General features: G+C 39.3%; 6 protein-coding genes across 8 annotated transcripts; 2 read left to right on the top strand and 4 right to left on the bottom strand.

Annotated features, from left to right (window-relative positions):
- Positions 1 to 1,858: 1,858 nt before the first annotated feature.
- Positions 1,859 to 3,764, top strand: LOC148361683 (keratin, type I cytoskeletal 50 kDa-like). Of its 2 annotated transcripts, XM_088342429.1 has the most exons (7): positions 1,859 to 2,352; positions 2,432 to 2,514; positions 2,575 to 2,731; positions 2,808 to 2,969; positions 3,041 to 3,166; positions 3,252 to 3,469; positions 3,553 to 3,764. In XM_088342429.1, exons 1-7 carry the CDS (start codon positions 1,933 to 1,935, stop codon positions 3,647 to 3,649), a joined length of 1,263 nt encoding a protein of 420 aa, XP_088198555.1. In that variant the 5' UTR covers positions 1,859 to 1,932; the 3' UTR covers positions 3,650 to 3,764. The 2 variants fall into 2 exon arrangements, with proteins under 2 accessions (XP_088198555.1, XP_088198556.1); XM_088342430.1 differs by lacking the exon at positions 3,553 to 3,764 and having other exon boundaries at positions 3,252 to 3,473.
- A 1,605-nt stretch (positions 3,765 to 5,369) lies between these two features.
- krt98 (keratin 98) lies at positions 5,370 to 8,628 on the bottom strand. Its single transcript, XM_088342431.1, has 8 exons — positions 8,232 to 8,628; positions 6,883 to 6,965; positions 6,661 to 6,817; positions 6,215 to 6,376; positions 6,019 to 6,144; positions 5,719 to 5,939; positions 5,586 to 5,596; positions 5,370 to 5,498 (listed from the first exon to the last, which is right to left on the bottom strand). The coding sequence occupies exons 1-8, from the start codon at positions 8,565 to 8,567 to the stop codon at positions 5,401 to 5,403; spliced, it is 1,194 nt and encodes a 397-aa protein (XP_088198557.1). The 5' UTR covers positions 8,568 to 8,628; the 3' UTR covers positions 5,370 to 5,400.
- A 27,858-nt stretch (positions 8,629 to 36,486) lies between these two features.
- Positions 36,487 to 38,931, top strand: LOC148361681 (keratin, type I cytoskeletal 13-like). Its single transcript, XM_088342427.1, has 8 exons — positions 36,487 to 37,004; positions 37,152 to 37,234; positions 37,314 to 37,470; positions 37,545 to 37,706; positions 37,771 to 37,896; positions 38,228 to 38,448; positions 38,535 to 38,548; positions 38,638 to 38,931. The coding sequence occupies exons 1-8, from the start codon at positions 36,561 to 36,563 to the stop codon at positions 38,685 to 38,687; spliced, it is 1,257 nt and encodes a 418-aa protein (XP_088198553.1). The 5' UTR covers positions 36,487 to 36,560; the 3' UTR covers positions 38,688 to 38,931.
- Positions 38,932 to 49,198: 10,267 nt separating this feature from the next.
- LOC148361680 (stromal membrane-associated protein 1-like) lies at positions 49,199 to 67,768 on the bottom strand. 2 transcript variants are annotated; one of them, XM_088342425.1, is made up of 10 exons: positions 67,478 to 67,768; positions 66,967 to 67,100; positions 61,055 to 61,140; positions 60,735 to 60,810; positions 60,228 to 60,293; positions 60,063 to 60,141; positions 58,994 to 59,124; positions 57,991 to 58,198; positions 53,061 to 53,398; positions 49,199 to 49,848 (listed from the first exon to the last, which is right to left on the bottom strand). In XM_088342425.1, the coding sequence occupies exons 1-10, from the start codon at positions 67,593 to 67,595 to the stop codon at positions 49,708 to 49,710; spliced, it is 1,377 nt and encodes a 458-aa protein (XP_088198551.1). In that variant the 5' UTR covers positions 67,596 to 67,768; the 3' UTR covers positions 49,199 to 49,707. The 2 variants fall into 2 exon arrangements, with proteins under 2 accessions (XP_088198551.1, XP_088198552.1); XM_088342426.1 differs by having other exon boundaries at positions 60,063 to 60,138.
- A 3,046-nt stretch (positions 67,769 to 70,814) lies between these two features.
- On the bottom strand, positions 70,815 to 82,140 carry cenpk (centromere protein K). Its single transcript, XM_088343176.1, has 10 exons — positions 82,084 to 82,140; positions 80,998 to 81,099; positions 80,866 to 80,922; positions 80,580 to 80,643; positions 79,642 to 79,688; positions 79,489 to 79,571; positions 79,305 to 79,403; positions 76,018 to 76,144; positions 75,843 to 75,896; positions 70,815 to 71,464 (listed from the first exon to the last, which is right to left on the bottom strand). Exons 1-10 carry the CDS (start codon positions 82,084 to 82,086, stop codon positions 71,309 to 71,311), a joined length of 792 nt encoding a protein of 263 aa, XP_088199302.1. The 5' UTR covers positions 82,087 to 82,140; the 3' UTR covers positions 70,815 to 71,308.
- Positions 82,141 to 87,776: 5,636 nt separating this feature from the next.
- Positions 87,777 to 92,729, bottom strand: lbx1b (ladybird homeobox 1b). Its single transcript, XM_088343175.1, has 2 exons — positions 92,162 to 92,729; positions 87,777 to 89,801 (listed from the first exon to the last, which is right to left on the bottom strand). Exons 1-2 carry the CDS (start codon positions 92,487 to 92,489, stop codon positions 89,314 to 89,316), a joined length of 816 nt encoding a protein of 271 aa, XP_088199301.1. The 5' UTR covers positions 92,490 to 92,729; the 3' UTR covers positions 87,777 to 89,313.
- Positions 92,730 to 144,179: the final 51,450 nt, after the last annotated feature.

Raw genomic sequence — 144,179 nt, 5'->3', positions numbered from 1 at the left:
CATGCCCGTTGTGCTGCAGTTGGCTTTGGTATTTTACGCATTTACAGTGGTGCAACAACAGCTTCTTTCGTCATCACAGCCAAAAAGTTCATATTAATGAAAGGAAAGAGGTGCCATCAAGGAGAAGATGGCTGACGGAACTGACGGACATGCTACACCTAGAGAAAATTCATTATACCATAAAGTACAAAACTGAAAAAATTGAAAGGATTTGGGGGCCAATAATATCCTTCCTGGAACAGGAGCGGGGGTCCTGACCTCTTTAAACTGAGATTGATAGCGCTCGGGGAAATGGTGGGGGGTGGGGGGTGGTTTGGATTGGCTGAGGGGGGTGGGGAGGGTGTTTTGGGGTTCATGTTTGGATTTTTGTTTTCCGTTTGTTTCTCTTCTCCTTGTATAAATGACATGTTGTAGCATATCTTTATAACTTGTGCTATAAAACCAATGCAAATATTTGAAACAGAAATACAGTACATATTACGTAAGCATTTTTAGGTGGCCCGGCACTGTAAAAAATACAATCTTACACCGATGTAAAGTACTTTTTCTTTAATAAAACAAGAAAATGTGTCGATGAAATATGCAAAATCATCGTATCTAGCACATTTGAGATATTTTTTCTAATTTAGAACTATTTTCAACCAAGGTTAGAAACGAAACTTAAAATGAGAAAAAAAGATTTAGAATGTGCTTTTTTAGAGAGCAAATTCCAATATATTACCTGTAAAACAAGATCAAATTTCTTGAAACTAAAAAAATTGCGCATTTGATAATAAGTGAAATTTTATGCCTATTTTTGTGTGTTCACATAACTGACTTATTAAGCTAAAAATAACGAGCCTCAGGGAGTTCATTTATATCATATATAATTACCTTTTAAAAATTGGAATGCAATTTTAAAAACACTTGCAATTTTTTCCCAAGATGTGTAAAATGCTCATGGAAAATTTAAGTTATTCTGAAAACCGCACAGCACTGAAAATTTTAACAGCCTTTAACTTGTGGTTTTGTTCGACGTCTCATGTTCTTAAAACCAACTCAACCAGCGCAGCAACATGTTCGAATTAGCCTATTTCCCCTTTCCCGCCGCACCCACCAGTCACACCAGTCACAGCAACGGTGTCGTATTTCAACTCTTATGCAAGCACGAAGCCATAACTTGCAGCGCACAACTGCACCTTGCAGCAGGGAACAAAAGACAATTGAGAAAAATGTTGAGATGTTAAAATGTACAGTATAGGCAATGTTGAATGACTTCAATTTGTGGTTGCATCTGCACAACGTTCCTTGCAGGTGTTTTTCAACCAGATGTTTTGCAATGTGCAAATAAATGCAATATGCAACTAGATTCCCACTTAAGTCAAGTTTACCAAGGCCGTAGGGGGGGCAAGTGGTCATGCTCAGGCAAAGAGAGAGTTCATTTGGAGTTGCTTACAACTTTTAACTTGTTTTTTTATGCCATAGAAATTCCATGAGCATAAATCATCCTTGAGAGCCGCAACTTGACACTTCAAACTGGTTGGATCTGATTTGGCAGCCTCAGGCTAAACCTGGGCGCGGCCTTTCACTATTCATGCTACTAAGCTATCAAATAAATTGTATATTATAAAAGTCCTTTAATCACTTTAAAGTAGACTTAAAAAAATGAAGTTGGAATTTTTCATCTCTTGAAACACGGTTTTCACATTTGGTCTGAATTTGTATTACCTTCTAAAAACATTGCTTAAGTCCTCATGCCACACTTTCTCTGAAAATTGATTGAGGGTGACGGGTTGGGCCAGTAATCCCAAGTGAAGCTCCTCCCCTCTACACTCCTCTGATTTCACCAGAGGCAGCCTTGAGGTGCATAAAAGCGAGGACAGGTAAGAGTTTTGCATCTCAGTCCAGCATCTCCTCTCCGAGGCAGACAGATACCACAGACCAGTCGGCACAATGGCATCCATCAGGTCTTACTCTGGCCGCTCCTACGCAGGCGGCAACCTGGCAGGCAGCATTCGCAGGGGCCAGGCTTTGAGCGTTTACGGAGGTTCGGGTGGAAGCGGAACAAGAATCTCAAGCAGCAGCTTTTCCGCAGGAGGTGGCGGCGCCGGTTACGGTTACTCCATGGGAGGTGGCGGCGGCGGAGGCTTCGGCTTCAGTGATTCAATGGACCTCCATGTTGGAGCCAACGAGAAAGCCACTATGCAGAACCTGAACGACCGCCTGGCCACTTACCTGGACAAGGTGCGCAGCCTTGAGAAGGCCAATGCCGAGCTGGAGCTGAAGATCCGTCAGTTCTTGGAGAACAAGACCTCCCCCCTTGCCCGTGACTACTCTGCGTACGAGATCACCATCAAAGACTTGCAGGCCAAGGTAAGAATACATGTCAAATTTTATCTGTGGTCCAAATCCACAAAAGGTCACTCATGTTCAATATTTTGGAACTTCACAGATCCAGGATGCCACCCGCGTCAACGGAGGCATCTACCTTGCCATTGACAATGCTAAACTAGCAGCAGATGATTTCAAAACCAAGTATGCTTAACGACTATTGCTGACGGTGTAGCAAGCTTTCTGACTTATTTTGTCTTACAGGTACGACAATGAGCTAGCCATGCGTCTGTCCGTGGAGTCAGATATTGCTGGCCTGAAGAGAATGTTGGATGAGCTTACACTTGTCCGCTCAGATCTGGAAATGCAGATCGAAGGCCTCAAGGATGAGCTTGTCCACCTCAAACGCAACCACGAGGAGGTATAAAGTAAACCTTTTCCTATTTAGGGCTTGACTAGCTACAAGTGGCAAAATCTTACCAATTTCTTTGGTACAGGAAATGGCAGCCATGAGGGCACAGATGACTGGACAGATCAATGTAGAGGTAGACGCCAAACCACAGGTCGACCTTACCAGAGTCATCAGCGAGATCCGCGAACAGTACGAAAGCGTGGCCGCAAAGAACCAGAGAGATCTTGAAAGCTGGTTCCAGGCAAAGGTAGTATCCTTTGAAAGTTTTGTAGCATTTAATGGGGTATGACAATTGACAGTCGATCGTGTCTGTTGCAGTCTGAGGCACTGAACAAGGAAATGGCCGTCAGCACAGAAACTCTCCAGACCTCCAGGTCAGAGATCTCTGAAATCCGTCGCACCCTTCAAGGCTTGGAAATCGAATTACAGTCTCAACTTAGCATGGTAAATGAACCAGAGCCATTTCTTCAAACCACCCATTTGTATATATTTATCATTGCTAACAGCTCACGTGCATTTCCTCCTCCAGAAAGCATCTCTGGAAAACACGTTAGCCGAAACCGAAAACCGATATTCAATGATTCTCCAAGGACTCCAGGTACAAGTGACGAACCTTGAAAGCCAACTAATGCAACTGCGTGCCGAGATCGAAAACCAAAACAGCGAATACTGCATGCTCCTTGACATTAAGACAAGACTTGAGAAAGAGATTGCAGAGTACAGGAGACTGATGGACGGCGATGGCAGGTAAAAGAGAAGAAAAGAACAGTCATCAGATCTGGGCCACATTCTTGTGACTGCTAATTATGAATTCAATTATTCTTCCACAGCATTGGAAGCAGCAGAACCACTTCTGCCAGGGTGGTCATGGTGACCGAGGAGTTGGTGGACGGCAAAGTGGTGTCCTCCACAACCACCACAAAGTAAAGTGCCTCAAAAAGCCAACTGCAGCACAACGGGCGTGATACCTAAAGAAGACCTTTTCATCTCGAACAGATGAAATGATAAAATAAAATGCTCCTTGTCTGGCGACCTACTATAACGTTGTGTCTCTGTTTGATAATTTCTTTAACTTTTTTAAGTCTGCAAGAGATTTACATCAGTATGTGATCTTTTGTTACTTTCAGTGAGCTAAAATGTTCCACACACAGGTAAAATGATGATCTTCTAAATGAAACCGACATAAAATTTAATGGTACATTCTGTACATAATAAATGGATGATATTCTGGATCAAATTGACCAGATGTTTGTGAAGTGATTCACAAAAAAAGTCCAAATGAAAACCTTTTGCATCTCATTGTTTACATTTTATTGATTTCCTTACCTAATTTGACTCATAAAATAACCAAAGTTAAAATAGGATCCTTTTAGGCTCCAGAGTGACTCCTATTAAAACAATTTGGTTCTTTGAAAGAGAACACTTTCACCCATTGCATGCCGGGAGAACTTGATGAAGAACCCTGAAAACAACTGCATGGTGATCGGCCAAGTTTTTACAAGCAATGCCTCCAAAGGTTGCTGATTGGTCCAAAGCCTGAAATGAATTGGGTCTGTTTTTACCTTCTCAAGATATTTGGTTCCTTAGGCAGACCTACCACAATAAAGCCCAGAAGTTAAACAATGATCTATTCAGACATGTTGCACTCTAATGATTTGAATCCATTTGAACCAACCAAGAGATGGTGTCCACATGTGTTGACATAAATGCACATTAAACAAAATGCTTGGGTCTTAAGGCGTTAAATAATAATACCAAACCAAAACACATTTACCTAAAAAAACAAAAGTTTTATTGCTTCAAATAATTGCCTCTTTTGCCAAATGTTTAGCCAAAATTAATTGATTTTCAGTAAGCTTTAATGCTACATTTGTTGTTCAAGTATAATTATTTTTTAAAACCACAACACACTAGCTAGCAACTGATCTTAAACAACTTGCCCCATCTTTTATGACTTTAAATGGAACAATCTCAAATTCATTCAGCTGAGCTCACAAATTAGCAAATGTTTAAATTTGAATTTCTAAAATGAAGAATACATTGTCTAGCCCTTCCCAAAAGTTAAAATTACTTCAAGACCACACGGGGTTTCACTCTTGAGATACCAACACATTGATTTAGGTTGTGTCATTGGCCCTGTGGGCGTGGTTGAGAAGAAAAACAGCTTTTAAACTTGAATTTAGTCTTCCAAGAAGGAAGGTCCTACTACCAAAGCCAGTTCTTTTGCAGGAGTTTTAATTGACGCTGATTAGCCACCTTTCCCGGCCTTACACTTGCACCTCCATCCATCCATTATCTGCACCGCTGATCCTTAGTAGAGTTGTGGGGGTGCTGGAGCCCATCCCAGCTATTTTCGGGCAGTGGGCAAGGGATACCCAAAACTGGTTGCCAGCCAGTGGCAGGACACACAGAGACAGACAACTCATTCACTCATTCCCATCAAGGGACAATTTGGACCGGCCAATCAACCTTACATGCATGTTTCTTCGGAATGTGGGAGGAAACTGGAGTGCCCGGAGCAAACTCCACACAGGAGGGTTTGATCTCATGACCTCAGAACTGTGCCACACACACGCTAACCACTGCGCTGCCATGGTGCCCACACTTGCACCTGAAACAGGTAAATTAAATCACTCAGACTCAAGCATGAACTGCAATTTTTTTATTGAGCTGGACAATCACTCAATCTCATCCACATCTACATCGACAGTCTTGCTGCTGTCGACCACCCTCCCGTCCACGACAGTCTCCACCACTGTAATGACCTTGGTCACAACTGGAAGAAAGAAATAACACATGAGACAAAGGCATTCCATGCTGTTGAACTTTGTTGAACATTAATGGCGTGTTTGATGATACACACCTTGCTTTGTACTGGTAGAAAGGAAAGAAAGCAGATATATTAGGTTATGTTAGGTTATTTCTGATTCAATGGCAGGTCATTCCTTTATAAATATTTTTCCCCCTTTAAAAATGTAATTTAGTTTCAACCTCACCTGTCTTCCTCTCCATCCAGGAGCCGCCTGTACTCTGCAATCTCAAGCTCCAAACGTGTTTTCAGATCCAACAGCATGTCGTACTCATGCTTATTACTGGTGATGCTGGCGTAAATCTGGGAAAGCTGTTCCTCTAAGCTTACAACCATGCTTTGAAGGCCTGCTAGCTGTGCTGAGTAGCGGGCTTGGGTCTCTGCTAGGCTTCCCTCCAGAGATGCTTTCTGGAAGGGTCCCACAGAGAGGACATGAGCTATAAGCTTTGGATGACCATTTTGCACGAGTTTAAAAGGTCTTGCATACCATGCTAAGATGGGACTGAAGTTCAATCTGAAGCCTCTGGAGAGTGCTCTTTAGTTCTTTGATCTCAGTGCGAGATGTCACTAGAGACTCGGTGTGTGTTATCACTTCCCGCTCTACTGCTGCGATCTTTGCACATCCCAAACAAAACACGACATGTATTCATGTAAAAACAATAACAACAACATTATGTTTTTACCTTGTTTTGGTACCAGGACTCAAGTTCCTGGCGGTTCTTTGCGATCATAGCCTCATAGTAATCTCTGATCTCTGTCATAATCTGGTTTAGGTCCGGAGATGGTGACGCGTCAACAGACACATTCACTTGTCCGCCCATCTGGCTCCTGAGCACAGCCAATTCCTGTGAGGATTTCAGGAAGAAATCTCGTCAAGGAATGTCTCTGCTGGGTGGTGAGGTCCTTGTGTACTTTTGACTGTCTTAGGCCACAATACATTCCAAGAAATGGTGACGCTTCACATACTTTGTAGTGAAAAATGAATAGAAGAGGGAAGGTCTTGGCTAAACAATGTGAGGTGAAAAATTATGTGCAAACACTTAGAGGGTGTTGGTCATGCATAGGAATGCTTTAATTAATATACGAGTGTCCGAGTTTAAAAAAAAAAAAAAAAAACGCTTGCCGATACCTCTTCGTGGTTCTTCTTCAACATAATAAGCTCATCTTTCAGACCATCCACCTGGCTCTCTAGATCCATTCTGATCATTTTCATCTCTTCCTGCACCTTTTTGAGCCCAGCAATGTCCGCCTCCACCGTCATCCTCATGGCCAGCTCGTTCTCGTACCTGCGGATAGATTTGTCGTCTCGTCGCAGATGTCTAAGATGCGATAGTATAAAGGTAACTCTCACTTCATTTTGAAATCGTCTGCTGCAAGTTTGGCGTTGTCAATATCCAGAATGGCCTTGGCGTTGAGCTTGGCAGCAGCACGGATCTGCTCATAAAACAAAAGCATGACAGAAATCCCCCCAAAAAATGAACACACTCAAATGCTTGACTTTGAGATGGCTATTTTCATAATGAAAATATTTATTTCAATTATTTTGGTAGTAGTGAATTGTCACAAAGTAAATTTACTTCTGCAAGTGTCTGTAATTTTATTTGAAAATAATTTATTTATGGATACTTTTTACTTGGTAGCTTTACTCCATGACATTTGAGAGCAAATTCAGTACTTTATAAACTACTACGCAAAACCTTTTCTTGACCTCCATCATTCCCTAAATGTAAAAGCAGACGACAATGTAGAAGCCACGTTGTGTTTGTAAGGTTTATTGTCTGGTAATGCCACATCCATTGCAACCTGTCATCCCTTTTCTCTATTATTATTATTATTTTTTACTTTATATCATCCTTTCTCGTGGTTTCATTTTCCTCATGTTGAGGTTTTTGAGTTTTTCCTTGCCCTCATGTAGGTTTTAGATCAGGGGATGGTGTAATAAAAGTCTGTAGTTTGCAACAGAAGAAGAAGAAGAATAGAAGTCGTGCCTGGTCTGTGCAGCCCTTTGAGACTCCTTGTGATTAAGGGCTATACAAATAAACATTACTTGACTTGACCTCATAAACAGCAACTAATCAAAGTTTGCATTAATATCTCTCCACCAATCAGAACTCAGTATCCACTAGTGAGAAGCAAAGTTTCTCCCTGTGTTTTTGTGTGAGAAGAGTTTTGACAAGACACTGGAGCACTTCAAAAAACATAAATAAAGTAATTCTTAATGTTTAACACACATTACACAATCAACCCTTTGAATGTTAAGCAGTCCAAATCGAGATTTTTCAACAAATTATTTATGTTATTTTGATTTATTATTCATTACGATTCATCAAAATTTATTATGATTTATCATTTTATTATAATTTTAGGTATTTATTGCACTTGTATTTCTACTTGTATTTTTTTTAAAGCTAGTGCTAGAAACAAATGTTTGCCAATGGCAGACCAGGAAAATCCCTATAAATCTATTTTTTTTTAATAGATGTAACTAATTCATTGTTTTGAGACAAGTAAGAGTACTGTGTAGTTTACCTCAAATACTTTGAATATAGAGCAGATTTTTATTTATTTGGTGGTAGGGATCTTCAAGGATAGTTATCACGGGTCTGTGAGGGCCAACACTAGGCATAATTTTCAGATATCAGTACTCTAGGAAACCCCAACCCTAAACTCAGGAAAATAATCCTGCAATACCACGCTCACCTTATCCTTCAAGTCATCAATGACGGCAAAATAACTGGTGTAGTCATGGCTGATGACAGTTCTGCTCTGGTACCATTCTCTGATCTGCTTGTCAAGGCGCTCATTCTCCAGCTCTAGGGTGCGCACTTTTTCCAGGTAAGAAGCCAGACGGTCATTTAGATTCTGCATGGTGGCCTTCTCGTTGGCTCCCACGTGGAGGTCCAGCCCGTCGGCCAGGTCAAAGCCCGACCCGGGCATGTAGCAGGACTGAGCGGAGGAGATACGGGTGCCGCGGCCGCCAGCTCCACCGTAGACGCTCAGGGTTCTCTGGCCGTACGATTTAACGCTCAGCGACATGATGTGAGTTCGGGATAGGGGCCAAGTCAGATTACTGGAGAGGATCTGCAGTTATGAGCATCACTTTGCTGCTGGGTTTTATAGTGGGTGAAGTGGGAGGTGTTTTCGCAGAAAGAGAAGAATGTAGCTACCTTTACGCCATGCAATCGCTCCATCACCACCCGGGTGGTGCCTAGTGGGTGAGGGGTTCTGTCGCTCATGACAGGTCAAACTCGTGATACCACATTTTATCATTTCTCAATGAATGACCATTCTTTAAATACTTCTCTACTATGCCCGGAACCTCTTCCGGAATGCTTAATTGTCACCTTGCTTTTATATTCCCAGTCAAAACAACTGACTTGAGCAAACCCACACCTATAGTATTCATGTCGTAAAATGTTCACTCCAAACGTTTGCTCACTGCTGTGACAGAAATTACACACAACGGTGACAATTTCACAACTGCCAAACAAGGACCAAAGGTGGGGACCAAGATTACAGGAGTCCAATTTATCAGAAAAGAAATGTGCAAGATTGCATTTACTGATGGTTGTGGAGTCTTTTCTCATCAACGTTTAAATACCTTCACGCCCAAGTGTCACACATGCACATCAGTAGTGGCCCCACAGGCATGGTGCACACCACACAAGAATATACAACAAACAATACAATACGCACGTTTGTGTGAGACCAAGTATGCATAACCTTAAGCGAGACATGCATACCAACCATACACGGAAAAGTGTGTGAGATTAATTTCTTTGACGTTTATCAAGTCTGAGTAAAAAATGGGTTGAAGCACACTTACTGTAGACTTAATGTATCAGACTTTGACACATACTTTGCACTTTGGCGCCGAAGTGCACACTTGATTTGAGGGGCCGAGCCCAAAAAACACCCAAAGCTGCACCTCAGCGCTACACTTGCTTCGGCAGAAGTATGCGTCCCTCAAATCAAGTTAATTGGTCAGGTTTGGGCTTTTATACCCGCAGGCCGGATCAGGCCGGGCTGGATCTTTTTGGCCCGGTCTTACCTCTAATAGGTAGGTAAGGAGGTCGGTAGGTAGATAGGTTGGTTGGTAGGTGGACAGAGCTTGATAGCTAGCTAGCTGGATGAACAAAATTACAGACAGACACAGATAGATAGATAGATAGATAGATAGATAGATAGATAGATAGATAGATAGATAGATAGATAGATAGATAGATAGATAGATGGATGGATAGATAGATAGATAGATAGATAGATAGATAGATAGATAGATAGATAGATAGATAGATAGATAGATAGATAGATAGATAGATAGATAGATAGATAGATAGATAGATAGATAGATAGATAGATAGATAGATAGATAGATGGATGGATGGATGGATGGATGGATAGATAGATAGATAGATAGATAGATAGATAGATAGATAGATAGATAGATAGATAGATAGATAGATAGATAGATAGATAGATAGATAGATAGATAGATAGATAGATAGATAGATAGATAGATAGATAGATAGATAGATAGATAGATAGATAGATAGATAGATAGATAGATAGATGGATAGATAGCACTCCTGGATACACATTTATTAAAAGACTTGAAAGAGAAAAATGGACAAGCAAAAATATTAGGATAAAAATGTTGAGGGGAAAGTGCTTGGAGACTGGCCTAAGTTTTAAATGCATCAGAAAAATAGTGTAATAGAAGATGGTGGAATGACATAAGCAGCAACATCTCTTTTTAAAAAAGAGAAAAGAAAGTATAAATATATTTTTTTATACAAAGGCAAGAATTACGTTTTACAATCTTGTGTGCTTTTTTGCTCTTAAAACCTTGCAGACTTGTCACTGAGTGTCTCAATTCAAATACCGTACAGACAAAAGGTCTCAGAAAACACCCAAAACAACATTCAGTCTCAAGTGGCAAACAATCTCCAGTACGTTTGTCTTTGGAAGGCCTCATCTTGTTGAGCAACATTGCCTGCTGCTTAACTGCTGTCACCAATGACAAGGTTACTTGTTGATAACCAGGGCGACGTCTTGCCCGAGGACGGATCAGTCGATATCCATTGAGGGACCTGTGTGTTTGTTGCCTCAGTTGCTGCCTTTTGTCTTATAAAGACTTAGGCACTTGTTGAAAATCAATCAGGAGCTCTTGAAAAATACTGACCTGGTGAAGAAAATATACCTGTCAACTTGTTTTCCCCGTATTTTACTCGTTTTCTGATCATTTCAAATGGTGTACGATGTATAACAACTTTTGTATTGGAAATTTTTGTTAGACCTATCACGTCTTGCCCATTCGGACTCCAAACCTGATCGTTTCGGGGAATGGTTGCAGACATCAACTTCCTTTTAGACGGTGTATATTGTCGCGGTACACTTGCAAATGTTTTCCTCTATAACGTTTACACATATTACTCTTGTTTATATTGTACATAGTCTGTCTTGCTGTGAGTAAATAGGTGCTGCGTTGTTTTTGTAAAGTTTATTATCGCTTATTTGGGGAAATTGCAATCATTCCCCACTCACGATCAATGGTGCTGCGATGGAAAAGGTGAGCCAAGTACTTTTCCGGGTCTACTTTACCATGACATGGTCGTACCCATGGTACTGTGGCTTGACGTCACCACCACCGCGGCGACATACTCCTTCTTGTGGACACAAAAAAGAATACATTCAAAATTTGTTCAAAAGTTGCGCTGGAGACACAAATCATTCCAAGCTTATACAAGGTTATAAAATTGGGGGCCTCCGCTGTCTTCTGCCGAAAGACTGCAAGGGGGATTACCGTATTTTCCGCACTATAAGACGCACCTAAAAGTCTTAATTTTTTTCAAAAGCTGACCATGCGCCTTATAACACAGTGCGCCTTATATATGGCTCAATATTAAATTCCCAAGGTTTCGCAACTTACTCAACGGCCGCCGACTTGATTTTACCCCGAACAAGGAGTAGTCCGCGGTGTATGCTGGCATTTATATACCGGCGTTTCATTGGCTAACCAATGTGTCAATCATCATTTGAATCGATCACTATTGGCTAAAGTTATTCGGAGCCTCGGATTGGCTAGATGCCCAAAACAAACCCTTCAATCGGCCGAGTTTAGCAATGGCGTAGCAAGTCCGCGGTGTATGCTGGGATTTATATACCGGCGTTTCATTGGCTAACCAATGTGTCAATCATCATTTGAATCGATCACTGTTGGCTTAAGTTATTCGGAGCCTCGGATTGGCTAGATGCCCAAAACTAACCCTTCAATCGGACGAGTTTAGCAATGGCGTAGCAAGTCCGCGGTGTATGCTGGGATTTATATACCGGCGTTTCATTGGCTAACCAATGTGTCAATCATCATTTGAATCGATCACTGTTGGCTTAAGTTATTCGGAGCCTCGGATTGGCTAGATGCCCAAAACAAACCCTTCAATCGGACGAGTTTAGCAATGGCGTAGCAAGTCCGCGGTGTATGCTGGGATTTATATACCGGCGTTTCATTGGCTAACCAATGTGTCAATCATCATTTGAATCGATCACTGTTGGCTTAAGTTATTCGGAGCCTCGGATTGGCTAGATGCCCAAAACAAACCCCTCAATCGGACGAGTTTAGCAATGGCGTAGCAAGCTTGCTACAGTACGCCATAAAGAAACATGTTTCATTAGTCTGTATTTGTAAATATTCTACTCTCCTGGATTTACTTCACTCACGGTTGTAAGAAGACCATGATTGCGTATCATTATTGAACGTGAGAACTTGGGTGAGTTATGCGGCTTTATATTTTCCCGGTATCTTGTTTTAGAACTATCTTGATGTTGCTGTGATGAGTTGAGTGAATTAAACTCAATTCCAAGTGTTTATTGTCATATGCACAGTAAAGTTGTGAGCGAAAATAGAAACATAGAAATGTTTGGCATTTCTTGAATCCCAAGACTTCAACCTTCCGAATGATATTTGAAATGACGCATTTAAGTGACAGCGTACGGACACCGCATCCGCACGTGTCTACGACACGTATTTGCTTCTTTGCAAGCTTTGGGAATGTTAAGGGGGTAATCAGTTTGACTGAATCATCTGACTGTTTTGTCGACGTTCCCATTGTAGCGCCTTATAATCCGGTGCGCCTTATCTATGGAAGATATAGGACCAAAAACTATTTTTTGGGGGTGCGCCCTATAACACGGTGCGCCCTATAGTGCGGAAAATACGGTACCTCATGTGCAGTCCCTTCTCAAGGGTTCTTCATTTTCCTCATGTTGGGGTTTTTTAGTTTTTCCGTATTCTCAGTTTGGTTTTAGATGAGAGGATGGTTTAATAATAGTCCGTATTTTTCAATAGTCTGTGCAGACGTTTGAGACGTTTTGTGATTAAGGGCTATACAAAAAAAAATGACTTTAGTGATTTTTAAGAAAAGATAGTTGGTGTCGCCTGGACATGTGAGCTTAAAAAAAAAAAAAAAAAAAAAAAAAACACTTTTATTTTCATAATCTTATGTTTTCTTTGTTCTCCTTTTCATATTTGATTATTGTTTTTCTAGTAAAACAAAAAAAATTATAATTGAAGAAAATATTTTCACAATTTGGCTATTACTTTTTATATAAGCAAAAAATAAGATTTCAAATATTACTTTTTCCTATCTTGATATATTATAACTTGTTTTTTATGAACAAAGGAAGGAAATTTTGAGTATTTATTTATGTTATATATGTCTTTCTTCTCGCCGCCAAGACAGGAATTGGGCACGGCCAAGGGGGTTTCTCCTTGCTGCCAAGCCAGGACCAAGGCGTGGCCAGAACAGGGATGCGGAGTCCTTTGGTTGTTGCGTCATTCTCATTTCTGCTGCCATGCAAGTTTTGTTTTCTTTTGCTTGAGGTTTTTTTGTCTCGACACTTTGTTAGTAGTTTAGTTCCTATTTGTTTGTTTTGTTTTTACTTGTTCCTTGCATTTCCGTATCTGGTCGTTGTTTGTTTTTGGATATCATGTCAGGTTTTGTTTTGTTTGTACATTTCATTGTTTTGTGACCACTTGTTTGTTTCTTACTTTGAATCTCCTTTTGTTATTAAATAGCATCCATCTTTTTGAGCACCCTTGCCTCAGTTCCTGCTTCCGCCCTTTTGGGTCCACTCCTCAAAACTTACATACTGTACGTTTTCACACTTAATAGTAGTAGTTTGGAATTGTCTATACTGGAACTTCTATGATTAAATTGTAATCTGGATTTGTGCAAGACTCATTGCAAAAACACGACAGGCATCGCTGGCCTGTAAAACAACTTTCTTGATCCATGTTTTTCTTAAGCTGCTTATTATGGAGATCTTTTGTTCTCTGAGATACTCGTCGTGACAAAAATGTTGCCCTGCCTGCCTCCTAGTGTCACGGTCACATCGACACCTTTTGGTGTTGCAATGAGTTACTTGTAGATGGGGGCACTTATGACTGTCGGTAAGTTTCAGGTGACAGTATAGAATTCATGTGTAAAATAATGCATATGAGAAAAAAATGAACTCATGTAATTGTAGCAATCAAACCCGTTTTTAAAATAGAATAGAATAGAATAGAACAGAATAGAATAGAATAGAATAGAATAGAATAGAATAGAATAGAATAGAATAGAATAGAATAGAATAGAATAGAATATACCTTTATTGTCATTGTTATAAAATGGGTTAACATATTGTGACAACGAAATTGGGCATGACACTCCAGTTCACACATTCACAGTGAGGTAAAAAACCCAAGAAGATAAAGGAACAGAGAAGATAAGGTTATAAAACAAGGAGGATAAGGTTATAGTTATAATTTACACAAAATTTACCCAAGAAATGTCGGCATATAGGATGCTACATGCAGTTTGGTATCGTAGGGTTGTGCAATATGAATTGGTGCAAAAATAGTCATCATAGTGCAAAAAATGGTCAACATATGCATTTGGTGCAAAAATAGTCATCATAGTGCAAAAATAGTTAGTCAACATTGTGCGAGGTGAGCAGTAAACATAGTGCAGTCAACATTGTGCAAGATACATAGACATGAGTACCATTTACGTTCGTATGAGGTAGTGTTTTTGCAAGAGGTTTTCAGTTTTTTGTGCGGTGTGTGTTTAGGGTGGTAATTGCTCTGGGGAAGAAACTGTCTCTGACTCTGTTTGTTTTTGTTTTGTGTGACCTGTAGCGCTTGCCGGAAGGCAGCAGGTCAAAGAGGTGGTGGCCGGGGTGAGAAAGGTCCTTGATGATGTTTTCTGCTCTGCTGAGGTAGCGAGAGCAGGCAATGTCCTCCAGGCTGGGCAGAGAGCAACCGACGATTTTCTGGGCTGTTTTGATGACCCTCCGGAGCGTTTTCCTGTCTGCTGCTGTGCACCCAGCATACCACACCGTAATGCAGTACGTCAGAATGCTCTCCACTGTGGCTTTGTAAAAGGACACCTGCAGCTGCTGTTTTAGCTGTTTTTTCCTGAGCACTCTCAGGAAATGCAGTCGCTGCTGGGCCTTCTCTACCACCGCTCTGGTGTTTGCAAACCAGGAGAGGTCGTCGGAGATGTGCACACCCGGAAATTTGAAAGAGTGGACTCTCTCTACACAGTCTCTTTTTATGATGAGTGGTGCTGGATTCCTGCCATTCCTTCTGAAGTCCAGTATCAGTTCTTTTGTTTTTGTGGTGTTTAATATGAGGTGGTTTTCCGAACACCACGTTGACAGTGACTCCACCTCATCCCTGTACGCCACCTCGTCCCCTTAGAGATGAGGCCGATCAAGGTGGTATCGCCGGCGAACTTAATGATTGTGTTAGTGGGGTGGGTCGGTGAGCAGTCGAAGGTGTAGAGGGTAAAAAGCAGGGGGGTCAGCGCACAACCTTGGGGGGAGCCAGGGTTCAGTGTTAGGGTGGGAGAGACGTGGTATATACAGGACAGTACGGCTGAGGTCCTTGTTCTAAATTACCCCATATCTTGGGTTGGTTTTTGAACAAAACTCGAAAATATTTTGATTGCACTGTTTTTTTGAAATAATCAACCAATTAAAAAAAAAACACAATAATTTAGATGTTTCAAAGACATAGTCCAATGTTTTTGTGTTGCAAAGTGAACGCGCTCATTCTTGATTACATTTTCATATTCATACATATGTTTTATAGATTTGATCACTGATTGATATACGATTACCCTTAAGTTATATTTTAAACTGTGGTATTTAATCTTGATGTAAATTTTCTTCCACCATGAGTAGTGCATTTGTCATGTTACAATGGCAATAAATTGTATTCTATTCTATTCTATTATATTCTATTCTATTCTATTTTAAAAATAAGGAAAAGGCTGTTTTTGGTTTGAATACCTGTAGACTTTTTCCTCTATTTAAAAGTTTTTCGATCATTTCAAATTGTGTACGCCGTATAACAACATTTTTATTTTATTTTAAATATACTGCTCCAGACAACACCAGTCTTGGGCAAGCTCTCACTCAGACATTTTCTTCTGTGGAAAAAAAACAATCGTTAGGTCATTCCAAAATGCAATATATTGGCATTCACAAACACAAAAAGAAATTAAGAAAAATAATTGCAATGTTCAGTAATTGTTACCTTTATAGAACAAGTGCAGGGAAATAAATATGGAATCACTCAATTCTGAGCGAAAAAATATGGAATCCGTGCACACCCAGTCAATTTCCTTTCCTTATTTGGGCACCTGGCTTAGATTAAGTCTGCTCTCTCGTCAGCAGTTAAAAACAATACAGTTATCACATCTTGGAGGCCTCTTGGACTAAGTGGAGTGGCAAGAATCATGGCTCCAACAAGAGAGATGTCTCTTGAGACCAAAGACAGGATCGTCAAACTTCTTGAAGACGGTAACTCTACTCATATGGTTGGCAAAGATGTGGGCTGTTCATAGTCAGCTGTATCGAAGATTTGGACTAAGTATTAAAAGAATGGGAAGGTTGTTAAAGTCAAGCGTACTAGTAGGCGTCAAGACAAACCACTAAAGGCCATATGTCTTGAAAACAGAAAATCTACAAGACAAATATAGAGGAAATGGGAGGAAGTTGGAGTCAATGAATGTGACAGAACTGTGCAAAATCGCCTAAAGGAAATGGGATTTTCTTATAATAAAGCTATTAGGAAACCATCGTTGACGCTTATGGATGACTGGATGAAGGTTATCTTCTGTGATGAGTCACGAATCTGCATCAGACAAAGTGATGATGCAGGATCTTGTTTGGTGCCGTTCCGGTGAGATGTACAAGGAGGACTGCCAAACGAAAACATAAAAATTCCCACAGTCCTCAATGATATGGGGCTGCATGTCAGGCAAAGTCACTGGGGAGGTGGCTGTGGTGTAATCTGCAATAAAATCTTTGGGGATGATGAACTAATTTTCGTAGATGACAAAGCATCATGCCATGGAGGAAAAATTGTAAAAGCATTTCTTGGAGAAAGACTCATTGAGTCAATGTCATGGCCTACAAATAGCCCAGATCTCGACCGAATTGAAAACGTGTGGTGGAAATCGAAAAAAAAAATAATGTCCACAGCAAGGCAACTGCATTTAAAGGGAGATGGCACCAGGTTGCTGAAGAATACTGTTTGTCACTCATCAAGGCCTCAGAAACTTGCAAGCTGTCATAGAGGCCAAAGGTGCTGCAACTAAATACGTGATATGTTTTGATTGTTGTTCCTTTTGTCTGCTTTCCGTGATTCCATATTTCTTTCCTCAGAATGCAGTGAGTCTATATATTTTCCCCTGTGCTTGGTCAATAAAAGTAGCATTTACTGACCACCACACATGTTTTATTCATTTCTTTTAATGTTTCTGAATGCCAAGGTTATGCACTCTTGAAAGACTAATATTTTTCCCCCCGCTTTTTATCTGAGTTTATTCTATAGAATAACATTTCTGAGTTAGTACTTGTCCAAAACTGATGATTCCATACTTTTTGCTTAGGGTTGTAAAATAAGCAACACTAAGGTGGGAAAATAACTAAGAAAGATGCTGAAAGAATTGTTTGTGTTGTTTGTTTAGGAAACAAAAGAAATGTTGTTTTACACAAATTAACTTTGTTTTTAACCTAGTGTGTCCTACTGCGAGTAAATAGGTGCTGTGTTATGTTTGTTAGTTTATTTATTGCTAAATGAAGGAAATTGCAATTATCAAAAAGGTGAAAAATTTGCTGGGGTTGACAAGTATGGGTTTGGGGTTGTTTGTTTTTATAAAACAGTTTAAGACTTATTAGCCCAAGCTATGTATGGTCTACTCTTGCCCCATTTTTTACTGTTAATTACTGTTAATTAAATTGTCAAAATAGTTTTTGGAGTGTACCCTTGACATATCAATCGTTTAATATATATATATATATATATATATATATATATATATATATATATATATATATATATATATATATATATATATATATATATATATATATATATATATATATATATATATATATATATATATATATATATATATGTATATATATGTATATATATATATATATATATATATATATATATATATATATATATATATATATATATATATATATATATATATATATATATATATATATCCATGGGCAGCACGGCGGCGCAGTGGTTAGCGCTTGTGCGGCACAGTTCATGTCATGGGAACCTGTCGTGGGTTCAAATCCAGCTCCAGACTTTCTGTGCGGAGTTTGTATGTTCTCCCCGTGCTTGCGTGGGTTTCCTCCGGGCACTCCGGTTTCCTCCCACATTCCAAAGACATGCATTTCAGGTGAATTGGCCCGTCCAAATTGTCCCTAGGTGTGAATGAGCGAATGAGTTGTCTGTCCCTGTGTGCCCTGCGATTGGCTGGCAACCAGTTCAGGGTGTCCCCTGCCCACTGCCCGATGATTGCTGGGATGGGCTCCAGCCCCCCCGCGACCCTACTGAGGATAAGCGGTACGGCTAATGAGATGAGATGAGATATATATCCATCTTTATCAGAGCCATGTCCCCCTAGTGGGATGTGGCTAGAGTCTTTTTCTGACTCTTTTTGGGAAATTCATACAGAGGAGGGGATACACAGTCTAACATGTTGGGTGGCAAATAAAATGACCCAATTTTTGTCATTTTTTAAATATTCTTGTCAAAACAATTTTTAGAGTGTTCTCTTCTGAAGATGACATTCATTTTAACATGCGAAATTGCACTGGTTTAAGAATTGCATTGAGAAAAACAATACTTCGAACAATATTTTTTAAATGTATTTTAAAATCTCATGGGCCCTCTGGGGCACTTTTACGTTACAGCAGTCGAGTAGAATGTTTTCAGATATTTGACATTCAACGTCATCTGCTGGCCGTATCTGGTACGACAATACTCTTTTCATTGACAAAACATTCAGCGCCTCCTTCTCATAACATCAGTTTATACCGCAGCAATTACAATTTGTAAATGTGATAAATGATCAAGGTGTGAACTTGTAACATTTTAAAACTTAAATCCTCTCTGAAAAATAGTTCTGACTCAAAATACTGTATCTTCTGGACTGTAAGGTGCACCTAAAAACCCTTATTGGCCAGTAATTTGAAAGTGCGCCTTATATACCACAGTGGATACGAATGGAAAAGCATACCGTATGTATGCGTGTGCAGTACTACGCGAGATCTTACGGTAATATACCGTATTTGTGCATTATTGTTTATAAATGTTGCTGATAAAAACTGCAAAACATTGTCTTAGTGGTCATTTTGCTGTTACTTAAGCACTAGACCACGAGTAATTCAGATGACATTTGAAAAGGCATTAGATACAATTTCATTATCACACCATTGTTACTCACAGTCCCAGAAACAAATGTTAAAGAATGGAGAAAACCAAAAGTCGATCTGAAAGTTAAAAATGAACACAAAGTCCGATTCAGCTACACCAAAGAGATTTTTTCTCTTCTTCTGCTCATTTGTGTGCATTTATGTATTTCAGGACGACTTTCAGTTTTCTCCGTTCTCTAACATTTGTTTCTGGCACTGTAAAAATAGTGCGATGATAAGACAAAACCAAATGCATTTTTGTATGTCTACTGTACCTCTAATGGTCTAGGGCATGGGTCTCCACCGGGCTGTCCCCTGAGGACAGCTGAGGGCCCGTAGACTTGTTCTGAAAATAGCTCACAAGTGCTGGGTCATTGTGATTTTTTTAGTAAAATTATTGTTTTTTATCGGTGGGCTGAGTCTAATTAACCCTTTTTTAAAATATAATCAAGCTGTTGATAAAATAGTAACAGCATAGAAATTACATGATCAATTATTTTTGAAATTCAGGCAACTAAATTCCAGTTCAGGGGTTCATGGACCCCCCAAAAAATCTATTTAAGTATTGATAGTTGATTTTAAGCAATTAGTTAGTTCGAGGGCAGCACGGCGGTGCGGTGGTTAGCGCGTCTGCGGCACAGTTCTGAGGTCATGGGTTTGCCCCGGGCACTCCGGTTTCCTCCCGCATTCCAAAAAACATGCATGTCACGTTAATTTGCCGGTCCAAATTGTCCCAAGGTGTGAATGAGCGAGCGAATTGTCTGTCCCTGTGAGCCCTGCGACTGGCTGGCAACCAGTTCAGGGTGTCCCCTGCCCACTGCCCGGAGATGGCTGGGATGGGCTCCAGCACACCCGCGACCCTGCTGAGGATAAGTGGTGCAGATAATGGATGGATAGTTAGTCAGATGACATTTACATGATAATTTATTCGTGCATTTAAAAAAAAGTTTTTTCTGTTTTTATTGATTTATTTTACATAAATTACAACAAACAAAATTCCAATGTACGAGTTTTAAAAAAGCGAATGAGCAAGAAATATGCACTTTTTTGTAGCTAGCCAACTGGCTAACTTTTTAGCTTTGGAGCTAGCTATCTCTCTACCTTATGGCTATTTAGCAACCTACCTGGCTAGCTTTTTACAGTTTTTGTGTGTTTTCTAGCTAACATTTGAGCTTTTTTGCCAGTTGTTGGCTAATAAGTAGCAAATTGTTGCTCTCAGCTTGAAAATGACCTCTGGTCTAGCGGTTACGTTCCCGTGGTTTCACCACCACGACTTAGCTTCGATTCCAGTTGCACACAATGTGCTACAATTACGGTCAGGGACATTTTTCGGCTGATCGATCATTTTACTACCATATACCGTAAGTGTGGGCAGCGCTGCAGCGCAGTGGTTAGCCCGTGTGCAGCACAGTTCTGAGGTCATGAGATCAAACCTTCCTGTGTGGAGTTTGCATGTTCTCCCCATGCTGCATAGGTTTCCCCCGGGACATTCCAAAAACATGCATGTGAGGTTAATTTGCCGGTCCAAATTGTCCCTAGGTGTGAATGAGAGAGTGAATGGTTGTGTGTCTCTGTGTGCCCTGAGACTGGCTAGCAAGCAGTTCAGAGTATCCCATGCCCACTGCCCGTAGATAGCTAGGATGGGCTCCAGCACCCCCGCAACCCTACTGAGGATAAGCATTGCAGATAATGGATGGATGGATACCGTAAGTGTTCAAAATGTGTAACGGTTATATACAAGAAAATATGGTAGCTTTTACTGTAGTAGTAAAAAGGACCATTATGAAGAGCCTTTTAGTGCGGAAATTATAATAATTTTGAAAAATGAAACAAAATCAAAAAATTGCTCTCAAGTTCTCTGTTAAAGAAAGCAACTCTTATTAGAATTCTACAAGGACCTACACACTGTCCCCCACTGGCCCCAATTCACACACAAATCTCGGCAAAAGGCCAAAAGCAGTGTTGGAGTCAGGCGAGCTTCAAAAATAATAGCGCACTGTCCAATCCTGACACGGTTTGCCTCGACACCCCCATTCGGCCTCCACGCCCTCTCTTCCTCCTCTGCACAAAAGGAGCGCCTGATTGAATGCTCGGTGAAATCTGAACAAAAGGTGACCGGGCCTTCATCAGTCTTCTCAGCTCTGAATGTATTTCTTCAGTCACATTCTGCAACTCCTCGCAGGGTGCGTGGAGGCATGTGAAGGTTTTCAGCAAAACTGCATACTTTCTGCGCAACCGGGTGTATCGCAGGAAAAGAGTGAAAAGTGTGTGTCCGTACTGTCCTTTGTCTTTTAATCATGTCACTGCCGTTTTTTGTTCAGTGCCGATTTACCCCGGGGGTCAAGTGAAAGCCGAAGTACTGCACAAAAGTCGTCCAAATCTAGGCTTAGTAAATAAAGGCCTAGTAAATAAAATCATAAGTGCACATCAAAGGTGCAACAAAGCATGTACTCTTGCCAAACATTCTCACGAGAGCTCTCGCACATACACACACACGAGCTAAAGAGCTATGTTTATAGGGAAAATGTGTATTATTTAGCGCTTCTTAGTGATAGAAAAATACTTTGTTCATTAGAAAAACATATTGACTCAAATAACAAGCAAAAATACACAAATTATCTGATAAACGTGCATTTTTTTAAAAAAACCTATGGGTCAAAAAATTTGCATTTATTTCTTTCCTCACCTAAAGAGAGCTGACATAATAGTTGGCCATCTTGCTGCTATAGGTGCAGTAATCGCAAGGGTTACATTACGTAAACAACCAGTCATAGGTGAAATCCGCGAAGTAGAATTTTTTTTATTCTTTTGACCAATTTCATCCAATGGAATACTTTATTGCACAGTAAAACCAAAGAACAACCACTTTTTACAGGCTCAAGCATCTGGAAATACCGTATTCCAGATGATAAGGCGCCCATACAAATCCCATATTTTTCAGAAATATAAAAGCCAGCCTAATAGTCTGTTGCGCCTTATAGACTGGAAATATGGCAAATAAAATCGTAAATGCACAATCCCAACTGAACGATTTTACACATGGTGATCAGTGATGAATAAATTGATTTTTCAGATTTCTTTATATGTATGTTATATGAAATAACTTTTTTTATGCACTGAAGCGTTTTTTTATGTGAACTTCGTTCTCTCTGTAGTTTCAATGTCATGCACTTCACCCATCCATTTTCTGCACCACTTATCCTCACAAGGGGGTGCTGGAGCCAATCCCAGGAATCTTCAGGTAGTGAGCAGGGGGAACCCCTAACCTGGTTGCCAGCCAGTCGCGGGGCACACAGAGACAGACAACTCACTCGCTCATTCACACCTAGGGACAACTTGGACAATTCACCTGACATGCATGTTTTTTGGAATGTGGGATGTAACCGGAGTGCCCAAAGGAAACCCACACAGGCATGGGGAAAACATGCAAACTCTGCATGGAGAAGTTGCGGCAGCTGAAATTGAACCCTGGACCTCCGCACCGTGGAGCTGCGCGCTAACCATCCAGCCACCGTGCGGCCTCGTTATAGGTAAGATCTTGGGCCAGGATCCGAACTGCATATTCGGGTTTACTCCGGGCTTTTTCACTCAAGTAAATCAGTTGGGTTTGGGCTGGTTCCGGCTTTTATACCTATGGGGTGGGTCTGGTCTTACTTCTACGCCTCTAAACTTTATATTTAAAAAAAATCACAGAGGGGTATTTTTGAAGGTGCAAATAATACAGTGTCCCTTTACGATTAAATAAATACAGAGAAACCTTGTGAGGAAGGACACCAACTGGGAATTTATCTACATCGAGAGGAACGATACAACGATAGCTGAAACCAGTACAACCCCTGGCACAAAGTTTCAAAAGGTGTTATCACGAGGGAAATGAGAAGAGAGGTTTTCTTCAGTTGTTTTCTTGGAAAACAGTATGACTGACAGCCATAAATGATATAGGTTACCATTTTTTTACCATGGTACTTGCTATTTATTACGGATACTGCTGCTGCTACCCCTCATCAATTTCATTGACTGCAATGATGAGTATTCTATTGTGTGTTAAGTTACAATCTGAATGGTCTGCGGCTCCATGCTGCCTCATACAAGTCAACTTGATACTACAACAGACATTTTATTTAACACAGTCATTACTACAACGCATACTATTAATACTACTGCTGCCTTTCACCAAATTCATGAACTGCAATGATGATTTTTTGGGGGGGGAGTTACCTGACGGCCTGCTTGCTCTGCAGCTCCATACTGCCTCGTACAGGTCAACTTGGTACTACAACAGCCATTGCAAAGTCACACCAGACTGGTTTTTGGTATGTACGATATGTGTGGCTGCGCAGGGACAAATTGGTAGGACATTAAGTGTCAAATATCACCTCTCGAAAACAAACAACATTGTGATTGGAAATCATTCTCTTTTGTGTACCAGAATGACATGTGGATCGTTCCGTATGCATTTACAGGTATGTGAGAAATGCTGGTTGAGGGATTTATTATAAATTAAAAAAAAAATCTTATAAGCCTTTGGCTTTAACCTGTCATCCCCTTTTTTCTTTTCAGGTGATTTTGAACCCAGGATACATCACTGATAATGCATCCCAGTTGCATCCAGGAGATGTTTCTCTCAGGTCAAGTTCATTCTGTGATGTGATGTTTGTTGCAACATAACTGAAAATAATGAAATAAACGAGAAAAATACAAAAAATACCCTCCATATCTCTCCAAGTCCGCTTCCAGGACTTGGTATCTGTCAAGTTTCCCATGATCTTTTTTTTTTTGAAAGGCCATCACTGAGGATTGCTACATCAATCAAAACATCTGTCTACTAACGGTTGTCAACCACCACTATGTCAGGTTGGTCAGCCTGACAGGTTCTTGGCCTGTTTGTTTTCAGTTACTTTCAGGGTTGCCTCCCATCTACAATACATCCGGAAAGTATTCACAGCGCTTCACTTTTTCCACATTTTGTTATGTTACAGCCTCATTCAAAATTGAATTAATTTAATCTCTTATCTCAAAATTCTACACAAAATACTCCATTATGACAATGTGAAAAAGTTTATTTTTTACTTTTTTTGAATTTATTAAAAATAGAAAACTAAGAAATCACATTTACATAAGTATTCACAGCCTTTGCTTAACACTTTGTTGATCCACCTTTGGCAGCAAATACAGCCTCAAGTCTTTTTGAATATGATCCCACAAGTTTAGCACACCTATCTTTAGGCAGTTTTGCCCATTCTTCTTTGCAATAAGTCTCAAGCTCAATCAGGTTGGATGGGAGACGTTTGTGCACAGCCATTTTCAGATCTCTCCAGAGATTTTCGATCGGATTCAAGTCTGCACTCTGGCTGGGCCACTCCAGGACATTCACGGAGTGGTTCTGAAGCCAATTTTTTGAGATCTTGGCTGTGTGCTTTGGGTCGTTGTCCTGCTGAAAAATGAACCTTCGCCCCAGCCTGAGGTCGAGAGCGCTCTGGAGCAGGTTTTCATCCAGGATATCTCTATATATTGTTGCATTCATTTTTCCTTCTATCCTCCCTAGTCTGCCAGTTCCTGCTGCTGAAAAACATCCCCACAGCATGATGCTGCCACCACCATGCTTCACTGTAGGGATGGTATTGGCCTGGTGATGAGCGGTGCCTGGTTTCCTTCCAACATGGCGCCTGGCATTCAGAGAATTTTGTTTCTCATGGTCTGAGAGTCATTCAGGTGCTTTTTGGCAAACTCCAGACGGGCTTCCATGTTCCTTTTACTAAGGAGTGGCTTTCGTCTGGCCACTCTACCATACAGGCCTGATTGGTGGATTGCTGCAGAGATGGTTGTCCTTCTCTCTCCACAGAGGAACTCTGGAGCTCTGACAGAGTGACCATCGGGTTCTTGGTCACCTCCCTGACTAAGGCCCTTCTTCCCCGATCGCTCAGTTTAGAAGGCTGGCCAGCTCTAGAAAGAGTCCTGGTGGTTCCAAATGTCTTCCATTTACGAATAATGGAGGCCACTGTGCTCATTGGGACCTTCAAAGCAGCAGAAATTTTTCTGTATCCTTCCCCAGATTTGTGCCTGTCTCGCAGGTCTACAGACAGTTCTTTTGACTTCATGCTTGGTGTTTGTGCTCTGACATGCACACTCAACTGTGGGACCTTATATAGACAGGTGTGTGCCTTTCCAAATCATGTCCAATCAACTGAATTCACTGCAGGTGGACTCAAATTAAGCTGTAGAAAGATCTCAAGGATGATCAGTGGAAAAAAGATGCACCTGAGCTCAATTTTGAGCTTCATGGCAAAGGCTGTGAATACTTATGTAAATGTGATTTCTTCGTTTTCTATTTTTAATACATTCTAAAAAAGTAAAAAAAAATTTTTTCACATTGTCATAATGGAGTATTTTGTGTAGAATTTTGAGATAAGAGATTCAATTAATACAATTTGGAATGAGGCTGTAACATAACAAATTGTGGAAAATGTGAAGCGCTGTGAATACTTTCCGTATGCACTGTAGTTCCTGGGACCTTCAGTCCATACGGTGTTCCATGCCTGCCAGCATCTTGCACATGATGATGATGCGCTGGACTGTTTCAGGGTCTTCTCTACACGGCCTGGACCTGAGGACTTGCCTCATGTGGTAAACTCTGGCCTCTAATGCTCTAGTGTTCAGGGCCAGATCTTTTGCTGCCATGAGCAGTGCCTTTATGCGGTCTTTCAGTCAGGCCTTTTCCAGCCTCTTGTAAATGTAAATGTAAATGATCTGTATTTATATAGCGCTTTTCAAATCAATGAAGACCTCCCAAAGCACTTTACAATGTGCTTCACACTTACCCATTCACACATACCCACACACCGATGGCAGCGTCAGCCATGCAAGGCAAATACCTACTTGTCGAGGGCATTAGGGATTCAGTGTTTTGACCAAGGACACTTTGACATATAACACGGAGGAGCCGGGAATCGAAATTGCGACCACTAGCGACCTCCTGAGCTTCTGCCGTACCGTGATGCATATACAGGCACTTCACCCAAAATTCAAGCACTTTTTAATCCTTGCAAACACAACAATAACATTTTTGACATTTCAAGGATTTAAAGCACCAATATCAACCCCTTCCTCATTTTTGTAAGTAGTACATCCAATGCAAGGGTTTTTCTTCTCATTAACCTTTCTTGTTCCTTGTTCTTACTGAACTTTTGTTGCCTGAGGTGTTTGCGCAGTTTGTCATTCGTGGCCACCCTCTTTATGTATTCTCACATATCGTCGCAGTTCAATTTTTTGGACATTTTTTCATCAATTCAATGTAAACAAAACAAATAGTTCAAAAATGTAAAACAATATCAAAATGGCTAAATTGTCTTTTTTCACCAAATTCTCTCTCTCTCTCTCTCTCTCTCTCTCTCTCTCTCTCTCTCTCTCTCTCTCTCTCTCTCTCTCTCTCTCTCTCTCTCTCTCTCTCTCTCTCTCTCTCTCTCTCTCTCTCGCTCTCTCATACATATATTATACTGAGAGTTAGAAAGAGAGAGAGATAGATACAGATGAATAGTGTTTGATTTCATAGTCATTTTAAATGCCGCCAAAGGTTTTTCATTTTCTTGCTCTGCCCGAGTTTTATGAGCTTCCACTAGAGGAGGCTATATAATTGTAAAAGTTGACTCAAGTGTTCAGTGATCTAATACAGGGTGTGGCCCCGAGACTATCTAATATGTTTTTCAGGTCAAGAATGTAGCACAAATCTCTAGTTTTCTTTCTTTTTAATGAATACTTTTGTATTAATTTCAATAGGGTATGTTGCTTTTTGGAGATAAGGGGAAAGAAGAGATGAGGCAGCTAAAGTAAATATTTGTGCTTCTCTGGAGCAAGAAACATGTTCCACTAGTAATTTATTTTACAAAAAAGTACGCAGTTCTATTACGTAAAATTGCACCATCCCCCCCTCATATTTAAAAAAATAAGTGTTATTTTTTTTAATGATCCAAGTTAAAGTAAGCACATAGTTGTGTGCTTAGCTAAATTAGAACAGATGACGGTTACAAGTGCACACACTGGAATTACACAAGTCAATAACCGCGAATGCCGGACTTTAGGTATACATGTTGCACGCTAGGAGCTTATTGCATGGCGTGGTCTGAATATTTGTAGAGGATGTGATAATGCCTGCGGCGAGGCGTGGTGTGCTGACGTTAGGCCCTGAGGGGTGTTGAGCAGTCCGTTGCTATGATTCAGTGTGGGGCCTACAGAGACCTGCCAGCTCTACTGTATTGGAAACATGTGTTAAGGGGACGTCCACAACTCTGCAAGACTGCACACAGATGGAGAAAGTTTGTCAAACTATAAAGAATAACAATATGCATTTAATATTAAAGATAGTGACCCATGTGAAACAAATAGCCCAACTTCCATATAAAAGGAACAATGCTCATGCTTGCTTACAGGTGAATGAATACAACAGGATGAGAAGACAATAGACGGCATTCAAGTGAAAATACACTGAGTGACACGCTCCACTGGTTGCTGGGTTACGGCAAGAAAACAGATACTGTTAAGATTTTCAGTTCACTCCAAGGCAATACGTGGGAGAAATTGACAGATGTTTCCATTTTGTTTTTCATTTCGCAGAGCTGTGGAGTAAAGAGAAGACAATAGACACTGTGTTTGACCTAAAAGTGTCTGTACAGTATCTAGCTTTTTTTCTATGGATTTCCAGTGCAGAATTTCTTAACCAATTGGCTGTGGCAGACAGAGTGACATGAGTCCTTGTCTGATGTGCTGCAGAACTTGTCCAATTTGAATGTTCGCATTATTTTCACTGTTTTTCTAGGACAAAAAATATGAATAACATAGGTTAAAATGTGTTGTACTGGCAGATAATTCTTCTAAATGAGGTAAAAATGTTCCCTCCCCCCTTGAAACAAATGGGTTACAAATCTAGTAAAACTATGTTATCATCCGCGATCAAACCAAGGAATCTAAGTATGTATGTTTGTTTGTCTGTTTATTTGTGTGTGTGTTTGTCCACCCAAGAATAGGGGGAATACGTTAGATATGGCTACCATCTTTCCACAAGCAGCCAGGTAGGTTACAACTGATGTAAAAAATGAAAAAAAAAAAAAAAAAAAAAAAAACTTGATTCAGCTCTTTTGGTTTTGATGACTAAGAATTTTTTCCCTGAAAACATTCCACTCTCCAAGACCAGCACGGCATTGCAGATCAACAGGCAGTCATGGAGGTTGCCCAACATGTGTAAACTGCCCCAAAAAGCTGACTTGGCGTTATTATTTTGCCAACTAAGCAGCTTTCCCAATAAGACATTCCCCTCTTCCAGGCAAGAACAACATTCAATTTTAACATCAATGTCTTGCAAACAGAAAGTTTGACCTATATGGGGAAAAATGCCCGAAAAAAGTAGACTTAGTGTTTTTGGTTTTGCTGACTTAGCATTATTTTAGTCTCCATCTGGACATAGTCTTACTCTTTGGGTTTTTTCATTCTCAAGTGCCAAATGCCGTGTAAACAATGGAAACGCCACGCAAAAATGTTTAAAATCAGGTGGTGCTCCAATGGTACACAGCCATTCTAGTTATACATACAGTATTATCAGTCATGTTCTAGATGTTTGATGTCAAAGACTAATCCTCAAAATTCATCTTTAAGGGGCAGAGATGCTGTCCCTCAAAGGTATCAAAATGTCTGCGTCATTTCTTAGGCTTGGTTGAAATTAGAATGCTCGCTGTAGCATATAAGTGGTGGGTGGGTGGATGGTTAGATGGATTCCTTCACCACTTAGGTCGTAGGGGCACCATTTCCTGTGGTGTGTCTTAGGCAAATAAAGCCTGGTGGCACCCATCCCTACAACTTCTAATAAACCTTTCCCGCTAAAATTCAGCATATTGTTTTACTGTTTAATACAAAAGTCAATTCCATTGAAGTTGGGAAAAAGTTTAAAATGTCAGTAAAATTAGAATAGAATGACTTGCAAACCTTTTCTAACCCATATTTAAATGAATACACCACAAAGACAAGATTATCCATGTTCAAACTCATAAACTTTATTTCCATAAGCAAATAATGATAAACTTAGAATTTTATAATTGCAACAAGTGCCAAAGTAGTTGGGAAAGGGGCTTCTTCACCATTGTGTTACATCACCTTTCCTTTTAATAACACTCAATAAACGTTTAGGAAGTGAGGAGACTAGTTGTTGAATCGTTGATAGTGGAATCCTTTCCCATTCTTGCTTTATGTACAGCTTCAGCTGTTCAACAGTCCGGGGTCTCCTTTGTCTTATTCTGCGCTTTATAATGCGCCACACATTTTCAATGGGAGACAGGTCAGGACTGCAGGCAGGCCAGTCAAGCACCCGCACCCTCTTACTACGAAGCCACGCTGTCGTGAGACGTGCAGTGTGTGGCTTGGCATTATCCTGCTGGAAGAAGCAAGGGCGCCCATGGTAAAGATTCTGTTTGGATGGCAACATACTTTGTTCCAAAACCTGAATGTACTTTTCTGCATTAATGGTGCCTTCACAGATGTGCAGGTTACCCATTCCTTGGCCACTCATGCACCCCCATACCATCACAGATGCTGGCTTTTGCACTTTGCGTGCATAACAGTCTGGGTGGTTCTGTTCTTCTTTGGACCGGAGGACACGACGTCCACAATTTCCAAACACAATTTGGAAAACTGACTCATCAGACCACAGAACACTTTTCCACTTTGTATCAGTCCATTTTAGATGGGCTCGGGCCCAGAGAACCCTGCGGCGTTTCTGGATGTTGTTGATGAATGGCTTACGCTTTGCAACATAAAGTTTTAACCCACACTTACGGATATAGCGTCGAACTGTATTGACTGACAGTGGTTTTCCAAAGTGTTCCTGAGCCCATGTGGTGATGTCCTTTACACATTGATGTCGGTTCTTAATGCAGTACCGCTTGAGGGCTCGGAGGTCACGGGCATTCAATAATGGTTTACGGCCATGCCGTTTACGCACAGTGATTTCTCCAGATTCCCTGAACCTTTTCACAATATTATGGACTGTAGATGATGATATCCCTAAATTCCTTGCAATTCTACTTTGAGGAATGTTGTTTTTAAACTGTTCAACAATTTGCTCACGCAGTTGTTCACAAAGAGGTGAACCTCGCCCCATCCTTGCATGTGAATGACTTAGCTTGTTCGGGTCTCCCTTTTTTATACCCAGTAACAACTCTCACCTGTTGCTAATTCATCTGTTCACCTGCAAATAGTTGGTTGATTTCCATTCATCCACTTTCTGAGTAGTTATTGACACCTGTCCCAACTATTTTGGCACGTGTTGCTGTCATCAAATTACAGAGTTGATGATTTTCTCCCAAAACAATAAAGTTTATGAGTGAAGACAATAAATATGTTGTCTTTGCTGTGCATTCATTTAAATATGGGTTGAAAAGAATTTGCAATTTACTTGGATCAATTTTTATTTGCAATTAACACACTTTCCCAACTTCATTGGAATTGAGTTTTGTATTTATAACCCTTGAAAAGTTTATTTCAAACTGCTATGGACAACTTGTGTAATCTTATATAGTATTATGGTCTGGCACTGACTTTTTTAACCGTAGCAATATGAGAGTGGCAGAAGTTTAATAGAGATGGACCTAATCTCCTACTGCACATACACTAGATTAAATCAGAGCTAAACTAACATACCAGAATTTTTCTTTTTTATTTCTTTTAATGTTGGTCCATCAGTTGTCTTCTCTGCCTGACAAGTTGCTGATTTTCTTGCAGCCCAATGTCACTGAGAGAATGGGAATGTGACATGTTTTTCGCAAGGCTTTACAAAGTACTAACTTTGGACTAAATATAATGAGACGTTTAAGAGGCAACTTCAAATCCACATTTGCTTCCAGTGTGCAGTGCTGCCAAAGTTCACTTTCTGGGTCCGAACACTGGCACTGGAAAAGGGAGTGGGCAGAAAATATTTCACAAGGTCATGCAAGTTTATGACAGCGGAACACTCCCAAAAGTACACAAAGATTAAGATAACGCTGGCAAGAATGTTTTTGAAGATTTGTAGGCGATGTTGTAAAAGTCCAAGACAATGTGTGGCTTTCCGTTTTGCATAGGGATTGGGGAAGCGTTGCAGTCTTTTGGCCATATTGAAAACTTGCTTGACTCACGTTGATTTTGCTGAAGTCTAAAATTCCTTTGAAAGTGAACATTGTTGCAAAATCCCAGCCCGAGTGCACTCACACCAGAATTTTCACAATCCCAATTCACAAGTGGTCCTAAAATACACTCAGGAATGAATCACATTTGTGCTTGAATGAAATAAACGTCTTCTTTGCACATTGCTTGGAAGTGCTGGAATTGCAGCGTAAAGTGCATATTAAACCAATGAAGTTTATATTTACTCTATAGGTCTTAATTTTAATGGCTATTCTGCATGACAGCCTGCACTTCAATGGCTTTGTATTTGTACCAATTTCAAAGATTTGATATGAATAAGAAACTATTTCTTCCCATTTCGCCGATGTCAACAGATTTCATTTGGATCGTGTTTATAAGACAAATTAAAAATTACAATAATAGGTCCCAGAGAAGTGCATTGAGGTTTGTGTATGGGAAGGCACGGTCAGATTTACAAATAAAGGAACCTACATCTTATTCGTCATCTGATTTGCAGAGCAAAAAGGACATATATAAACTGTATCATAGGAACATTATCTCATTGTCTCATCTTCACTTTTAAATGGGTCTATGCATTGCTCCTTTTGAGTAGAAGCATCAAAAGATTGGTAATCCTTCTTTCTGGAAAATAGGTCCATACAACAAGAAAAAAAAACACCGGGAGGCTTGACTTGCTATTAGCTTGCTAATACTATCATTCATTTTATTGTTTGGGTCTGATGTATGGGCAAATTCAGAATGTTTGGTCACACATTCGCCCTCTGCCATGAGACAAGAGAATTGCGTGCCTCATTCTGCATCTGTACAGACTCAGCACAGCAATACATTACAAAGTAATTTGATTAATAACATTTATAACATAATGTGAAAATACAACAATTTTGGAAAAGAAAAGCCCGAAATTGAGTTATTTGAGGAATAACTTTATTACTGATACATAACTATTTAATACATTTCTGATTTTACAATTGCATAATGAAGGATGTGGCACAGCCTCCCCTGCCTCCCCTGACAACCCATCACTGAAGCGTCCTATGCAACCTCACTATATCAACACAGTAATCCAATTACTATAGTGTTCCAGGTACAGTGCCGTGAAAAAGTATTTGCCCCTTTAAGATTTCAGTGTTTTTTGCATATGTATCACCCACAAAGATCATTAAACCAATTTTAAACTTCACACTAGACAACCCACAGAAAAACAAAACGAGGTTTTGAAATGTTAATTCAATTCATTAAGATACAAACAAAAAAAAGAAAAAAAATCAAAACCTATCTGGTGCTGTGTGATGAAGTTATTTCCCCCAGAACTTAGTGAGTTGGGACACCTTTGGTAGCAATAACAGATATCAATTACAATGATGGGTAATGAGTCTTTTGGACCACTCTTCTTTGCAAAATCCTTTCAAATCTACCATATTGGAGCGTTTTTTCGCATGAACTACCCGTTTAAGTTCACACCAGGGCATCTTAATTCGATCTAATACAGACTTTGACTTGGCCAACCCAGAACCTCCATTTGTTTTTTTGTGAGCCATTCAGGAGTGGAATTGCTGGTGCGCTTTGAAATTAGAAAGGCAAAACTACAATTAAATGATACTGCATGTCAACTGTTCTGCCTTTGAGAGACATGTACCGTAAAGTGTTTTTTGAGTGCCCTCTTGTGGTTAACATGTTGTTTGTTGCTAAAATGAATGAGTAGTGAAACCATATGTTAGAATGTGAATTTATGTTCTGTGGAAAAATTTTAAATCAATGTATTTGTTTGTTATGCAACCCTAGCTCTTACTTTAGGTTTAATTAGTTCATACTAATTAAATTCGCCTTATACAGTATATGAAAAATACATCGCAACAGACTATTTTATGGGAGTGCAATTTATAATCTGTTGCGCCTTATAGTCTGGAAAATACAGTGATATACATTATTTTTTTTAAAAGATTATTAGATGACTAACATTTTTGTGTAACCTTTCATCATTGAAGATAATATAATTATCAAATTATAGATTTAGGTAGCTTTTGATTCTTGATTCGTATTAATGGTTAACGACAAATAAAGTAGAATCTGGTATAAACAGCCAACTAACATCAGCGCTGTTTTTGGGGCGGCAGTAGCTTAGGAGGTAAAGCGCTCGTCTTGGGATCAAGAGGTCGTATGTTCGATTCCCGGCTCCTCTGTGTTATATGTCGAAGTGTCCTTGGGCAAGACACTAAATCCCTAATGCTCCCGATAAGCAGGTAGTTGCCTTACTTGGCTGACTCTGCTATCAGTGTGTGAATGTGTGTGAATGGGTAAGTGTGAAGCACATTCGAAAGCGCTTTTGGAGGTCTTCATTGAATTGAAAAGCTATATATAAATAGTCAAGTCATGTTTATAGCTTTTAATCACAAAGAGTTTCAAAGGGCTGCACAGATTATTGCAAACTACAGACTGAAAATACTGTTTTGTCAGGACATAATTATTTGTTCGACATGAAATGAGGCTCACGTCATCGTCAGGTCATTGTCACTGCCACCGCCACGTTTGTGTTTTGTTTCTGGTTTCTGGCTACTTTGTTAATTTACTCCTTGAATTTTTCCAGTTCTAGGTTTGGTTTTCATTTCTATTTATTGGGGGGGGCAGTTTGTTAGTTGTTGTATGCCCACTTGTTTGGTACCTTGGTCCTAGTGTTGTCAATAAATGTCATCCTTGTTTTGATCACCCCTGTTTCCAGTTTCTGCCTCCCCCACATGGGTCTGTCACTCCAATCTTGCTGTGTCTTTGCACAACTCTATGGATTAAAAACAAGATCCACTTTACATGATATTTGGACGTTATAGAAAACTGCATTTACCTTCCAGTTATGTACTACAGAAACCATATATTTTTCCATTATCAAACATTTTTGAAAAAGTGCCAAAAACACACTAGGGAGAGCCAAAGACCCGCATGTGGCTCTAGCGAGTCTTCAAGAATGCCGAACACATTGCACGATGAAAATGTTCAAAGTACTGAAACTGCGATCTGTAAGCTGTTATACAGAAAGCAATTACTGTACTCCACAAAAATGAAATGAAATGAAATGAAATGATCTGCATTTATATAGCGCTTTTCAAGTCAATGACTTCCCAAAGCGCTTTACAATGTGCTTCACATTTCCCAATAGCGGCCGTGCAGCCATGTAAGGCGCTAACCTGCTTATTGGGGGTATTAGGGGTTCAGTGTCTTACCCAAGGACACTTCGACATGTAACACGGAGGAGCCGGGATTCGAACTGCGATCTCTTGATCCCAAGACGAGCGCTCTACCTCCTGAGCTACTGCCGCCCCAAAAACAAAAACATTGACAGGCTGGGCAAGAAAATGAGACAATGGTGCGGTGTGGTCACTTCGAGTGACCGTAGTTTGTATTTTTCCTTGTGCTTTTTAGATCTCGTGTATTGGAGCACTACACAATAAAGTGACATCTATTGGTGAAGTTCTTCACAACATCCCTTTAAACAAGCTATGCACAGTAGTTTTCTGACCAATACATCATATAGTAAAGCCAAGTCAATCAGTTAATGTGAATAGAGTTTCATGAAACATACAAGTAAAATATCTTTCAAAGTTGAGCAGAACCAAGCCCAGATCGTGCAACAAATAAGAGGCATGACTCACTCCTCCCTTCAAGTGGGGGGGTGCTGACCCCACTGGCCTCTCCCATCTTACCAGCAGAGAAAAAATGGCTCGGAGCCCAAAACTCAGATAAGGAGTCATGCACACACTTGCACTCCAGCATGATTGCATGCACGCACACACAAGAATGACACACAATCCCTTTGTACGCAGCGTTTCCTCCCAAAAACAGGCCTTAACAGGGGCCAAAAGCAACACACTCAAGACACACATGCATGTGAGCGCACACAGAGGAACTGAAAGGGGATGTCGGGCGTGATACGGTGAACAATGGGGACTCGGATTCCTTTCCATGGTCATGTCGAGAAACATAAGAGATTATATTTTTTTTACTTTGATGTTGACCGCTAAGTCCCAGGCACAACTAAACTTTCCCTTTTCTAACATTTTCGATGGGAAACATTGCACTAAAAATGTAGTTGGTTCCAAAATAGGGACGGTTGACTACATATGGGTCAAAAATTAAGAAACACAACTTCTGACCCAATTAATTTGAGTATCAAGTTTGAGTTGAGTTGAAATATACTTGTGATAAATTTATTGTTTTTAATATTGGACACCTGCAAAGGAGATTGGGTGTTATTTTGACTTCTTTGATTTCTTTTCATTTTTTCTACACAATTTAGGGCAGATCGGCTTTTTAGTTAAAATACCTAAAATTACAAAAAGGTTAAGTTTTTCCGTTTTGATACCCAGGCCTAAACAATCGTATGCCTTGGGTTAAATGTTGGTTCAATTAATCCACTTCGGGCTTCTCTGCAGGTTACTCATTTATTTTGATTATCAATTTCTAGTGAAATTACTCAGAAATTAGAGATAATTTTAACCCACACCGAACATGTTAATCATCTACCCCAAATGGCTGGGAGAGTTTCTTTTGGGTTTATGAATACATTTTGTTCTCCTTTTAGGGGAGTAAGATGTTAAAAAGTGGAGTCAGCTTATTATCAAATCCTTGTGGGAATATTGGACACAACTGTTTTAAATGCACTTGCTGAGTGAGTGATGTCAGTCAGAAAATTAAAACAGCAAGTGACTCACATTTGCATGAAAATATTTAAACACGTACAAATGATAGTAAAGTAGCACGTAATTAGAAATTCTGATAGTGAAACTCACAGGGTTTAGAAGAACCCTTACTCGCACAAAGATACCAGCTATACCACGCACACACACTTGCGCATTCCAAAATCCTGCCCTCATAGGGGGAAAGTGAAAAACCCCATCGGTCCTTAAAGGAAAACAAACGGTGGTTATGTCAAGCCAAAGTTGATCGGTACAGCAGAGCTCCCTCCTTCTTTTTCCTCCTCCCCCCAGCCGGACCCGCCCTGGGGCCAGCACTATATCAGAAGCCTGCTCGCCGCTATCCAACTCCACTCCTGCTTCACGCGGCTCAACTCATCTAGTCTCCTCTCTCCAACGACTCTCAGCCATGCAGTCCAGCTACAGTATCTCTGGTGGGCCCGTCATGATGAGCAGGCAGAGCTACAGCTACTCATCCCGAGGGGCGCCCAAGGCTCACAGCATGTCCGGGCTGAGCCTCAGAGGTCCTCGCATCTCCTCCGCTACCATGCACAGCGTGTCATCCGGGTACGGCGGCGGGTACGGCAGCGGGTACGGTGGCGGCTTTGGTGCCGGAGGAGCCACATTCGACCTGGCAGGCGCCTTGGACCAGAATACCATCCAGCTGAATGAGAAGGCCACTATGCAGAACCTGAACGACCGTCTGGCCACCTACCTGGACAAGGTGCGCTCTCTCGAGGCTGCCAACGCCAAGCTGGAGAAGCAGATCAGAGAGTACTATGAGCAGAAGGGGCCTGCAGCTGAGAGGGACTACAGCAACTACTGGGCCATTATCAATGACCTGAAAGATAAGGTGAGCTGGACCATGCAAGATGCTTGCATAACTGTTAATCTTTGCCATGATAGGCCGATGCGGGTTTGGAAATGTTATACTGAGCACACACCTTTTTGAGGTCATACTAACTGACTAAATCCTCAAATTGCATTGCATCCATTTCAGATCATGGCCGCCACCATTGGCAACGCCAACATCCTTCTCCAGATTGACAACTCCAAACTGGCTGCAGATGACTTCAGAACCAAGTAAGTACAACCCGTATTGGAGCAAGGACACAAACCATAAAACATGGAATCCATTCCGTTCTTTGTCAAAACCTGGCAGGTATGAGCACGAGCTAATGATGCGGCAGTCCGTGGAGGCCGACATCGCCAACCTGCGCCGCCTCCTCGACCAAACCACCCTGACTAAAGCCGACCTGGAGATGCAGATAGAAGGCCTGCAAGATGAGCTGGCGTACCTGAAGAAGAACCACGCAGAGGTACCAGGAACTCTGCATGCGTGACTTATGCATGATCACCCAAACAGAAAGTTTAGCGTTTGACATCTGCTTAGGAATTGGCAGCGATGCGATCGCAGCTGACTGGCACAGTCAATGTGGAGGTGGATGCCGCACCTCAGCAGGACCTCAACAAAATCTTGGAGGAGATCCGCGCTCAGTATGAGGCCATTACAGATAAACACCGCCGCGACCAGGAGGCATGGTTTAATGAGAAGGTAAATGGTGTGTAAAAATCCAAACTACTCAGAATCAGAATGAGAGCTTTATATCTTTCCACAGTCAACTGCATTATCCAAGGAGGTGACGATCAGCACAGAGACCATTCAGACGTCTAAGACAGAAATCGGAGACCTCAGACGTACATTGCAAGGCCTGGAAATCGAGCTGCAGTCTCAAATCAGCATGGTGAGAGATGAAAGCCAGACGGGCCCTCTCGCAATCTCGCCTTATATGAACAAGATTCCTGGATGCCTCCCTTTTCCAAGGGAAATGGAGAAAGTGATAAAGGGTGCAGAAGGAGGGCTTTACTGAAGAATGTAGTTGGAGTGGTAGAGGGGGGGGCTAGTGAAAAAAAACTTGCTGTCAGGTCAGATTCTGGTAGACACTAAAGAGATTTAAGTGAAGGGAAGGAATGCAGATCATGATGTTCTTGTAAGCCAATGGGTCACTAAACTTTAAGACAACCAAGTCTTAAAAAATAGACGTAGTGTGTGACACTTGCTTTTTTCATCTACAGAAAGGGGCGTTGGAGAACACGTTGACGGAGACAGAAGCCCGTTACAGTGCCATGCTCGCAAGCTTCCAGAACACAATCAACATGCTAGAGGGCGACCTAGCCAATGTGCGTGCCAGCATTGAGCAGCAGGGCCAGGAATACCGGATGCTGCTGGACATCAAGACCAGGCTGGAGCAGGAGATCGCAACCTACAGGAGCTTGCTGGACTCAGAGGACTCCAGGTAGATGGAAGCAAACATAGTTGAAGAGCACATAGCTGTTGAACAGTGCATTCATTGTTCCTTTCTTCTTTCTCTTCCTGCTTAAGGCCGGTTGGTTCAGGTAAGTGCTGCCTTATGCCATGTGCAATTACCTAACCACTTGGAAACTTGAAACACCGTCATTAATGCATTTTCCTGTTTTCTTCACAGGGAGCTCCAAGACCACAGTCACAACCACCACTGTGCGCACTTCCAGCTAAAAGGCCAAAAAGTCCAGCTGGCAAGACAAAACGCTCTTGCACACTCACACATACACAATCTGTAACATCTGATGAGTGACATTACATGAAGAAGTACCTGACTGAAAAGATGAATGTTGAGGCCGTGCACAAGATCACCAAGGAGACGAAAGGCTGCGTTGAAGTAGATGAAACTGAAGGAATGTCAATATGTGTGTGTTTGCATTTGCTGTCCCCCAACAAATAAACCTGCTGGCTACTACAAGTCGTCTTTTTTCAAACTGTATGACATCTTCTGTTTATGCTGTTTCTCATAACAACCAGTTTCCAATGAGGGAGGTGGGATATGGGATAGTGGAAATGTTTGTTACGTGGGGGCAGTTTTGTCAGGAAATGTCTGAACAATAGTGAAACATATTGGTGTTAAACTTGGTGCCCTCAACATCCCTGAGCTGAAAACTCGAGAAATGAGTACACAACTGAGCAAATGACCCCTGGGAGGACGCACCCTAAGGGCTAATCTTTGTCCTGGAGATGGTTAACACTGTTTCATTACTTCCTGTTACCTAGTAACAAGAACACACACTGAAGTATAGACGGGGCGAATGGGAATGCAAACGGTGACAAACTGGACAAAGACAGACGCTGTTAAAAACTGGTGTCAGTCTGCACTTTGGACCTGTTTATGATACTGTGTGTACACCAATGAAAAAGTGGAGAAAGAGTCGAGCTTTTCCCCTTTGACTTGAATGATCACTTGTGACATAATCTAATCTGTTAGCATGAAAAACTAACAAGAAAATTAGGCAAGATTTCCAAGTGACCTCACTTAGAAGCACGAAGCACAGTTGAACAGTAAAAACTGCACAGCCCCTATGAGGAGTGTGCATTTCTCAAACAATGGCGTAATGTTTGTTTTGCGATTACACAGTGGGTGGGAGAGCAAAATCCCAACCCCCACTGGGAAGCATTACGGGCCCATATTTGGAGCAAGCTGCAGCACCTCGTTGCTTTACACTGTTTATGTAAAAGAGTTCCCAACAAAGCTCTCGTTTTGGTGAGCCAAAGCCAGTGTCAAAATATTTCCTTACATAAACAATGAGTGCAGCTGTAGCACCAGTAGACAAGAAAAAAGGTTAATTGCACAGAAATCACCAGTATGGAAATCACAGCTCTTAGTAAAACTGGTTTCTTTATTGGTGAGCTGCTGTCAATCATTTACCTAAAGGATTACAGGAATTTCTTTATGTACTCTTCATACTAAGTTTCAATTTCATGATACCGGTAACATCTGCCATTTTTTCTCCAATGCCATAGTATTTGTTGGCACAATATCTGTTCCAGGTTTCTGCACATGCTCATTAAAACTAAAACTAAAGAAAACAACAATATTTTCTGGACAATAATGTTCTTAGAAACCTTTGATGACAAACTTCCATGCAGTAGATTTCACTCCTGGTTAGACATGTTGATACATATAAACGACAATCTGTGACATGCATTTACAAAAAAATGAATAAAATGATATTTTGCATCCACATGTGTTGTTTTCTGTAAAACAAAAGTTTCTTCTACATTGCAAATTAGTGTCCTACTTCCCACACTGAAAACCGCTATCATCTTACTTAACACCGCAGACTAGCATTGACTTGTTAATAGTCAGGCATCATTTCCTTCTAATCTACACAAATGAGAAGCTTCTTCCATAGAAAAACTAGCCTTTTCTTTAATACCCTAAGGGGGGATCCCTAAGGGGTTGCTTTGAGCTCTGGGTTTAAGCCCCTGGGCCAGTTTTCTGGGGAGTGCTTCTGCCATAGGTGGAGATGGCAGGCCCTGGTACTGCTGAGGCCGGTGGTTATCGCTGTCTGTTCATCTCACTCTCATTAGTCTTTTAGTTTCCGGATATGGACACATATCTCGGTGAAACTCTGACACTAGTGAAGGAACATGGACTGGCAAACCTTAGGAAAACCTCATGGATGTCAGACCCCACCACCCGAGACCCTTAAATTGCTATTATCTTTCTTCTTTTTTCTTTTTTTAGATCACTAAGTAGATGGAGATGGAATCTTGAAGTATCTAGTCAAGTAATTGGACCGACACCTGGGCCTGAAACATGCCGTCATCTAGAACCTGCAGCATATTACTGGACTTTTTGCATAATCTAATTTATCACTTACATTTATTTTTTATGTTGATCGGTATTGTCTGTTGATGCCCTCGCAACATAGAGGTCTGTGCAGTGCTTTGAGACATTTTTTGATTAAGGGCTATACAGATAAAGAGACTTTACTTAATTCTCTTTTTCTCTTTTTTTGCTTTCCCTTTTCCATTGTCCCTTTCTCTGCAGAAAGCTGACAAAAAAACAAAAGAGAAGCAAAAGCTTGTGGTTTGGTCACTTTGAGTCCCCGTACTTTGTTTTCTTCCTTGCGCTTTGTAGCATTCGTTTTTGGTAGCACAACACAATACAGTGACATCCAGTGTTTAAATATTACACACTAACCCTTTAAAACAACAATAGGAGATGCTGAATAAAAGTGGTCTGGATGAAATGATATAAAGAAAAAAACAGGAAGCTTTGTCAATGGACTTTGTGCCTTGGCATGGCCGTGTGCCATCTAGAAGGCCTTGAGGAGAGCAAACACACTTGGGAAAGAATCAAAACCACACAAACCTTTAAAACAGAATAGTGTGTTTTTAGTTTTTAGTGTGTGTGTGTGTGTGTGTGTGTGTGTGTGTGTGTGTGTGTGTGTGTGTGTGTGTGTGTGTGTGTGTGTGTGTGTGTGTGTGTGTGTGTGTGTGTGTATACGTGCGCTGTATGGGGCAGCTTTGAATTTCATTGACACTTTGTGTAATGACTATACTGTAAAGGCGTTCTATTCCATTCTGTTCTATTCTATTCTATTCTATTTTAATCTATTCTAATTGTGTTTTTTGTCATTGATAACAATGTACTGAAGATTGTTTGCCACCAGATTAGATAGATAGATAGATAGATAGATAGATAGATAGATAGATAGATAGATAGATAGATAGATAGATAGATAGATAGATAGATAGATAGATAGATAGATAGATAGATAGATAGATAGATAGATAGATAGATAGATAGATAGATACTTTATTCATCCCCAAAGGGAAATTCACATTTCCAGCAGCATCCCTTCGCTGAGAACAGTACAATAATAAAGCCAAAAGAATACAATATACAAATACCCAGTGTGACGTGCAAATGCCCACTGTAGCGTGTTATATAGAATAACTAAATAGTGCTACACAGAATACATATTGCAGTAAGATTCGGTAATATCCAATGTAGGTGGTGTGGTTTAATGTGGGCCTTTACTCTGCCAGGTGGAGTTAAAGAGCCTCATGGCATGAGGAAGAAAAGATCTCTTCAGTCTGTCCATAGTACAAGACAGTGACAGCAGTCTGTCGCTGAAACTGCTCTTCTGTCTGGAGATAATGCTGTGTAGTGGATGCGATGGAATGTCCATGATTGATCGCAGCTTTTTCAGTGCCCGTCTCTCAGCTACTGTTGTTAGGCTGTCTAGCTCTTTGCCCACAACAGAGCTCGCTTTCCTAGCCAGTTTATTGAGACGAGAGGCATCCTTCTTCTTGACGCTGCCTCCCCAACACGCTGCCGCATAGAAGAGGGCGCTTGCCCCTACTGTCTCATAGAATATTTTCAGGAGCTTTTTGCAGATGTTGAAGGAGGCCAGCCTTCTGGGGAAGTAAAGTCGGCTTTGCCCTTTCCTACATAGAGCTTCTGTGTTGGCAGTCCAGTCCAGTTTGTTGTCCAGCTGCACACCCAGGTATTTGTGGGTCTGGACAAATTCTACACATTCTCCCTTGATGGTTACAGGAACCGGGTGAGTTCTGGTTCTCCTAAAGTCCACCACCATCTCTCTGGTCTTGGTGGTGTTTAGGTGCAGGTGGTTTGCGTCACTCCATCGGACAAAGTCCTGAATCAATTTCCTGTACTCTTCCTCCTGCCCGTTTTTGATACATCCCACGATCGCAGTGTCGTCGGCAAACTTTTGCACATGGCAGGACTCAGAGTTGTACTTAAAGTCCGATGTATATAGAGTGAATAGGAACGGAGAGAGCACGGTCCCCTGCGGAGATCCTGTGCTGCTAACCACAGTGTCCGATGTACAGCCCCCCTGTGTCAGGTAGTCAGTAATCCATTCTACAAGGTGTGAGCTAACTCCCATCTCTGTCAGTTTCCTACTCAGTAGCAGAGGCTGTATGGTATTGAAGGCACTGGAGAAGTCCAAAAATGTAATCCTCACAGCCCCCTTCGCCCTATCCAGGTGAGAGAGGGATCGGTGTAACATGTATACTATAGCATCCTCCACTCCCACCTTCTCCTGGTAAGCAAATTGCAGTGGGTCGATGGCGTGACGGACCTGTAGCCTCAGGTGGTGCAGCAGCAGCCGCTCCATGGTCTTCATCACATGTGATGTCAGGGCGACCGGCCTGAAGTCGTTGAGTTCCTCAGGTCTTGATTTCTTTGGGACTGGGATGATGCAGGATGTTTTCCACAGCTGAGGGACCCTGCCCTGTTCAAGGCTCAGGTTGAAGATGCGCTGTAGAGGGTCTTCCAGCTCAGACGCACAGGCTTTCAGCAGTCGGGGGGATACTCCATCCGGACCAGCTGCCTTGCTGGTTCGTAGCCTTCTCAGCTCTCCACACACCTGGCACTCCAGGATAAACACACAATAAAGACGTAAACGAGAAAAATACGTCAAATTTCAAGATAAAGAGTAAAACAAATGCACAATGTAGTGCTTTTAGACTGGCCTAACATTTAACAACAGTTCAATGGAATAATGGTCGAACTGGATTTTTGTGATAAAATCCTAAGTCGGGTGTCGTGTTTATGTCTGCTTCAATTCGGACGAATCTCATTCTGAAACATTTTCACTAGTTTTTAGCTGACTCTTTTCTACCACGCATAAAATGCAAGCACATGCAGCAGCTCCACCACCTACCTGCGAAACCCCATCATGGAATTTTTCACAAATTCAAATCCATCTCTCATATAAGTGACATATTTAATTATGCATCATGGCTGCCAAAAGAGGAATGTATCAGGGTCATGGAGTATGGCGAAGTATGAACATTCTTCACATGCTAGCTGGACTGGACTCTGATTTGGGGCCATGATCAGGCTTTTCAATAGGAGTGGGCGATACTTGAAATATTGGTATCGATCCAATCCAACGAAAAGAGGGAAGTATCGATCGAATACTGATCCCATATCAATACCTTTTGTCTGAAAATGTCATGATCATTTAATATTTGACACCCCTTTGAGTTAGTTTATAATTGTGATAAACACAGCACATAGAATTAAGGCTAAAAATGTGTGTGTGTTTTTAAATATAAATGACAACAAACGAAATTTTATCATTCTAAAAAAATATACTGTAAATTCATTCTTGGCTTTTGGCTCTCTGCTCCAAGAAAGATGCCACTTGTTGCCATAGTGACAACAGATGAACTGGTTTTTGTTCAGAATCCGTAACATGGTTACATTTTTGGTTGCAGTTGTTGCTCTCTTTGGAGTGAGATTTTTTTTATGTGTTCACGTAAATATGTGCGGCTGCCAGAGTAGCGAACCACCAAAAATGTGCTTTCTAGGTTTCTCTGTCATTTTCTTCTGGTAGGGGTAGGCAGATAGGTCTGCCTGTTTTTTCATTTGACCATTGCCCTCTCCTCTGCCTAGTAGGCAAGATGTAGCTGGCCAGCCATTGGACAGGTAGGGAAAAGGGTTAAAAGTGTGCCGATCAGTCATTCACTCAGGCATAGATTCAGAGAGTAAAAGAGGGCGCTGGGCAAGAGAGGGGTGCTCTATATGCGTAGAGAATATGTGCTTTAAGGAAATTAGTGGAGGAGCGATATATCGATCTCAGGACAATAATATTGATCCAATCCAAGTACCGTTTTTTTTTCTGAACTATAAGCGCACCAACAAAAAAGACTTCTTCTTGGCTCTCGGAGTCACAAGTAGATCGGCATTTTCAGAGCTGAGGCTCCGTGCAGGAACATAGGGGGAAACCAAATCTGAGAGATAGAAGGGTGCAAGTTGTATGTTAGTAAGAGAACCTTAAATTCACATATTAAGTGGACTGGGAGCCAGTGCAAGTTGGCCAATACAGGAGTAATATGGTCAAACTTTTTGCTCTTAGTCAAAAGTCTCGCTGCCGCATTCTGAACCAGCTGCAAACATTTGATGCTAGACACCAGGAGACCAGAAAGCAATACATTACAGTAATCAAGCTGAGAAATAATAAACGCGCCGTATTACAAGGCGCGTTGTCAGCTCCTGAAAAAAATGAAGGCTTTTAGGTGCGCCTCGTAGCGCAAAAAGTACGGTACTTACCTGATATCGATAATATCAATATTTGCATTGATCTGCCCACCCCACTTTTCAGGGTTGGCCATGCACATGCATGACTAAGTGCATTGATATCAGTATTAAAAAAAACATGAAATTGACGAGGCAATACAGGATTTTCGGCGGTTGGGAAGGAAACAAGTAGAGCAGGTAGAAAGTAACACACCCCTTTTAAACCTAGGAGTCGATGACAACCGACGGATCGTAATTGGGCAGGGTTGATAATGCTTCGACTACATTTCATGCACAATACATTCAATCTCTATCACAGGGTTTACACAAAGAAAGGCTTGCCACATGCACCTGTAAAAGCCTTCGCTGGGGTGAGACTATTTGTTCTGGAACGTATCCCAGTTTGAGCTGGGCGGGGGAACAACGCCGTAGTATGTATTTACAGGCTTTTGTTCGGATAAACCCGACTTGTAATTGCGGTGTGAAAAAAAACCAACAACGCTGTTTCGTAGAGGCAAGCAGGCACATTTTCCCTGCCACTCAAACTGCAACAGATTGTGATGTTGGATGAGTAATTTTCCAAATACTCTGACTAATACACATGCAACAAAAAAGGCTTTCATTGCACTGGCTACAGTAGACTCGGAGAGCAGCTTGGCAGCCAGAGAAAACAAGCCGAGCTCAGCCTACACCGTTTTTTGGGGGGTACCAACACGGTGATAATGTCTTGTTAAACATAATTTTGGGCGTTCCATGTGTTGCAAATCATTAGTTCTCAACCTATTTTTTAAAAGATAAAAGTGTGGGCGCCCCTCCATTTTTTCAATATTTTCCTTTATAAATCAATAGTAGCTTGGATCAGCAATTTCAGTTACCGCACTAAAATTTGCACCGGATTATGAGGCATGCCTCCCAAAATTTGTATTTTGTGAGTTTTTTTTTATTGTATAAGAAGCATAGAATAAAAATTACAGTAAAGGCTAGGGTTAATCATATAGGGATTTTCTAGCATTTGGAAAATCGTTAGTTTTGAAACAAATTGTTCTTTACTGCAATCAGTAAAGGAATTTGCCTCTAGGTGTTGCTTGTGCTCCACCATAAATATTTTTGATATGTTTTTCTCTGAAGGATGCTAGAATTTCCAACACTGATAAAAAATTTGATTACGTTAGTACTTTAAGTTCTTTGAGTGCAGATATCTGAGACCACCAGGATCAGATGATGGTGTTTGAAATTGCTAAGCCAAAGAAGTGAGAAATTTGCCCAATGTTCTCTATTTGAAAATGCCCCTTCAATCGACATAATTACGTACAGTGAGAACATTATTTCATCAAAACATAGCCTTGGAAGTTCTAATTATCTTCAAAACTTAATGTTATCAGATGTCAATATTGTTCATGGTGAATTAGTAGGACCGGGAACTGACGCAGTCGTTCCATCAATTCCAAAGTTCTGAGTTTCTTGAAACAAAAAATGTGGGAGTCAATTTTGTGCTGGGCTTATTTGCTATACACACATTATATAATAATGTACATAGTTTGAGCTGAGAAAAATGTAAACAACATTCTCTGTACTCTAATATACTTATCTGGTGCTGCGGCTAAGAATAGTGAGATAATGATAGAACCTCATGGCTTTCCATGAGCTGTCTGTATCTCTAGCTGGTTAGTGGATAGGATGTGGTGCTCTTTTGTGCAATTTGAGGTTGATTCTTGTTACATTAGGTATTATGCTATTGTGAACAACCACTTAGCCGCCTAGTGATTAGGATTCAACTAATCGATAATCGTACATATATGGAAACGCATTTTCAATTTTGTCCACATACAAAATGAGGCGCACCGGATTATAAAGCGCACGTTCAAAGTTTGGGCCAATTTGAGGTTTTTGGGTGTGCCTTATAGTCTGGAAAGTACGTTAATTATATCTTATAGAAAATAAACACAGTGATACTTGAGAAGTGAGATTATGTTTTTAGGATTTACAGTGAAAAATTCTCATAATTACTTGCCAAAAGTAGGCAGGTCCATGAATATGGACGCCCAACACAAAATTTAAATTGATATAGAGTGGATCCTCATTTTGCAGAAATAAGAGCCTCTAAACCACGAATTTCAAAGTCAAGACATGTGGGCCATATTTGGCCCGAGCCATTGTTCTCTACAGCCCATTAGATGATCTTGATTCATTATTGTGTACCAGTAATTGTGTATTTCTTCACATTACGCTAATTCTTCTTAAAAGAAAGAGTTGTAAGTGAATTGAGTGGGTTGGCGTTTGGACTGCATTTGAAGCAGGCCTCTTCTTACTTTCACGATTTTTATACCACACGAAATAATGGAAACAAAACAAAAAAACCCACCTTAAAAACATGTCTTTAAAAACGTTTCACTTTTTAAGGACACCTTAGACCAGGATTCTCAAACTTGCTAAAAAGGCTATTTGCAGTCCGTGGGAGGATAGTTTGAGACCCCTACCTCAATGTGAAAGTTTAAAGGGACAGTGGTATTATTTAGCGCCTCCTAGTGGTAAAAAAAATACTCATAGAAAACAGCAATATTATTTCAAAAATAATCCAAAATACACAGATATAAACTCATATAAACGTGCATTTTTAAATAATAATCGTTGCTCGAGAAACATGCATTTATCTTACATAACATGAGCTAATTGTCATCCATCTTGCTTTTACGGGTACCCAAAAAAATCTCAAAAAGTCTGGGCGAGAAAATGGAAGGTAGAATTGTGCATTTTGGTCACTGTGAATCTCCATAGTTTGTGTTCCTTCTTGCACTTGTTTTTGGTTGCAATACACGATACAGTGACATCGAGTGATCAAATAATTCACATCATCCCTTTAATGTAAGTAGAGCACATGGAAATTACGGATTAATTTATTGTTCACATTATTTTATTTAAAATTTCACGTTAATGATCAATGGGGTTTTAAGACCTATATTTGTGTAACAAATTTTATAAAAGATAATTGAGAACAGCGGAATGTTTAACCTGATGTTTCACCTGGGCCTTAGCTTTAGAGGCCCCCAAGTAAATTAGACAATCCACATAGACTTCAAAAATGTTACAGTTGAGTGAAATCTTCATCCTATGGCGATTTCTATATAAAACACGTTTGTCTTTGGTGCCTGTTTAAAATGAAAGATTACTGGCAAAGCCATTTATTTATTTATCTGATCATATTGAAATATATTTGTTAGGTTTACAGTGGGTTCAATTAGGTATACTAGACTTGACATCCAAATCGTTTGGCCCTCGACTTGTGGACAAGTTTCTCTATTTGCCCTTTAATCTACTTGACTTTGAAACCCCTGCTTTACATGATTATTGATTTATTTCTACAACTCTCTATGAATGCTATTTTTTTACATTTGTTCCATAATCTTACATTAGAGAACCACAATTTGAAATTATAATGCTCGGTACTGACTGACACAATCAGGAAATTACCATATGAATTAGGTTGCATGTGAAATGCTCTTTTATTTTATCAAATTATAATCAATAAATGTTCTGAAAATCTATTGCAAGTCAAAAAATACTGGACTGCAGTCCACCAAGTCAATTAATGAAATACTCCCACTTAGCAGTGACATTTAAAGAAGCACCAGTTACCCACTAGCTTGGGAGGATCAAAAACATGTCAAATGTGGTTAATGGTTGAAAACAATGAGTGTCTGTGATTGTTTTTGAACAGGTTCGTAAATATTGCCCAGCAAAAAGGTAATCGGTCATTGGTGTCAAGGAAACTTTGAAGTCAGATGAGAGAACTGTACTTTTATATTTTAAGGCAGGTTTAATTAAGCCCAGGGTGATCAGGAAAATACTATCTTTGCAAAGTAACGCAAAGGTGTAATGATCATATTTGAAGGATATTTTCTACCCCAAAAAAGTAATTACTATGAGAATAAATCAAATAGTCGAAAAGGGCTGAACTTTTAACATTTCAAATCAAGTTACAAGCTTCATGTTATCACCCCGAGGGCTTCAGGTTTGAGAGCCTCTTGTACGTTGTTAAATTATAGCAAATATGAAACTAAAATTTATACAAGAACATCATTCTCATTAAAGTCACATCACGGGCTGTGAGATTGAACACCCAGTTTAAGGACTTTGTCAGTCAAATCTAATCAGTCCAAAAGACGAAACAGATACCCAGCATTCATCAAGACTTTTATTTATTTCCTTATAGGAGAAACACAAGTACTTTAAAAGGTTATACAGCGCTGTACAACATGGGACAAGAGACTGTATTAGTCTCAACTTCTCCCATTAAATACTATTTCTTTAAATGATCTATAATCTTATCCTGGTACAATGATACAATAAAAGCTTGTGTAACTGGTCCTGCAGCTTTTCTGATATGTCGATACAATTTTTGTCGGGACTGTTTATTTCCTTGTATTTGTTTTCCAAAAAAGGAAAATAAAAGCGATGCTCAAAAACCATATGACAGGCAGAATCTGCCAGCATGTAAGACTCCTGATTCACTCAAACAATAGAGAGAAAGAAAGAGAGGAAGGGGCTCAAGTGGAAATGCTATTTTCATGTTCTTGAAGGCTGGTCCATGGTGGAAATAGTGAGGTGCAGAGAAACACAAAAGAGCTTTTGCGCCTCCTGCACCCATCACTCTTCATGTGTCCATTAACGGTCTCTTGGAGAAGTTTACTTCCACAGCTGTGTGCTGAGAGTTTGGCCGGCCCCGGGTGAAGGCGCGGCCCACCCGCCCATTGCAGCTGGGGGCTGAGTGAAGGCCATGTGTCCAGGAGCGCCGTTGAGGTGTAATCCTGACATCTGCTGGCTCATCTGAAAGTTAAATAAGAATTCATCAGACTTGACCACTAGATGGTACCGTTTTGAACGTAGACCAGTGCCATATGAGCACAGCGTAGCAGCATAGATAAATGTTTCTTTGGGGGTGTTTTTTTTTTTTTTTTACTAAATGAAGGTTTTTTTGTTCCACGAGTATGCACCAAATATTGCACACTGTCCTATAAACCAGATAAGTAAGGGCCGCATTAGGTTAAAGAAAATTTGCAAAGGGGTCAGGAGGAAATAAAGATTAGGGTCATTTTTTTGTATCTGCAAAGTGTAGTCTCAATCTGATACGTTGGCAATAAATGAGGAAAACAGACCATGTAGGCCATGGGCCACATCAGCGTATTGTCTGTCCTCACAGGGACAAAACGTAACTACTTCTTAATGTAGAACAATTTTTTTTTGGTTTGAACAAATTTATTGACACTAAAAACAGAAAACAATCATGACAATCTCAAAAGCAATTAAGCACATTCACAATATTATATTCCAATATTACGTTTTTAACAGCAAACACAAAGTGAGGTTTGAACAAACCTTCTCGAAAATCAAACATATTCACAATTTCATTATATAACATCTTTGTTAGTGTCAATAGATCCGTCCAGGCCAAAGTCGATTGTCCTCGGTCTGAACAAATCCACTGACACCAACAGCAGCAATATTGTTTTATTTAAGTCACGAACAATCCCGTTGCTTTGAAAAAAGTAAACTACACTTATATATTGGACATATTGCCTTCATGTAGGTTTTAGATCAGGGGATGGTTTAATAATAGTCTGTGGTTTGCGATAATCCGTGGTCCGTGCAGCCCTTTGAGACTCTTTGTGATTAAGGGCTATACAAATAAAAATGACTTGTCTTGATAGTTTCTCAATTCAATGGCATTGAGATGGAAACACTGCAGTGTAGTGGCGCTGATCTGTCAGTTTGTGGGTATTGTAGTCCACAGGCATTGTGGGACAGGTAGTTTTTAGTCAAAGCAGTCTTGAACATTTATTCCTTGACGCGCAGACATTTAAGACCCCTGCAGGGCGCATAAAATGATGTGGAGAGGCTGTGACACAAGTGATGTAGGCCTATCTTAATTGTTCTTATATCGTCACTGTCATTTAAAAAAATAATCTCTATTTTTGGTAATTCTTTCGGTTGACTATTTTCGTTTTAAACTTTCCAAAATGAAAGAAACATGGAAATAGGTCGTATTAGAATCAGTATCAGAGTGCCTTCATAGATGTTTAATTTCGTTTTTTATTTTTCTACAATAAGACCATTCAATATAGTTACAGTACATAATTAAAGCATAGTAAATACAGAATACCTCGGCTCAGATTTGGATCCATGAAATGGAAATAATATTTGATAAAAATTATAAGAGAAAATAGCAAGCACATAAAAATGTAGTCAGCTATTTGGCCTTACACATGTAATGCTTGGGGAAAAATAAATTTCTATGAAGGGAAGACACTCTAAGGGACACTGAGGAAAAGAGTGGCAGAAAATCAACATATTACACATATAATCATATCAACATTTTTGTTTGGCGGATCGGATAAAAAAGCCTGACAAGCCGATTGTGGCCCACGAAAGATACTTTGCCAACACCTGCTTTATACAGTTTTAGAGATTATCAAGCAAAGATATGCATATTCATAAACAATCTGAATAAATGAGATTTAGGTCATCCTAGTGGCACACTGATTATTTCTCTAGCGTGTTATTCAAATTAAAATACTAAGATTAAAAGCAGCTCGTATCGTGGTAATTTATGGAGTTGTAGCACCCCCTGTTGGCTATTATTTTGTTAGTTCAGTTTCGTTGAGCCACTGCATTGTGTAAACCCACTTAGTCGATCATACCAGCAAGTTTTATTGTATTTTTTAACAATCATTCATTCAGTCATTGTTTAACCCCTTCATTTCCACGAGGGTCGGGCAGAATTTTGCTGCGTTTGCGTTAGAGTTGTCGACAAAAAAATCAGTGATAGAAATAGTGGACAAGAAAATTCAATGGTTGACTATTGTTGCCAGACACATTTTTCCAACAGAGTGAGACATCTTACATAATTATAATCTCTGTCGAGAGGTGCTTCTTCGCAATAGTGTCTCTCTCGAGCCGAAATATACAAAAACGCCGGCTTCAACATCAATTGTGCGTACCAAACATTTTAGAGTTTAAGTGCCTGGATACAACGAGGGAAAAGACTTGCAACATGCAAAGAGGACCTGGCGTATGATGCACCAACATTTAAAGAGCTCAAAGAGCTCGTCGGAAGTCAGACTCGCCTCGGTAAGATTCCAGTCACAATCAAGCCAATACGGCTTTGATGATATGCATTTTACGTTTGATATGCGGATATTTTGCTGTAAAATGAAGATTGAGCGATATTTGCCAGACTGTTTCTGACTGTCCAAAGAAAAAACATTAGTTGTTAACAGGTTAAAAACGAAAAACTTATCTGACAAATCGTTTCAATAGTCTTGTAAGGGCAAGACACTCCTCGCAATGCGAAGTTTTTAAAGCAGTTTTAAGCCGCCATCTTCTCCCTCTGCATCCACCCACTAACTCCACTGTACCGCTAAAAGTCACGTCACACCAAAGGTAAATACAATCTCATTTTCCTTTACGTGTATAAGCATTTATAATAGATTTTAATCAAATTCATATTACATGAAGTAGTATGTACTACATACTATTTGTTGTTTGATATGTATATACAATTGTAATGTTTTTACCTGGAGTACTGCTCTTTTGGATGGCATTTGCTAATTATTATAGGTTTGGTATCCCCAGCCTTAAGATAATTTCACCTTGCGATCCCCACCCAAGGACAGAGTGATGTCATAACCCAGGGTCTACTGTATTGTGAGTTTCTTTTTATGCCACACACGTACGCAAAATATATTGATAATCATCATATTGTGCAGTCAGATCATGATATTTATCGAAACAGGACGTTTGAATATCGTTACACATCGTATCAAACATGCCATCTTTTGCGCTTAGGATTTCAATTGCGGCTCTAAATGTCAAAGACTGACAAGAGTTTAATATAAATTAAATTTCTTGAAGTAAAAAGCTTGGCATTATAATGTGATTGGCAATGGTTCTGAGCTGATTTTTTTAATGCTTTCTACAAATGGAGCACTGACATGAAAATGAGCACTTCAAATGTGCCCTAATTAAATGAAAAGTGATACCTGAGCCATGTTCCACTGAGCTTGTTGCCCGGGCTGGATGGCGTACATGCCCTGGGCAGGCACCATGCCTGCAGGCATTGCACCGCCATGCTGCGCCATCATTCTGGGGGCCATGCCCATCACACCGCTAGTAGAAGCATTTCCCATGAAGCCGTTGGGCATGGTCATCCCTACCATCATCCCCGGACTGGGCCCCATCATGGCCGCTCCACTCTGTGCCATCATGGCACCCATGACAGTCGTAGGCGGCATGGCGGTGCCCATGCCAGGGAAGGCTTGATAACCAACAGAGGTCTGGACAGGAAACTGCATCTGAGAGGGTCCCATGAACATGCCAGCTGACAGGAAGAGGACAAGACCATAATAATGGTATTAATGTGGCGTGACATACAAGTAGGTTTATGGTCGGGGACCCAGTATTAAAGTACACAGTGAGTGCATCCAACAGTATTTTTTTTCTAATCTGGTTATGTTACAAATGCTACCAAAATGAGTCATCAAGAAAAAAAGGAAGAAAAAAAGGGAATTCCTCGGTAAGGAATACTCTAAAACAGGACGGCACGGCGGGCGGTTAACGAGAAGCCCCACGGTGCAGAAGTTAAGGGTTTAAGTCCAGCCACCGCAGACTCCCCGTTTTCTCCGGGCACTCCGGTTTCCTCCCACATTCCAAAAACATGCATGTCAGGTTAATTGGCCGGTCCAAATCGTCCCTAGGTGTGAATGAGCAAGTGAATGGTTGTCTGTCTCTGTGTACCCTGCAACTGACTGACAACCAGTTAAGGGTGTCCCCTGCCCACTGCCCGAAGATAGCTGGCATGGGTTCCAGTGCCCGCCCAACCCTACTGAGCATAAGCTGAGCAGATGATGGATGGGTGGGTGAGTTGAATACTGTAATGCGGTATGACTAAAATGGTATGACTAAAACTCAAACATCTTTACAACATGGTGCGTTAAACTCCACTACTCATCAAAATCAGATCACAAATTTAAATGTCATCTAATCCTCTTTTTTCTCTTCTGCTCAGTATGTAGTATGAAATCCAGCACAAGCAGCTGCTCAAATCATTGAATAGGAGTTTACATGTTAACATGGCCCATCAAAGTACAACTAAATACAGTCAGGGAAAGTTAACGGAATTACTTCATAAATGAAGTAACTCGTAACGGTTGTAGAGTAAATAAGCCCAGCATAAAAATGACTTCCACCATCTTTGTTTCTCAAAAGTGGCTTACTTTGGAATGGATAGAACGACTGCATCCCCTTTTGGACAATTTCCGGTCGTACTAATTTATCATGGACCATAATGAAATCTGATAACATAAAGTTATGAATGTAATTAAAACATCCAAGGCAATGTATTGATAAAATGATGTTCTCAATGTATGAAATTATGTCGATTGGAGGGTCATTCTCAGGTACAGCACATTACGCTAAATTCTCACTTCTTTGGCTTTCTAACAGGTTTAGAAATTTCAAAGACCGTTACCCGATACTGAAAATATCAGATATGATCTGGTTGAGCATCACTGGTCCGTATAAAAAGAATTGGCTGAGCGATAGCCGTCCTCTTTTCTCCAGCCTCACACAGGGCACCAATAGTGCAGGGATTTTTCTAGCTTTCATTTTGAAAAACGTTAGGATTTAAACGAATTATTCTTTACTGCAATCAGTCAACGAATTTACCTCTAGATCACATGTGTCAAACTCCCGGCCCGCCGTGTAATCATTTCTGGCCCGCAAGACCATTATACATTATTGTTATTAATGAGCCGAACAACACCGTCTCATCCCTAAACATCATATTCTGACGTTTTAGTCACTGTATCTATTCCTTCATATATGACGTATACTATACTATATACCAGGGGTCGAGAAACTATGGCTCGCAAGCTAGGAGTACCTATGGCTAAGAGACATATATAATTGCGTGCAAATTTTCTCCATCTCGTTCAAAACTTGAGCCATTAATCCTGTTCAGATACAAGCAAAGCCAAACCACAACTGAAATGCATTTCAGGACTTTTCAGAATATATAGGGTACGTTTTCACTACAATTTACAGTCCAGGTGTCACACCCAAAAATAAAATAAATAAATAAATAAATAAATAAAAAACATCGTTTTGGCTGTACAACGCTAAAGAATCCTTTATATAAAAGCTCATTATATAATCTGTGTTCAGATACTTTTTGATGAATCCACGGAACAAATTGTAAATACGCCCAAAACACCGGAAGAGAACTTAAAGTTATTTGATTGGGTGAGTGAAAGGGACGGGTGGAGCTATGAAAAAAGTGCATCTCTCGCCCTACTCCGTCTGCGCACATCAGGCTCCCTGTTCGCAGAGTGTTGAGACGTTTTTACAAAGTAATTTGTGTAGCATTTTCATATTTCTACTTTTGACAGGAGATATATTAAGGAGAGCAAAATCTTTTGGGGTATTTAAGTTTTTTTTAATATACATTGACATAGGAGCAAAGTAATTTGAATGTTATTTTAATGTTAAGTTGTTTAAGTAAGTTCTAAGTTGTATAATTTAACAAGATATTTTTATTTAGAGCAAAATAATACATACTGTATAAGTGCTTTAAGGTTTAAATTTAATATTCTTGTCTGTTTTTATCCATATTTATGTTTCAAAAACATTCAGTTTAAGCGTGTTCAATAAATGTTTATCCTGGTTGGTCCGTGATCTTAAGTGTGTTTTGAATTTTGGCCCCTTGTGCAATTGAGTTTGACATCCCTGCTCTAGATGTAGCTTATGCTACACCATAAATCTTTTTTTCTCTGAAGGATTCTAGAATTTCACTGATAAAAAATTAAATTGTGTTATTACTTTGAGTTTTGATATGAACATCCCAAGAAAATGGATTCAATGAACCAGGCCGTTTGAAACAGGACACACAATTTATTAACAGAGATAATTAATGATGGGGGGAGGAAGGGGAAGGCGCGGAGATTATGGGAGTTTTCGACCGCTGAAAGTCTGGAATTTACCAGCACAAAAAGAAAGTTTCCCGCTATAAATGTAGTTGATCTGGGGAGATTCCCTTGTACAGAAAAACAAACGTTCATTCCCAAGAACCGGCAAATATGGTGTTAAATCTGAAACCCTCCTCTTACTTATTGTGCGGAGAGATTTGGTCTTGTGCTCCAGATGGTCGCAATGTATGGCCCACGTGCTGAACTCAAGGCCACAGTGCAGGCCCACGTATATAACGTGGCGTGTCGTGCGAGACGTACCGGCCAGGCAGAAGAAAAGAGAACGGCTATCACTCAGCCAATTCATTTTATATGGACCAGTGACGCTCGACCAGATCATGCCTTTATGGGCGTGGTCTTAGATATCTGATACTCTCAGTATCGGGTGACTGTGCTTGAAATTGCTAAACTTGTTAGAAAACCGAATAAGTAAAAAATTTGGGGAATGTTCTATACTTGAGAATGTCCCTCCAAACGACATAATTACGTACGGTGAGAACATTTCTTTATCAATACCTTACCTTGAATGTTTTCATTACATTCAATACTTCATGTTATCAGATTCAATCACGGTACATGGTAAACTAGTACGACCGGGAACTGTCCAAAAGGGGGCGCCGTCGTTCCATCCGTTCCAAAGCGAGCCACCCAAAACAAAGATGGTGGAAGTCATTTTTGTGCTGGGCTTATTTGCTCTACATGGTAACTAATTACTTTTTTTAATAATGTGCCAAATACTGGTTACAAGTTATGCTAGGTATATGAAAACTATACACGTACTGTGATAACATGCCCTTTAATTTTTACCGTAAATTATGGACTACAAGGCACACCTGATTAAAAGCGGCATGAGCAAATATATGGAAGAAACTCAACTTTGTTTTTGTACAAGCCACACCTGATCTTAAGCCACAGGTTTAAAAAAAACACATAAATAAACTCATTCAAGTCCATTTCTTATATTTGAGAAAACATCAGAAGGAAAATGTCTAGTCCATAAAAGTAACACATTGTGTCGCGATCAAGACACTTTTGCAGACTGTCAGTAGCTGTCAATCTTGAATAACTAGCGCAGATGTCAATCATAATTAAATTGGCATTAACATATAAGCAGAGTCAAATGATTATAGATAAATGCTTCGAATCTTGCTAAAAGGTAGAGTTAACGGAGTGAATATTTAGTGACAGCAGGTGACTATCAGATATATTTTTCCCCATCAGATATAAAACTGACATCATATTAAGGCTGTTATCAGTTCGCTGTCAGCCCGATAATTATCATGTACCACTAAGTTAGTAACCAGTGTCAGCATGTATAATGATTTTTTTATATAGAAGTAACATTAATTGATCTCCTTTCAACCACTTCATCATGTGCGCAAATGATGGGAGAGCTTAAGATCCCTACCATGGCTCTGTATGTCAACAAGTTGTTGTTATTGTACAGGCGTCTAGTCTGACAATGTTTAAGTCCAGGCTGAAAACAGTTCTGTTCAACTGTGCATACAACTGAAAGGGTTCTATCTGCACTCTTCACTTTTACCTCATTTTAATTAATTGATTTTATTATGTTTTATCTGTGGTTTTAATGCATTTTAAAAGCCACATTTTAAATTTTCAATGTCTTTTATTGTGTGTTTTTAATCTGTCTGCCATTTCTGTAACGCACTTTGAATTGCCTTGTGTATGAATTGTGCTATACAAATAAACTCGCCTTGCCTTTTCTTGGCATAGTATATTGAGTTTTGTTTTGAGATAGTTTTTGTCACACTCCTGCGTATATGTTTATGCCAATTTTGTTCATATTGACTGCTGCGCTAGTTGATTAAGAGCATCGTATTGTAAGCTGCAGGGTTTGAAAGGTAGAAGAAAATAGAGGCTTGTTGTCCAGAACTTATAGTAATCACAACAATGTTTTGAATGACAGATCAGTAGAAACATTTCTTACCTGCTGGGGCCTGTGGAGCCATGTTGTTGGTTCCATAGAGCGACAAGATTGAGTCCTTGGACAGTGGCTTCTTGGCATTATCGTCAACCTTGGTTGCACTGCTGCCGTCATTGAAAAGGTCAAGGTCGCCGTTGCCTGACCCAGGCATGGCTCCACCCACCGCTGCTGTGGCTTGTGTGGGAGTACCAGCAGCACTGCTGGAGTTCACCTGTTTTCAGGCAAATCACACCCAAAAAATATTATTTGGGGAAAAAAACATGAAAAAGTAATAATAAAAAAAGAAATACTACTATAAATTACTACTCATCAGAGATTTTAATATCAGACACATGCAAAGGAGACCGCATAGGATGCCAGTTGGTTGTTTCGACTGTATAACCTCGCTGCTGTTCGTTGTTTTGACTAATACTGTCTACATCATTGTTACTATCGGCCAATCATGTTGCAGTCATTTGAGATCCACACCCTTTAGGGCGCATCTGCGTTTGTATCTTAGGAGATTTAATAAAACGAAAGGGCTCAGGGTAGGCCATTTAGAACAGGTTGGAATTTCTTATGAGGTTCGGGATCACCCTTGTTCTTGCAAATTCAAAATCCATTGAAGTCTTATCTCCTTATATTGAGTGTGTACTACACTATAAATTGACCACAGATGTATGAATAATCTTCGAAAGAATCAATTCTATTTTATCAGTCACTTAAGTTTAATCAAATTTTATTTCCTGACCCTAATTTTCACATACATTACAAATGATTAAAAACTATCATCATCTAAAAAAAAAAATGTTGATAATACAATACACATGGAACGTCATCACATGTTGATGGAATGATAATTAACCATATAAATGATGGAACTGTGAGAACCTATGAAATTGGCTTCCTTTTTGACCATGCAAAGATAGTGACACGTAAGCACTCAGTTTTCCTAGTCTCCTAAAAGGGGACGATTTTGGAGATACTAGTATCCCACCTAACGCTGCCAAATATTTATCTATGCTACCTGAGGAAACTGTGGAGCTGAAGTAGATGATGGTAAGGGGTTAGAAACCATAGGGCCGAATATGTCCAGGTCATTATTGTTCTGGCTTGTGCTTGTGATCCCATTGTTGCTTGGTGCAGCTGCCGGTGCGTCTAACACAGAGAAGTGAAAATACTGGTTTTACAGGGGCAAATAACCCAACAAGAAAAGTAAGCACCGACAAGCACATACGATATAATTTGCATAAGATTCACTAAAATAACTTCTTCATTAACACCTAACTACAACTATTAAGGCAAAAACAAAAACGATTTATTGCCCCAAAATATGGTCACTATGTGCACGTTATGTTTTAGGGAAAACTGTGGGCATATCCTGTTTGCCATGTTGACACAAAAAAAAAGTAGGCAAAAAAAAATCAGGGACTGAGTCAGCAACATAAACTTCCTGCCAGACAAAGGCTCTCTACATCTCGTTACTGAAAAAGTCACTTTGCACCACAAACTGTTCATTAAAGATACCTGTCAGTTATAAACAAAAGTGTACTTACAATACAGTTCTGTCATATTTAAATAAATACTACGCACATTCAACTTGCATTGTAAAATGTTGCATTGGGTACCAAAAACTAATTTGACTTTTGTTGTACTTGCATAAACAATCCAACCAAAATTGTACTGTAAATTGTAGATTAGTCAACATAAAAATTGCACTCATTTTCTTGTATTAAAGAAATGACCACACAAAAAGGAACCTAATAAACAAGAGACCTAATGTCTAACGCTCATATTTGCTTTGTGTCACACATTCCTTTCCTTTGATGAATTATCAGGTTATAACATATTACAATACGCCACACTATTTACAGAGCTTTACAGACATTAGGCCTTGGCTTCCACTATACAAAAGGCAGTTGATAACTAACTAAATAACTTTACTATGATGGTGCATTGTAAACCCCATTCTAGTGAAAATTACTTTGTATAGGACAATCAAACGTTTCCATAAAAACCCCTCACAGAGAACTATATTCGACACTGAGTAGACCCTAAAAGATATACAGCAGATTGAAAAAAAGTAGCTGACTTACCAAGTGCAAGTAAGTTCACTGAAGGTTCTGATGTCTTCACTGGGCTAACTTTGGGGGCCGGCTGCGACTCTTCATTCTTCTTGAATTCATAAGTAAATAATCATTGGATGAGGACGATGTGGTGAAAGCTGAGAAGAGAATACCAACGTGTACAAGAGAACTTACCTTGGTGTAAGATGACACCTTGCTCCCTCGCTCTGTCTCCTTCTCTTTTTTGGTACAATCTTTAGGCTGAATAAAACAAAGATGAAAACTGAATCAATCGCTGGATTGTTAAATACACAGGTGGTCAATTTTAGGTTATGGCTGAAACGAGGGTCTCTGAATGATTCAGGGGTAAGCCTGGCACATTATTGAGAAGAAGGGACTTTCAGTCGCATTACACAAATATACACAATTACTGCTTTTAACTTGAACTTCACCACACAAAATTAGGTACCAGTAGAACTTGCAGTCTTCCAGGAATCTTCCCTTTGTTTAAGAAAAGAATAAGAAATTGTTCTAGTTTTTGGGTTTACACGTCCTTGCACTGACCAAATATTGTTACTATTTGGAGTTTTTGAAGTTTTTTCCTCCATGTAAATGCACTCAGTTCAAGATAAAAGCAACTACCAAAAAACAAAAAAAGAAGACTGGTCGAATGGTAGGATAAAAAATAAAGATTGAACATACGCTGCTTCCATTGGTCACATTCACGTTGTAGTATTTCTTCTTCTCATATTTGTCCCTGATGAAGAATTCAACTGCTCTGAGGCAAGAGTCAAGGAATAATAGCAGCCATTACACGGTGGGCACATTAAAGATATACTACATTCAGCAGCTCCTGATGGCTACAGGGAAAGTGCATGCTATTATTATTCAAAGAGATTGATCCAAAGCGTAGCCCATTGCTTTCTTGTCGGATCGATAAACCATGTTTTTTTTGAATGGTGGAGAGCAAGTTTAAATCAATCAAGTGACAAATTCAGGCAATTGAAAACACTGAAAGATACTGGTCTGTCTGAGGCCGTCTGAAATTTGCTGGAAGTTCGGCTTCATAAAGCTGCCTGGCCTTGGTGTTCCCCATGTCCTGTATACGCTGCGAAAAAAGAAGAAAGCGCCAATGAATGAATTTAGAAATATAGTGTACTCTTTCATGAGCGTATGTACTTGCATAATTGATAGAAAAACTAAAATCTTTCCGTCATGAACGATATTAAAAAAAGCATCAGGTTACAGATCTTATTATTACAGTGTTTTTCTGTTAGTTACAAAATGAAAATGACAACCCTTAGTCATAGCGGTTAGTCAATTACATTTACAATTACATTCAAATAATACTACACCTTTAAATGAACAAATATAGTGCTGTCATTTTAAAGAAAAAAAGTCACATTATAGTCACATGAAAATAACATGTGATCGTGTGGTACAGTTCAATGCTAAATTAAACAACACTGTGCTGCAGCAAACCTACACAATGCCACGTGTTGGAACAGTTATTGTGTGCTGTGGTAAAATGGACAAACATTAAGATTGGTCAGAAAATTAGTATTTAAGGCGGTGGTTGGGTGGGTGGATCCCTTAACCACTAGGGTCGAAGGGGCACCATTTTCTGTGGTGTGTCTTAGGCAAGTATAGCCTGTTCGGCACCATCCCTCTCCAGACCAACGAATGTCTACTTGATCACAAAAACTCGGGACCTTTCGCGTGTTGGAAGAATGTGTCAACCACTGCACTACAGAAACACAGTATTCAAGGTACATGTCTTTAATTTAAAAACTGGTCCTATCAAACACCAAAAAGCTAGTAGGACAGAATATCTGAAGGCAGTTTGACTTCGAGGGGTCTGTGAGGGCCAGTTAAACATAGGGTGTGCTTGATGCAGTCCTCAGGACGTGGACTAGCCTGGTCTCTCAATAAGCCTAATAACTTGCCAGGCATTAAACTGTAAGTAAGCAAAGACCACAAGCCAGTAGATCCTCAGTGCAACCACTAAGTGGTTGAAAAACGGGAAGTAAGCAATGGTAAAATTAGTGGAATACAAAAATGATCTACCAACTGCTAGATAAAAGTCAATTAAAAGCAAGCTAACTTATAAATATAATTTTTTTTACTATTCACACAGTAGCTCATCTTGGGATTAAAGAGGTCGCGGGTTCGATTCCCGGCTCCTCTGTGTCATATGTCGAAGTGTCCTTGGGCAAGACAATGAATTCCTAATGCCCCCGATAAGCAGGTAGTTGCCTTGCATGGCTGACACCGGTATCGGTGAGTGAGTGTGTGTGTGAATGTGAAAGTGTGAAGCACATTGTAAAGTGCTTTGGGAGCTCTTTAGTGATTTGAAAAGCACTATATAAATGCATTTATATTTATTTAAGTAAGAAGACAGCTTAATGTTTATGTAAAAAAAAAAAAACACTAAGTAAAGGGCGAGGCTTTTCTAACAATTTAAATGAGGGGTAACCCGTGCCACATCAAAATGTGTCATTGCCATTAGGAAATAAAAATAATCGTTTCCTTATTGAAAAGTAAAAAAAAAAAAACATAGTAATGCGTTCAACAAATTTTGCAGCAAGGGCTTGGAGAGATGCCACTTGTTGTTACCTTTACTGGAAACGTCATGATAATAAGCTTTCGTTTTGTTCACAAAGCAACTGGTGGATGTATATATCTATTGTACTTTAAACAATTACTGGCTTTCTCTATTTACGTATTGCATTTGAAAATTTGGTACTTGATGTTTGAAAAAACATTGGAGGGAGAGGTTGGCATTAAAACAGAATATTAAATGGCTAAAGAAATAGTTATTTCTATAATTTGTCATGTCTCTATGAGCAGACCCACGAAAGAAATACCACTATCAGTGTTGGGAGTAACGCATTTCAAAGGGATGAAATAACTTTTGTCGGTAATGAGTACTCTAACGCCTTATTAATGGCCGTAAATTCCGGACTATAAAGCGCACCTGATTATAAGCCGCAACCACATTTTAAGAGGAAAACCGATTTTGTACTTACACAAGCCGCACCTGTATATAAGCCGCATGCGCCCACATTATAAAAATGTAACACAAACACAAAATTAACTCAGACCCGACTTTAAGTCCCGCGATTGAAACTGAATGTCCTTCATAAAAGTACACAGTCCAAAAATCACAGACGGAAAAATGAACGGAAAATGATACCGGTACTTAAAGTTTGAAGCAGACCTGCAGAGTCCGGGTCCCGTTGAAAGTAATCCAAGGAAAAAAGTGTATATTTCCAAAGGTAAAGGGTGGGAAAAATATATATCCACTATTGTCCGCCGCGTCCACAAACACTCACCTTTACCGGTCCCCACTTCCTGTCACCCCGCGTTTGTTTCGCCCCTTCTTTTTTATTCGCCCGTGTAAAACATATCAGAATAAGTGTCTGAAATAAATACATTACAAAAATATACAGTTGCAAATACATATTATACATAGTTACACATAATTACAAAGAAAGACGGTACACCGAGAGTTTTCAAAGCTTTAATAATAATAATATAACTTTCATCCCAAACGGTGCCTGTGACAGGGCAGTCAATGGTAGCAACACGCTCGCAACACAGTAAACGGGTCTGTTAAAAAAACATACCGTACTTGTAAAAATCACGGTAAACCGTCCTCATCTTCCTCCTTAGAACTGAAGCCATCAAAGTCGTCTTCCTCAGTGTCGGAAAGAAACTTTGTCATATAGACGTCATCCCACGCTCCCTTAGTCCATAACACGCTAGCAACACGCTCGCTTCTTCTTTATCGGACTGCTCGATTGCTTTTAGCTTGAAAGCTGCGTCATGTGCCTTTCTTTTTGCATTTTGCATGATGAGGGTATGTTTACGCTAATTTAATTTATGCACAAGCCAAGAAGTTGCAGTCTTCCTCGGCGCATATATTCCACCGGTCTAAATCTGACCTTTTGTACTCAAGCGCCGCTGGCGGCCGTTAGAAAAATTACATAAATTGGCCGCATCACTGAATAAGCCGCAGGGTTGAACGTTTGGAAAAAAAATATCGGCTTATAGTCCGGAATTTACGGTAAATGTTGCAACTCAACTGTCGCTGCAGCATGGTGTGTTACTCCGCAACTTTTTAAAAGCAGGCCACGTTTTGCAATGTTTCTGACGATTCCTCGTTCGCACGTGAAGCACACAAAATCCTCAATCCGCCAGCAGTACAACGGCAATACAACAATAAGAAGGAAGGCATGTTTATATTTACAAAATACATTTAAAAACAGTGGCGCCATCTCAAGCACAGAGTAGGAAAAATCTTAATATCTCCCTACTGATATTCTCCCACCCGTATATACCTACATGTAAAGCCAAATTTTACAACGATAAAATAAAATACTGAAATTATATGCGCATATCTGGCTGCGTCTCACCATTGTGAATGGGCAGGGTGCGTGGCTTATACAGGAACAAAATAAAAATCAATGGGGAAAATGTGGGCACAGAATTTATGGTAAAAGAGTGCTGAAGGTTTTTGAGTTTTTCCTTGCCCTCATGTTGGTTTCATATCAGGGGATGATGTAATGATAGTCTGAAAAATAGTCTGTGTAATAACCTGTGCACCCCTTTGAGACTCTTTGTGATTAAGGGCTATACAAATAAAAATGACTTGACTTGACTGAAATTCCATCTTTTCAATTTCGAGTAGTAACGAAGACTAACAAAATTAGTACCTGCTGCCTCCCTGCTTAGCGTTCGGCATTAATAGTTGGAATTGGGGTGTTTGGGACATCAATGACTCCCAACGATAGGTGTTGCGACTTATAGGTGGGGTTGAGAGAGTCCCTTTCTTTGAATCCATCTCCCAGAAAGAGTCAAGAATGTGAGTATTTTCTAGCAGCCTCCCACTAGGGGAATATGGCTCTGATATATAAATACATACAATATATAACAAGCCTAGAGAAACAATAAATCGGCCCCGTCATAACCCAGAAATGGAGAAGTAAATGTTTGAGTGGTTTGGAGACAAAACAGTTATGAAATGTCTTGACTGTGCCAAGTTTGCAAAATTGCACAAGCCAAGAAATATAAGGTTTGTGTAAACATTTTGTTCTATTATATAATGTAGCTATCTTTCAAATGGTTTAGAGCAGACCTGGGCACTCCGGTCCTGGAGGGCCGTATGTTCTGCATGATTTTTGAGGTTTTTCTGATCCAATACAGGTGATTCCAATCACCAGTATCGTTAACGAGCACTTGCTAGCTTGCTAACAAGGTTATAATTTGTATCACCTGAGTTAAAGAAGAGCAAACTTCAAAATCTGGCAGGACGTATGGCCCTCCAGGACCGGAGTGCCCAGGTCTGGTTTAGAGGGTCAGCTTCAATTTGAGCATATACTGTAATTAGTAACTAGTTACTTTTCAGAGTAACGCGCTACTTTTGGGTGTCTGTAACTTTCCCCCAATGTCGGCCTTATTGGATGGATCCACCAGACGCAGTTTAATTTGGTTGGATGTTCGAATGAGAATGAAATGTTTGGGGCAATGTTTTTTGTGACTTTACTAATTATTTCCAACAACTGTTACATAATGATTTCATACTGAAGTGGTTAGCACATTCGCCTAACTCGTGAAAGGTCCCCGGTTCATGACCGGGTGGGAACATATGTTGGCCTGGAGAGGGATGAACGCCCAAGACGCAACACAGGAAATGGTGCTCCTACAAATCTAGTGGTTAAGAGATCCAACCAACTAACAATGAGTGGAGGCCAGAGCAAGAACCTCACTCGCAATGCGGCCTTTGAAGATAGTGAGCGCGCGCCACAAACCTTTGGCAAAATTATAGCGCAGTTTCCTGGCCAAAGGAAGATCTGAGTGTCCCTAAAACCCTGACCGAAAAAGGTGCATCCCTATCTAAGAGTGGAGGGCAGAGTTAGGCTCTGAATTAACGCAATTCCACCACCGGGGATCGCCCGGGCACATTAAAACGCCTTGCCAATGATAATGACTCATTTGCCGGCTGAAAAAGAGTCCCAGAGAATCGCCTTGTTTGAACCCTAACCCCTCCTGTACAGAAGCAATCATTTGCTCAGGAGGTAAAGCTCTCGTCGTGGGATCGAGAGGTCCCAGGTTCGATTCCCGGCTCCTCCGAGTTATATGTCGAAGTTTCCTTGGGCAAGACACTGAATCCCTAATGTCCCCGAAAGCAGGTAGTTGCTTTGCATGGCTGACACTGCTATTGGTTAGTGAGTGTGTAAAAGGGAAAAGTGTGAAGCACATTGTAAAGCGCTTTGGGAGGTCTTCATTGACTTGAAGAGCGCTACATAAATGCAGACCATTTACATTCATAACTTAGCACGGAACGTTTGACAATAGCCAAACTACAGCAATATTTCAAATGTTAATCACACCAATAATAATGAGTGAGTAAACGTACACCCAAAATAGCCACCACTACTTGGATTTCCCAGATGTTGTTCAAGTGGTTCGTAACTATACATTAGGGGGAAGTAACTGTAACTAATTACTTTTTCGGAGGGGGGATGCTCTTCCCCCTGAGATTCGATCTGCAACCTCAGTGGAAATGTTTAAATCTAAGCTTAAAACACACTTTTACTCTATAACATATGAATAACCTATATTTTGGTTGACAATATCTCTGTATTATTTGTAATTGCAACATCCATTGCAGCCTGGTCATCCTGAAAGGAGGATTACCACATGTGCGGTCCCTTCTCAAGGTTTCTTCATTTTCCTCATGTTGATGTTTTTGAGTTTTTCCTTGCCCTCATGTTGGTTTCAGATCAGGGGATGGTGTAATAATAGTCTAAAATAATAGTATGTGCAATAACCTGTGCAGCCCTTTGAGACTCTTTGTGATTAAGGGCTAAACAAATAAAAATGACTTGACTTGACAGAGTAACGCACCCAACACGGACTACAACCTTACCTGAATTTGATCTGAGGTCCATTGGTCCAAGTTCACTGATTTGACTCGGGATATGTGCACCCCGAGGTTCCTGTGGATGCCTGCACATCGAATGCAGATAAATACTCCCAGATTCCAGGACGCCCATCTTGGACCTGAAGTCAAAAGCCACCGTCGTGGATCGAACCAGTCAGCAAAAGGTAGCAAACGCAGCACCTGCTTTACACTTTTGTGTGACGTGACAGTGATATACAGTCGATGGATACTTGATTAACATGCTGTGTGACGCTTATAAAGCAGACACGATTCACGGTTTAAAGGCGACATTCTGCTTGTAAGGAACCGCAAACTGCTAGCCTGCTAGCTAGCCACTTAGTTTAGCTTGGAGGGAGCGGTGTCAGCTGATTTACCGGTGCCGCTTCCGTAACTCGGAGGCGCCTTATGCCGGCTAACAGATGCTACACGAGTTCCTAACGCCTATGACGCCATTGAAGTCGGCTTTTGTGCCGCAGAGAGAACTTGAACGCCGTACCTTTCGCCTCACAGTCGGCACAATACTTGTTGTCTTCCTCTCTGAGCATTTTGGACAGGATGGCCTGGTGTTGCTCGTTCAGTTTCTGGGCCTTCTCTCTCTCCGAGCGGGTGGTCATGATCGCTAATTTTCCCGATTTACTTGTCAAATAAAATCGTAACCGGGATCAACTGTCGATAGTTGAGAAAAGTTTCCAATAAAAGAGCATAATAAGAAAGGCGAACGTCTTCGACTGGTATGAATACACCCGGAACCGGAATCGCTTCTCCGCCCACGGAATTCTCAGGCTGACGCGGCGACCACACACAATTGGACAAACGCGATGACGTCACGTGACGCACGAAGTCATTACACGTTTAGGATCCAAGGAAACACTATGTGGTTTGACAACAAAATTATAACAGTGGTGGGCCGTCGGGGCCTGCAAGGCCCCCTTTGCTGGCCTAAAAATATCTGAATCTTATAATGTTATATTTTCTCCATGTATACCTTTCAAATGTTCACCATCCTTTCATTGGTTTTCCCCTTGTTGTGCTGCTTTCAGGTGTGTGTTTTCATATTTAACCTATCACATTTCAGCCACCACTTGTTGCCAGGGTCAGACATCTTCCGGGGACATTAAGAATCAGTTATGCAGGTCCTGTAGCATAATATTAGTGTCAAGAAAAGCTGTTACTTTAACCCAGGGGTGTCAAACTCATTTTAACTCGGGGGCCGTATGATAGAAAAAACATTCTTTCGGGGGCCGGACTAGTAGATTAAAGAGAAAGAAAAATAGATATAAAGAAATAAGAGAAAGAGGTGGGGGGAGAGGAGAGAGGGCGGGACACAGAAAGAAAAAGAGAGCGAGGGAGAGAGCGTGAGAAACAAAAGATAAAAAGTCATGAGAGAGGGGGAAAGGAAAGGGAGAGGAAGAAACAAATCCAAAGAGAAATAAAAAGACAGAAGGAGAGAAAAGAGAAAAGAAAACGCGAAGGTTATGAAGAGAGAAAGAGAAAAGAGAAAAGGAAAAAAGGAAGTTAAAGCAAAAGAGGTTAAAAGACACCGAGAGAGAAAGAGACAAAGAGCAACAAAGGAAGAGAAAAAGAGAGACACAGAGTGAAAGAGACAGAGACAGAGTGGGAGAAAGGGGGTAGAAAGGAAAGAGAGAGGGAGAGAGAGAGAGAGAGAGAGAGAGAGAGAGAGAGAGAGAGAGAGAGAGAGAGAGAGAGAGAGAGAGAGAGAGAGAGAGAGAGAGAGAGAGAGAGAGAGAGAGAGAGAGAGAGAGAGAGAGAGAGAGAAATAAATACAAGTACAGTGTCATTGTGAGAGGCACCCGGCTTTGGCAACATCAAGTTGACATATTTCAACCTGCAGCTTGGTTTTCTCTTGCGCTTCTCTGAGTGTTGTCTCCCGGGCCGGATTCAATCCCTTAGCGGGCCTGATCTGGCCCGCGGGCCGCCTGTTTGGCACATGTGCTTTAACCCAAGGATGTCCAAACCTTTGAGAAAGCGGGCCAGATTTCGTAGGCTGAAAATGTTTGAACTATTCAAGCAGGCATTCTTTGAGCAGTCTTTAATAAATTCACCCGCAGTGAAAGGTTTGCGATGCTTGGTGATCAACGTGGCAAACTCATAGCTCGCCTCTGTAGCATTTTCATTTGACTCGCAGGGTCTCGTGACTTGCGTTTCTACTTAGCTTTTTGTAGTCAGCATGTTTTTCAGGAAGTGCCTCTTTGTATTATATCCTTTAAGGCAGCCACAGTCTCTTGGCAAATTGGGCTAACACAATTATTTCAGATTTCAGTGAAATTTCCACTTGTTCTGGAAGCAGAGAGCTTTTTTTGTTTATTTTTTTACAGTTGCCATGTCGGAAATGGAGTGGGCTAAAATTTTCACAGAAAGCCAAGTGCAAGTTCGCCAAAGGGCTACTGCCATCATCTGGTGAAATGGTCGAGTTTCTTTTTGTTTGTACAAATGTATTTTATATTTCAGTCAACATTTCTGACGGCCCACATAATTTTAACTTTATGACAGAGGCCGCGGACCAGTAAAAATTCAATCACCGGCCGTAAATTACCCCTTGGACATGCTGGCTTTAACCAATCAGGTATCAAGTTGGCGAAACCAAGGACTTCTAGCTGGCATAGGGAAAGGTCTGCAATTTTTTCCTGTTTGATTGGCTTGGGGGCAGTAACACCCCAAAGTGATGGTGCCAACCGTAGATGGCAAAATTCTTGTTAAAGTAAGGGGCAAAAAAATACACCTAAGGTCATTTCCAATTTGATAATGCAGTACCCAAGAAATTCGCCTGGTGATGTCAGAGATTAACGAACAACACACCATTAAAGGCCACTACGAAAGACCTTGGCGTGAAATGCTAAATCCGCCACTAACATGACCTAACACACTGTAACAATGTATGGAAAATGTTTCTAAAATCAAAAGAAGATCCTCCCTTTTTTCTGAAAAAAGTAATAATATTGTATATTTTATCAGTAAGACATTAAAATATGTCAAGTGTGGTTTACTTTAATTATCGCCTGCACAGTTAGACTACATAGCTACGTGACCCTTTTTACCTACCTGTCTACGTCAATGTTGCCGTGTAAGTTTCCATCCTTTTGTTGGAAAGTGTCTCTTTCACTAAAGAGAGATTTCGGCACCCAAACGCTTTTCAGATCGTCTTTGTTACTTTAATAAGGCAAAAGGCGAGACAAAAAAGAAAATATAAAAAGAAAATAGGAAAATCAAGGAAAAAAAGCTGGGAATCAAAAAAAGAAGAAAATAGGAAACTATAGAACAAAAGAAAAAAGCAAGAAACAAAGTAAAACAGGAAAAATGAAACAAAATGCTGGGAAAGAAGAAAAAGAACAAATTAAAGAGAAAAGGGTCAACAGAAAAGAAGAAAAAAAACAAGGAAAATACAAGTTTTTGGGGGTCTCCTTGACGCTTTTATGTTACATCCAAGTCATTTGCAAATGACTTGAAAGTAACAGTCAATCTTTTTGGCAACATTATACTTCCACTAAAAAAATGGACTAAATACAGTTCTGTATCATGCAATCAACTAAGTATTATGTAACAAAATCTACTTTTCTACCTTTCCAATATTACATTAGCCAATTTATTAAAATTGGAAAAAACTAACCAGTGTAGCCGGAAATCCAGCAGAATGTGACTTGATCTGAACTCGGGCTTTTGTTCGCATTAGAGAACAGGGACATCTAGTGGTCAAATATTACACACTCTGGCTTTACATTTTCTTTGTAAAAAATCGTTTTCATTTCCATTCCATCAAAATTTGGATTGGGAGCTTTGTTCTCAACCTTTGAGTAAAGTGAACGACAGACAATAACTGCAGATTCAATTTAAGATATTTATTGAACAGGACAAAATGTAAAAAACAAATACACCCACAAAAAAAAAATCACAATGAGCCAGTAACAATTCACTTAAAACGATCACCTGAAGATGATTATAACTGGTTATATAAGTAGTTACTGAAGATATATACATTGAAATAAAAAGGAAGTCCTGCAACAAATTAATAATATTTCTATTCAATTCACTAATAAAATTCGTAAAACATAATTAGCAAAATGAAGATGTGGACTCAACTCGGTAGTGTTGAAGTGCACACATCAACATACCTATGGTTGTTTTATTCTTTCATTCTCCTCATTGAAAATGGACCAAGCAACAATGACAAAGGTGTACAACTGAATAAAAATTTGGCTCGGGTAAAATAGATATAAAAAAAATAAAAAGCTAATAAAAAAATGAAACGATAAACGCAGAGGAATTTAAAACAGATTTGAGAATGGTCAAAGTTGTGGAATACAAGACAGTTTTAAAAAAAGGTTTCCAGGCGAATCTTGAAGTTATTTTCCTGATGTCTTAGAGCGATACCATGGCGCAGCAGCATCTCTACGTAGGGTGGCCAGAAAGTGGAGTCTATTGTCACGTAAGGGTCGTGCGGTGTGTTCAGGGCCTTGTTCATGAGGAGCTGTACAAAACAAAGGAAATAGTGAATGGCATTAACCACCTTGTGCATTTTCTGGTCCCAACTATCTTAATATTTAAGGCACTTGTTTGTCAGAAAGACATTTTCACATTTGCAAGAGAACAACTGACCTAATTTTGTGCCCAACTCATTCGGTGCCATTAGGTAAAAATGTGTTGACAGAATCATTGTCCTGGACTTCCAAAACGTTAAAATATGGTTTTGTTCTATTAAAAAATATATATATTATAAAGGGTTTGGTGCAGTTCATCAGTATGTATCAAGCCTGTGGAGCTGATTTCAGTCTGATAAATTGTCATTAAATGGCAGGAGTAGCTTTGATCAGATCCTTGTCCACACTTTGAGGGAACCCCAACTTCCTAGTGTTGCTTCCTGTATCCAGCGATTAAAGAGAGTAGGCGGCCCCATATGGCATGTAGGTAATATGGCAGTGTGTGAGATATGGACAAGTACAGACAGAGCTTTGTTATTTCCAAAATAGAAGACCAAGTCTTTCGTCATCGTGTGGGCAGAGAGGAATGACGTTTAGTGCACGTCCGCTGTTGCCCTGGTTGTGTGATCACATCACTGGAAGTGCCCTTGTGTTTATGGGAAACGTTGTTTGGATATTGGAGGTAGTAAAAATGCAAAAAAAAAAAAAAAAAAAAAAAAAAAGGAAACAAAGTGATGGTCCTGCTTTAACAAAAAGCGTTCTTGAAAACAAGTATTTTCAAAAAACTTAACAATGTTCAACAATTAAGTAAACAAGAGTAAAATGTAGAAATATACTTTTTTCTAATGAAAGATGACAGTTGAAGCTTTCTTTTTGAAATGTCCTATGCATATGCATATTTATATCTGCGGAACCAAATCTTCTGTAGGCCTTCAAAAATAAGTCAAAATGACATAAAAATGCCTGGCATTCTTCCTGTTTGAGAGAAAGGTCTAGCATTGAATGAGTTAATTTATGAGCTAACAACGTTTGATTTTGTGTACTGCCATTGCAATCAGACACAAGTTATATCATCATTCACTACATTTACATGCAAAAAATAGTCTGACTAGGATCAGGAGTCAGGTTTTGAATCAATCCCAATGAATTGTTTACATGCCCGGAGAAAAAAACGGAAAACCCCATATACATGGCATTTGTAAATACAGAAATCCTTTGCTGTAGCATTCTGATTGGCGAAACAATCGCTCCGCCCCCTTGTCTGCAATTGCATCAATGACGTTGCCAGCTGAGTTGTACATGTACTATAAAACAGCTCGATGAACCTACATTACATATACAATCTTTTTCAATTTTAAGGTTCTTCAAAAGCCATCATACCACCAAACACTTGAAACCGAAAAAAGCAGCACAAGTAAAGATGCTTTCTTTTGCCAACAAATTTGGACTTCTTGACCTGCTAAACTTGCTCTGAAGCCGAATGCACCTCTATGGTGCCTTATAGTCGCTTCCGGGCCCATTTTCAAAAATGTTTGATAATGAAAAAGTATATGGTTTTTGTAGGACAAACAGGACACATGGATGGATACAATACACTCTATATAGACGGATAAACCAGTTGTCTTTGCCCTGGGGGCAGAAAATAGTATGGAAATGTTCCAGAAAAATCAATTAATAAACATGATGCTTTTTTAACAAGTAAACCAGTTTTCCACTATACAACAAGTCCCACCCACCGTGCTTTAGGGCATAAAACCCCCTCAGATGATGGGAAAATGTAATCGGCTTACTTGAAGGCATGTACTTGCATGAACAATCAGAAATTGAATCCTATAGTAATCTCACACTGTATTGCGGTATCGATACGTCACAGATTTTCATTGTGCATTGTGTTCTCCAGCAGACGACACAAAGCAAATGTTATCACGGAGTCAGGTTGTGGAGAGCTGTGTTTGTGTGTGTGTGCTGGGTAGGCGTGACCGTCTTTTGTGCGAATGTGACTGGCTGGCGTATGCAAAGAGCAGTGCAGGTGCATAAGCCAATGGGTCCATTAAAAACAAACTGAAAAGCACTGCAACAGCTAGTATTTTGGCGGCTCATTACATTGAAAATAGATTTCCTAAATTAAAACAGACAGAGGAAAGAAAAAGAAAAGAGCAAAGAAATGCTGATCACCAGCAAGTGCTCCGTGGGTTGTTATTGAGCCTGGGAAGAGACTGACGCAGCGTCGGGATAGAAACCAATAGCAGGGTCGCAGGTATAGACTACTGCTACTTAACAACTTTGGCAAACAACCCCTACTGAGCCAGGTCAATTACTCATGAAACGGATGAGCTGGAGCTACAACTTGAAGGAAACCGCTACATTTGTGACTCTTGTATTTTAATCAACCCGGAGATCCGGTTTAATCCAAGGATTCTCGATGCTAGCGTGCAGCTAGCTGGACTCTCTCTCTCTCTCTCTCTACAGCTCTTTCTTATATTGGAAGGAGAAGCCCTCCACTTTCGTCGTATTGTTGTATAATGACAATAAAGACCATTTATTCGACTGCAATACAGTGTTTTTATTTGTAGATCTATAGTTATTTTATTGGAGTCATACATACATACATACATACAATCATACATACGCTGTATGACTAACAATCATACACACATACATACCTATAGACATCTTGAAAAATATTTGCAGAAAGATCTGACAAACAGGACAGTGGCCATCTGCATGGACAAAATGGTAATTATGCTACGAGAGAAAGGAGACCTTCACCTATGCTCCAACTACAGGACCATCAACCATAGAATAAAGTTATGCTAAAGGTCCAACTGAAAAGACTGCAACCATAAGCTAAAGACTTCCTAGTCAAAAAACAGGCAGATTTCAGTGAGAGAAGGAGCACCAAAGAACAGATTTTTAATCTGCGGCATCCTATGTGAGAAGTTTCAACAACACTACAGAAAACTTAATCACGTTTTTATTGATTTAATGAAGGCGTTTGACAGGGTATGGCAAGTTGCTTTATGGGCTATTATGCGGAAGTAAAACAAGGGTCCTAAACTAGTTCAGACAATTTAACAACTGTATGCCAATGCCAACAGTGTGGTACTGATCAAAGGTACCATTGGAGCATGGTTTGAAACCACAGTCCGTATGAAACAAGGCTGCATTCTCTCTCCAACTTTAATCCACATCTTCCTGGAGAGGATCATGTCTGAAGCTCTAGGGCAAAGTGAAGATGCAGTGCGTATAGAAGGACATAACATCACTACCACCGTATTGCTGATGATATAGCCGGATTGTCAGGAGACGCCCAGGAACTCAAAGATCTGGTCAATCGCCTGGACAACGCATCAAGCAAGTAGGGGATGGAAATCAGCACAGAAAAAAACAAAAGTAATGACCAAAAATCCCCAAGGTATCACTACAAACATCATCATAAACCATCGAGAGCTAGAACGTGTTACCAAATTTAAATATCTTGGAGCTGTCATATCAGAAGAGGGTTCAGAACCAGAAATCATGAAGAGGAAAGCTCAAACAACAGCCGCACCTGCCATCCTTAAACTCATTGGGAGGGAAAAGAACATAGTGAAATCAAAGACCAGACTCATGCAAGCACTGGTTACTTCCATCTTCCTCTACGCTTGCGAGACATGGACTCACACCGCAAAACTGGAAAAGAAAATCCAGGCCATGGCGATGCAATGCTACAGGAAACTTCTAGGCATCAGCTACTTAGCCCATGTGACCAACAAAACAGTGCGCAACACCATTAGAGGGCAAATGGAACCATAGAAAGAACTGTTATCAATTGTGTGCAGGCGGAAACTCCAGTGGTATGGTCACATCAAATGATCATCAGGACTGGGCAAGATAATTCTCAACGGCACAGCCCAAGGGGGCAGGAGGAGAGGAACACTGAAAAAGAACTGTGCCGACAAAATTAAGCAATGGAGTGGTGCCAACTTTGCTACGACCCCAAAATAGGCCAGGAACCGTCAACAATGGAGAAAACTGTCCAGAAAACGTTCTCATTGGTGCCCCGACCATGTGGTTAAGGGATCAGTGAGCATATTTACTATATATTACTGATATCTAATAAATAAATGTTTGTACTTCGCAGGTTGATTATCGCAGGACTCTTTATTTTGATGCAACCTCTGCAAAAAACAAGGGATTATTGTTTTGCAATCAAAACACTTGCAGCCAGACTAAGATTTTTGTGCGCGCTTAAAGGGCTTTACTGAATCATAATACTGGCAATAGTCTGTTTCCCATTAGATAACTGCCAGTATGTAAATCTTAACAACAGCTGACACTCCTTTTTATCGAAGTGATCAATAAGTCATTCATCAAAACATGTGCAATAAGAATGTCAATGACCAATATTCAATCTTCCTAAAAGTTGAGAAGTGCAAGAGAACTCACCTCCAGAATTTCACTGACTGAAAGCAAATCTTCATTCACACCTTTTGGAATATTCTGGGGGAAAATGGAGGTCATGGTGAGCTGTGGTACAACAGCCTTTTAACGTTAGCACTTTCATAAACCCGTGTCTTAGCTTCAACGGCAATGAATGAAAACACCAGAAATATCATAGCACCTTCTTGCTCGTTTTGTCCACGCAAGGAGGAGGAACATGTTTTTCTAGGACATCTCCCAGGCACGCCATAAGCTTTTCCTTGTAGATTTCCATTTGATTGATCTTCTCCTTGGTTTCTAGAAGAGCACTGTAATCGATGTTGATGCACATAAAGCAAACACGCACACACAAACCATATTAAATGCATTTAGATTCCTTCTAAAGCAGTTTTTGCAACCATTTTCAAACCAGGGCGCAATTTGTTTTCTATTAGGAATCTCTGGGTACACCGTCCGTCAAAAATGTTTAAAAATTGATTTCCTTAAGTTTTCTGTTTGCTTTTTTAGAGGTCAAATAGAGCAATATTTTCTTCCTAATTAGCATTTTCAATGCGTTTGAAATCTGAAAATGAAATGAAATGATCTGCATTTATATAGCGCTTTTCAAGTCAATGACTTCCCAAAGCGCTTTACAGTGTGCTTCACATTTCCCAATAGAGGCCTTGTATTGCAGCCATGTAATACGCTTATTGGGGGTATTAGGGGTTCAGTGTCTTACCCAAGGTCACTTCGACATGTAACACGGACAAGCCGGGATTTGAACTGGGATCCCTTGATCCCAACACGAGCGCTCTACCTCCTGAGCTAATGCCGCCCCGTTTCTAAAATAACAACTTGTCTTATTATTACTATGTTGTTACTTTGGTTTTACTAGGTTAATTTTTGGAAGTAGGGTTAAATAGACACAGTCAAACACTAAAAAAATCCTTTACTGGAAAATCACAATGATCCAGCAATGGTAAGCTATTGTCATAACAGGTCCGTGGCCCTCTTGCGGGCCACCCGTAGGTACCACCTTGGAGTCCCCTAGTATAGACTATACGTTTTTCTTATTATTTGTGGTCACTGTGGCTCAGAAAGTAATACATGTTGTTCATTTTTGTTCATAATTTTAGATTTTACCATTTGATTAGCTAGTTTTTCAAGTTTTACAATAATCTTATCTTTTTTTTTTTTTCAAATTAAAAAAATAATATCTGCCGGTGGAACAAAAATGTTTCACCTTTTTATTTTTTAAATTGTCTTTATTATTATTATTATTTTTAGCAAAATAAGATAATGACTAAAATCTGCAAAATTGTGAGCAAAATTTTTAATGTATTAATTGTATTATTTTTTTGCAGTGTAACCCTAAAAAAGCCTCATCAAACAAAATAAATTATCAAATTTATTTCCGTGTCCTACTTAACAAATAATTAACATTTTTAAAGAAAAGGATTCTCCTGCCATGCACCGAGGAAAGTTACATTTATTCGGCTAGTCACTGGAAGGATGCAAAGATACTGAAGTGCATACTTTTTAGAAAAAGTCTCAAGGAAAACTAGTTAAAAAAACACTGTTTTAAAGCACTGTTATGATGCTTAGTGCATTAATATATGTACACAATTGACAAGAATATAAAACTGGTACTAATCCCTAGTATGTTGTAGTTGGTATATAGGGTGACAGGTTGGCACATTTCTCTTTTTATCTCAGATAACATCTTTTTGTTATCAATATTTTATAACCTCGTTATGACCTTGAGCTGTTCTTGATCTGCTGGTTGGCTTTATATCTCAAACATAAATGTGACGCTTTGACACCAAAATGTAAAAAACCACATCGACAAGGTGGGATTGGTAAAACACGTCAATTAAAAAATGGGTAATTACATAGGCTGCCAAACAATGAAAATCATATTTCAGAATTGATAAAGAAAATTTTCAGAGTTCACTGATGGTGCTCATGCACCATAAATAACCAAGGATCAATCAATATTGCTCATTTTTTGTTTTCATCTGTGTAGTTTTTATAAAAAATGCTCGTTTCACAATTTTATATTTACTACGAAAGATTTGTAGTATTTGGTAGCACTGCAATAGACTCGCTGGAGAATGGAAAAAAAATATTGATCGAAGCTGAAGGCATGCTCGTACTTAACCAACAGTAGTAATTTCTCATCGTATGACATAGCTTTTCTTTTTGACGGGTCGTCGTAACAGCATTTCACGTCTCAATATCATTTTTGTAAAAAAAGGAAACAAAACAAAAACATCTCCACTTTTTGGGCCTTAATTTAAAAATGCCCATGCTTCTTTGTATCGGTTTTGTTCTGTATGGTCACAATTATTTATTTAGAGTTAGAGTTCAAGTACTTAACTAGCAGCAGTAATTTGTCATCGTATGACAGAGCTTTATCTTTTGATGGTTTGTCATGATTGACTCCCATATCGCAATATAATAATTAAAAAAAAAAAATACAAATCCTTGCTTTTAGGGCTTTAAATCAAATGTTGTAATGGTCCTTTATATTGGATTTGTGCTCGATGATCTCAAATACAGGCACTCCGCGACCTACGACCATTCAACTTACGTAAAAGGGTAGACACGAACATTTTTCTCGAGATGTCGAAAAATATTCGTTAGATTTTGTATTGTGTGCACCTTTTTCTAAGTGCAGGATACTACTGTAGTGCTTCTTTCCACCACTACCGGCGTGTGGTGGCACTGTAAGAGGTCACCTAGCATCCACCCCAAAAAGAAATCCGGCTTCTACTTCCTGGTTCGTGTGTAAACATACGGTGCTACGTGTACTGTATTTCAAGTGCGCTAAGAACTTTTTTATTGTTTAATATCTCGTGCATCCATTCAATACGGTTGGTGTAAAGTGTAAGAGGCGAACAGTTTATTTTTAAATGAATGTGGAATAAGAAAGCTCAATGCGGTTGAGAAAGTAGTTGGAACGCTTTTTTCTGCCACTGTTTACCACGGAGAAGGACCTCTTGAAGCGCATCTTCCAAAAGTAAGTTAAAACGTAATTTGATTTATCTTTATAGAGCATATTATTTTATGAAATGTTTATTTTTTTAGTACAAAACAATACATGTTACTTATACAAGCCTGAAACATACTTATCTAAACCTTGAACATACAACATATAGCACTGAAGCAACTTGTGAAAAAATTATACGTACAAACGATCTCATTCATAAGTAGGGCAGCATCTATACTATTTGAGAGAGTTGATGTCAGCCAAACTATTTGCATTTGTTCTAAACAAACAAACAAAAAATACTGAAATAAAAAAAGTTCACAAAACCCAGATTTATGCTATTGGATTTGCACTAAAACAGGCAAAACTCATGTGAAGTTTTCCAAATTTGGTAAAGGCACAGAGAAGAGTACAAAAATATGAAAAAATACAATCACTGCAGAAAATAAGTCGTTTAGGATTTGTGTTTGAAAGCAGCTAAAGTATGTTACAGTCACCTGTGCGCAGATAATTTCTCATTTTGTTCTTGTAGTCGCTTAGCATGCTCAGTAGCAGCTATGAGCATCTGTCTCTTTTCCTCCAACCACTTCTGTTCGCTAAAACATAACACATAGAACCATTTACAATACAACTCACTGCAGAAGGTGATTCGTGCGCACAAAAAAAAAAAAGTTTACGCACGTTTCTTTAGTTTCCAACTGTTTGTCTCGCTTTGCCCTATAGCAAGTGAGAACCATCTCAAGTTCCGAGCAGAGTTTGAGCATCTGTTGAAAACAGAGGGTCAGGTCAGAAGCAGACCTCATATATAGAGGCACCCTTTCAATGTGCACATACCTCCTCTTTTCCAGCTTTAAGTAAAACTTCAGAGTTTTCGGACAGCACTGTATGAATTTAATAAAGAAAAGAACATACAGCTCGTCAAAAATTAAATTAAATAATTCATCTACAGTAAACTGTAAAACTTTGAGGAAGTCTAAGGACTTTTCAAAAGGTATAGAGTGGATTTTTTTTAATTCAAACTCAATTTCTACAAGGAGGTAGGTAATAATCCAAAAAAAACAATCATTCCTGAACTAACAACATGCCAATCCAAAAATTGTGATCACCCTTCCATATACAGTATACTGTATACTGTATACATTTCTTCCCTGTTGCATCTATAATACATAACAGTTAAAGACCCAGTGTGTAATATTTGGTCACTATATGGCATGAAAACCAGTTCCACAGAGCACAGTGTAGCAGCAAGATGCAAGACATGGCAGCGACAACTAGGTAGAAACTCCACTTTGTAAAAGAAATGCAATTTTCTCAACCTACGATTTAAAAAAAAATAACATTGATGTGACAGTCATGTATTTTTGCCCAGTATTCAAACTCCACCCGGCGGAGTAAAGGCCCACATTAAACCACACCCCCTACACTGCATATTACCGTACTTTTATTGCAGTGTGTATTTTATGTAGCACTATTTAAATACTCTATACAACACGCTACAGTGGTTATTAGCACGTCACATTGGGTATTTGTATATTGTATTCCTTTTGCTTTATTATTGTATTGTTCTCAGCGAAGGGATGCTTCTGGAAATGTGAATTTCCCTGCGGGGATGAATAAAGTATCTATATATCTATTTCTTTACTTTCTTTTTTACTGAATAAAAGGTTTTCGGACCAATAGGAGACGACTAGATATTACACACTGTCCCATTAAATATATTACAACTATTGTGCAAAAAGTCAAATCAATGTCATCATATGACATTTACTTACATATTGGTTCCAGTGTAAGCCAATGCTTAATTTCCGCTTCTGTTGCAAACAGCCGATTAACGGACTAAAAACGTAAAACATAAACAAAATGATCACTATTGCTTGTTGGGGTATTAAAAAAGAAAACCAAGCAACATTGAAAACAAAAGCTAATTCTAATAAAGGCAATGCTCTTGGGTACCACAGTGGGAAATTTCGAGAACATGCTTACTTTCTCCCCCATGACCTGAATAGTTTTAATCTGAAACATTTTACAAAAATAAATAGGCCAGTGTCGTCATCTCACCTGCTCTGGAACCTTTTCGCAATCATCTGGCTCACAAAGTATAATTTTGTTTTGAAGCTGCAACAGGATAAGTATTTTGTTAATTATTTTGACCAAAATACATTTTTTGTTAAGAAAACAAGTATGACTCACCGTTTCAAGATGCTCAACCTGCTGCTCACATTCGTGGAACAACTCCATCATGGCATCTTCTGAAAGTTCCCATTGAGCCTGGTCTCCCTGCTTAACTTCATCCTGCATATATAGAGGTAACATGATGTCAACTTGCAAAGTAATGTCATTAGGCAACACAGTAATATTTCTAGAGCACATTTTTTTCAAGTGGCCAACCAACATGATGTACAAAGGTTTTGCCACATCTACAACTTAAAACATTAACAAACAGCTTAGTAAAATGGAGCTGTAAGCACAGCGAGCACTTCTCCCCATTGCTCAGCTCAATGTGCATCGAAAGTAGTCATCTTTATTTGTAAAATCCTTAATTACAAGGAGTCTCAAAGGGCTGCACAGACCACAGACTATTATTACACCATCCCCTGATCTAAAACCTAAACGAGGGCAAGGAAAAACTCCAACGCTAAGCAATAGATACTGCAAGGGGAACAACACACAATACAGACATTGTCAGCATGAAATAAGGAATGATGGTGATGAAGGTTCTCAGTCTTCAAAATAATTTCTTTAAAACGATTTGAGTCTGCCACGATTAAATACAACAGAAGAAAAAGAGAGGTGGTTTCCATACGTTGAGTATCCTCGTTTGCTGTATTTAGTGACATTCTAACATAAGAACTTTGCCCGCAGCTTGTTTTGAAACAATTATTTAGGCCAAAAACTGCGAGAGGGAGACACATTTAAGTGCTATATTTATACTGGTATGGGACACAGGCGCTGCCATTATTATTATTTAGTAGATTTGATGAAACCATCAAGCGTCACACAGATGGTGTGGTTTACTCTCACGCTCTCGCTTATATATATATATATATATATATATATATATATATATATATATATATATTTATGTCTCTTTGGGTTAAAAAGGTTTCTCACCCCCGTCCTATACCATTTCGAATAATAACACAAATTATTAGTTTGGGTCAGAGGTTGAATTGTAAAGCCTTTCATCTATTCTTAATGTTCTATGTGCCATTTGTAAAATCACCCAAATAATGTCTATTCAAATCGTTAAATACACAAAAGAACGGCAATGCTTACCATGGCCAACCGAGTTGAATTTACGTAAATTACACCAGTCGCTTCCTTTTCAAAATACCGCCAACAATGATGACGTCACACACGCGACAATTTACCAAGAAGTGTCATTGCTGCGTATAAATGCGCATTCATTTTTTAAGCTGTAAATTATATTTAATTCGCAGCAAAATCCAAATCATAAGGGTAAAATGCAAAAGCGTATATTATGTACGAGAACTTTACGTCAACTTTAAATTCTTCTTCTTGTTATTGTTATGTAATATTATAATTAATATCTTATTTGTATTGTTAGTGGAGACCATAGTGAGGATGCTCAGTTCTGGAAATCAAATAATAATAAAAAAATAGATTAATTGGGTATTTTATACGCATACGGGTCTCTTCTACGAGAGTGGATTTGCATCGTTACATTTAGCCAGCAGGGGTCACTGTGTATTCATCTCAGCACTACTGTATTTGCTGACGAGTCATGTGGTTTTATCTTGGCTTTCCCCGAAGAAAATGTTGTTTGGAAACCATCTGCACATATTTAACGTCACAAAAAATCTCCTGGATGTAAACATATCTTTCGATTATAAACTACAGTAGCATAATATTTTGATTATACTTTGTGGGGCAAAACATGAATGCAATACGCCTCAAATCCAATCATAACTATAGATAGCAAGTAACCTCTTTACTAAAAAACAAAATTATGAAATTCATAAAGATTTACATAGTGTTCTTGATTTATTGTTTACTGGGCAATAGGGGTTTGCAATCCTTTTTTTCTTCCCAGGATTCTAAATGCATAAATCATCTTTACAACATTGAATGTTCCAGGCCATTGCATCTCTCCATAGTGTATCGGATACGGTGTACCTTTACCTTCGTTATAGCTCTGGTCTGTTTCAGAAGGATCATTGCCTTAACTGGACAAATGCAGTAACATTATTATTATTATTATTATTATTATTGTACAAACGTTATATGCACCGCTTATCCTCAGTAGGGTAGCGGGGGTGCTGGAGCCCACCCCAGCTATCTTCGGGGAGCGGGCAGGGGACACCCTGAACTGGTTGCCGGTCAGTCGTAGGGCACACAGAGAGATACAACACACTCTCTCATTCACACCTAGGGATACCTTGGACCAGCCAATTAACCTCACATGCTTGTTTTTTTTTAAATGTGGTAGGAAACCGGAGTGCCCGGAGGAAACACGAGCACAGGGAGAACGTGCAAACTCCACACAGGAAGGTTTGATCCCATGACCTCAGAACTGTGCCGCACATGCACTACCCACTGCACTGCCTATTATTATTATTACAATTATTATCATTAATATTATTATTATTATTATTAATAAAAATCCTGTTTTTTACTTAATCCCTGCATGGATTATTTAGCTGTTTTATTTGTGTTAGCTCAAAAGTGTTTGGGGCAATAGCAAATTATACTGTTTTTATTTTTAACAAGAACGTTTCGCCTCCGACTCCTATTTTCATAGCGGTCATTTGTTCCAGCGCATTCGTTTTCCTGCTGTTTTGAATCTTCGTCCAAAAGTCCAACGATATATTATTTGAATGATCAACTAGAATTTGATTAATATGCAAATTTGCTACCAAACTGTTCCGTGTGAGCCTTCAGCGCAGCCTAATTAATCAACAGTTAAAGGAAATTAATACATACATCAGTCCTGTCAGAAACATGCTTAGCTCAATCGCCCGTAAAATTGAAGTTTGAAGTATTAACTGGCTCTGCAGGAAGGCTATGATTAAAACTCTGCAATCCCACTCCATTTAGATATATGGAGTGATTTAACTGCAGGCAAATATAAAGTCGTTTACATCTCTCTTTCTTTTTAACAACGACAATTGTGTTGCAGCTTATATTAAAAATAGGCCTGCATTTAATATTGTAATGTCTTGACTGTGGTTATTAATTTTAATTGAAATCTGTTCAATTGCTTGCCTGCAATTCTCATTAGGCCATCAGTGACTCCAAATTTCATTTTGCCTTTGCAATTGGGACTGTTTTCCCACAAGAAGAAAAAAAAAGTAAATTGGGGGCGGACCCAAGGGGAGGACTGTACTATTGTTTCAGTAGAGACTCATGCATCAAACTTCAATTTTCCGGACGATTGAAGTAGTGATTTTTTTTACCCTCCTCCCCATCTTGAAGTGAAATACTGAAATACACTTAAGACCTCGAGATTAATTACCATGAAGTGGTCCCACAGACTGTAATATTACTTATCATGGGGCCTGACAAGCCCTCATAAAATAAACAAGTGAAATCCATAAACTTGGGCTGCCTTAACACTCTCCCCGTTTGTGTATATCGTCACTGTCATGAGCAAAAAATAACCAAAAAACCCTAAAAAAATAGATATGTATATAAAACATTTGTATTTGATTAAATCAAATAGAAATGTATAGCACTTTTCCGACACCAAAATGCGGCTCAGTGCTGTATAAAAACATTAAAGATACAATAAGAGAATAACCAATCCCCACAAAACATAACGGAACGTCAAATACACAGACAAACACCTAAACTGGACAATAAATAAATTAAATTAAAAATGTATAAAATACAACATGACATCACCCCTCTAAACCGCTTTAATAAATGTACAGGAACGTTTACCTTTCAAGAAAAATAATAAAAAAATGTGACATCTCTGGAGTACTTTCAAGGAAAATGTTTGTTTTGTTTTGTCTAAAATAAATATTTGCAAAACAGTCCACAAAAGGGAAAAAAAAATCCAAAATAATGCCTATAGGCACCGAATTATTGTCAACAAAATGTTTGCAATTGTTTCGAGAGCTGCGTCAAAGGATATTTAGTGCATATTTGATCAGATGTGCGAAGTAATAGCCCTGTAATTATTTAGGTGACAGTGGGTATTTTTAGGTGCCTCCAAGTGGTCAAACAATTTATTAGTAAATTAATTATAAAATAAAAGTATAAATAATAGGCAAAAATACATCATCTATCATATAAAAGCAATTTTGGTTAAATACTCGTAAACTCAAGTAATTTGAATTTTTTTTAAATAACATTGGGCTCACATAGAGGCAGCAGCACAATTGTCCGCCATCTTGCTGCTATGGGTACCCACCAAAACAAAAGCCTTGCTAAAGGCTGGGCAGAAAAATGAGAAGAAAATTTTTGCAGTTTGGTCACTTTGAGTCTCTGTATTGTTTGGATTTTCCTTTGTGATATTCATCACTTGTTTTCGGCATGGACCAGCACAGTACAGTGACAAATAAGTGTCAAATAATGCACACTGTACCACTAAATGCATATTTAATCAAATGTGCAACGGAATGGCCCAGTAATTATCAACAATTTTCGTTTACCAATAAATTCCTCTAAATAATGTATTTTTGGTAGCTCTTGGCCATTATGAAATAGCGATTTGTCACTAAAAAACACAGTAAATATGATGTTAGATATTCAGACTACAAGTGAGGTCTTTAAAGGCACGATCGGTCCAGCGCAGAATGCAATTGGTCACTTTGCCTGGGGGAGGCGTGGTTTTTGCCAACAGAGTATAGTACAGTAGTGTATCTTACTTCCGGGTGAGATTTACCCTCTCCCGTAAACACACTTATGTTTGTAAAGGGACTTTGGGTATTGTATGGCACTTAGTGGTCTGGAGCTACTTGTGGCTCTTTGGCGCTTTTTCAAATATGTTTAATAATGGAAAATGATATGGTATATCTTACTTTCTCTATAATGTTTATACAAACTTTAAACTTGTTTGTGGCACCAAACACACGTTTTGAATGACTACAGTTTGGTGTGGGGGTCAGCAACAAGCGGCCCTGAAGCCGCATGCGGCTCTTTGGCGCTCCATAGTGGCCCCCATCTTCTCATCTCATTTATCCTCATTAGGGTCGCGGGGGGGGCTGGAGCCCATCCCAGCAATCATCGGGCAGTGGGCAAGGGACACCCTGAACTGGTTGCCAGCCAATCGCAGGGCACACGGGGACAGACAACTCACTCGCTCATTCACACCTAGGGACAATTTGGACCGGCCAATTCACCTGAAATGCATGTTTTTGGAATGTGGGAGGAAACCGGAGTTCCCGGAGGAAACCCACGCAAGCACGGGGAGAACATACAAACTCCGCACAGGAAGTCTGGAGCTGGATTTGAACCCACGACAGGTTCCCATGACATGAACTGTGCCGCACAAGCGCTAACCACTGCCCCGCCGTGCTGCCCCTGGCCCCATCTTGCTTTTTCATAAATGTTTGATGGTGGAAAATGATATGGTTTCTGTTGCGTTCCCCGTAATGTTTACATAAAACTTTAATTTTTGGCAGTTCCAAACACATATTTTTTTTCTCTAATATGGCTCTTTCAACATTTCAGTTTGCCAACCGCTAGTTTAGTGTGAATGGGCTGACATAAAAAGAGACTTGTCTTTTAAAGTCATGGGAGTTTGAAGCTGGGACAGGAGGGGGGTTACTATTAAACAAGCCAGCACAGAGAGACAAGTCTACTTATCATTTCTTTGGACAAAAGAAGTTAAACGGGAGGCAGCCTTTGAGTTGCTGTTCGTGACACTCTGCCTTTTTCACATCGCCGTGTTTTCAGCTTCATTAAACCCCTCAAAGACAAAAGAGGCAAAAGGAAGAAAACAAACAAAAGACTCCCCTAACCAGACGTTGGCATCAATGCCCCGGTTTATGGGCGGCCTACTTAACATTAAAAACACTTTCTGAAAAAAGCATCTATTTCTTAGTATTCCGTCTTGGACAGAAGTCAAACATATTATAAAGGCACACAAAAAGGCCACTTTCATTGTAATTCATGGACTTGTTCAAAACGGCAGGCGGAGAAAAAAGGGCCAGACGTTAATAGCCGCAGATGCCCTGGTGAAGGGAGAGCGCAGTGTCGGCATTATGGCCTTTTGTTCGCACCCACTTCAACTCTTTTAAAGGGAGGGTTAACTCAATCCATCAAATTGTCTGAAATGGTGAGGAAATTTCCAAAACCATATGGGCTCCAAACGTTTACGTCCTTTTTGTGCGGCGGGACACACTTGTCTCAGTATGGCGGTCAGCAGGGGGGCGGCCCCAAGCCTTTGTGACTCGGCCCATCGGGGAACGCGGCTCATTTGTCCCCCGCTTTTCACGCTTTACGCTCAAAATTGCAAATAAAAACAATTAAAAAAGGGGACCCCCTGAAGGCCGGTGCAAAGTGGGCTAAACTTTGTGATTTCGTGGCATCCTCGCTTTTATTTGCCGGGTCCAGATTTGTGTTTCTCACATAAATTTTGGAGAAACACGTCTGCGGGTCAAAAAGCCACGATACGCATTTAAAGATCTGAAAGGACTTGGGGGAATCTGGGTTGCAATATGTTTAGAGCATCCCTGTAGAAAAGACACAAAAGGTATTCAATTGTGCAGTAGCGTTTTGATAGTTTCACGGCAGTGCATCATCACTATACAAATCAAAACATATAAAAACCTTCAGGAAAAAAGCCATTTTATTCCCATTGTTGCCTATGTACATTGCAGTCTGTGCATCAATTGGTTTTCAAATCCTGATTTTTAGAAAGGCACTTACAGGTGTTTAAATCATAACAAACGGTATACAAATCCTATACATAAAGACTTTCAAATCACAGCAATAAAAACAATCATCTTACCTCTGAATTAAGGGGGGGAACTCTCAATCTTTAAGCCCTGTGGCACAAGATGATGAAATAAAATAAAAGGAGGTGGAAGTTCTCTAAATAAAAAAAAACACTCTTAGGGTAACACTAAAAAAATGAAATAAAAACCAGAAATCAAATCATGCAATAACATGCAAAACAACTGACGAAAAGGGATGTAACGTGATGTGTGTGCTACTGTGGGGCAGCGGTGAGCAAACTACGGCCCGAGGGCTGCATGCAGCTCACCAGGCTTTTTCATGTGGCCCGTCAAAAGAAAATGTTAGAAATATAATGATAATATATATCAAATGCTAAAAATAAAAGGTACTACTATTGCAATTGTGTTGATTTGGGGCAATTCTTGTCTTCAGTATCACCAATGTTCAAATAGCTGGATATATATCTCTTCACTTGCTTTTCTTGTCAGGTGTTTATTTTATCTACCAGGATATTTATCAAACCTAATGGAAAAAAAACTTTTGAGCTTGCAGTTTTGCATTTGGTGTTGTTCAATGAATACTATTACATTTAGTGTTTAAAATGGACTAAATTAATAACTTGTCTTTAATTTTGAGCCGTTCAAAACCAATTTGATTAAATTATTTATATATAGATTTAAAAAAATGTAGCATGTATTTGTGACGTTATTTGTTGGCCTGGAGAGGGATGGGCACAACCAGGCTGTTGTTGCTCAAGACACACTTTTGCGTGACTTGAATGCCAAAAAAATGCGATTTTATTTATTTAAATGCCAACATTTAAAAATATATCTTTTTCGAAATAGTAGCACCGATTAGAGAAAAAAATCGATAGGCCTGTGTGGTGAGTGTTTCAAAACGTTTGATATCCTTTGAATATCAACAGTGAGTTATTATAATAATATATGTACTTCCCTCATGTCCTAACTCACGTCTATATATTTATACAAAAATAAAAAACAATAATCTGCTGGAGAATGTCACCCAAGATATGTTTTGGAAGCTGGACTACCGATTTGACGCGAGCCATGTTTCAGGCTGTGCGTACATTGAATATTTGTGAAATATTTCACCTAATCCACCTGCTTTGGAATATTTTATTCAGATTTGGAAGAGAAAATCGTGTGATCTTCAACATCCATACATCTTAATTTAATTTACAATAACCTTTTTACTTTCTATGATATTTACATCTCAAATAATATCACATATTTGAAACATACTGTATGTTACCATTATATTTGTATTTTTTTCGTTTACGGCGGGTTGTTATTAAAAAGTGTGATGGGCCGAATAAAGTCCCCGGGCCGTAGATTGCTCACCAATAGTGTAAGGGGGATTGAACTATAATAATAATGATACAAATAATAACAATAATAATAATAAGTTACACGTGTCATTTTTGACCGTATTGCTTTGATTGCAAAGACTGTTGGTTACATCGTGAATGCTGCATATTTCTTCCATGCTTATGTGTGCCCATACAAAAGTATAATTACATTTTGGTACATATTCAGAAAAGTGATAAATCCTTGACGGGAGATTTTTGTTGTTTGTCACACATTGTCTTTTATCGGATTTTATTTGTTGTTCTGTTCAGTCGTCCACGTCAATCTCCACGTCCTCGTCCTCCGAGCACTCTTTGCTCGTTGTGTGGTCTGAGAAAGGGGACAGCGGGGATCTGCTCAGTTTTTGGTTGAGATCGTGCTCCTGCAGTCCCACTCGCGTGGGGGACTCGACTCGGGGATGGCCCAGTGTGCCGTTGGCGCACTTCTCCAAGTCGGCCAGTTTGGCCAGTTTGTCCAGTGGGACCTGGCCGATGGCCTTGGCCGACTCCACGTCCGCCTTCATCTCCTCCAGGTCCCGCTTTAGTTTGGCTCTGCGGTTCTGGAACCAAGTGATGACCTGCGCGTTGGTCAGGCCCAGCTGCTGCGCGATCTGGTCCCTGTCTGCCGGGGACAGGTACTTCTGGTACAAGAAGCGCTTCTCCAACTCGTAGATCTGATGGTTGGTGAAGGCTGTGCGGGACTTCCGACGCTTCTTCGGGGTGGTCCTCTGACCGAATAGAGTCATGCCGTCCCTGCCTGCAAAAGCAAAGGGGAAAGGCGGTAAGTAATTGTTTGAGGCTTTTTATGAAGGCACGCAAAAAAAAAAAAAAAAAAAAAACCACACCAATCATCAATTAACAAAAGGAAACAATATTCGATTTGCACAAAGAACAGCTGTAATACAATTATCAAATAAATTAACACGTGCCCAGAGGGAGCATAGGGCTAAAGCTGGAGCCTACCCATATTCCGTTTTTCCTTGCAGAGTATATTCAATATCAAAACAGGAAAACAGCACCACACCCCACAAAAAAAATTAGAAAACAAACACATGACATTTCAAACCTATAATAGTGACTCCTGTAATACTCCATGTTTTGCTCTTACGTACATGTATCTAACGTACGTATAGTTTATGATTTTAAAAAAAATTGATGCCAATTAGGGCAATTTTTGAAGTCATCCTCTAATTTGTTCCATGAATTAATATTATCAGGTGGCACACTAGCTTATCAATGTTGTGCGAGAATATTGGACCTTGACGTTATAGATCTCCCTGAGATGATGATGTGCGGTATGGATAAAAATAATAATTTCGTATTTCTTTTTATTCTTCTCGTATTTTTATTTTCTGTTATGTTGCATAAAACCTCACATCACAAAATGAACAAATCAACTGAAAAAAAGTGATGACATGTGGAAGCCATAGGCGTATAGGAGACGCGTACCCAAAATAACTTGAGACGCTTCTATCAGTCATTCAAACACATAATCATATCTCACATTATCATAACAATCATTTGTTGGTACATTTGGAAATGATCACATGGTTTGAATCACGATACATATTTTACATGTTTTCTCTTTTTCCCACCCTTCTCTTAACACTCAAACAACAATACAATGCCTGCGACTAATAAGAAAAGTCCTTTCTTTAAGACTCAGGAAGAAGACGTGAATAATAATAATAATAATAATGATAATGATAATGATAATGATAATGATAATGATAATGGTAATAATAATAATAATAACAACAACAATAACAATAATAACAATAACAATAACAGTAATAATAAAAAACCATAGGAAAAGGTTTTTCCTGAAAGACAAAAATAGATAAGGGCCCATAATGCAGATGTTTGTTTGGAGTGGGGAGGGGGGGGGGGTGTATCTTATAGACGGAAATAGGACCGTTCTCTGGCTTTTATTAAGATTTTTAGAAGCGTTTTTATTAAATAGTAATGCGTATATTCACAAACAACACACCTTTGTTAAGAACAGTGCCTTATTTAGATTTTTCTATGATTTTATAGCAGGGTTCAATTGCGCAATAATGCATATAATCACAAACAACACAATTTTGATGTAAAATGACCTTATGCAGCTTATAATATGATTTTTAGCTGAGTTATATTTCAAAATGATGCGTGTAATCACAACCAACACAATCTGCTAAATAAAAAAAAAGAATCGAACCACTTATGATTTTAATACCCCTAAATTGATTTACTTGCAATAAAGCGAGCTGTGCGCTTTGTTCGGGTCACCAAAATGGTTTGTGCAATTTCTTCGTTGTTGGGGGCGTTAAATCCCCCCTTGAAAGAGCTTGACATGCAGTCAGTAAAGTGGTGTAATATTGACCCTGAAGCAGTTATGTCAATTTTGGGAGGAAAATTCAGTTTTAGTTTAGTGTTATCTTTTTTTATTTTGTCATTTGTTATGTTGTTATTATTCTTTTTAAACTGTTTTCTTATTTAATTATTTTGTTTTTTATTACTATATTATTTTAATATTTCTATTTTTTCTTGCGCTGTTTTTTTGTTTTGCTATTTTGTTAGTTTTTTATATTGTTATTTTGTTATGTTCGTATTTTGTTATTTTGTTATTTTGTTGTTTTGTTGTTTTGTTATTTTGTTATTTTGTTGTTTTGTTGTTTTGTTATTTTGTTAAATTGGTGTTTTGTTGTTTTGTTGTTTTGTTATTTTGTTAAATTGGTGTTTTGTTGTTTTGTTATTTTGTTATTTTGTTATTTTGTTATTTTGTTATTTTGTTATTTTGTTATTTGGTTATTTGGTTGTTTTGTTGTTTTGTTGTTTTGTTGTTTTGTTATTTTGTTAAATTGGTGTTTTGTTGTTTTGTTATTTTGTTATTTTGTTATTTTGTTATTTTGTTATTTTGTTATTTGGTTATTTGGTTGTTTTGTTGTTTTGTTGTTTTGTTGTTTTGTTATTTTGTTAAATTGGTGTTTTGTTGTTTTGTTATTTTGTTATTTGGTTATTTGGTTATTTGGTTATTTGGTTATTTGGTTATTTGGTTATTTGGTTATTTGGTCATTCGGTTATTCGGTTATTTGGTTATCTTGTTATTTATTCCTAAGAGTTTTCGTCGCATACCTTCAGCCGCCTGCAGCACGCTGACTTCCAGCCCTTTGAAGGTTTTGCTGGCCAGTTCCTCCAGGGCGCACAGCGGCGACGTTTGGGTCAGTAGAGCCCGGCTGGCAAGAGGCAGGTTCGAGGTTCGATGCTTCTCGGACGACGAAATAAGATGTGCCGTACCGCAGATGCCGTAACCTCGCTTCACCGACGGTTTGTTGAGGATGTCCTCGATGCTGAAGGGGGTTAGTGGCTTGTTGGAGTTTGCAGGGGGCGGCAAGTGGTCCAGTGGGCTTCGCCTCCTGTTTTCCCCTGCATCGCATTTGGAAACTTCTTTTGAGGTCATCATCAATGCTGAAGTCGGATGCTAGGATTAGGGGAGATGAGAAGATCGCTTCGTGAAACGAAAAAGGCGAGAAAAGGTTGCAAAAAAGTCACATAACAGAAGAAGAGCCGATATAATTCCGAAACAGGATGCCTTCAAATGGCCCCTCTTCGGCGAGAAGCCTCCGCGTAAAATGGCGAGCCCCAAATACTTGACGATTACTAACAAGTTCTCATTGACTGCCAGCTAATCAATTATTTCCAGTGGCACCTTCAACCTCTTCCCTTACACTCTTTGACTATGTTGCAGTCCAGCGCAGAGCTTTTGCAACTGGGGGGAGTTTTGGGGGTCCCATTAATTAGGATGCATGGCTCGAAGGAGGAGGAGCCCGGTTGGAATTATCAGGCGTTGTACTCATATCATCTCTGGTCTAATTTAGTCGTGCAATGACTTACGAGAATAGCTTGCAGGAGTCAATGAGGTGGGAGGGAGGTGTGATGGAGGGGGTCTTAGAGAGAGGGAGAGAAATCACAATCCGTAGCCTATTTAAGCCCTTTTACGCGTAAAATAAGTTCACATTCAGCTGCACGTTTTGTATTGGTTGGATTATTGGACGAGTGCGGACATCAGGTTTGTTTTAGTCGTGGCAGTTAATCACCAGAATGTTTTTTTCCATTCTTTTGTAAAGGTAAAGTGGAGCTGAGCTATATATCAGCTCTGATGATGCCTCCTTTGGGGCTCAAGAGAAGAGCAGCATGCGGCCCCTTCAGCATCACCAAAGCGCGCTCATAATTCAGGCGATCTTTTTTAAAACCCGTTACTTTCGTTTTTTTCAACTTTTTTCATTACTTGCAAGTGAACTGTATCTTCTATCAGTGTCTCCATTCCGTGAAGTTTCGTTTTAACATAATGTTGCCACATTAAAATAGAAAATAAACGCATGCTTTTTATTTTAGTTGTGCTGAAATTCTTTGATTAATTTGTTTGTTAAGCGTATTTAATTTTGAACGAAATGCGTATAGAAATCCACCCCAACAATTGTTACTATTATAGTATTGTTTGTTTGAACTAATATTTCGTATAGCTATTATTTAAAAATTCGTTTTTATTTCGAAAATGCATGGATTTATTTTTGCCGTGCATTCTATTTAATACTTGAATTTCAAGAAAACAAATTAAAACAAAATAACAATAATCTACTAATTTGAGAATAATACATCCTGCTAGTTGGATTTGCTGCTGCATGGGGTTGGTGTTTCATTTCAGAGAAAACTGCTTATTTGATACTTTGCTGTGAGGCGACCTATTTTCTGTCGTCTCGCAAACGTGTTTATGCGAAAAATGTGTTCTGATTTGGTTCAAATTTGATAGCAACACGTTTCAAATCCCTGTTCAGTTATTTGAACCAAATACACCCCTCCCGATGATGCAAATAAGAACACTTCGATTGTAAAACCTATAAATAATGTTCAGTGAAATTACTTGGAAAGCTTTTTGCAACATCATTATTTTTCTTAATAAAACGTTTACAGTATGAAATATTTATACATATGTCTAAATATGAAATGTGAAAATAAAATGGATTACTATATAAGTAATCAAACAACTAAATGAATGGATAATTTAATGAATGAATAAATAAAACATAAAACAAAACTAAATATGAAGTTATGTGTGTATGGGCAATATATATTGGTTAAAATCAACAACAACGAAATAGATTATTCTATCACTGTTCCTGACACAGGCTATTTTGTGCCAGTCACATCTTGTGATTTTATTTGATTGCTTTTCAATTATTTGAACCAAAGGAACCCCCCCCCCTTCTTCTCCATTCTTAATGCAAATGAGAACATTTAAATTGTAAACCCTATAAATAATGTTCATTGAAATTACTTTGGGGCTTATGGTTTTATCAGTCAATCACATCATTATCCTTCAGTATTTTTTTAATATAGCTTGGCAGTTTAAATGACTTACAAATAGTTTATAATAGTTTATGAATAGAAATAAAAAATATTGATATAAGTGTAATTATGAAAACAAATTAGTATATACATACATAAATAAGTACATTTCCCATCCATTCAATATTGATTTTGATAGCACTTTGAAGGCAATAATTGCTGTATTAAAACATTCAATGTACAATAATCAAATAATCCACCACACTCTCACACACACGCACGCGCACGCACGCCTAATAGATTCATCATAGATGTATGAACGTGCACATACATTTTGGCCTTTATGAAATAAATAAATACATTTGTGACACATAAAATAATAATGAAATAAATAAAGATAGATACACAAAATAATAAAGAAAAAAATATGGCTTGATGTGAAAGAAAAATATTTCTGCAGGGGGATATAAATAAAACAATAAAGGACCTATTCCAATGCCTAATTATTTTATGTTAGTCAGATGCTTTGCTCTAGTGATCTAATCAACTTGTTTTCATGCAAAGTCGATAGTGGTCATCTAATACAGTGGTCGGTAACCACCCGGCTGCGGTCGGGTACCAGGCCGTTGGTCGTTTGGTATTGGGTCACACAGAAAGAAAAAAAATCTGCCTGATTTTTTGCTTTTACAGTATTTGTTTGTGTATATATGCTAGGGCTGCAACTAGCAATTATTTCAATAATCGTTGAATCTTATCTTAATCTTTGGATTAATCGATGAATCTTATTTTTAAATCCTCCTCTTTATTCAAATATTTAAGTTTTGGATGGATATAAATATAGTGCACAAAACAGAAGAATATTCTATAATGTAAAACAAAAAACAATCCAAGTGTTTGCCATCTAGCTTAACAATAAACAAACAAAAAATACACACATGTATGTATGCTATAAACCTGCAAATATGTAACATTTTTTTTACAAAGTCCAAAAATAGAGAGACAACATCAGAGGAGAATGCAAGTACTTCATCGGATCGAGAGAATTTTCAAGGTTTTATCCTTTCACGTGTTAACATTTTAAATTTGTTTTAATGGAGAAGCCCTCCAATATTGTCATTCATTCATTCATTCATTCATTCATTCATTCATTCATTCATTCATTCATTCATTCATTCATTCATTTATTCATTCATTCATTCATTCATTCATTCATTCATTCAGTCATTCAGTCAGTCAGTCAGTCAGTCAGTCAGTCAGTCAGTCAGTCAGTCAGTCAGTCAGTCAGTCAGTCAGTCAGTCAGTCAGTCAGTCAGTCAGTCAGTCAGTCAGTCAGTCAGTCAGTCATTCGTTCGTTGTTCGTTCGTTCTCGTGTTGTCCTCTGCTGGATCAAAGTGGTACTGCAAGCGTGTCCCCTCAATGTCACAACGAAATCCAATGCACTCTTATTTGGACTGAATGAACACGCTGAGTGGCGCATGAATCGTGCGACACAACAAATCAATAATGAGATTCGTTGCCTAAGAATTACCAAGGCTAAGTTGCCAAAATTTGATTTTAATTTAATTGTTTGATTTTAACTGATTTTATTCATCCTTTGTTGCAGCCTTAGTATACATGCATTGTTTTTTACCTCTCAAAACGGTTAGTGTGGATTATTATTCAACCGTATTAGAGCATTGATTGGTCAGTAGACATATATCCCATATACATAGCATTGGATGCAACAGGGATTATACCCAAATTGCAGCAGTGAGAAAACCAAATTCTAGCAACTGGACTATATTGGGCTTGTGGACGACATGTAAAAAAGCATTACATTGATCTTATCATCAGACTATTTTCACTCAATGTGCCATTTTGTACATCATTGGAATGGAGCATTATGGGAAAATGTTCAGCCAATAAATGTTGTACAGCGTGGTATCGTAAGTAAAAATAGTGTGATGATCAGATTAAATCTAATGACTTTTCCTAATTCATCTAGATCTCAAGTGGACTAGTGATTCGAGAGAGGATTTAGGCTTATTGCAACCAGTTCAGGGTGTCCCCTGCCCACTGCCCGGAGATGGCTGGGATGGGCTCCAGCCCCCCCGCGACCCTAATGAGGATAAGCGGTACGGCTTATGAGATGAGATGAGATGAGACTATTGTTATTATAATTATGTTATTATTGGGCCAGGCCGCTATACTATGATTAGACATTAAACCGATCCGTAGTTCAATAAATGTTGCGGACCCTTGATGTAATCCATTTGCAACATTTCCGGATGCTTCTGTTTTTGGTGAACATTCAGCCTCTCTTCTTTCACTTCTCACCAACCAGGTGTTGATTTAGGTGGTCCACGCCGCAGTCTGTTAGCTCCCAGCTCCATGCAGCTATGTGTTAGTGACCTCACGCATGGAGCTGCAGCACCCACTGCAGGCTTAGGCGGCTGTAAGCCGACAGCTGCAGGGGGAACAATCCACATTGTAGCCATTTTGCAAGACCCCAAAGTTGGGTGTCAGATCTCCAGTCTCCCAAAGGCCCCTTAAGTCCCAGCGCACACCATATAGAGATAGGAGGAAATGGAGACAGAGTGATACCCGGCTTGTGTCTCTCTGTATAAAACATGTACTGTATACGGTAAATCACACGTCATTACTAGAGGGTCACTCTCTGAGCCGCGCCATTGGGCGCTTTCCTCGCAGTGATTGGAGGAGAGGGGATTTATCTTGTGCTGGGCTCAGCGGAGAGGCGGCCATATTTTATGTGACTGGATATGTAATAAAAGGCCTCCTCACAAATTCCTGACCGCCTGACTTTTTTCTGCCTCATTGTACGGTGGCAGTGCTGCAGGAACGTCGCAACCACAGTCTTTCGGTAGGGGAGCACTGCGCCCCTCGGCACACCTTTTGTCTTAGCTGGTTGCCGCCGTGACCTCTACGGTGGCCTTGGCCAAGGTTGATTCTTTCCAATATCCCAACACTTATCTCTTAATGTGTTTGGATATTAGGCAGATGCTTATTTTTCATCTGCAATTTTTTGTCAAGTGTGATTATGGTTTCATTTTGCCTTACACTAACAGCTAACACATGTATCTAACCCGGGGGTGTCGAAATCCTTTCATCTTAGAGGCCACTTGGTCGAAAAATCACTCTCACGGGGGCCAGACTAGTAAATTAATGGCATAAAAAGTGTGCCTTTTTTGAGGGCTGGAGATCTTTTGTAGGCTCAGATTTAAAATATAATTAAGGGGTGTAAGATTTGATTGTAAAACGATTATTCATTTTTTTTCCCTCAATATTTCTTTCCCTTCACTAACATTTATTGTACTGTTTATTAATTGTACATTTCTAAAATCAAATCAAAACGAAAATTTAATTAATTTCCTCTAGTTTATTTAACACAGGGAAACTCATGCCAACTGCAAACTAACCAAAAATAATATAAACACTCACTTAAATGATGTATTTAATAATATAAAAGTATTTTTGCTTTTTTAAAAAATATTTACCTGTTAGATTTCACATTTAACATAGAAAGGACCCAAAGCTTCTTTAGACATCTGCAAACATACCCGGGCGCGATTTAAAAAACAAAAATGGTATTTTTCATGTTGCCTTAAACAACACTTCCGCTTCCATTTGAAGGAAAATAACATAAGGGTGGGTTTCTTCGATGTTCTCTGGTTGATTAATGGTATTCAGCAAATACAGCTCCAATGGGTTATTTGCAAGGGGTACCTGGCTTTCAAACATCCAGTGGACAAATTCAAAACCGCAAGTCATTGTGTCACGTTGTGTTGATGAGAAAAGGCTCGTTTTCATCTTGTGCTCCTCTGAGCCTTGTCTTACAGACCACATAAAATGACCTGCGGGCCATGAGATTGACACTTGCAATCTAATCCCTTGATGACATTTGTAATTTGTACCAATAATTGGGTAATAATCAAACATGTCTTCATGTTTGGGGAATTGACAAGGCATCTTGTGAATAAAAGAAAAATATATCAAATTTTTAAAGTAACTTAACAATTATTGTTTTATTATCTATAAAAGGTAAAGGGAGTTAGTTGGCCTATCCTTTAAGGCAGGGGGGGGGGTCAATTTCAAATGTACAGCAGGGCAAATGTAAAAAGTGTCTTCAAGGCGAGGACCAGACTGATTGATTGATATGAAAATGTAAAATGATGCATGGTGTCTAATAAACCTAGGTGGACCTACTGCAAACCAAACACATATCAGATAAATAAAGCAACAATTTCGTATGGCTCCATCATTTATCTTCAAATATAAAAATTCACATGAACAATAGATGGAGGTCCTCCTCGTTTTATAACCTTATTTTCTCTGTTCCTTTATCTTCTTGGCTTTTTTACCTCACTGTGAATGTGTGATACTGGAGTGTCATGCCCAATTTTGTTGTCACAATATGTTAACCCATTTTGTAACAATGACAATAAAGGTATATTCTATTCTATTCACTATTATTCAGGCACCATCAACAGCCTATAATATTTATTTTAGCAAAAGTTGGCAGAATAAAATACAAATTTTCTAATATTTTCTGAAATTAAACATTTTTAAAACTAAATTAGATTGAATGCAACAAAAAACAGTGGATAAATCTATTAAGCAAAAACAACAAATCCGGGCTGTGGGCCTTGACTTTGACATATATATGGATATTTTAAGCATATAAAAAAAATTAGTGTTTGAAAATAAAACAATATGTATTTTAAAATTAAGCAAAGTTACGTCGTACTTTTAAACATGTATTTATCTAAATACTAATAAGTAGAGACATAGGTATTTATTTTACATAGCATGAGCCTAACTTGGCGGGAGCTGCTTCAATTTTTTTGCTATCTTGCTCCTATGTGTACCTGAAAACCCAAAACCTTGGCAAAAAAAGGGACCACAATTGTGCATTCTGATCACTTTATTTCTCCGTAGTTTGCATTCTTCCTTGTGCTTTTTGCAAACGTTTTCAGTCGCAGTGACATCTAATGGTGAGGTTATTCACATGGTCCCTTTAATGAAGTCACCAAAAATCGAATAATAATGTAGTGGTGAATTGTGTTTTGCTGATAAGTTATCATACGAAAAGTTGATAGTTATTTTAAGGGTGATAAGTTATATACTTTTTCAAATAATGTATTATATATTCCATCATACATTGTCAAATTTGTGTTTGTCATTCTTTTGTTTTTTTGCCGTTATGATCAGGTTTACAATGTAAACATTTCATAAGGGCAATGTCTAACTATGTAATTATTATGCTATAATAAAGAAATCCAGTGCATTTAAAGAAAAAGTAAGAGGAAGGAATACTTTGAACTGATCTGTTGAATTCAGCACCTAAAATTGGGCTAAATCTCTAAAAGGACTAAAAGTAACAAACAAACATGATTGTTTACCAGAACTCTCTTAAAAACACAATCAAAAGTAACTCAAAACTGGCGTTTTAAAAAAAGTTTTTTAATTATTCCCTCAATTGTACTTATTTTATTCACAAAAAAAACTAGAAAACTAGGTCAACATGATCTGTATGGTCTTGAGTAACTGTTTTAGAGAGTGTCAATACTAAACTACATCAGTCTAATGGTACAAGTGTCATTTTATATTTTGTGGGAAAAAGAAAAATACAACTAAGTAATACCCTGATTGTGAATAAAATAAAGGAATTTCCAAGTACCATTGTTTTTGTATTTGTTTTATGTCACTCACGATGCCAAAATGAAAATGACTTGCCAATTATGTCCTTAGTCCAATGATATACTGTACAAAATACCACGACTTTGAAACGATTCTTTGACAAAGGGGGTCCAAGGCAATCTGTCATGAAATTGATCGGATACTTTTCAAACCCCCTGAAAAGCGCTCAAATGGATAAACAGACACATAAAAAGCAGCTGAACACAACAAGCAATAAATTACAAGTGTGGACGTTTTGCCCCCAATGTAAGAAAAAGCACAAACAGGTGCAGGGACTCCCAAGAAATCCAAGGAGCGCAGACGTTGCCCCATGGGGAGTGCATAATGCCGTCTGTAAAGAAAGCTTTTGACGGAGTAGCACAAAGTGGCCGTTGTGGAGTTAGCCACGATGGCTTCACCCAATTGATATTTAACAAAAATGTTTTGACGTGATAAACAGAATGTGCACGCTGGTGGCCCGGTTGCTTCTGCGTGTCAGCTCTGCCAGGCGCTAACAGCATGTCGGACCACACTGGAGTGCTTTGGGACTTGCAAGTAAACTGGTTGCCAGTGTAGCATAACGTGAGCGTTTATGCAGGAAGTGTACCACCCAATAGATGGGTTGAGTCCTTTTTAGCTTCTTTTTAGGATGTATGACATTACAGAGTTCTTCTATTTTCTTCTCATTAAAATAGACATAACGAATGGTGCGGGAACGTGCGTTGAGCTTTGTTTCTGGTGAAGCACAGGCTGATTCAGAAATAAATGAACCTACATCGTATTCATAATTGGATTGGCAGAGCCAGAAAGACACATATAAACTGAAATCAAAGAACAGCAACATTATGGGCCATTTGTGACAATGATGCGAACAGTGCAATAATAGTCATATTTACCAACTGGTGTCCTATGCAATCCCCTTTGCAGGTGTCCAGTTTTAAAAACAGAAATAAGCAAAAAAAACGTACCGTATATCATAAATAATTTTAGAGACAATCATATTTTTCCCAATTATTCCAAAAAGTGAAGCCTTTTTTAGATGTAACTTGGTAATACCACTTAAGAAGAAAACTATTTTACCTTTATTACATTATAAAAAAATGTGCTTGGACTCACCCCTCATATCTTTCTGATTTAATCCCCCCTATGTTCCTGCTCGGAGCCTTTGCTCAAGAAAACGCTGATCCACTAGTGATCCCAAGAGCAAAAAAGTAATCTGCAGGTTTGAGAGCGTTTTCCATTCGGGTACCGGTGCTGTGGAATGCTGTGCCTTCTAAGATTTGATCTGCAAGCTCAGTGGAAGTGTTTAAAACTAGGCTTAAAACACACTTTTATTCTATAGTTTGTGAGTGATGTTGACCTCATACACTTGTCATCTTGTCCCTGAGAGAGAAGGATGAGCCTTGTTGTTGCACAGTGCATGCATTTTGAGCCATCGTACCGGCACTTGAACCCGATGTTGCCCATCATTTAGAACCTTGTGCATCGGTCAAGATTTTGGAACAGGAAGCTGACAACAGGATATTTTATCATTAACTATATTCTATGTTGATGATGTTTTCGTATGGTCTGTTGATGCCCTTGCAACATCTATTGCAGCCTGGAAGGGGGATGACCTCATGTGCGGCCCCTTTCAAGGTTTCTTTATTTTCCTCATGCAGAGGTTTTTTTAGTTTTTCCTTTCCCGTCATGTAGGTTTCAGATCAGGGGATGGTGTAATGGTAGTATGTAGTCTGTACAGCCAGTTGTGACTTCTTATGATTAAGAGCTATACAAATAAATGTGACTTGATTTTTATAACGGGCAACAACTTTTACGTGAGCATTATTGATTTCATTTGAACACAACAACAGGAAGCAGAATTGCTGCCACCAAAGTATTCATGTACAACAGACACACTATTATTTACAATGACAAACTTGGAAGGAAGAAAACACACAGATTATATCAATACTTTCCCTTTTAATGACCAAAAAGCACACTATTTAACTTAAAATCCATAAGGGTTTGCCTACGGTTCTGATAGTGCTCATACCTTGGATGTGGCTAATAATCAGACTGGTAATTGTGCGTTAGGCTACACTCTTCTTATTTATTTTTCTCACATTTGATGACCGGTGTCTCTCTCCTCTGCGCTATTTGAATGCTATCCCGCAGCAGCAAGCAGAAGCAGTGCATCATTTCAATGTTTTTCCTTTCTCATCTGCACTTGACCATAAAACACAGTAAGCTGCAGTGCTGAAGAATTGTGTTATTCCGGATGGCTTGGATGCTCGAGATTATTCACTGCCTTTGCTAGTAAAAACTGCCAGAGGAGAACTGGGGAGAATTATGACAGCAATCCTTCAGTTTTCCTTTGCGCAGCTCTTTTTTTTTTGGCATGTTTTTTTTAATCTGTTTGAAGCAAAGACTTACAAAGTACACAAAAGATGCCTTAAGGTGGAAACTACTTGGCTGTATTAATAAAAAGAAAATTACTTTTGTGCTTTCCAGATATCATATTTCCTATCATGTGTTCGCATTAAATATATATAATCATCACAAATTTTTGCTTATCGTACAAAATGGTTATCTGCTGCACCTGTAACTACCAGCACTCTGCTTTGAACTCAAGTTGGAAAAGTCAAAGGAAATATTGTAAAAAAATGTTGGTTTCAGATCAAGGGATGCATTGTGGTCTGTGCAGCCCTTTGAGACTTTTGTGATCAAGGGTAATACAAATAAACATGACTTGACTTAACACTAGGGGTGGGCGATACTGGTATTTTTGGTATTGATGTGATCCAAGGAAATACAGGATGGTGGATACTGATCTGATACTGATAATTTTTGCTAGGAAATCTCATAATCACTGAATAAATATACTCCTTTAATTTATAACAAAGGCAACAACAACATAAAGCTTGTATTATTTATTATTAAATAACAACAATGCAAACTTAAGAGGATAGAAAAATACATAAATATTTGTCTTACAACTGTTTCAGAACAAAAGTCAAGAAAGTCGCGAAAAAAAGGAGCCATGTAATAGAAATACGAAAATAACGATGTCAACACGACAACTTTAATACCTTCCATGTCACAATATTTTGAAAATGAAGTCAAAGTGAAAATAGTGTAAACAATATGAGCTACAAAACTTTAAAAGTAGACAAAAAGAAAACACCTTAACTACAACTTTTTCAGAACAAAAGTCAAGAGAGTCAAATCAAAAAAGCATCAACGTAACAAAAATACAAATACTGTATATCAATATCAACAAGACAACAAAAAAATGCCACATTTTCACGACTTTACGGCCCACCCAAAAATCCCAAATTTCCCAGATATTTGAAAGTGCGCATTATAATCTAGGGCACCGTTGTGGAACCAGAAATACGGTAAATACATTTTGAAATTCATAACTACAACAAAATGCTTCTACGTAGGTAACCATTTATGAATTATCAGATTTACAGTTAGTTACAGTAGTATAAATAAAGAGAAACCACACTTAGATTCAATTTTAAAGTTATAATGTGTCATGATTACTCATTGCCCTCACCTGTGCCCGCTCGTTTGGCGCCAGCTGCTATTGGTTGCCTGATTAATTCCCCTCCTATTTATACCCAGTGCGCCAGTCTCTCCCTGTCAGTCCGTCAGCGAACCTCTGCATACGCAAGGCAAGCACTTTGACTCTGGCTCCCGTCAGACCCGTTTTATCATCCGTTTATAACTCGTCTGTTCCTGATTCCCCGTTTCTCTCGGGCTATCGACCCGTTTTGTCCTTTTGACCACGCTCTGATCTCCCGCTCTGGCTAACGACCCGTTTTTGGCCACCGACCACACTCTGATCCCCTGCTCGGACTATCGACACGTTTTGCCCGTTTGACCACACTCGATCTCCCGCTCTGGGAGATGTAGTTCTGCATTACGATCACTCTCCACTCCCGTGAGCAGCTTGCTTCCCTCATCCAGCGAGCACCGGATTCCTGGCGTTTGTCTTTCTCTATTTCTCAATAAATTTGTGAGTAAACATTGTGCATCTGGGTCCTCCTCCTGTTCTGGTTCTGACAATAATGTATGTATAATCTTAGGACACACTACCTCTATTATTATAGTGGTCGTTAAAATGGAAAGACAATATCGATCTTTAGACAATAGTACACATCCGATCTGAGTATTTTCTCAGTATCAATAACATCAATATTTGGATCCAACCACCCCCCCTAGTTAACAGGGAGGGGATTGTAAGCCCAAGTATATAGTTACATTTGCTTTTTTTTTTTTACACATTACAAAACTGATGAGGTTTATTTGAAACTACCGTAAATTCCGGACTGTAAGCCGCTACTTTTTTCCCTAACTTTCAACCCTGCGGCTTATTCAGTGATGCGGCCAATTTATGTAATTTTTCTAACGGCCGCCAGCGGCGCTCGAGTGTTGCTAACATTAACTGCCCTGTCACAGGCACCGTTTGGGATGAAAGTTATATTATTATTATTATTAAATCTTTGAAAACTTTCTCGGTGTACCATCTTTCTTTGTAAATATGTGTAACCCATGTACAATATGTATTTACAACTGTATATTTTTGCAATGTATTTATTTGTATTTATTTTAGACACTTATTCTGATATGTTTTGCACGGGTGAATGAAAAAGGAGGGGCGGAACAAACACGGGGTGCCGAGTTTAAGTGGGGACCGCTAAAGGTGAGGGACAGACAAGGAAAGAAGAGGGGGTAAAAAGTTGGTTAAAGAAAAAGGAGTTGCGTGAGTAAATGTGTTCATCTGATATATTTTTCCCACCCTTACCTTTGGAAATATACACTTTTTTCCTTGGATTACCTTCAACGGACATTTTGCCGGCTGTTATTTTTGGACTGTGGACTTTAATGAAGGACACTTAGTTTCAATCGCGGGACTTGAAGCCGGTTTGGGTTAATTTTGTGTTTGTGTTACATTTTGAAATGTGGGCGTTTGCAGCTTATATACAGGTGCGGCTTCTGTATGTACAAAATCGGTTTTCCTCTTAAAATGTGGTGGGTGCGGCTTATAATCAGGTGCGCTCTATAGTCCGGAATTTGCGGTAGTTATTACAAACAACTTTGGAATTATTATATCTGGACATGTACAATACACTGTTCTTTAGTTGTGCCGTGGTTCATTTTTATTTCTTTTCAGGGCTTTGCTGAATTTTGTGGATTTTTATGAGCACAGATTTTGTAAAATATTTTTGGGCAGAAGTAGTGTTATTTAGTAATTTCCATTTTCTTCAGGAGAATATGGATTTGCTAATGATACTCCAATAAGAACAAAGAAATATTGTATTGTGAAAGAATATGAAGTGTGTTGTTTGTTTGGGATGTGACTGAACGGAGTGGTTATAAATCGATTAGTAATTGTGAGCCATGGCTTTATAACGGTTATACTAAGTTACAACTATAAGTATAATTTTAGTTTAAAGGATAATTTGTTGCTTGTGAATGATTTAAGTATTAATACCTTGCTTAATTTAAATACATGGGTAAACATGGCTCAAAAGACCAAAATGTTAGGTTTCAAATTCAGTAGACACTAAAAATAATGAGAGAATACATTAATGAATTACAAACTTGCAAGGGGGACAGCGAAAGGAGCCTTCAAATAAGAAAGTCCAACCTGTTTTGAAGGCCCTCCCATGAGTCATTGCTTTCATTATGTCTACAGATCAGAGGTGACAGGAATTAGATAAAACCTGAGGGGTGTGGAAATCAAAGCTCGGCAACACGATAGGTCAACAGTGACATTGATACAAATAGTGCTCAATAATCAATATAAATTACCACAATGCAAAAACATTGTCAAAACAAGCAACAGGGGGCCAAAATACCGAACAACTTTGGAATAAAAGACAAGATAATGAACAACCCTGGAATCTGCAATAAACTTCTTTCCTGGTGTGGTGTATTTATAAACAGAATTTTATTTTACTTAGCATTCCACCATTTTTATATCGCAGCACAGAAAGAAAGATTCCATCAAAAATTATTTATTGCGACATATATTTAATGATCTACTTAACACAGAGGTTGGACAAAACATTAATTTGAGTACATTCTGATTCATGGGGGAAATATTGTCGTTTTCAGTTTGACAAGTTATTGTAGAGCAGGGGTCTCCAACGTGGTGCCCCCTAAGGACAGCTGGGAGCCAGTTCTGAAAATATTTCATTGTGATTTTGTAGTAACTTTTTTTACTGGTTGACTGAGTCTATTCAACCCAAATTCCAATAATTAACCTGTTAATAACATATGAACAACACAGTAATAAAATAATTATTTTACAAATGCTTATCAAACTGGGTGCACTTTACTATAGTAACAAGGAGTTCTCAGCATTAAAAGGTTGGAGAACCCTATTGTAGAGCATTGATGCAAATTTATTCAGAAAGGATATTCCCTTTTTTCAGGTTAAAAATTATGACTAAGTCAAAATGACATAATTGTTAGAAAAAAAAAAAAAAAAAAAAAAATATATATATATATATATATATATATATGTATATATATATATATATCTTGCTCTTTCATTCTCTTTCTCCCCTTGTCTCTTCTCTTCTTCTCTTCTCTCCTTCTCTCTTTCTATTTCTCTTTGGATTTTGTACTTTCTTTCTCTTTCTTTCCCAGTTTCTCACTATTTCTTTTTTTGTCCCACTCTCTCTACTTTTCTCCCCCTCTCTTTCTCTCATTTCTTTCTCTTTTTTTCTTTCTCTCTAATCTACTAGTCCAACCCCCGAGAGAATGTTTGTTCTATTGTGTGGCGCCCCGAGTTCAAATTATTTTGACACCCCTGATATAAATATATCTATACATATATATACCGGGATATATATATATATATATATATATATATATATATATATATATATATATATATATATATATATATATATATATATATATATATATATATATATATATATATATATATGTGAATAAAATTATGACTCACAACACATGGTAAGCTTTCTCTCCTGGCTTTGATCTCTTTGATCTCCAGCAAAACTAACATAAAATGCGACAGAAAATAAATGAAAATAAATCCATACAGCTTGCCAACATCATTTTTGCCGTTCCATGTATTCCGTTACTTTTCAAGCCTGCACAAAATTTAGTGATTTTATTCATATTTAGTTTCTTTTGTCTTTTATTAGCATATTTGGTATTGAAGTAATTCAAAAGTAATTGAAAGTAATCAAGTTAAAGTAATCCTACCCAACCCTGTATACATATATGTACATATACATATATATATATATATATATATATATATATATAGATATATATATATATATATATAGACATATATATATATATATATATATATAGATATATATATATAGACATATATATATAGACATATATATATATAGACATATATATATAGACATATACATATATATATATATATAGATATACTGTATATATATAGACATATATATATAGACATATATATATATATATATATAGACATATACATATATATATGTATATATATATATATATATATATATATATATATATATATATATATATATATATATATATATATATATATATATATATATATATATATATATATATATATATATATATATATATTGTTATATATCATTATCTCATCTCATTAGCTACACCGCTTATCCTCAGGTAGCAAAATACATAATAATATTCAGACTTTTCTGCAAAATAAGGCTTTTTTACCCCATGTCAAAATGTCAAAACGAATTCCTTTAAAAAGAGGACCCTAATCACATACACAAAGTAGGTTTTCTTCGAGTTAATTCAAAGCTCGTTTGGGCTTTTCCAATATAGCCGCATGGGAACAAACGGCGAGAGGTCAGCTGTTGTTTCTGGAGGGGCCACAATTTTGGTCCCCCGCTTTCAGTCGTTCACTGTTGCTCATTTATTCCGCCCCTTGACACTTGTGCTCCCCTTGTTTCTTTTCTTGCAGTCACACACGCACATAAATACAAACAAACAGCGAGAGGTGGCCTCTGTCTTTCAATTAGCCTCTTACAAGGCTGACGTCTGGCCACTCGGGCCCGTAGCAGATGCCCAACGGCCGTTCATCTGCAGCCCGAGACTGTATTGAATAGTCATTAGGGTGGAGCTGAGCATTCACGAGGGGGGGCCATTTGTGTACGAGAAGGTGATGCTGCTGACATCTGTATCCCGCCTCTCTCCGTTGGGTTTTTTTCTCAAAGTGGAGAGAAAAAAAAGATGACTTATTATTTATGTTGCCAAACAGGTCTGGTGTATTGCAACGTCACTGAACAGAGCAGAATAGAATAGAATACAATAGAATATAATCCATCTATCCATTATCTGCACCGCTTATCCTCATTAGGGTCACGGGGCTGCTGATGCCCATCCCAGCTAATATCAGGCAGTGGGCAGGGGACACCCTGAACTATTTGCTAGCCAGTCGCAGGGCACACAGAGACATACACCAAGGGACAATTTGGACCGGCTAATTAACCCACCTTGCGTGTGTTTGGAATGTGGGAGGAAACCGGAGTGCGTGGAGGTAACTTACGCAAGCACAGGAAGAACATGCAAACTCCTCACAAGAAAGGCTGGTAACTGGATTTGAACCTATGACTTCAGAACTGTACCACAGACATGTTAACCACTCATTCGCCGTGCCGCCTAGAATAAAATAGAATACAATAGGATATTTATTGTTATTGATAACCAGCGTTGGGACAAACGTGTTAGAAAATGAACACGGACGATTCTGGGAAGCTATTATTACTTTTCTTGGTAACGCGTACTGTAACGTGTTATTGATACGATTTTGTAACTCAACTGTCAGGGACACAGGGACAGACAACTCACTCGCTCTTTCACACCTAGGGACAATTTGGACCGGCCAATCCACCTGAAATGCATGTCTTTGGAATGTGGGAGGAAACCGGAGTGCCCGGAGGAAACCCACGCAAGAACGAGGAGGTCCGGTAGCTGGATTTTAACCCACACAGGAGGTTCCCCAGAACTGTGCCGCACACGCGCTACCCACTGCGCCGCCGTGCTGCCCTTAAGCTCCATATTGGCTTTCTAAATTGAATGTAGGGTTCCAAAATAGGTTAAGTGCTAGCGTTGTGGCTTGAAACAGGGTTCGGGCTCTGGTTACAGCTAAAGTTAGGTGTAGGGCTACGGTTAGGAGCGAGGGTTTGGGCTGCAAAGTTTAAACTGATTTTAGATTTCAGAAATCAGGTTGGGGCTAGAGTTGAAGTTTAAAACTCAGGTCTAGGCTCCTGATTTTTTAGTGATTGACAGGGTATATTTAACTTGGTAATAACATAGTAACAAATAGTAATAAACAAGATGTTATTTTGGGGGGAGGTTCTTTGCACTTATAAGTAACACAAAATATATCTTTGCTTATAAAAGGTTGGAGACCTCTGCCGTAGAAGAAGCGAGGTGAAGAAGCCCACCCGGGAACCGGGCTGTCACGTTTGTGTATGATTTGTCGAGGCGCAGTGGGTGCGATTATGAAGCACCTGGCAACCCTGCGCCGAGGAATATGGTGGCTGCCACAACCATACAGCGCCGCTCACGCAACCATATGCCCCCATTGTCACTCCAATCAGTTTGGACAACATTCACTTTACCCTCCTTTTACTCCACGCTATCAATACAAACCCCATGTGGAGGGCCCCTGGGTCAAGAGGGACACTCTACAAAGTGGCTGATGACACACAGGGACACACACATACACGTGCACACAAATGTATTCATGGACGCCTCCCAAGCCTTTTGTGGAACCCCCTGTAGGCTGGACTGAGGAAATGTGAATTAGCTTCATCAATGCAGAGGTTAACATTGCGCAAAGATGATGTTGACCTCTCTTTGTATTCCAGGTTTGATGTCTTTCTTTGGGCCAAACGTTTAGAATAAAAATGGTGAGGGGGAGAGGTTGACAAAGGGATTTGTCTGACTATAACCAAAGTAACCCCCCCAGGGAAAGCCTGGTTAAGCCCAAGACTATTGAGACCCTCCCGCAGTATTATCAATCACGCTGCGGCTCACAAGGCCCTGTTATTGTTTTTGCCATAATCGTGTCACTGCAGCTTTCATTTGTCTCTAATGAAGTGTTTGCATTCATCATGCTAATGCAGGGACAACATAAATATTGCAGAGTTAATTATAAAGACGCTCCAATACAGCATGTATGTTGTAAAATGTGATCCCATGGATATTAAACTGGTCTGTTTTGATCTAATATTTTTGAAGTAATGTACGCAATTTTTTTTATATATTATATTTTGTAAATTAAATGTTAAACAAAATCTAACGAGACTCAAAAGAGAAGTCTGAAATAGTAAAACAGGGGTGTCCAAGTCAAATGGACAGAGGCCAAATGTTAATTTTGTTTTGAGTGGTGCATATAGTTTAGTGCAGTGGTTCTCAACTGGTTTGACTTGAGGACCCACCAACCCATCCCAATTACAAGTCACGACCGATATTCCCTCTTAGTTTCGACTGGTGTGTGGAATCACACATAGTCTGTGAATGTTGACAAGCAAATCCTAATCAAACGTTTTGCTGAGTGTCCAGCATCACTAGTTAGTTTTTAAAATTTAAATTAAATGCATTATTTTATATAGGAAAGTTTGCGTGACCCACACACACACAACTATAACATGAGATTTCCGTTTTCAAAAAGGTGTATTTTGTGAGATAACTGACATTTTGTGGATGTATTTAATTGATTGCACAATACAGCACTGCCTTTAATCACACTTTTTAGTGGAAGTACAATGATGGCAAAAAGATTGGCTTGATATATTTGCAGATTATTGAATGTAACACAAGATTGACCCCAAAAAAAGCGTCTCTTTTTACTTTTTTTTTCTTCTCGATTTTTAACCCTTTTTTCCTTCATTTTTTCTTCTTTTGTTTCTTAGCTTTTTATTTCATTTTTCTTGCCTGATTCCACATGCATGCTGGATGTTTTTTTTTTTTATCATTGCATGAAAATGGTAAAAGTAAGAAAATGACTGGTTAAAATACAATCCAAATGCCAACCCAAACCCCAAAAATATTAAAAAAGAAGAGCTAATGTGAGTCTATCTAAGGGAGACACGTATGTGCACGCGCCTGGCTGCAATGATGATTTCAGACAGAAAATTGTCAAGAAGCAGAGCAGGATCAGGACCCAATCGCGTGACGTTCTCACACAAGCTTTTTATTTTATGGGAAATGGGGAGTCATACACGTTAGGCAGCCAGTCTGGCGTGTAAAGGCAGGAAGCCAGAGACCGACGAGATAGATTCCAATTGCCTGAGTTGATATCAGACAGATGGGGTCTATACCGGACAGGATGGTAAAGACAGACAGGATAGATAATCAAAACAGGATAACGAAAATGAACAGGACAAACTAGACGGGAACAAAACTGAAAACCGATATTAAACAACGGGACAGACCGATTTGATATCAAAACAGGATACCGAAATTAAACAGGACAAACTAGACGGGAACAAAACTGGAAACCGATATTAAACAGGACAAAATAAATGGGAAGTGGAAATACTAACAGGAAACAGGACCGAGTCAAAACCCACTTCTTGCGGGGCAGAGGTTCGTTGACGGACTGACCACAGGTGACAGATAGACGTCGGTTTAAATAGTGACAGGGAACCAATCAGACCAAGAGAGCATTGAGCTTAATATAGAGTAATCCCTCGGTTATCGCGGTTAATGGGGACCAAAACCACACGCGAAAAGTGGAAATCCGCGAAGTCGCAACCCCTTCAAAAATGCTTAAAAAAAATAATATATTTTTTGTTTTTTTAATTTTTTAAAATTATTTTATTTTATTATTATTATTTTTAAGACCCGGTTAATGGGGACCAAAACCACCTGCGAAAAGTGAAAATCCTCGAAGTAGCGACGCCCCTTCAAAAATTCCTAAAAATAAAATAAAAAAATAATAATTATTATTTTATTTTATTATTATTATTTTTTAGTTCTGAACCCGCAAACGTGGAACCGCGAAGTAGTGAGGTCTCACTGTAGACAGATAGCCAATCTCTCAACGAGTCGCAGCTGGCGCCACACGGGCACGGCCAATTGGGCACCATGGCAACCATGACAGAAAATTACATCACCAATTTACAAGATACAGAAACAACCTATAAGGACCGTTTGAAAACAGAATAATAAGACTCCAAAGAAATAATTACTCTTGCCCAGGAAACAGTCTTTTATTTCGAAAATCAATTATCAATTTTCCTGTTTTTTTTTTTTTTTTGCGGGTCTAAATATTTTCTGACAAATGTGAATTACTGAGACATTGGTTGTGCATTTCTTTTTCTTTTTTTTAAATGGTCCCAAAAATGTGAAAATCACAGCATAAAAATACAAAAAACAAATATATGGAGGTATTTTTTTAAAACACATTACAGTGTGCTATTACACTGTTAATGCATTATTTATTGACAAATATGTTAATCTTTAACACCTTTGGGAAAAAAATGATATGAGTTCAACTTTAATGAATTCTAAAATCAATGTGTCCATACTACATGCTATTTCTATTTGCAAAAAGCCTAAATGCATTTTTGATTTTTAAGATAAGATGAGATAATCCTTTATTCGTCCCACAATGGGATGGATTAGCTAATACAATTTTGCTATATCCACATAGTTGGTGTTTTAAAAAAAAAAGGCATGTTTCAAATATTTCAACAAAGAATGGTAATTTATATATACAGATTATTTTTCTGTACTATCGAATGTAAAATGAGTTCCAATAACCCTCAGTTTGTCAAAGAACAAAACTGACTGGAAGGAATCAGAATTAGTTTTATAGCCAGATTTTACGGCATCATCCATAAATATGACCACCGGTGATCACATAAACAAGAAAAAAAAAAAACTCAGGCTGAAAGGTGGCGTTGGGATCTCAACCTTTAACCTACAAATAATTGAAAATCACCTCCACACCTCTTGGAAGAGCGGACCAGAAGTTTTTTTTTCTAATTTACAGCAATTATAATGTTACATTGACGTTAAACCACCTTGCAAAAAGTTAAAACTAGCAGTTTCTTTTTGGTATTCCCTTTATTTTGATGCATCAATTGTTCTTTTCGCCTGATTTTTTTAATATCTTGTTACACGCATATGATACTCTCTCTCCAATGAAGCTCCTTGCCACTATATCACATGGTTATTGTAGGTAATTAAGAGCAAAACATGATATTACGCCCGCGCCTGTTGTGCATAAGCAAAATTGACCATTTTAATTGCAAAAGATCTATTCGCTTGGACTTTATCTAGCATGAAAATGGAATTCTTCTTCTTAATACCGAGGTAGGCCTGACTCCATAGAAAGAAAACCTCACAGCCATTCATTATACTAACAGTCTTTTTTTTTAAATTGAATAGTAATGAGACACAACAGCTATTTACTTTGCTTTAATGCGGAGTGCCAAAAGATCCCCCCGCTCACACCTACTGCCCCCGTCCTTTACAAATACCCAATCGCTGACTTGTTAAGCCGAAAATGAAATTCAGCATTAAAAATGTAAGAGGTACAATGCTACGACTATTTTCACCTCATGCTGGCTATCAGACTATAGTGGTTCTCGACTAATCTGACTTGAGGAGCCACCATTGTACCTTAAATGACAAGCTGCGACCCACTTTTTTTTCCAAAAGACGAAAAGACGTAAAGTACCATATATACTGGCATATAAGCCTACATCTAATACAAGCCTAAAACTGTCATGATTACTGATGCGAGTCACCTGTGCCCGTTCCTTTGGCGCCAACTGCCGCGGGTTCTGATTGGCTCCAATCAGTACTTATACCTTGTCCTGTCTGTCCCCTTTTGTCAGTCCATCTGCGAACCTCGGTTTACTCTAGTCAAGCCTTTTTCGACCCTGACTCCCATCTGTTTTTGCTCCTGTCTGTTTCCCGGCTTCGACCCGTTTTTGATCCTGACTACGTCTACTCTCCTCTCCTGGCTTACGACTCGTTTCCGACCCCGACCGCGTTTTTGATCTCCTGTCCCGGCTACTGACCCATTTTCCCGTTCCCAACACCGCCATCGCTCGCCACGGAAGTCCCACTTCCGTGTTCAGAGCGACCTGCTTCCCGCGCCCAGCGATAACCAGATCGTGGGTGCAACCCTTGCCTTTCTTCCAATAAAACTGAGAAACTTAACGCATGTTGATCCTGTCTCCGTTCTGGTCCTGACAAAACCTGCTTTAGTATAGCCACTTAACGAGAGAAATTCGTACCCAAATATTAATCAAACATAGATGATTATCTAATAATTTATAATTTAATCAAGACTCATATTCTGGTAAAAAGCTGAAACTATAACACTTTTAAAACATTTACTGTACCTTCCAGGAGCGCTTCAATGGCAGACACTAGTACACCAGTTCCAAACAAGAGCAAACAAAAATAAAACAAAAGTCGAAATACAAAAATAATGTCAATGTAACATGTCCGAAAAGGAATAGGAAGAAGCATATGCTTATTTAATCCTACCCCTTTGACTTCCTTAATAATTGTGTCTTACAGCTGGATCTCCTGTGCATTTACATATAACAAACACCTCACGAATATACATTTACAAAGGTTTTGTGGATGCATAGTCACTTTATCATCATCACTATCATCACCACCACCATCATTGCTGTCTCTTTATATTTTCAGCACCCTATATATTGAGAGTATCTACTATAATAACAATATTTGTCATTGGTGCTCATGGTGACAACTGACTGTTTTGTCGTGTGTGTTTTCCATCAGTTTTTTTGAACCTGGTGCTAGAGGGGGGGGCGCCCCCAAGCAGCAGGATCACCTATAGCTATGTGTCTTGATCCTTGCATTAAATAGACAAGGTACGGGAGCTTGAGCCAGATACCTCCAGCATCAAAACTCCCACTTGTCTGAACTAACTATGAGTTGTGCAGGTATATCAGTTTTGTGTTCTTATTTAAAGCTATCATTACGTGTTTGTATCTTGATTAAATTTTTGTTTAGTTTTCACAATCATCACCAACATATTTATTCACCTCATGTTTTCTTTATAAATATAGATCTAGATTGTAATGAATTTGCATAATGTAATGGTGATGTCAATAGAAAAACAATAGCAATGTTCAACAATAAAAAAAAGAATACTCATATATCTGATAATAATAATAATAATAATAATGATAATAATAATAAAAACGATAATAATAATAATAATGATGACAATAATAATAATAATAATATATTTTTTGAAATAATAATAATAACAAAAACAACAAAAATAATAGTCATAAAAATAGTTATAATAATAACAAGCTTTATTATTAGCTTGACCCATCTATTGACTTTATAAGACTTCTGCTCCAACATTATTTGGATACCGATACTCCTTCTACTAATGATAAAAATAATAGTTGCATAACATTTATAATAGTAATCATCATCAACATCACAATAGTTGTAACAATACCAGATTAATTATTAGCTTTAGTTACTCTACATTGCTACCTATCAGTAAATATCATTCAGTCACCAATGATAATGAAAAAAATAACAATCGCGATAAAATCAATAAGAGTTAAGAACAGTTGAGATAACAATAAATATCTCATCTCATCTCATTAGCCGTACCGCTTATCCTCATTAGGGTCGCGGGGGGCTGGAGCCCATCCCAGCCATCTCCGGGCAGTGGGCAGGGGACACCCTGAACTGGTTGCCAGCCAATCGCAGGGCACACAGGGACAGACAACTAATTCGCTCATTCACACCTAGGGACAATTTGGACCGGCCAATTCACCTGAAATGCATGTTTTTGGAACGTGGGAGGAAACTGGAGTGCCCGGAGGAAACCCACGCAAGCACGGGGAGAACATACAAACTCCGCACAGGAAGTCTGGAGCTGGATTTGAACCCACGACAGGTTCCCATGACATGAACTGTGCCGCACAAGCGCTAACCACTGCGCCGCCGTGCTGCCCAACAATAAATATAATAATATTAATAATAATAACAAGATTAATTATTGGCCTGAATCATCCATTTGGGATGTAATAGTTCTAATCTCTAAATATCATTCAGATTTCTCTCTGTATTTTGAAAATATTGTTTCTTTGTATTTGGATTTGAACAGGTGAATATTTGGAGATTGTCTCAGATCATCTGGTAATTTGCTCCAAGGTTTCACTGCACATGAAGACACACACATAATTTCCCTGGTGGTTATCACCAGTTGTGTCTTGAAGTTACTACATTCCCTCAAGTTATAACTTTTCGTTTGCAAACTCTCAAGATTACAAAAGTAATGAAGGAGTCATCGCTCCCACAGGTTGGTGTACCATTCTCCTCTATTTTTAAGCAGTCTTAGGAAGTCATCTTTAGTTATTGTATCTAAGTTAATCTGTAACCAGATAGCTACTTTCAGAGTTTGAGCTATTTTTAGGTGTCAGTAATCCAGGTGGTGACCGAATTACTTTTCAAATCAAGTAACAAGTAACGTTAACTAGTAACGTTCTTTTTTTAGTAACGTTCCCATTAGTGCTCATTATTATGGGCAGTGGTCCCTGTCAAAGACAAGTGGGATGGCGCCAGATACTTTTCAGGAGTGACCCTCCATTTTTTCCTTCTTCTTGGCATAATTTTTCCAAGGCGAAGGTCCGCGACCAACTGAAAATGGATCAGCGACACGCTTTTGGATCCCTGCACACCAGTTGAGAAACACCGCTGTAGAACACTTTGTTGCACCCTTTTTTTGGTGGCAAGCAATATCATCAGTCAGTTATCAGTTTCAGCCCGTGTCGTTTTTTTCACTCTGAGCTCAATAAGCCGAGCGCCCCTCCCCTTCCATTGGCCCGGAGGAGGACGGCCGCCATTCATCCACATCTCTGACCGTTCGTGCCGTTTAAGGCCGAGCAGGCTCGACTAATGCCCCCTCACTCCTCCATCACACCGCTTTACAGGCTTTTGTTCCAGGCGTTATCCGTCTTTTTCATATTTCCGCCTCCTAATTCTTCCTTCACCCCCTTAATGTCTATGTTATGCCCTCTTTCATCTACCTTTTTTCTACCCCTTGCCGCCCCCCCCTGGAAAAGCGTCTCAGACGAAAAGTCGGCGGCGTTGAGCCGAGGAGGACACACTCCACTTAGATAAATATCCCCATCGCTCCGAGCAGCACCAGGGAGATTTATTCTTCCGCCGAGCTGGCAGAAAATTGACTTGTTTCATGGGGGCTGGCTAGTGACGCATTGCTACGAGAGACAAAGAGGCGGGTGGGAGAGAGGGAACGGAGAGACGGGAATGATAAAGAGCCGACAGAGGGCTGAAAGGAGAGAAGCGATTTGGGGAGTGGGGAAAAAAAACGATAAAAAGAGATGCAAGAGAGTGATGTCCCTCCCCTTGTACCAGAGGATAAAGCCAGTGGGGTGGTGAAACAGTGATGAGGGAAATTGTACAGTTGACATTTATATAAGAGGATATTGATGAAGCAGAGACAATAGCCGAGTCCATCCACTCTTCCTCGTCCCCTTTTGCCTCGCCGTCCTTGTTTACTATTCCTCACTCTTCCTCTCCTCCGACTTGCCGAGCTTATTGGCCACTATATCCTCATTGGGAGAGAAGGGCCACAACCTTGGGTGACTTAAGACTCGGGCCTCCCATGCATCAACATGATCATCTCTTATTTTCTGCTCCCCCCTAGCAAGGAGCGACCACGGTACCTCATATTGCCGCCGTGCTAACACAGCAAACGGCGAGGAGACGTAGGCCGCCTCCCTTAGGCTTTTGGACGGAGGTGTATTTGTGTGTGTGCTCTGGGAGCGATGGGGCGTGCAAGATTTCTGCTTGTATCAGCACCTGAGCTGCATCAAGAGGGAAGTATACTGTGGTGGAAGATGGGGGAAGTGAATATGTGTGCGTAGCAATAGAAAGCAGAACATAATATAGTCGTTCAAAGCGTGTAAGGCTTGGGTGTGGACTCAAAATGATGATTTGAATTGGGAATATAGTCACTAATCAATGGTTATACTCACATTGAATTTCCTTAGTCTCAAAAGATTAATGTCCCGTTGTGCACAGCATTGACGAGAATAAATAATAAATTCAAATAAAATAGTCTTCATTGTCATTGATAACAAGATAGTGAACATTGTTTACAACAAGATTAGACATTGCACTACAGGATAAACATATCATATTATTCTGATTTAATATCCCACTACGTTACTGCTCAGAACCTTCATTTAGAAAATCCTGGTCTGCTTGTGATTCCACAAGTCAGGAAATCCGCAGGTTCAAGAGCGTTCTCCATTTGGGCCCCGATGCTGTGGAATGCTCTGCCCTCTGAGATACTGTCTGCAACCTTAGTGGAAATGTTTAAATCTAGGCACTTATATTCGATATTTTATGATTGATGTTGACCTCGTACTATTGTTCTCTTCTCCTTGAGGGAGAAGAATCAGCCTGGTTGTTGCATGGTGCAAGCATTTGGGGCCATCGTACCGGCACTTTAAACTAGAAGCCGCAGCTTCGGTCAAGGTTTTGTGACAGGATGTTGTCAAATGGACATTTGGATATTACCTATATGTCATACTGATTATGTCTGTGTTTTATCTATTGATGCCTTTGCAACATCCATTGCAATCTGGCCACCCTGGAAGGGGGGTTACATCATGTGCGGCCCCTTCTCAAGGTTTCTTCATTTTCCTTATGCAGAGTTTTGCCTTGGCCTCATGGAGGTTTCAGATCAGGGGATGTTGTGATGGTGGTCTATGCAACACTTTAAGACTTTTTGTGATTAAGGGCAATCCAGATAAACATGGCTTGACTCAAACAAGATAAACAAAATATACGATAAATACTCAAAAGAGAAAAATTAGATAAAATAATGTCAGTATAAATAGGGAAAAATATTTTGGTAGTACTTTAAGACTGGCCTAAATTGTAGTACAATTAAAAACAGTGCATCATTAAAATAATGTAATGTAATAATAAAGTGCAATATCATTTAGGAGCAACAAAATTCCTAAGTAAGTCGACAAGTACCCTCTGTTGGCTGCGGCTGCATCGGCTCGCTACAACGGGTCAGGTGTATCGACATTTCGTTCTGTGTACATTGTTACAAAGAATGACAATACGAAGGAAATTATTATTATTATTATTATTAAGTAAGACATAACCTAAGAAATAAGCTATGAATAAAATAGAAATCTGATTATAGTTTTTCATAAATATAAATAATGATAGGAATAACTTATGAACTAATCTAGAGCAGAGGCCTCCAACGTGGTGCCCGCTGCTTGCAGATGTGTGCTTTTCTCCATCCATCCATCCGCTTATCCTCAGTGGGGTCGCAGGGGTGCTGGAGCCCATCCCTGCTATCTTCGGGCAGTAGGCAGGGGATCCCATGAACTGGTTGCCAGCCAGTCGCAGGGCACACAGAGACAGACGACACACTCGCTCATTCACACCTAGGGACAATTTGGACCGGCCAATTGACCTGACATCCATGTCTTTGAATGTGGGAGGAAACTGGAGTACCCGGAAGAAACCCACGCAAGCAAGGGGAGAGCATACAAACTCCCTACAGGAAGGTTTGATCACATGACCTCAGAACTGTGCCACACACACGTGCTTTTATATTCAAGTGTTTATCCAATCACATTTTAGCCTCAAGGCACAGACTCTCCACAAAGGTCTTCACAAAAAATCCTGAACGCTGTGCATCATCACATCAGTTTTTGAGGAAGCTGTTGGTTTAGCCAATCAGATTCCAAAATTGTAGAGTCTGAAAGGCATACAAAAACGTCAGCAATTCGACAAACCATGATTACCGAAAGGGCTTTAATCCACCGAAGTGATCCGACCAACAGCCGTAAACTAAACAGGAAATAAATTGTTGTGTTGTTACAAGGCGTACAGTACTTTCAGAGAAAAGCTAGACATTGTTAGAAAAAGGTCGAAGAACTCAGAAGCGAGTAAGCCTTTTTCAAGTGGTATGAGCCTTTGTCCACTTTCAGCCTAGAGGTAAGATCTAAAGGCCGAGGTTGACCCAAATCTAAAATATAAATCATTACACTTTGATCTGGCCGGGCTTCTATCTTGCTGACGTTTTAAATTTTCATTATTTACCTGTAATTGTTTTTCCTTGTCCCTGTTTACACATTCTAGTTGAACTTAGATTTCATCACAAAAGACAAGCTTTACGTGTCACTAACCCTGACTGGAGCTGAAGGCTTAGGTGAGAAATGCACTGCTCTCCACTGGTTTACAATAAATACGTAAACCAAATGGCTGACAATTACTTGATAACAAGAGCGCAGGTTATGGCAAAAACAAAACTTTACACACCAGGCCTTTGTTCGAACTGGGTCAGGCAACCATTTACCTCACCTGCCTCCCCTGACTGTTTGTCACTGCTTCTGAACAATAATTAACAAAAATATTCGTTTCAGTCACTTATTTTCAATAATAATTCCGTGAAGGTGCAATTTTATTGTTATTAATCAAATAATATGAAAATACCCCTATAGTTAAAAATTTGAAATTGTTTACACTTTACTATTCATCCCAATAGCTCAAACTCCGCTCTCACAAGGGGCATGCATGTTTCTATATAGAATAGAATAGAATAGAATATACCTTTATTGTCATTGTTACAAATGGGCTAACATATTGTGACAACGAAATTGGGCATGACACTCCAGTTTTACACATAGTGAGGGTATGAGCAAGAAGATAAAGGAACAGAGAAGATAATGTTATAAAACAAGGGGAATAAGGCTATAGTTATAATTAACATGGTATTTACACAACAATGTCAGCATGTGGGATGTTACATACAGGGTTGTCGTGATAACGTTGTATCGTAACGGTTGTGCAATATTGCATTTGGTGCAAAGTCATCATGGTGCAAAAATAGTCCGCATATACATTGGTGCAAGCATAGACATCATAGTGCAAAAAAAGGAAATGGTCAGACATTGTGCAATTTGAGCATTAAACGTAGTGCAGTCGACATGTGCAAGAACAAGACTTGAGTAACATTATATTCGTATGAGGTAGTGTTGGCACGAGTTTTCAGTTTTTGTGCGGTGTCTGTTGAGCAGTGAACAAACATAGTGCAGACAGTATGTACGTGAGTACCATTTTACATACGTGTGAGGTATTTTTTTTTTTTTGCAACAGTTTTCAGTTGTTTGTGCGGTGTCTGTTTAGGGTGGTAATGGCTGTGGGGAAGAAACTGTCTCTGAGTCTGTTCGTTTTTGCTTTGTGTGACCTGTAGCGCTTGCCGGAAGGCAGCAGGTCGAAGAGATGGTGGCCGGGGTGAGAAAAGTCCTTGACGATGTTTTCTGCTCTGCTGAGGTAGCGAGAGCAGGCAATGTCCTCCAGACTGGGCAGAGAGCAGCCGACGATTCTCTGGGCTGTTTTTATGATCCTCTGGAGCTTTTTCCTGTCTGCTGCTGTGCACCCCGCATACCACACCGTGATGCAGTATGTTAGGATGCTCTCCACTGTGGCTTTGTAGAAAGACACCTGCAGCTGCTGTTTTAGGTTATTTTTCCTGAGCAATCTCAGGAAGTGCAGTCGCTGCTGGGCCTTCCCTACCACCGCTCTGGTGTTTGCAGACCAGGAGAGGTCGTCGGAGATGTGCACGCCCAGAAATTTGAACGAGTGGACTCTCTCTACGCAGTCTCCTTTTATGATGAGTGGTGCTGGATTCCTGCCATTCCTTCTGAAATCCAGAATCAGTTCTTTTGTTTTTGTTGTGTTCAATATGAGGTGGTTTTCCGAGCACCACGTTGAAAGTGACTCAACCTCATCCCTGTATGCCGCCTCGTCCCCTTCAGAGATGAGGCCGATCAAGGTGGTATCGTCAGCAAACTTAATAATAGTGTTTGTGGGGTGGGTCGGTGAGCAGTCGGAGCTGTAGAGGGTGAAAAGCAGGGGGCTCAGTGCACAACCTTGGGGGGAGCCAGTGTTCAGTGTTAGGGTGGGAGAGACGTGGGTACCGAGTTTCACCGACTGTGGGCGGTTGGAGAGGAAGTCCATTATCCAGTGGCAGATGGAGGGAGAGAGTCCTAGGTGTGCAAGTTTCTCCACCAGGATCTCCGGGATAATGGTGTTGAAGGCTGAGCTGAAGTCCAGGAAGAGCATTCTGACGTAGCTCCCCCGGTGGTCCAGGTGTTTCAGCACGGTGTGAAGTGCTGTGTTTATGGCGTCGTCAGTGGAGCGGTTTGCCCTGTAGGCAAACTGGTGGGGGTCCAGTGTGAGTGGCAGGGAGTTTTTGATGTGCCGGGACACTATATATCTGGTGTCAAAGAAGATTTGAAATTTCATTACGAGCTGTTCACAGTTAAATTTAGAGGAAAGATGGCATTGTGGTTTGATAATCGCACCTAAAAATCACCCAAAACACGTCCCAAATGACAAACAGCATTGAAGAAACAATTTAAAAACACATTACCTACAAAAGAGCTCTGTCTTTCTTGAAGGTACCTGTGTTTGAGTATGATGTCCACATCAAGGGCTATTTGGTCTTGGCAAATGTGAGTGGCAGCAGTGTTGAGGGGGCAGCATGACCGTAACTCAATCAGAGCTCAAGGCGTGACATCTTAACCCCGGGTGGCAGGAAGTGGACCGACTCCAGCGCTAACTTAATGCCTTCGCTAACCGCCGTGACCGCACTACCATCATATCCCACCTCCGGAAAAAAAAGCTACTTTGCTGTTCATGCATTGTGCATAAGAGATAAGCCGTTTTTTGGGGGTGATGCATCGCAAATTGTGTGCTTTGGACGACAAGTTCACAGGTTACCGGCTCTCGGGTTTCGGGATCATCAAGGGAATTAATGATGCTTTGGCGGCAGCTGGATTAAGAGGGTATCCGCTTTCCTTCAAGCTATGCTGAGCGACAAGTTCCTTGAAACGTTGACTAGTAACTGTGATTATTTGAAGTGGAAGGGGGAAACAAAACAAGAAGCATGGTGGTGAATTTCTTGAACCTTAAAGGTGATCTCAGGTTAGGTGGGTAACACTTGTAGATGTTTGGATAAGGGAATCGGGCTAATCTTTTTATCCCGAGTTTATCGCTGACTAAATTTTGGAATCTTGCTGTGTTTCGTCAGCTGTTCTGAGAGCCACACAGCTTGTTGCTCTGTTAGCAGACACCTGCATAGTATGTGTACGTGCACCTTGGATTGAATTGTCCTTATTGTCATTGATATCAACATTGTAAAAACATTGTATGCAATGAGATTACATATTGCACTCCAGGGTAAACATTTCATAAAGGCATTAATGAGAAAAAACATAAAAGACTATCAGAATGAATAGGCAGAAATTACATACATCGTATTGCTTCGAGTCTGGCCCAAGTTATAATCATTGTGCAATGTTTAAAAGTGAAAAATTTTGTGCATCAAGCAAATAGTGCATCAAGCAATGAAAAGAAGTGGAATAACAATAACTTGAATGTATTATTAAGAACTTTTAAGCTTTTTTGGATGTCTGGCATTTGCAAGAAACAATAAGCAGAATTTAGCTAAATCAAAACCAGTTAAAATCGATTTCAATGGTGGGCCCTTGCAAGGCCGTTTCTGCTGGCCTAACATAATCAGACATCTCTAACATAATCTTAACAAAAGTCAATTTAATTTTAAATGTACAGACGCTGCCTAAGTTCCAGACAATCGTTCGTAAGTTGAATTTGTTCACAGGTTGCTTCAGTGCTGTATTGTGTATGTTTAAGGTTTATATAAGTATGTTCAAGGCTTGTATGAGTAACCTGAATTGTTTTGTACCAAAAAATAAACATTTCATAAAATAATATGCTCCATAAAGATAAATAAAGTTGAGTTTAGCTTACTTGTGGAAGCAGCGCTTCAAGAGGTCCTCCTCCATGGTAAAAAGGGGCCGAAAAGAAGCGTTTCTCAACCGCATCAAGCTTTCTTATTCCACTTTAATTTCAAAATAAACGGCTTGCCTCTTCTTTACACTTTGCACCAAACATGCACGAGGTATTAAACAATAAAAACGTCAAAGTTCATAGCAAAAATACTTTCATATAAACATGCATTTTTAAAAATACTCATAGGTCGAGAAATTTGTATTTGACATAACGTGTGGCTCACCTAGACGGAGATGGCGTGATTGTCCTCCAAAGTGCCGCTGCATGTACCTAAAAAAAAACTAGATCCTTGCGAAAGGCTGGGCAAAGAAATTAGAATAAAAATCAGGCTTTATCATCTTTTTGTGCCGCGGTTGTTTGTGTGCTTCCTTGTGCTTCTTAGCATTGGTTTTCAGTCACAATTCACAATACAGCGCTAGCTAGTGGTCAAATAATACACACTGTATAATATTTTTCATGTGTCTGTTCTTTACCTTTTATGATAAAACTTTTTGGCTTTACAAAACTTGAAAGAAGGAATCTGCACTATTTTGCTTTGTCATTCTCATGGTTGTGTTCATATTACACTGTAGATTTTGCTTTCTCCATTGATTGTTTTTACTATTTGTCATGATGCAAAATTAGAAAATAAATTGCCAAGTACCGTTACAGTGCTGCTGAGTCTATGCAAGGTGCAACACAACAAATGTCAACCGATCATTTTGCAATGCTGTTTCTTGAGTACGACACTCAAATTCAGATAATTCTATTTTTTGCCATATTTTCCAGACTCACTTTTTCATTTGCATGCTTTTGCCTATTAAATATGAACACACTCTATCATTGTCCTTCTTCACGTTGAGGGAGGTTTAATCTTCTACACTGGAAATTAGCATTGTGGTATTCTGCACGGAAATTAATTTTCAATATTTTGCTTCATGGTCACATTAACCACAAGAATTTGGTTAGTTGTGCATTTTGGCCCAGTGACAAAGGCTTATGGTATTTATTTATATGGTATTTTTGCATTTTGTTACATTTCCTGGAATTTCTTTGAATGAGATTTTTTACTCAATTTTTGTGTTTATTTCAAAAGTTATGAGCAGCACATAACAGCTTTTTAATCTGCGCATCCCATGTGAGAAGTTTCAACAACACCACAGAAACCTCTATCAAGTTTTGGTGGATATCAAGAAGGTATTTGAGGGAGTATGTCAAGCCACTTTATGGGCCACCATACAGAAGTACAACATGGGCCAGAACATTAAACAGATGTATGCTAATACCAAGAGTGCAGTTCTAATCAATGGTACTATTGGAGCATGATTCCGTGTAAGTTTAGGCTGCATTCTCTCTCCAACTTTATTGAACATCTTCCTGGGAAGGATCATTACCAAAGCCCTGGACGGTGGACCAACAATGACGGTGCAGGCAGCATTAGGGGAGATGATGTCCCTAACCTACGTTTTTATGAGGATATTGTCGGATTGGCAGGAGAAGAACAGGAACTCAGAGATTTGGTCAATCGCCTGGACAAAGAATCATTCCAGTAAGGGATGGAAATCAGCGCAGAAAAAAAACAAAGGTAATGACCAACAACCCGAGTTTATCACCACAAACATAACTATCAACAGCTTAAATCCAACAAATTGTCATATTAGAAGAGGGGTCACAACCAGAAATCAGTCAGGATAGCTTAAACCACAGCGTCACTTGCCAGATTTAAACTCATCTGAGGGGCAAGAACATAGCAGAGAAACCAAAGACCAGACTCATGCATGCACAGTTTACTTACTTTTTCCTTTTCACCTTTGAGACATGGACTTTCACAGCAAAGCTGGACAGGAAAATCCACACCGTGGAGATACAATTCTATGGGAAACTTCTATGGATCAGCTACTTAGGCCAGGTGACGACACATCATCAGAGGGCACATTGGACCCTACGAACAACTGTTGTCAACTGTGCGCAGCCGGAAACTTCAGTGGTATGGTCACGTCACAAGATCATCAAGACTGGCCAAGATCATTCTCCAGGGCAAAGTCCAAGGGGGCAGGCGGAGAGGAAGACAGACAAAAAACTGAGCCGACAGGAAGGAATGGACTGGACTGGCGCCAACTTTGCCACAATTTAAAACCAGGCCAAGAACAGTGAGCAGTAGAGAAAACTGTCATTATTGTCCACTAGATGTTACTGTATGTTTTGTGCAACCAAAAACGAGTGTTAGAAAGAACAAGGAAGATTACAGACTATGGAGACTCAAAGTACACCATTTTCCTTCTTATTTTTAACAGATCACATCGTTGGTAGATGTGCAATGCTAAAAATATTATTAGGTCAAATTTGACACCTTATAGTTAGTGTACCAGATCACATCATGCATTTACAAAAAATTTTAATAATGTATTTATTAATTTACTGAAAACCTAGTTCTAAGGACTCTTTAGCTGTCAATGGCAGTAAATATGTTTTCTTTGCATTTCTACAATTCTTAATCAAATTGTATTGTGAATCGATTTCATCTCATTGACCTCTATAAACCATGCTTTGCTTTTATAAACCAGGAACATGCTAATTAAATCAATTAAATTATGGGGCTGGATAAATGGAGTGATAAAGTTAAAAAATAATTACCCCTAGTAAACTATCACTTCAAAAACATTCCAAGGCTCGAACAAAGACGTCAACGGTGGAAAAGTTGCGTGGAAAATTCTATAATAATAATACATTTGGTCAAACAGGTGCGAGAGCAGCCATTTCTGACATCTTCTCTCTCTGAGTCCGAAATCGTGACAGGGGACAAGGTCGTTCCATCGGGCCGAAAATGTTGATCCCGCTCGTAAACTCCAAGGTGCCGCAGATAAAAAGAAAATGTGAAAAATTCGCGTGTGGAAATGACGGAGACGTCTGGAATGCGATGCGTGCGTGTGCTATATAAGTCCACCGTCACTTTTTAGGGGACGGCGACGGAATCGTGTTTTGAATTGAATGACATGCGGCGGCGGCACAGAGGAAACATCGAGAAATGCTGAGCGTGCAATCTCGAGAACATAACTCCGCACCAACTTGCTTCCTGATACGCTTTGTTTATTATGCAGGCCTGTTTGGGCCTGGGCTTAGTAGCGGGTCAGGGGTCACAGTGCTGAGATTTCATGGCTAGCGAAAAGACTGGCCTGCTTGTGAGAGAGTTTGCCCTCGGAAAGGTGCAAACAAACTCAACCTCACACTGAACAAGTGAATACAATATAGGGAGGTGGGAACAACATTTCTCCTTTTACTTATGACTAGTGTTACCCTTAAAGGTATCCCACCTTTCATTTAAAGTATGTTTTAACAATGCCCAACTGAGTTTGAAGATCACTTATGCTTTATTTTCCACTCTGGCTATCTTATTTTATTTTACTTTTATCAGAGCTGTTCGGAGCAGAACGCTTTAAGTTCCAGGAATTAGGGCTGGAGTGTCCCCGCAGGTTTAATACATTTTTATTTGTATTTGTCTGTGTAGCATGAAAATGGTGAAAGTAAGAAAAGGCCTGCTTATAGTAAAGTTCAAACGCCAACCCAATCCCCAAGAAAGATAAAAAAAGAAGAGTTTATTCGAGGGCGTCTGAGAAATACACGTACTTGCGCACGCATCATGTATGAAGCCCTTAGAGACTAATTGTGATTAAGGGCTATACAAATAAAAATGACTTGACTTGACTTGACTATGATCTGACCTGAGGCTGCGATCTTGACTAAACTAGGAGAAGGCGCCACAGAGTAACAAAGATAACAATTCCGTGCAGCTCCTTTAAGCATGTTAATTTTGGATAAACTCTACACTAGTGTTTCCAATTTTTTTGGGATCCAAGATACTTTTTTTCATTAAGAAAGTTTGAGGCGCATCGTCCATCCAAAGCGAAGGTGGGCAAACTTTTGGGGGTTGCGTGCCGCATTGGTTTGGAATCAAAACGTTCATTTGCATAAATGAATGAATATACATGCAGACAGCTACATGTACATTTCATATTTTTCTTTATATTTGTTATTAAATAGATTAGTTTCATCAAATTGGTTTTGAAATGCTTAAAATTAAAGACAAATTATATGTTAGGTCCCAGTTTTGAACACTGGATTTGAACTTTAGTTTTGAAGTCATTTTTGGTAGCATTACCGTGGTATTTTTGTTGTATTTCTGTTGTATTTTTAGTGGCATTTCTGTAATAGTATCTTTTAAAATAATATTGTAGTTGTATTTTGTAGTATTTGTGTTGTATCCTTATAGTGTTTATGTAGTATTATTGTAGCAATTCTATAGTGGGATTTTTGGAGTATTTCTGTAGTATTTTTGCAGCTTTTCTGTCGTTGTATTTTTTATGATTTTGTAGTATTCAGTTTGATTTCTGTAGCAGTATTTATGTATTATTTCCATAGTTGTATTGTAGTATTTTAGTATTACTGTAAAAGTATCTTTGAAGTATTTCTGTAGATTTTTTTTGTATTTGCAGAATTAAGGCAATGTCATATGATAGGTCCTTGTTTTTAAGCACTACATTTGCTAATTAGTTTTGCAATTCCTGTCGTTAGTATTTATGCGGCAGTATTTTCGTAGATTCACAAAGGGACAATGGGGACAAAAATGGCACCAAAATACATATTTTTTTTATTAAATAGTGTCACGCGGAGACCGGACCAGAACGGAAGCATGAGGCAGGAAGGGAGAACTCATTTGCGTTAACGATTAGTACTTTTATTCAGCAAAATAAAAGTCGTCCAACATTCACGTACAAATAAAACAAAAAAACAGGCTTACACTCAGAACGGGCAAGTACAGGTTTCCTCCGACTCAAACAAAACAGGACAGAGCAAAACAGAACGGAAAATGCAAATGAACCAGCACCCGCAATACCCACAACCCACCCTTAAGTAGCACACACGCAAATTAGCTGATCTATTACAGCCGGTGCCCAGGGGGCGGGGCCAGCCGGTCGCCACGGCGACCATGCTGGACACGACAAAATAGTAGTAACAGTTTTCCTCATTTTACAAAAGACAATTCTTAAAATCGAGTGTGAAATAAGAAAATAAATAAATACAATTCTCAAATCAAACTGACATTTTCCATCTGGTAAATTCTATAGCTATTTTTCTTTTTTTTAACTCTATCCTTATCATGTTTTCAAACAATTTGAGAAAAAAACGGTGCGATTGAATTTTTTTGAAATACTGATTTTATAGCTTTTAATTTGGGGGGAAATAATTGTATGCTGCAAAAAAGACTTAAAAGATTTAAAATATGGCATTTAAACAATATATACTCTCTCTCTCTCTCTTTATATATATATATATATATATATATATATATATATATATTACATTGCTGCAGGGAGCTAACTACTGTGACAGCTATTGCAATCAAGATACCCAACTAATAGCTGATATTTTTATAATATTCTACTATGACCTAAATTGCAACTTAGTTTTTGTGTGTTTATAAGACATACAAATATCAGTCAATTGTAATTTATTTTGTTAGAATTCTTTTTTTAACAGCCAATAAAGAATTTAAAGAATGTATATGACTGTCTGATTATATTTATGTCTTTTTATTGTATTTCGAGACAACAGCAGTCATAAAGTGCCTGGTGGCAAACAATAAATATACGAACATACTGTATTCACTGTCTGTCACTGCCATTCTTAAGATTTACATATTTTTGTTCTGGCTTTCCATTTGTCCTCCGGTAAACATAATTCAAAAGAAGTATAAATTCCAATCAGAAGGCCGATGAGCGCGATCGATTTTTCTTCCGACTCCGCCGACGTTAATGTAGTTCTTCCTCACCGTCGGCGGAATAAATCTCAGTTTTGCTCCTTTTGCCTTGAATCATTGAGATATTGAATGACTCCCCTGCTTGCGCACATGGAGGCATTGTGCATTATCTTGACTTATAAGCTGTCAGCTGCAGTTTAACTTGAGACATTCGAAGGGTAATACAACGGTTGAGGATAAACTAACCCCTGTGCCCCCTTAGAGAAAGCTGTGACGCTGTCAAGCAGAAAAATATGAGGGGGGTTGCGGGGGTGCATTTCATATAACACGCCGCGTCTGGCATCAGAAAATAAAAGGAAAACACCTCTGAACAACGTTTAGTTTACGGCGCTTTTCATAAAAGGCGGCAGTTTTACCCTTGGACATGAGGGAAGGCTTGAATGGCAGCGCCAAGGAAGGACAAAAAACAAGCACGGACATAAAGGTTTCGATATCATTTTTTTATTTTAATTCACAAAACATTAAAGAAGGGGTGTCAGACTCATTAGAGCCTGAGGGCCACATGGTAGAGTAAATACTCACAGACTAGTAGATTAAAGAGAAACAGAGAGGGAGAAAAAAGAGAGCGAGAGAGAAGTAGAGAGAGTCATATATATTTATATATATATATATATATATATATATATATATATATATATATATATATATATATTTATATATATCCATCCATCCATCCATCCATTATCTGCACCGCTTATCCTCAGTAGGGTCGCGGGGGTGCTGGAGGCTTCCCAGCTATCTTCGGGCAGTGGGCAGGGGACACCCTGAACTGGTTGCCAGCCAGTCCCGGGGCACACAGGGACAGACAATTCGCTCATTCACACCTAGGGACAATTTGGTCTGGCCAATTAACCTAACATGCGTGTTTTTGGAATGTGGGAGGAAACCGGAGTGCTCGTATATATATATATATATATATATATATATATATATATATATATATATATATATATATATATATATATATATATATATATATATATATATATATATATATATATATATATATATATATATATATATGGAACAGGAAACCGGGTGCTTAAAACATGGACGTTATTTATCAACAAAAAATGAATATATTTTACTATATCTGGTTTAACCCCACAATCTTTTTATTTCGTGAATTTGAGAAGTGGAATTTTTTTCTTGATTTGGGTCGTGGTTTGTATTTAGGGTGGGTCCTGAAGACAGCCCAGTTGAGAACCACTGACCCATAAGAGCTTAATTATTAATTATCCGACATCTTGCTGCTCCGGGTGAACCCAAAAACCAAAACTTTGTAAAAGGCCAGGAAAAAGAAATGAAAAGAAAAACAGTGCTTTATGGTCACATTGAATCTACGTAATTTGAATGCTCCCTTGTGCTTTGTAGCACTCGTTTGCTGCGGACTTCACAACGCAGCTACATTTAGTGGTCAAATATTGTAGTCTCCCTTTAATTCACGGTTCACGGACCCCTTAACCACCTGGTTTGTTGGGGCATGGCTTACTATTGGGCAAATACAGCCTGGCGACGCCCGTTCCTCTGCAGGCCATTTTTTTGGAGTAGAGGTTGGCTCTCCTTTAATATGTGTACAAAAGCTAATCCGGTTTGATAATTACGGGAGCGTATATGGAGCATGAGTCTTGGGAGTTGAGCCGGCCGAGTAAGTCTTGTGTTTTCCCTCCATGTAGCGTATAAAGAGCCGCTAAACGACCTTTTCATGCTACAAACTGGGAACAAGCATTAACACTTGGAGCAGAACCAATGAGAGGCATCGGTCCCTCAATCGTCTCGGCTTGGCTGATCCATCATGCTGTGTCTGGCGATACTCGGCCTTTTGGTTTGGGGTGGTCTGTCCGATCCGACATCTGCATGCCAGGCTCTTACTACAGCAGCTGAGAGTGTGAGTGTGTGTATACAGTACATTCCCATACTAATGTTTTATGACTTTTTACTATATTAGTAATGGAGGTTTTTTTTTTCTAGAAATTCCTGTTCTTATTAAATGAAAAAAGACTGACATTTTTGAAATTTTTAACATCAAAAGAGTCATTGTTACATAAAAAACGGCTATGCAATCCATGCCTGCTACAAGGTTTAGCGAACAGAAACTCAAATGACCAAAAACCTGAACGCTATGTGATGCAGAATTAGTACTTACAAGTAGATTGAACAACGGCGAAAACGCCTTGGCAACAAGACCATGAATCAAAGGAGTTAACATAGCATGGCATTTCAGCATATACAGTACACATATATATTATAGACTGTAAATATTATTTTTGAAACGTTTTTTAGTACTTATCATACAGTATATCGGAACATATTTTTTTTACCAAATAACAAAATAACCTAATACTTGACAAAGACTGAGCTGATAGTGTTGTACAGTACACTAAATAGAATAGAATAGAATAGATTAGAATAGAATAGAATAGAATAAAATAGAATAGAATATTATGTTTTTATCACCACATTGACCATTATCAAAGAATTATTTTCCAGTGGTACCTCTGCTTACGAATTTAATTTGTCCTGGGAGTAGCTTCGTAACCTGAAAACTTCGGAAGTAGAGCCTATTTTTTGATGTAATTGCAATAACCAATTCCAAGCTCCGCAAAAGTACAGAATGATGTTTTTTTTTATCATAAAAGAGCATCAGAACTAGAAACAAACACATGTTATAATTAGATTAGAAAATAAATGATAAAAATATTCATTTTCCTTTTTGCCTCTGTCATGTCCAGCATGGTCGCCATGACAACCAGCTGGTCCCACCCCTTGACACCGGCTGTAACAGATTGTCCTAATTACGTTTGGGATTCTTAAGGGCTGGTTTGGGGACTGCCGGTTGCTGGTGCATTACTTTGCATTATTCTGTTCTGTTTGACTTAAGGAAACCTTTACTTGACCGTTCTGAGTAAAAGCCTGTTTTGTGAGTATTCCTAGTCTGAGTTCCTGTTTGCCTGTAAGCCTGTTTTTGTTTTTGTCCCTGAGTGTTGGACGACTTTTATTTCCTTAATAAAAGTAACTGATCGTTAACGCGAATGAGTTCACCCTTCCTGCCTCCTGCCTCCGATCTGGTCCGGTCTCGTGATAGAATGAACCCGCCAAGATGTGAACGATCCCAACACAATTTGGGGAGAGCTGGAGGACGCCGTTTGGCAAGCGCCCAGTGAGGTCACCTTCCCTGCCCATTCGAACCACGGCCCCGCCCGTCGTGGCCATTGCTGTGCCTCGAATGGGGTCCCCGGGAACCTTTGACGCCGACCTCTCCGACTCTCCTGCCTGCCTGTTCGACTCACCTGCTTGCCTGTCTGACTCTCCTGCTTGCCTGTCTGACTCTCCTGCTTGTCGATCTGATTCCCTTGCTTTCCTGTCAGACTCCCATGCTTTCCTGTCCAACTCCTGCTTACCTGTCTGACTCCCCTGCTGATTGCCTTTCTGACTCCCCTGCTGATCGCCTGTCTGACTCCCTTGATGATCGCCTGTCTGACTCCCCTGATGATCGCCTGCCTGACTCCCCTGATGATTGCCTGCCTGACTCCCCTGATGATCGCCTGCCTGACTCCCCTGATGATCGCCTGCCTGACTCCCCTGATGATCGCCTGCCTGACTCCCCTGATGATCACCTGCCTGACTCCCCTGCCGATCGCCAGTCCGACTCACCTGCCGATCGCCTGTCCGACTCCCCTGCCGACTCCCCTGCCGACCGCCTGTCCGACTCCCCTGCCGATCGCCTGTCCGACTCCCCTGCCGACCGCCTGTCCGACTCCGCTGCTGACTGCCTGTCTGACTCCCCTGCTGATTGCCTGTCTGACTCCCCTGCTGATCGCCTATCTGACTCCCCTGATGATCGCCTGTCTGACTCCCCTGCTGATCGCCTGCCTGACTCCCCTGATGATTGCCTGCCTGACTCCCCTGATGATCGCCTTCCTGACTCCCCTGATGATCGCCTGCCTGACTCCCCTGATGATCGCCTGCCTGACTCCCCTAATGACCACCTGCCTGACTCCCCTGCCGATCGCCAGTCCGACTCACCTGCCGATCGCCTGTCCGACTCCCCTGCCGACCGCCAGTCCGACTCCCCTGCCGATCGCCTGTCCGACTCCGCTGCCGATCGCCTGTCCGACTCCGCTGCCGATCGCCTGTCCGAATGGGAAAACACATTTGGATTTTGTTTTTTGTTTTTGGGGAGGCGGGGGAAATTAAGGAAAATCTTCAAAAACTTTATCTATCAAAGTGCTAACGGTATCAGCACTTGGTATCGATATTGGCAAGAACTGAAGAGTCGAGAACTGTTGTCAGTCAGAAAACCATACCTCATTTTGGCACTAACATCTACCTGCTACACAATTGTACTCAATCACATTTTGCTATAGTATTCCCATTCGACCAACAAAGTTTTACAACTAACAACGACCACAGGCTTCGAGTTTTCAACCATAAAGCGTGTTTCAATTTCGCAATTCACAAGCTTCCACTTTTCGTTCATTGACGACAGTCGGTCCGGGATTTACAAATCTTATATAGAGACAAACCGCTGATTTGTAAACAATTGATTAAATCGTTTTGCAAGGGAAACAAAAAGGTAATCTTTTAAATATTGCGATAAAGTGAAGAATGTGGCGTCTTTTAAAACCGAAGCCCTGGCGTGACAAAGCACCACCTAAAACTAAAGTCATAAAAACGTGATATAGCCGAGGACTGCCGCTGAGTGAGCGGACATAAACAAGACAGATGTCCGTCCCCTTGAATATAACACAAAGAGCGAGCGGGAGAAAATAAAACACCTCATTGTAATGAAACGCATTTACTGTCTGGAAATCAGGCGGCACAAATGTCAAAAGAGTGGCAGAACGAGGCGGCCTGATATCCAATCCATTTCCTGCGAAAGTGGTGGCAGCGGCGAGGACATCAAAGAGAGTTAGAGGGGATTTAGTGAAAGCTGGCGGGGTGGCGATGCCGTGAAATACGGCGCCTTGGTTTTCCTCGCCGTCACCCCCTCAGGGATGGTGCCTTTGGAATAATTAGAGCCTAATTCCGTCTAATTAACGGACTCAATTACTCCTGAAGAAAGCTCATCAAAAAGATGGCGGGAATGCAGATAAAGAACTGATTCGGTTTTTTTCTTTATTCAAATTTACTGAGTTGAATAACAGCCATGGAATTAAACACTCCCCACTAAATGTGTAGGAATTGCAAATTGGAGATGTGTATTGTTAGATTATCAAAATGTGTCACTGATTATGTACCAGTTCTATTAGTTTTATTATTTTATCATAACAATATAATCACATTATTCATTTAGTTCTTATAGATGCACTTGTGTTCATCCACATTTTCGGATAGAGTATTTACTTGCTGTATTCATATATCCTTTCATATCATACTTTCCCGCTAAGGGTCTTCCGATTAGTTAGCCCTTATGTCTTCCTACAACCTTCAAAATACAGCTGCGTCCAGTTTTAACAAAGGGCTCTTGTAAAGATGTGAGTTTCTTTCTTTGCCTGTTTGAGTTCCATGTTCCATCTTGCCAATCCACAATCGTTTCCTATAAAAAGTGCGGTCAACCATTTTTCGATGCCTTTTGGGGGAGAGCTGTTTCCTGATCAATCAGCCCAGGATATACTCTGTTTTATTAGTAACAAAAAGTGGCTTTCAGCTTGAACAAGGTTGGAGACCCCTGGCATTGATGCTAAACAACGTAAGGATGGAAAAATAAAATCAGAACATCCTGTGGGCGTAGACATTCTGCAATTTTGAATGAACAAAACATAAGCTTAAGTTAGCTGTTTAGTTCAGAACTTTTATTACGAATTTACAAAATAAAATCTGCAGAACGGGCATCCAGTTTGATATGCATTTTGTAAGTATGTTGCTACTATGTTATTATCATGTTAATTATTGAAAGTAGGGCTAAATGAACTCAGTCAACCACTCCCCAAAAATATTTCACAATAAAATAACGATGACCCAGCACTGTCGAGCTATTTTCAGAACAAGTCCGCAGGCAACTCAGCTGTCCTTGAGGGCACCGTTGTGCCCGTGGCCCCCACATTGGAGACCCCCGATCTGTGCTATTAGGCAGATGGAACAAAAGCTACTGGAATAGTTCTGCGTTTGCTAAGTGGCATAGTTAATAGAGGAAACACCAGAGTCAAGATTAATCCCAACAAAAGCGAGCAATTTATTGAACAATGGACAAGACAATAGACAACATTTAACGTAAATTATAGTAAAAGCTTAACTGCACCCTTTTTTTGAAGTGTTCAAGTTCTAGGCTTGTTTGATCTTCGTTTGACAACCCTGTTGTATTTCTATTTCAGTTTAATGACCAGTCATTTATTCTTACTCTAATTACAGATGATAAACCTATTATTTCACCGGATGCTAACGTTAGCATAGCGCTAAATCTCCTGCCCGCTGCTATCAATAAACAGCAGCTTGCACACCCTAACGGAGCTTTATCGTCGACGGCGACTTTAATCGGGCATGTTTATGGACTGTACATTCATTCAATAAGTGGACTGAGCAATTCGGGAAAAACACTGGACTATGTCTAATGTAAGATCAAAACATTCCGGTTGTATCCACCAACTCTGTTTATCCCTCACCCCCCTCATCACTCACCCCCCACCAGCAACCCCCCGAGGAAAACAAAGCCTACTTACAAAAAAGACAGTTAGTTCTTTGTTCCTTTATCTCTTTGTTTCCTTATCCTCACTGTAACTGGAGTCGTCCAATTTCGTTGTCACAGCATATCCCATGCTGTAACAATGACAATAAAGGCATATTCTATTCTATTCTATTCTATTCTATTCTATTCTATTCTATTCTATTCTATTAGTCGCAAATTTACGTTTATGCGTACTGATATTGTTATTGTATATTGACTTGTTTACCTGACTGCCCATTTTGCACATCTGGTTAGCTGTTCCTCTTGCACTACTGTATAATACTATACATAGCTATAATTATTTAGCATATTATTAGTACTTCAATACTCTAACTCAGTACAACATTTATTTATATCTGTACATTCAAGGAAACTGTGCAGGTCAGATGTATCGACATTTTGTTCTGTATACACGTGTACAAGAATGACAATAAAGTATATCTGAATCTGAATCTGAATAGGGTTTAAGAATCAAACTAAATTGTTTTTTCTTTCAGAATTTAAAGTCACACAATGATGCACTTCAGATTTTAATGACAAGTCAAAAGAATTACAAGAAGGTTCATCAAATAAGCCCAAAAAATATATGTAAAAAACCCACAGTATTTCGATGTTCTCCAATTCTGGGAATCCCAAGTCTATGGGTATGTGCTATCAGTACACATTGATTCTCAAAGTTCAGCAGTGCACAGTCATGAATAAAGGAAGAATCCAATTTCCTCCTGGGACTTTTATGTGGAGGTCTATGACGAATGAGATCCCTGTTGGATTCTTGGTTAGGGTCGTTTGCCACTCGGATCACTAAGATTTCCAACCGTCCAAAGAATCAAGACGTTTTTCCAGGAGGGAAAATAAACATGGGCTTTGAAAAGAGTCACTAAAAGAAGTATATTCAGGCTGAGCCGTATGCGTCCAAGGGCCAAGGAACCTGAAAGGGGCGAATACTCATAGCAGAGTGATCTACAATTTGTAAATATACACAGTATTTAGGCAAGTCAACTGACAATATCAACGTATAATGATCAGAGATATCAAAAACTAAGTAAATTCAATTGTCCGTTACCATGAGTGATGAAATGAAAACAAAACTCACTAAACTCGTCTAGATCAGGTTTTTTGTCCTTGGTGAATCACACAGTCACAGGGTGGAGTCAAAACGAAGAAAAGGAGCGATTGGGTTTTCCAAGCAATGTCTCGCTAACAATTGCTATTGAAAATCTCAGGTCATGTCATGTCTACGCTGGCATGCGCGTTCTGTCAGCAGCGAGCAATCACGAATGACGTGTTAATGCAGGCGTCGGGAACATTTTGGACTTGAAAGAACTAGAGCCACGCTATATATTTTGAGACAAAATTCAACATCCCCAAACCTGCTCTCCAGACAAAAGCTAATTCTTCAGCACAAGTAATAATGCCAGACCCAGTAAAGATATACCACTTAAAATTTGTCACCATCCCGCAGTTACTTAAAAGGGTTGAGGCTTGTTTTGACTGTCATTGTTGTCCTAAATCACAGGTGTCAAACAGGCGGCCCGCGGGCCAGATCAGGCCCGCTAAGGGATTGAATCCGGCCCGCGAGACAACACTCTGAGAAGCACAAGAGAAAAACAAGCTGCAGGTTGAAATATGTCAACTTGATTTGCCAAAGCCAGGTGCCTCTCACAAAGACACTGTACTTGTATTTATTTATCTCTCTCATTCTCTCTTTCTCTCTCACCTTTTCTCCCACACCTTTTCTCCCACTCTCTGTCTCTTTCACTCTCTGTGTCTCTCCTTTTGTCTTTCTTTGTTGCTCTTTGTCTGTTTCTCTTTCTGTGTCTTTTTAACTTCTTTTGCGCTAACTTCATTTTTTCCTTTTCTCTTTCTCTCTTCCTACCATTCGCGCTTTCTTTTCTCTTTTCTCTCCATCTGTCTTTTTATTTCTCTTTGGATTTCTTTTTTCCTCTCCCTTTCTTTCCCCCTCTCTCACGACTTCTCTTTTTAGCTCTTTTGTTTCTCATGCTCTCTCCCTCTCTTTCTTTGTCCTGCCCTCTCCCTTTTTTTCCCTCTCCCTTTCTCTTATTTCTTCATCTCTCTTTTTCTTTCTCTTTAATCTACTAGTCCGGCCCCCGACAGAATGTTTGTTCTATCGTGTGGCCCCAGAGTTAAAATGAGTTTGACACCCCTGTCCTAAATAATGGTTTCGAAACGAGGTGCAAGAAAAGTTCTTTTCTAAAAATGTCACAAAATACTGCTAACAATGATACCAAAATATTAACCTTTAGCGAGATGGGACTGGCCGAGGAGAGACTACGAGCCCTGTGTAAAGCTCCGGCCATTCCTACCGCTCACCCAATCAAATTACTGTAGGTGCTTTGCTAGGGCTTTTTGGAAACAAGTTTGTTTTGGGTTAAAAGTTTTCGGTGGCTTTTACCCATAAAGTGTGTCAACAATAAACATAGATTCTTTAATAAAATTAAATATAAAGAACTATTTAGTGATTTACAGCCAAAGCGGGGTTTATTGGTGTGATAATCCAAATGTAAACTGTTGTTAAAATTGTGTCATATATATATATATATATATATATATATATATATATATATATATATATATATATATATATATATATATATATATATATATATATATACTGTATATGTACTGTACCATACTAGCTGAGCATCACTGCATCGCATATGCGTCAATCGATTCTTCATGTAATAATATATTAAATCGCGGCACAACCTCATTGAATCTATGAGACGTATGTGCTCATTAAAAGAGCCATACTTGGCTCTTGAGCCATAGGTTCATGACCCCTGAGCTATTGGTTCTTGCTTATTGTCTGTGATGTATTTTGGTTTTATTGAAAAGTGGAAAAACAAATCATCGGTCGCAAATTAAAATTATTCATTTTATTCTATAATTTACCTCCAGGATGAAGTATTTACTACAATGTTTCCTATCCATTTTTAGTATTTTATTTAAATGTTGAATGAATCTTTTATTTATTAATTTCTAATTCACTTATTCACAGGGGGATACAGTTGCTTCTTAGAAGCTTCGATAAAAGCCAAAGTGTCGATTCAGCACTAATGAATTAGCATCTTTAGCGCATGCGGAGGTTCTAATGGAGAGCTGCGTATTAATATGCCGTCTGTGTGCTAATTCTCCCATTGGCCACCCGGCTCCGATCTTACCAGAACCAATAAACAGAGCACCGGTGTGAACTTTATGGCGCACCTTTTGTGTTTTTTGTCTTTTCTCCATTTCTGAGCAAGTGGTTGTGTGTCAGTTGCGTATTTCACAGCCTTGAGACGTTGATACGAGTCTTGTTAAACTACTCAGCTGAGATAGAGCCCCTTGTACGCACGAGTGGGTGTCCGGGGGTTGAAAACTTTTTATGTGTTTTCAGGGCCGAGCGTGCTTTTGTGTGCGTGCCTTTGCAAGTGTGTATGCTGCGCTCAGCAGCTTTAAAGGCCCAAGGGTCGGCTAAGCTAACTCACTAGCTCAGCAGTCTTTAGCTCGGCTATCAACACATTCGCTGAGGTACAAGGAAACAAATTTAAAGGCTCGATATAATCGCCCATATGTAGACTGGGAGAGTCACTTGAGGCGTTCAAGGACAAATGAAAAATTTAAATTATTAGCGCTACTCTACTGTTGGCGGAAACATTCATGTTATCACTTGCAATGGCTAAACCAGCTTTAAAATAAAAAATGTACAAAGACATTGTACATTCGCGAATCGATTAATACTAGTACCCCAAAAAAATCCAAATCATACAAACAAGACAAAACGGACAATATATATATATATATATATATATATATATATATATATATATATATATATATATATATATATATATTTACTCAAGACAAACCCCAATTTCCAGGCTCAAGTATTTGTATAAAGCATATATCTACTGTAATTTATAAACAATTTGTTTTTACAAAACAATTGTCAAATCTTAAAAAAATGTATTTCTGTTTTATTGCACAACTTTGTTAATTAAGGTCCCAATCCACTTCAATATACATGACGTAAAACTGCATTCATTTTTGGGTTCTGTCCTACAGAAATCAAACATTTTTAAAACGCGCCAGAGAGCCTCTAGGGAGCAGGTTTAGCAGGTGGAGAGGTCCAAGTCTGTTAGCGATAGAAAGCATCTTCCCCTGTTTAGCAAATCAGAATGCAGAACACAATGCAGGATGAAAATCCGCGAAGCAGTGAACCGGCAATAACTGAAGCGAGAAGTTACGAGGTATTTTTGTGAGTCAACATCTGAGAGGCGTCTCTCTCAGCAGTGTTCATTTGTCATTAGATGTGCCATGACACGCCTTGTTTACATTTGGAATTGGAAAAAAGGAATTTGCGATCATCCAATTAAAGTTGCAACCCTCCAGAGACCCGGTGCCCTTCCTCTCCTCAGATTATTGGGCAGCACCCACTGAGAAAAAGCATTTGACTGCATTAAGCGTAAATGAGCCCAACTTTGTTTTCTTCATTAAAGCGCCATTCCCAACATGGTCAAATTGATAACAGTCGGCTCAACGCGTTGGCAAATTTGCACAAAACTCGACATTTTTCATGTTTTCCAAGATTGGTGAGAGTAATCAATGCATTTATGAGAACAAAAACAGATAGCGCTAGGGTTCGAGTCACGTTCTAAAAAAGACTTACGATAGCCCGCTATTCCGGCACCGTCTCCAATGATCATCGTTTAGGAGCACCTACTGTGTTTTTAATATCTTGTAAATCTAATTAAGAAGCAATACTGTGGTTTTTGGGCTCGCATGCAAACAAGCATTGGCACGCAGTTCCAATGCGGGCGTTGAAATTGAAACGAGAAAAAAAGAAATAAAAGAAAGCGGAACCAAAAAAACAAAACAAATCCGAGGCCTCGTAACTGTTTATGTCAAGATGTTTAAATCAATAACAGGAGTGTTTATTAGCTCTCCACTGGCTTTGTTCGAACGGAGGGGCTCATATCTCTTAACGTTCTGTGTTGTCTGAAAGCGCCCGAACAGGTACAGAGACAAACAATTTTTCCACCTAAATGCGTCTAAAACAATACAGATGGCTGCTGTGTCCCATCTGTTAAAGAAATGGTGCGATCTCGTTCCTGAGGGTTATTTCACTTTTAGACGGAATAGCATGTGGCAGGGCATAAACGGTATCTTAGCTTATAAAAGGCTTCACTGGTTTTACCATTTGTAATTAGCAAAAAATAGACACCAGTAATCTGCCACTCTCGTAATAGCCTACAAGAAGTCATTAGTTCATCACATTAGTTTGGAAAGTTCAAAGATAACTCTGGACAACGGGAAGCGGGGAAAGCATAACTCTGAATGACAAGCTCTTCATGTCTTTTTTTTCATGTTTGTTCTTGAGGTACATAATGGATTTCTTTGTTTCCGATTCCAATTAGCTGCTACTAAAGAATAATAGGTGTATTTGCCATTTTCTTCTCCCATACAGTAACGTGTACTTAAATGAATTCGTTCTGGTACACATACTACTCAGTCATAACCTGCTCTGTAGCTGAAATAGATTGTGAAAACTATATATTTTTTCTAATTTGGTCTACTAGTGATCCCAAGAGCCAAGAAGAGATCTGCAGATTCGAGAGCGTTCTCCATTCGGACGGATGGATGGATGCTCTCCTGAACAAGCCTAGTATATACTCTTTCTTTTTGTTTTATTTTTTTGTTTTGTTAGGTGTAGTTCTACTTTGTTTCATTGTAACAAAATCCTCAATGGAACTGCTCTCCCCGGCTTTTGTTTTATTTGACACAACGCAGCAGAAAATTAAGCATAAGCTTCCAACTCTTAAATTTATCACCACATATTATCGAAAGTCCAGGCATGTTACTATTAGGTAGGGATGGGAATTTTCCTTTAGATCCAATCCAAGTAAATACAGGGATCCGATACCGATACTTCTTGCCTGGAAATGTGCCGATCATTGAATATTTGAACCCTCCACCCTTTGAGTTAGCTTATAATTACAATAAACATAGATCACAAATTTGAGGCAATAAATATGTGACCTCATTGCAAACTTTAAAGGACAGTGTGTATTATTTCGTTTTTGTTTATTTATCCTAAAGGTAAACTTTAAACGTGTATTATTTTAGATACTTGTAGGATGAGGAATATGCATTTATTTGACATAACATGAGCCTCACCTAAAGAGAGTTGACATCATCGTCACTACCTTATTAAAAAAAAAATTGAAGAAACATGGGGACTTTTAAGCTCTTTAATCTCCGTAGTTGATATCCTTTTTAGCAATATTCCCTGTTGCACTACACAGTACAGAAACACGTACTTGTCAAATATTAACTGTTGTCATTTAAAAGTTTTTAGAAAATAGTTCTACTTTACAACAATGTCAACAAGACGAAAAAGATATTTTTCACAATATGTAAAATGTATTAGTGGATTGAGTCTTATTAACCCTATTTTTAAATAATTACCTGGTGATAACATAATAAGGACATGATATTTTAGAAATTCAAAAACATTTATTACAGTTCATGGGCTCAATGGGCAAAAACTATTCAAGTATTGACAATTTTTATTAATTAAGAATGTAGGATGAGAATATTTATGTGTACTAAACACATTTATTCATTAATTTCTTTTGATTTATTTTACTGGTAATACAACAAACTTAATTCTAACTTACATGCAAAAATGGTCAGGTTTTTTAGCTAACTATCTACCTTTTTAGCTTTAGTGCTAGTTATCTTCCTTCCTTTTTAGCTATTTGGCAAGCTAAATAGCTAGGTAAAATTGTCATTTTTTGCATGCCATTTAGCTAATTTTATACCTTTTTCGCAGTTATCAAGTTTAATTTTGTCCCCCTTTCTAGCTTTGTTTTTAGCTTTCTTTGCAGCTGTTTGGATGGTCTATCACGCTAGCTAGCTGTCTACCTCCTTTTTGTTTTTTTACCTGTTTACCTTTATAGCTAACTATCAAGCTACCTTATTAGCCATTTAGCAAGGCACCTAGCTGAGTTGCTATTTTTAAAATGTACATCAAACTGGGTGCCCTTTACTCTATTTAGGAACAAAAATTAGCGCTCAGCTTGAGAAATGTTGGAGACCCTGTTCTATATCAACAAAATCCGGCACAAATTTTGTTTGATATTAATGATTTTCAGACGTAGGCCTTCACTTAACATAATTTCGAGCGTGCTTTTGCATTGATATAGAAAAGTCTTACACACATGCAGATAAGCCCCAAAATGGATACGTTGCACTGGGAGCATCCATCTTATGGTAAGCACAGCTGAACCATTAACCTCATTAGTATAATGGTCACGGGTGAATGGAATGCAGCGCCATGCTTCATGATGGCAAATTGATGTTGATGCACTACTAATGTTGCTTTGATAAATAAATACAGGCGTGAAGAAGCAGGGTAACTCAAACTGTGTACTGTTCATGGAAAGAAATGTCGGCGGCCCTGGAAATGTCATGCTTCATTAAAAAGTCCTTCTACGATAAGGTGATGGCTGCCTGCATTAAAAAAGAACAATGGTGTGTTCAATGTTCTCAGTGTTAAAATAATCCGCATCAATGAACATATTTTGGGAACAGTGTACACACTTCCACACATTTCCTTAGTTCCTAAGCATCTTTAATTCATAAAAACACCAGTACAGTGCTTTTAAATTTAATTCGTTATGGGAGAAGCTTCATAACCTGAAAACTTTGCAAGTAGAGATGCATTTTGAATGTAGATGCACTAATCT

The sequence above is a fragment of the Urocampus carinirostris genome, chromosome 8 (genome assembly GCF_059441175.1).
Source record: "Urocampus carinirostris isolate Australia breed hairy pipefish chromosome 8, RoL_Ucar_1.0, whole genome shotgun sequence".
In the NCBI taxonomy this organism is placed as follows: Eukaryota; Metazoa; Chordata; class Actinopteri; order Syngnathiformes; family Syngnathidae; genus Urocampus; species Urocampus carinirostris.
The sequence above is the reverse complement of the archived record's forward strand: the minus strand, read 5'-3'. Positions and strand labels throughout refer to the sequence as shown.

Bases quoted from the DNA above. Each gene is read 5' to 3' on its own strand.
- LOC148361683 (XM_088342429.1), top strand. From the start codon at position 1,933: ATGGCATCCATCAGGTCTTACTCTGGCCGCTCCTACGCAGGCGGCAAC. The intron at 2,353-2,431 runs GTAAGAATACAT...GGAACTTCACAG, and splicing joins TCAAAGACTTGCAGGCCAAG to ATCCAGGATGCCACCCGCGT. The intron at 2,732-2,807 runs GTATAAAGTAAA...TCTTTGGTACAG, and splicing joins TCAAACGCAACCACGAGGAG to GAAATGGCAGCCATGAGGGC.
- krt98 (XM_088342431.1), bottom strand. From the start codon at position 8,567: ATGTCGCTGAGCGTTAAATCGTACGGCCAGAGAACCCTGAGCGTCTAC. The intron at 6,377-6,660 runs GTATCGGCAAGC...AAATCCTCACAG, and splicing joins TGAAGAAGAACCACGAAGAG to GAATTGGCTGTGCTCAGGAG. The intron at 5,940-6,018 runs GTATGCAAGACC...GGACCCTTCCAG, and splicing joins TTCAGTCCCATCTTAGCATG to AAAGCATCTCTGGAGGGAAG.
- LOC148361681 (XM_088342427.1), top strand. From the start codon at position 36,561: ATGCAGTCCAGCTACAGTATCTCTGGTGGGCCCGTCATGATGAGCAGG. The intron at 37,005-37,151 runs GTGAGCTGGACC...CATCCATTTCAG, and splicing joins TCAATGACCTGAAAGATAAG to ATCATGGCCGCCACCATTGG. The intron at 37,471-37,544 runs GTACCAGGAACT...ACATCTGCTTAG, and splicing joins TGAAGAAGAACCACGCAGAG to GAATTGGCAGCGATGCGATC.
- LOC148361680 (XM_088342425.1), bottom strand. From the start codon at position 67,595: ATGACCACCCGCTCGGAGAGAGAGAAGGCCCAGAAACTGAACGAGCAA. The intron at 60,142-60,227 runs GTAAGTTCTCTT...TATGAATTCAAG, and splicing joins AGGTGTCATCTTACACCAAG to AAGAATGAAGAGTCGCAGCC. The intron at 53,399-57,990 runs GTAAGAAATGTT...TCTTCCTGTCAG, and splicing joins GGCTCCACAGGCCCCAGCAG to CTGGCATGTTCATGGGACCC.
- cenpk (XM_088343176.1), bottom strand. The intron at 80,644-80,865 runs GTGAGATGACGA...TTACGTTTTTAG, and splicing joins GCGAAAAGGTTCCAGAGCAG to TCCGTTAATCGGCTGTTTGC. The intron at 79,404-79,488 runs GTGCGTAAACTT...GTTATGTTTTAG, and splicing joins CAGTTGGAAACTAAAGAAAC to CGAACAGAAGTGGTTGGAGG.
- lbx1b (XM_088343175.1), bottom strand. From the start codon at position 92,489: ATGATGACCTCAAAAGAAGTTTCCAAATGCGATGCAGGGGAAAACAGG. The intron at 89,802-92,161 runs GTATGCGACGAA...TTGCTTTTGCAG, and splicing joins CGTGCTGCAGGCGGCTGAAG to GCAGGGACGGCATGACTCTA.